Below are 144179 nucleotides of genomic sequence, written 5' to 3'. Positions count from 1 at the left end.
TGTGGAAAGAATTTAGCAGTCTGTTTGAAAAGACCGCCGAGTGAGTGTCCGAATGATAGCTGAAACTGTCAGCATTGACAAAGACATGTGTGGAAAATTTTGCACGAGAATCTCAACATAAAGAAAGTTTGTGCCAATATAGTCCCTTGGATTTTCACACCATGTCTGAAAGAATGCCGCAAGAAAATTTGCGATAGCGTTCGGCAGCAGCATGGAGTGCACCCAAACCTTTTTGAAAGTATCACTTGTGATGAAACCTGGATCTTCAAATCTGATCCTGAGAATAAATGACAGTTCTTGGACTAGAAAATACCACCATGAGCAAGGATGAAAAAGCACGTTACAGAAAGTGCAAATTCAAAACCATCGTCATTGCATTTTTTTTTCCGACATCCATATTGAAGGAATGAGTTCCGGAAGGTAGACTGTGACCAGATGTGCTGAAACAGCTGACAGCATCCTTGCCAATCCCCCGCCATGGATATGTGCCATTAAGCTTGAGGTCATCATCATCATCATCAACAGCTTACAGAAACTGATCGGCACCACGCCCTCGACAAGTGGAAAACAAGATCTCATCGGTGCGTGAGTGCGAACGCGACGCATATATGGAAGGAGATAAGCACTACATTTTTTATACATAAAAATAAAGTTATTTGTTTTATCTACCTCAGTCTACACTGAGCACGTTCTCCATTTCCTACGACATTCTGCGCCTCATAGTCGACGCTGCTTACACCGCGGATAGAGTCCCACGTGATACTTTCCGTGTGGACTTTCCCGTATTCAGATCCCACGCGGTACTTTGAAGATGGGGTTTTGATTTTAATGGCACAGTGGTGGCTGGGCCAAAACAGTGTCATGGCTATAACGTGTTTATGGTCTGCACGAGGTGTGGTCGAATAACCTTTTTTCCACGTATTTCTTCCCAAAGAACCCGTATACGCTAGCAAGGGGAAAGCTTGGTCCCATCGGAAAAACGGTGAGAACATGACGACCCTGGAGATGGAATCTCGCACATCCCGCATACGACGATGGAGCTTTCTGGATGGATTTTTCCGCAAAAATGTCACAAATGGGATTTTCTCTGCAGTTAGTTGTGAGAACGGCTGTGAAAATGCCTTTCACAGCAACGTGAAAGGAATTTTCTCGTCATATACTTTTGCAATAGTATCCAGGATTATCGCCTTTTTGTCTTGGCGTAATGTAGCCCTCCGGACGTGATTCAGGTGGTTATAACTGGGTGATAGGAGGGAAGTGCCACTCAAGAGGCCCAAAAGGACTCACAGCTTGTCACGGCACCCACCATTCTAGGGAATCATAATGCGTTGTATCCGAAGGATTGTATTACCTATAAAAACTTGTATCAAACTAAGTCTGCAAGCAACGCTGTGGAGGCCACTAAGTAGTGTGCATGCTCACGAAAGAGCATCACTCTATTATACTCCTCTTGGGACTTGATGAGGGCTTTTACGAAAAATAACATGGTGCTGTTGGATAAAAAGAGTGCAAATACGAAATGTTTCAATCTGTCGTACTTCGACGCTGTCACGGCGATAGGCAGTTGCTTTGTCAAGCTTACAAGGCGTGCAGCTTGAGCATTCTTTTGCTCAGCATAGTTAGGGGACATACTATAACTTCTTTTGAACGGCTGGGTGGCGAGACAGCTTTGGCTATTTAGCAGTCGCTCTCTCCCGCGTGCAATGTCCCGGGCTATAACGCGTGCTAGAGTAACTTGGAACTTTTTTGCATTGACTCTAGCGCGTGCTGCCGTGTAGCCTTCCTTACAAGCGCAAAGTTATGAAAATATGAAGCTTGGAAAAGTATCCTTCCCTGATATAAGTGTAAAGGAGAGGAACGCCACTCTACTCTTCGACCTGCAGCCGATGTCTACTGAGAGATATAAAAACGAACCTCCACGGAAGCGCACGTTATTGAATGCTCAACTCGGCTGACAGCAAAACACAGAGCGCGGCTTGAACAGCGTTTCTCGATGAAAAGAGCTCGAAGTGAAAGCCGCCTCCCGGTCGCGAAGGGCCGAGGAGAGACGCACTTCGCTCGTCCTAGAACTTCGCATATCTCGTGACACGATCACCACTGCCAGCGATATCAGCTCGGGCCTTGACGTGCAGCTTTCATTTCCCGCTGGGACACCACAAAGGGCGCGCATTCTGCGACTTGACCTCGCGTTTGTGCGCTCGCGAAAACCCCCTTCAGTACGCGACCAGTGTGCCTCGGAGAGCACAGGGCTTCCATATTTGCGAAAAACCCCGACAGCCGCTTGCTGGGGTAGAAAGGTGGGAAGGGGAAGGGGGGGGGGGGGGGGGGGCGTACCAAGGGGTGAAGGCGTTTGTCTTGCGGGTCACCCCTTCCGTGGCCGGCTCCCTATTAGGGACTGCGGCGCACACGCCCTTCGACCTGTTATTCCTCGCTCCGTCTCTGCTGTGCCGATGCCATAGTGTACAAGCAGCCGCTGCCTCTGTGGACCCCGCGTCGCGCAGCGCGCAGGGTTCCTCTTTTTCCGTGGCGGTGACACTTGGCTGTTCTTCTACGCAGCGCGACACCTTTACGCACGCAAGCGATGCTATCCTGGCGCTATGTATACAAGTGCGCGATATGCGACTGAACCCTTCAACCACTCGACCCACGCTCTCTGTACGCCGGAGCCTTCGCTCCGCCGCCTGTCCCCAGACAGCATGCCCGTCTTCCTTTCATGCCGAACTCGCCGCTGTACCTCAGCCTCCCGACCCCTCTCCTGAACGCCCCCTGTGCCTCGTCGTGCGGAGCAACGCACGTGTGTATGCCTAGGGGAGGGGGGGCGCCACCTCTGACTATTTTGCGTTTGCGGTGTCTCGCCGTTTTTGCTGTCTTTTGCTTTGCCTCCTTTCCTCCGATGTGGCCGGTGGGGCGGTGGTGGTTCGAGCTTGCTCGCCTGCTGACCTGGATGTCACGAGCCCAGCCAGGTGCTCTTTTTAGAGGCCAAAGGGACCGAGCGGCACCGCACTCCGCATGCGGCTTGTCATTCGTGCGTCGCTGCCATAAGAAAATGATGAAAAGAAAGACGGCCTCCTTCATTTTCATTTTTCTTTTTTTGTTCTGTTCTGCTCCAAAGCGGCCGCGTGGACGCCAACTTTCTGACAGGCGACAGTGCGTGCTGCGGGAGCGCGCGCTGCACTCGGCGACGAAGGGGAAAAGGAAAATCTTTTCTTCCCCATTTTTTTCATCCCCCTTTTTTTGCCCGTTTATGTTCGGTCATCTCTCCAGCGGGAGAGTATATTTTTTTCTCTCTCTAGTACTCCTCGCATTTTCTTCCGCGTCGTCTGCAACGTTCCCTCTTTTCGTTCTTTCCCTCTTTCGTAGCGATTATTCATTTACCTTACGGTCAGCGCAGATATCGTTCAGTCATTCGCTTACAAGCATGCAAGAGGCAATAAAATGCAAAACAGAAAGGAACGGCCGAGGATGGAAACTTCACGAAGGGGAGGGAACAGTCTTGGAGAGCGCATCTTAAAAAATGACCGCCCAAGTGGGCCGATTGTGTGCGCGACCCATACTCTACCAGAAAAGCGACGCTACCTTGTCCTTTGTGAAGTAGGGGAAAAAAGGCGTTCAGTCTCGGACCGACCCCTTTAAATAACGCAACTTTCGAAAAAGCGCGCTCCTTTTTTGTAGAGAAAAAATCGCCTGGTAGGGTTAAGCGAAAGGCGTGCAGATTCGCGAAAAGTGCCCAGGTCACAAATCACACCCTTTAGCAGCGCTTTGCCCAGAGAAGAATAGAAGACACGAAAACAAAAATTCAAGCTGCTCATCAGAAGCTCATTCACGCAGAAGCCATTCGTGAGGCATGGGCGGCCGTCCTAAAACCGCGTTCTCCGACCCTTCTTGAGCTTTCGTTGCACAAACTCAGTCAGTTCTTCATGAAACTTTCGCGACAAGAGGAAACCTGCGGGAAGCAACGAGGGTACAAGAGGCACAGCTGTACAAAGAATGCCCGCGCTCAAGCATTTATATACACTAGTCAGGAAGACGAGGTGATCGACAGCCGTGCCACATTCGCAGGTGTCACGGGTGGAACGCAGTAAGAACGCGGTAGGACGTGCAGTCTTCGCGGTGACGTGCGCAACGAGGTCGCCGGGACTCTTCGAGGCGTCCGTCGAGCTCATTACGCGTCTTTGGGAGTCCGGAACGAATCTACGTCACCGTAGGGACAACGCTCACCCCCTGTCACCCCGTGGTCATCCAGTTCCCGGCACAGAAGCCAGTGCGTGCTCCCGCACTTCATGACGTGCTTTCCATGTTCCCGCTCGCTGAAAGCGCTCGCGTCCGTTCTATCCAATAGGGAATCGAATTTCACTCTCCCGAAATCGTACACCCCTGCCGACCGGCGAATGTTTGTTCCACTGTCACTCACTCCCGTGTCGGGCTGTGTGAGCCGGGCACTTGGGCCCCGGTTCTTTCGGACCTCTTCTTTGACCGACAAGACTGCGAGCTTGCAGGAGAAAAAGGCAAACGGGCTATGGAACGAGGCCTGCAGCCTGCTAGCAGCACGTCTTTTGGAACGTCACTCACCGACAGTGTACGCCCCCGACCCATCTATGCCGCCTTCCCCCCCCATGCATCCCTTCTGGTATCCCAACCCCCGCTCCGTGGTCATGCTGAGCCAGACACAACTCTTGCTGCCGCGCGCGCCGTGCGCGCGCCTTTGACGTGACAGTGACGTTTCGGCTCTCGTTTTCGTTCTGTTCTGCTGTCGCTCGCGAAGAAAAACACGGTCACAATGGGCGCCGAATTTGTAACACAACGAGACAAAGGCTCGTTGGGTAGTTTTTCATCGACCGGGTGCATGCGTGAGTAGACGCACAAACGGCCTCATGTTTTGGATTGTCGGGGATGCTACCCAGACAAAGAGAAGAAGCAGTTCGGCGGGCAAAAAGCGACTCCGAGTTTCGAGTCGCCCGTGTCAGACATTCCTTTGAGAGGGTGCCGCCTTTGAGCACCTTGCGCGGACACCGCTTCGAGGGCTTTGCAGCTACAGGTTACAAGCATTCTTCCGTCTGTCTATCGAGTGTAGACTGTGCGCGGAAGATTTTGAATCCACCTGGGACGGGCCTACACGTGCACATATAGTTTATAGGTACATTCATATATGTACATGTACAAGGGCGTCCGCAGAATTTTTTGCAGGGGGGGGCCCCATTGGTTGTTGGCGCCGGAGGGGGGGGGGGGGGGGGCATGTTCGTAGCAAAAAGGCACTATTTGCGGTATGAATTTATTTATTTATATATAAATAAAAAATAAGTGAAATACACACATGAAATAAAAATTACAAACAGCAAATTAAAGTGTGGCTAGGAGAGATACATTGCAGTTTATCAACGAAGAAACAATTAAAATTAATAAAAAATCCAAAAATATACTGTCACTTCGTGGAGAAGAGTGCTCAGTATTGCTGCATACGGGTTCTCGACTCACCCGGATTGATGACCAGCACACAGCACAATATGGTCACAAACACGCAACTACAGTCACTCAGTCAGTCTTCCTTGAACAGCAACTGTAGACTCCACGGATTTTTCTGGGCGAATTGCGTGATTACACGGGTGATAAATTCATTTCTGTGCTTCATTACACGCTCTCGGTGCACACTCATCACACACATTGATTGGAAAAACGGTTGAACGCGCACGTTGAAAACAAAAGATGTCTATACATACAACGAAAACTTATTTACAAGATAAATGCACGCTCGCAGCTTCATACACCTCGCTCCATCTTGCTCGCGCATCCGCACAGTCGAGCAACCGCACGCACACTGCTCGCCGCTCGTAGTTTTCTCGTCCACTGTCTTGGTTGTTCTCAGCTTCGTTGACAAACGGCCACTAAAAACACCGAAGCACAAATACAGAGGCGCGCACACGTGCAAGGGCTTACTTCCGTGCGACTTCCAAGGGGAAGGGACACTCGCCACTCCGGTAGGAAAATTTGTTTTGTGTGTTTTTATGGGGTTCAGAGCCCCAAAACGACTCAGGTTATGAGGAACGGAGTAGTACAGAGCTCCGGATAATGTCGACCACCTGGGTCTCTTTACCGGGCACTGACCTCGCACAGTACACGGGCGCTGTTGTCATTTGAGGCCCAGCCAGAGGTGACAGGCGAGCCAGGCAGGCGCCATCGGGCTGCGTTGACCAAAGGCGCTGGTTTTCGGAGAAGACGCAAGGGACGCTGGTGTGGGGGCGCCTCTGGAGACTGCGTCGCCGTGAACAAAAGATGCTAATCTCCTTTGCCGAAGATTCTGATAGCGGCGCTTCTACCGCACTGCGCTCTCCCGTGGATCGGAGGCACAGCGAGCGGCGGCGGCGCCAACTGATCGCCCGCTTGCCCATGAGCAGCCCGACAAAGCGGGGGTGGACACGGCTGATTTGTCTTTCCCTCCTGAAGAATTCATCGGTGGCCGGCATAACGAAGGCGAAAACAAGATGCACTGTGCACTGTCTGCCTCCGTGTCGCTATCTGTCTAGAGATCAAAGAAACAGGCACCCATTTCAAGACGGCTTGAAACACATGCTCGCCGGTGCCGCTGTATGTCTGCAACAGGTCGGCCTTCAACAGAGCTAACGATGGCGTGGTTTGAAAACGGCATAAAGACGCGTGCCCGGACGCGGCATTTCGCAGATGTGACCCAAAGCGTGGAAGCGGAGCTGCTTTTACCCTTTTGGCTGAGCCCACCACGGCCCCTGGCGTGCGGCCATCACTCACGGTTCGAGGGAGTGATTTTCCAGGGGGGTGCAGCCGCCCCCCCTTGCCCCCCCCTCCGGACGCCCATGTACATGTATATATATATACATATATGTACATGTGTATATATACACATAAATATGCATAGTTCCTCATTCCCAGTGGTTGTTATTGCTTTCTTATATCCTCCTCCTTCATTTTTAGGAAAGAACAACTTTTCCCTGAACTCTCCGCTCTATCGAAAATAATATACATATAGAAAAGGGTGGGGTGCGTTGACCGAGCGGCGCTTTGAAGGGGGAGCCTCATTTTTTTTTTTGCTATGGATTATAGATGGACGGTACACTCGCACAGGGGCTGGCAGCCGCTCAGGGCGGAGAAGCCACGTATTAATAACACGCGCGCACCTTCGCTTACGGGCAACCCGTACAACGTGCCCTTCGGGTGGCGGCAAAAAAGGAAAACGAAAAAGGAGAAATAGTAAAGAAACAAAAAAAGAAGACGGAGGAAAGGAACAGGAACGAACATTCGCGCATTCACGCTCTGCAACCTGCTGCCGTGGGGAGGGGTGCCGCCGGGTTTCTCCTTCAGAGGGCGCCGCGTACCTTTTGACGCGCCGCCGCCTCCTCGCTGCCAAGTTCGCAGCGGGGAGATGGATGAGGCCCTTGCGACGTTGCGCGACAGTCACGCGCCGTCACTTTGTTGTGTACTAGCGCACCTAGACGTCGAGCCGTCGGACCCCAGTCGCCAGCGTGCCACACCTATGCACGCATTGACCGAACAGTAGTGTATGACCGAATACTAGCAACCTGGCGATCCTTACAAAACCAGCGGTAGGCCTGAACTGCTCCGCGTTTTTCAGAGATCCGGGAATCACGAAACGCCAGTGAAAAACAAATAAAGAGAGAATGAAAAAGGACGCTCAACCTTTGTTCTTCATTGTTGACTGACTTTTCACTCGTCAAGTAGCGAATATACTATAGGCGTACACTTGCTCAACGTGTACTAGCTAAAACCCCTCCTGTGAACGAGACTCACTTCCGTCACAACGCAGCAGTATAGCGACAGCATTGCGTCAATAGCCTTTTCTTGTTGATCGCTCGAAGAATAACCGGGTCCGCTTTGGCCTGGTCGGTGATTCGCGATGGTGGGATGGATGAGGGTGGAGGTCGAGGGGGAGCGGGCGTATTGAGTGCACGTGTTACGTATACCCCCCCCCCCCCCCCCCCCCCCCTCCCCCCGTCCGCCTCTATAGTGACTGTATTCTCGAAGCTAAATACGGGCGGAGATATGCCTAAATGAGGGTGCAGACGAGAGTTGCATTGCGCGAGAATGATGTAACGGCGAGCTGTCCATCATCTTTAGGAGCGTGACTTGTACGGACGCATGTATACACGTGCTTGTGCGTCGACACAAACGCTTGTCGTTGCCCGGCACAGCTCAATCTTGTTCCGTCAACATTTGATGTGGTCGCGCGTTTATAGTGACCCGCGTACACTTTCTCTTTCTTCTCAGTCTCGCACCTTTGACGCCTGCGACGTAAAAAGTGCATGTTTAAAAGACAACTTTCACTCGCCTTTTCGGACGCGTTTTTGTTATTTACGCTATTTTTCTTTTCCTATTCTCCCAGTTACCGACGCGCCTTCAGGGCTCTCCCGCCCGGCACTATCAGCACTGATGAATGAGTTATTATTATGTACTTTTGAGCACTTTTATGGAGCGCTCATGTTGGGAGACACTATATCTGCAGTGCCAAGCGTGCACATAATGCCGTGGTGTGTGTGCCACTAATTATGACTGTCGCAGAAAATTTAGTCCTCGCCTTCCTTTTCTGCCCCATTGTACAGAGAGAACCACGTTGCACCAATTAACCTGGCAACTCGCATTGGGCAATCTCGTAAGTGAACATCTGTAGTGCTTTGCTTCCGTAAAACTTCCAAGCTCACTTTCTAGTTAGTAGAACCCCAAAGTTGGTCAAAGGTGCAGGGGAATACCCCAAGGTGGAGTAGATTTGTAATAAGGGAGTAATTTCTCATTGGCATCCACCGGCTACAGAGGAAAGCTGTACAGCTTTCTTAATTAATTAATTGGTTAAAATTAGCTAAACAACTTTTAAATATTCGGTTCTAGGAATTAAGATTATATGGCGAAATTGAAGGCCGTCAGCATCGAAGGCGAGTCCAGATTTTTAGTTTTCTGAACCGTCATTGCAGTTCGAAACATCAGGTGTAAAAAATTCGCCTTTGTAAGCTTGCTGAGTTGGCTTTCCAGCATTGTGCAACTACAAAATGGCGCCGCTAGCATTTCAAATACAGCAAATGCAGACAGTGTTTGTGAATTGTATGCTGTAGATGAAGAAAACGTGATTTCAGCGACGATACCATGTGCAGCAGCGTCATTTTGTAACTTCCCAATGCAATGCGGGAAAGCACTCTCAACAAGCTTACGAAGGCATGTTTTTGGCGCTCGATACTTCGAGCCACAATGCCGATTCATAAAATTTATGAATTCAACTTGGCTCTCCTTCGATGTTGACGGCCTTTATCCTGAAGGGTGGGATACAAATAAGTAAACACAACGTAATAACACAGGCGATGAACACAAGAACAAATTAGATTAGCGCAGCTTGAACGTTTTGGAAAATAAGCATAGGCAACGCAGTGAGATACCGATAAGTAAACACAAGTAATAGAACAGGTTTTCTTGACTCATTTGTTGCTCAGTTTTTGCAGCACGCAACCTGTGCACATTTAATACACTAGTGATTTGATGTTTCCTGTGGTTGTCTTCCTGCATAATCGTCAGGACGAATGCATCGACGATTTGTTCCATATCCATATAATTTATATGTATTTGTTATTATATAGGGATGTCAAGCTGCAGTACGGTCTCAAAGCGCCTTTCTGCTTTGCTTCTTTTCTTATCACAAAAAGGTAAGCCAGAATAAATTCAAATAAATAGACAGAATGAACAAAACCAGCGAAAAGGTATCCCGTGTTTTTCTTCTTAGGAAATTGTGTGACATTTATTTATTTATTTTAATTTATTTATGCATATACATTATTGCAGGGGGATTACAAACGTTGTATATCATCTGTAAAACGAAAAGTGAAGGACAGAAGGAACCCTAATTACAATCCCAAAAGATATGTAACTAACATACAAATGAACTGACAAAGAACAGACCTCAAGTAAGGCTGAGGAGAACGTGGAGGGTGGAAAAATTATTACTGTTTCGTCGAAAGGATTCCATTCATTAATCGAAAAAGGAAAGAATGAATGAGCAAAAGCATTCGTGCGGCAGGCAATCTCTCCTACTTTTTTTAAGTGATCATTTCTAGGGGAAATATGGTGCGGGGCCTACATGTCGATACTTTTGTCTATATCAGTGTTGCCATGATATACACTATGAAAGAATTTAAACCAAGAATTTTTTCCTTTGGAACAGAGGTTGTCGTCCAAGCTCGGTTTTAATGTTTGTTATGATGCAGCCGAAGTTGTAGTTGCTACCGATGATACGTCCAGCGCGGTTTTGAATACGTTCTAGTTTGTTAATCAGGTTGTGTGTATGACGGCCCAGATTGGACACGCATACTATAAGATAGGTCGTTTATTAGTGAGACAGAATGATTCTTTGAGGGCCAGGGAAGCACTTTGGAAGTTTCTTTTAGAGAAATTCAGTGCGGCATTTGCTTTGTTAGTCACGTGGTTACATGCTTGCTGCATGAACAGTCGGACGAGAAATATACACCCAAAAACTTAAAATTATCAACACGGTCAAGTTTTCCAACTAAACTTTTCCCTCAGTTATATTCAATTTATTCCCAACCAGCCAGGCAATTCAATCGAATCTTTTTTTTTTGCATGCGCCAGCGAAAACAAAACTACTTTGTCCTAATGATCAGTGTTTGTTTCAAAAGCGCTTTTTTTTTTTCTGTGTGCAATTGCCTGGTGTGGGCTGAATTGTTGCAACGTGCTGCCTACTTGACAACGCATGCAGTGAGGACGACAGTAAAAAAAAATAAATAAATATATATATATATATATATATATATATATATATATATATATATATATATATATATATATATATATATATATATATATATATATATATATATATATATATATATATATATATATATATATATATATATATATATATATATGACGAGGCGTTCCCGTTATGTGGCACGAAAAACAGCATCACCACAGTGAATGGGTTCATGTTGTGCAGGGCGTCATGGGCGCCATGAACGTGTACGGAACTCATGGTCCTTTGCAGTGAGTTCAGTGTATCGCATTACCTAGACAATTAATTAGTCATATTAACCTTTACTGCGTATGGTTGGTTACATGGCCAGTATTTGACGTCATTCCTTGCGAACGACGCGATATCAGTAAAATAACTTTAAGCATCTGGCGCTGCAAGAGAATCATAGTCTCCCATGTAACAGACCACCATATTTGCCCTCACTGTTTATGAGTGGACCAAGTATGCCTTGACGATGCAGTCAGCAGCCTCCGAGGCAGTGCGGCGGCCGAGACTGTAGCTTCTTTTGCAAGCGCACTGAGGCGAAGCGTCCGCAGGTGCGAGCATCAGTCTCCGGCGAGTCCAACAGATGTGCGCCCATGGTATCCTCCGCTTCCTCGGTCAAGACGCGGCCGCTGTTTCGCCGACGTGCGGCCAAAGAGAGGATTAGCGGAACGCGAAGAAAAGCTCGCGCGCCATGGGTGACCGTCGTGGACTCATGGCGCTGCATGCGGCCATCGTGTGCAAACAGACGCCGCCACCGCCGGACGCTTTGAGAAAGGGATGGAGGGGGGGGGGGGGGGGGGGATCGTGCGATAGTTCTCCCTTTATTCCAGTAGAAGAACGCGCCGAGTTTGCTCTGTGGAGAGAAGAGGAGAGGAGAACCCTTTCTTCCGTTCCGTTCCTTCGCTTCCCCGCCCCCGTGTAAGAAGGATTTAAGCCGACCTGAAAAACGCGGCGACGATCGTTGAAAACGTTACGGCGGCAGCCTCGGGTCGTCTCTACCGAATCGGAAGCGTGGGAGGAGGGACGGGAGCGCGCGCGAGTCATGTTTTGACTTTCGGCACTGTGGCGAAGGCGGTCTGTTGTTGATTTAGGACCTGCCTCGTCGATTCACGCCGATCGGATAATCCACTGTATGGGCCGGATAATCCGGCAGGGTGCGAGAGATATCCGCAAGCACAAACCTTTTTTCCCGTACGACGCCCTTCTCTTTTCGCGTTTTTCCTTCTAAACCGATGGGAAAAAGGGTGGATACCTTACGAAGACCATGAACGGAGTGAAAAGGGAGCGCTCAGTTCAAAAGCTTGACCACGCGTGCGAAACTCGGCTCGAGACTGCAGCCACACGGCCGGGGTTCTTTCGCTTAGCCTGAGCGATATGCATGTTCAAAGGGCGGCGCTCAGCGCCTGTATTTGATTCAGCTCCATGCATTCGGTCGCGGGACGAATATGGGAGAAAACAGTTCTGAGCCCAAAATCCTTCCTGCCTTTCGTTACTGGCGGTAGTATTGCTTTGTTGTTATGCACCCTAGGGTTAGAATGCGGCACTACGTTGCCGAGCCGACCTTTTTTTCCCTTTCTGGGTCTTTCGTCGCCTGATCCCTCACTACTCGTTTCTTTTCTTCAGTTATCATCTTTCTTTTTAGTCGTCCGTTCGAGTTTGTTGAACTTCTTATCATTTGTCTAAAAAAGTGGGGAATCCGCGTACAGTTCAATGAGTCCTAGTTTGGACTAACTGTCACGTGAGCTTTACGGTCCTGTGGGGTATGATCCGAACCCACGGTAATGAAAAAGAGCGTCTTTAGTAAATTTCAAAGACTAAATAAATGCATTTATTGAAAATGTTAGCTAGTAGCGCCACCATCATTGGTTAATCAAGAGTACAAGACCGACAAAGATGGTGAGCTTGGTGTTCACCGGTGTCTTACCGCCCTCAGTTTTTTTCTTCCACGTCACCGTGTTTCAGTTCATGAAAGTTTGTTTCAAATATTCTAATTCAGGAAAACAAAAAGAGACAGCTGTTCCGCCAGCCTCAACAATGAAATGAAAGCGATTTTATTGTCAGCGTTCCCTCACGTGTTGTGCGAGCAATGGCGTACCAGCCAAGAATCGGGGAGCACGCATATATTTGCAGGCAGAGCAAGAGGCTACAAGGCAACGCACACCCGCACAACGAAATTCTATTACACATTGCGTACCGCAACCCACACCGGTAATCTCTCAAATCCGACTTCTCGGTTCTTAGTGAACCAGCGCAACGGCACGAGGCCAAAAGGAGAAAACAGGATGAGGCAGAGACGCAGCGCTGAGAAAAAAATAAGGCCTTTGGACAAGAAATAAAGCTGTCTCTTTTTTGCCCCGTTCCGTAGCGCTGGTTCACTAAGAATTATGCCTGATCAACTAGCCAGCCACTTCATGCTGCATGCCCTCATAAACCAACCCGACAAACAAGCCCTCGGCCTCCTAATGCACACCTCAACAGAAGAGCTGGCACTAGGAGTCTACAACCATCTGGACGAGCCAATGGAAGCTCGCCTAACCGCGCAATACACTCTACTCGCCACTACTCCTGTGGGCAGGATAGCCCTAGGAAGCCTGCCTATCAATTCCATCTCCTCTAAAGCAGACATTCTCCCTAAACTCTCCCAGCAACTACTCGTTAGTCCGATACGTAAAAACATGCACCCACTACACCAATAAACAAGACGCCTAGAACGTTCCCGCGCTCTGCACTCCCGATACACTCGCACCCTGGCGTAATCTATCCCGACGTGGCCACATTCCAAACTCATGAGTGCATGACGGCAGTAGTAACAGAACAAAGCATGAAAATACTAAACCATGCATCCGTCAAAACCACCCTACCAAAAGAGGCGGAAGAGGAGACCATCGCCCTAGCTATAGCCACTGCAAAGCAACTGCCGCCAGAGTATCCGACTCGAAGTCCGCCATCCGTAACTACTCCCACGACCGCACCAACAGAAAGGCCCAATAAATTATACTACCCCGTCCCGTCAGTCAACAAATGAACATCAATCACGAAACACTACAAACTGGGCTGACGCGAATTTACCCTGGCCCACCGCTCTCTACGTAAATCGAAAGAAGTTCACCGGCGACAGTAGCTACAAACCAACACCCTCCTTCACCCTGGCTTACTAAATAAAATCTACCCCTCCCTATACCTCAATCAATGCCGAGTATTCAGCAACTACTCTCATCTACTACACACGACAAAATGCCATTCCTAATGGAGTGCTCACAGAAACAAGCAGTGGGTGGCCTTGCTGCTAAGCAAGGGGCCGGCTGTACAGATAATCAGTTGTGTCCGGGCTGCCGCCCAGGCAGAGGAACTCTTTTAAACCCCACAGTAATTAACAATAAAATTCACCAACAGGCTCGCCCATAGCTTCTCTTTTCTTTTTCACCATTTCATCTAAGTTTACACTCGCTCTCTCTTTCCCATTCTTTTTTGTATACATACCTTGTAATTGGTGCAGAATCGCAAGAGATCGCGTCTACGATGGCCAGTACGCGTCTAAACGACGTCCAGTTATCTTTATTATCTATTTATAATGTTTCGCTTTGTTTCTACACGACGTTCTTCTCATGACGTGCGATGGACGCTCACCATGCAGCCAAACCGAAATGGTGTTTGCAAACACGCGATTATACTCGGAGTCGGATGCATGTGCACACCGCGGTCGTCGGACTTGTTTGCCGGCAGGAAGGCCGGAAGGCTCTGGTGGCACTTTTGCGTGCGCCACGACCCGAACAAACATGGCACACGGGGCACACCTGCACGCGGCGGCCCGTTTGACCGCTCGGCTCGTCTTTCGCGAAGCCTTTGTCAAGCGCGCGCGGTTTTCCTCTTTTACTGTTTTCCACTGGCACGCGAGGGAGGACGACAGTACAGAGATGGGCAGCACCGCCTAGGGTGCAGCGTTGTTTGCTCGCTGGTCGGTTCGCGGGTGTGCGCAGGTTATACCCTTGGCAATCGGGAAGAAAGGCGGAAATAGGTAAGGGAAAGAGGGAGGAGGTCTACCCTCTCAGTGTTGTTGGTGTCAGCGTTTTGTTTGTCCGTGTCCGCTCGCCATTCATCCGTCTCAGCCAGGCAACCGTCTTGGATACACAGTAAGGTTCGCAAGAACTCGGCCTTCTCGGTCGGTTCCACGTGTCTTCTGCTCTCCTCCTTGGCTTATGCGGCATTTTTATTTTAGTGTAAAATTGCAAGCGGCGGCATGGCCTACATTTCTTGAGGAGGGGAGGCCGGTCTCTGAAGTTGTGCCGATCTTGAGCAGCAAGCAGGCAAGTGTTGAGGGGGCACAGTACAAGAGCCTCTTTCAGTGCGAAAACACTGTTCCAATGGGCAAACCCCGAAAAAGATCTTGCGATGTTTATGGGTTTGTGCCGACTGAAAGAAAGAAACAGAAAGAAATCGAATAAATATCCGAGAATGGAATTCTAACCCGCGGCGGCGAAAACGGATCGGATTCGCTGGCCACTCACTGCGCGAGAGCACTTGGCCATCGCCATAGGCCTATCACGCCACGTGTTAAACCGCAACACACTCTCGCGCTGTTCATTGCGCATTGTCTTCTTCATCAACTAATACTACTATCAAACTAATATTCGCGCTTCGAGCTATGTGGTCGTAGTGACAGACAGATGTGCGCTGCATGCGTTGGCGTGGACAACGCTGTTGCAGAAACACGGCACCAGAGCAATACGCGTTGGCGGTGACAACACTGCTGCAGAAACGCAGCGCTAGAGCGTAAGCCAACCCGCGTACATTGGATAAATTGGCACGGAAGATGAAAAGGTAGAAGACTCGCATATCTGGCTCCCTAGGTCAGTGGACACCTCAATCGCGCTTTCAGGTACCTGGCGGTGGTGTCCAGCTGCAAAAAACTGTACTTTCGCACAATATTTCGTGCTTAGGAATGCCAAACGGCCAGCCATTTTTTTGAACTGAGATTGTTGTGCTGATGTTAGACAAAAAATCGAAAGTGCAAAAGCGATGCCGACTGCCATAACGACTGCGCTCAAGGCTGGGACCTGAACAGCGGCAGGCGTTGAAGAAGAGCAGCAGAAGAGCAGTTGCAGACAGCGTTTCACGTAACATATACAAAATTAAAATATGCTCATATGTACGAACTGCACACATATAAGCGTCTTGTCACAGTTTAATACAGATCTGCTAGTTAACACTGGCAAATCAAAACATAATCAAAACACATGTACTGGCAATAGTCAACCGGCAAAGAAACTTTGCGTTTTACTGCTGGCCTGGAGGAATAAAAAAAAAAGAAAAGAGAAAAAAAATACGTTCCTGGCTTCCATGTTGGTCCCCCTGCTGTCCTTTGCAAACCATCTGCAGTACTGCAGTCCCCTTTCAGAGGGTCTTCTGCAATAATTTATTGTGGCACCTCTTTCTGTATTATAAGTATGCATCTGTTTGTCGCATGTGTCTCAACCAATACAGCTCGTAATTCAAACGTTGTATTCAAATGAGTTTTTGGCTTCCGTCTACCTACTATGCAAGAAGCTACATTAGTTTCTACGCAGCATTTTCCCCTTGGCATGTTGACTAAGCAAAATTCACGAATTAAAACATTGTTGAAAATCAGAAACCTTGTCTACAAGAATTAAACAGCATTATTGAGGCATTGTTCGAAATTAACAGTCCGTACTCTCCGGCAAAAAAAAAAAAAGAAAGGATAAAACTGCTTCCCCGTATGAAGAGCATGGCCATAAAACGCCGTCGTTCTTGGTGGTGAAATAAATAGGGCACGAAAAAACATCCTCCTGCGCAGAAAACAAGCGAAAGAATTCTACGCTTAGAGTCCAGCTCATGGATTAAGGGAGCCGGAATTTTCTCAGAGTGCGCGCGCTCGCGCGCGAAGCGATGACCGCGGGTCGAAAGGAATGTGCCAGAAGTGACAGTAAAAGTCGGTAGCGGAGAAGTCTATACAAGCGCAGAGTCCATCGAGCACATTGTATATGGGCAACCACTTCAGACTCGCTTGGACACGGAGGAGTCGCGATGAATGAGAACTCGAGGCAGCGAGGTGCCTTTACTTGCTACCGCGTTCTACTCCGCCTTTTTTACCGTTCTCTGCCAGCTGCTTTCTTTCGCAAAAGGCGGGAAAACTCGTAAAATGGGGGAAAAAGGAAGAAGCGCTCAGTTCAAGTGTTGCCGCTCCGCTCCATTGCAGCGTTCTCTCCTTGAAGAGGTCCGCGTAAAAAAAAGAGGAGCAGTGGAGTAATTTTATTCTCCCTTCTTCTCTTCTGGCGTGCGCGGAACGAGTGAAGGAGGCTCGACCCGCATAAAAGAACGCCGGAGTCCGAGGAGGTGCTTTCAACATTGGAAGGACACAACACCGAGAAAGAAAGGAAGGAAGCCATCAAAGCTGAGGTTTCCAAACGGCTCCCACGTGGTAAATATACGGCAATACAGCGGGAAAGAAGGGAACGAGTTGGTTGTAAAAAAATAATAACAATGAAAGGAGAACCTGGGTTCTTTGCCCGAAACGCATACACACGTACACAAACCTTCGGGGCCGTTCCGCGCAACAAAAGGCCCGCGGGCACGGATGGTAATAGGCGGGACTTGTTAATTTTACGAGCGCGCTGAAGAGAATCCATCAACGCGGTCGTATAAGGCGCCCCGCGATGCCCTTCGTGGTCCACGTGTTCCCGACCTTCCCCCGCATTTCCCGAAACGGGAGAGAGTGTGACTTTAGGGGAGGCAACACAAAGCAGCCCGCAGCTGCGCAGTTTTATGATTAACCCTCGGGGATCGACCTCTAAGTTGGTCGATTACAACGGTTATGCGAGTGCCTTCGACGTCACTCGCATGCGCGTTTACGATGGGAGTGAGCCCGTTTTTACGAAGTGTCCATACACCTCCACTTATGGTCAGCGTCTAAGCTGGAGAGGCCTATGCTCGTACACCTCCTTGGACAGTGTCCAGCAATGGTCAGGCTTGTCGAGCTTGTTGCTATGCTTTAACTAAGCCTTTTTTTGCGGCATTTCACGGCGCGCGGTGTGCGTCTGCTTCCTCATACTTCCTCCTTTCCTCACCCGCCGTTGCTTTTCATGTTGGGAAAAATAATAAAAGAAGGAAGCCTCAATAAAAGCTACGCTTTTTGTTCAATCTGCGTTCGTCATTATAACGACGCGCGTGTCAGGACTCCCAACCCATTCTCCCGCTCTTTTCCATAAAACACCCGCTAGAGGTCTCTTTAAAACGTTCCTCAACCAGGAACTGTGGCGTATCGGGTTAAGGTCGGTATAGCGGGAAACGAAGCGGGGCCATCTTTAAAAGCCCTTGAAGGCTTTCTTTCTCCTCCCACATAAGGTTTCATTTTTATTCCAATAACCGTCATTCAGTGAAGGCGGCAGAAGAAGAGAGCTCGGCCGATTCGGCCGTCTCCTGCGCCGAAGATAGCAGCCGGCGACGGACCATAAAACTCCTTCCTCGGCGGGAGCGGTTTCACGCGGCCCACGCCGCGGGCGTTTATAACTTCCGTCACAGCAGCAAAATTTGCATTTTCCTCGAATAAAAATATCCCCGCGCGCGCGCGCGTGAAGTATATCCGGGGCGCGAAAGGAGTTTTTCGCCCGGCTCTAGTCGTAACAGGCGTCGAGCCCACCGGTCTCGCGGTGGGTGTGTGGGTTAGGAGGGCAGCAGAGGCATCGTCACGCAGTGTGGCACCTTTTCTCCCGACTCTTCGAGAAGGCGCGTGATTTTGCAGCACCCTCCTCCACCCCACTCCCCCTTCACACGCAGGAGCGAGGCCGCACATCGTTAAACGCCGTAAAGTGCGGTCACGACCCTCTTCCCTCCTTTCTTCCCTGAACCCCTCCCCCCTGAAACTCAGAGAGGTGCAAACATATCGCGCAGCTCCGCGAGTTTAGGTGCTTTGCGCTGGGCTTGCAGGAGCAGTGGTTCCTGTACACAAACGTCCTCTACCCACGGCTCTACCCGTCAGCGTTTTACGAGTGGCGATATCGTATTATTAAACTCTATTAATGATTCGCGAACTATGAGAAGCCCTATACGACCGGCGACGCAGAGCAGCCGGTCCACAGCGGGCCCACCCCTCCCCCTTAGTCGTAAAGAGACGACGTGTGCGCGTCGTCCAGAAAGCGTTTTCTTTCTATTTTCATGCATCCCTCTTGTCTTCTTTCTTTCGCTGTTTTCGATATATACGACCGCATCAGGGAGGGCAGGGTGGCGCTAGCGTCGGCTGCTCAGGGTAAACACCTTCAAACGCTCTCGTCTGCTCACCCGCGGGTCGGCTGCAAGAAGAGACAGCCCGGCTGTGACGTCACAAGAGCCGAAAGACGACGACAGGCTAGTAACGAGGAGGACCGCGAGCGGCGGGGTTTGTTTGACGCGGCTTCCAGGTCTGCAATCGTATCTTAGCCGATTACGCACGGCCTTGAGATGTCGCGGGGTGAAAAGGCGCTGCTCCCGTGTCAGACGCACGCTGCCGGCTGCGATCCAGCCTATATATGCTTCGGGGCTTCCAACTCTTTTACGGTCGATAAACGTTTACAACCTCGGCGGCTACTGGGTGTGCTCTCGGACCGGAGTTTCGCTCGCATGGGGTTCCAGATGTAGGCGTTATACGTCGCGAGAGAGAGAGAGAAAAGCAAGTGGAGAACTGGGCCTCGTAATCCTTCACCAAACACATAAATAAGCGCGTTGTCCCAGATTCGTCGAACAGACGCAGCTCCGCGTCCTTTCGCTGAAAAGAAGTGTTCCTAAGGTCGGTCCCAACGATGCCTTGGCAAGTGACCTATATACGGACAGCATGGTTCTTCGGCAGGAGGAGATTACGTGCGTTCACGTATCTGTGCCTCCTTATCGAGGTCTTCTGTACATTCGAAACGAATCGGCGGTGTTGAAAAGCACGACCTTATTTGTCCAATTCCTGCACAAAAACCTCCAAGGCTTTCCAGATCCTCTGGCACGAAGTAGCAGCAGCTAAAGCTGTACCACTTGTTCGACCACAACATTCAATCTAGGGTCGACGCATGCATATATGGCACTGAAGTGACCCACTCTATAGAGGACACGTGATCCTGAGTGAACTCTTCTATAGGGTACACATCGTCCCAGTGTGGACAACTCGAAGATGAAGACTGGCTTTGGGTCCTCCACTCTGAAGCTCACATGGCCTCAGAGTGGTCTGTCTCGGCCACACATTGCCCTAAAGTGGGCCATTCTAGAGCTCATATGGCCCTATATAGAAGAGTTTATCGGAATGGGAGGGCAACATAGAGCGAATTCCTGACAACGCTCATTTTGTGGCTCACCTGAATACTTTATATTGGGGCCAGCGTGTGAATTAACACTGGAATTTTCGGTTAAAAGTCTTAACCCCCAGAAATTCCTTAACTATCGATTCAACAGCTTCATTCCGTATGGTTGTAACCGCAAGAACGAGTATTTAGGAGCGCGCTTATGTGTGCTTATATATTCCTTTTAGTGAGTGTTCAGAGGTTGATTGTACACCTGACTATAATATATACAACTGCAGCGGCCACGTATTCGCGTACAATTTATTATGCTAGATACCTCATTCCTTACGCTAGTAAAACTAATTTCACGTGAGCAACAAATCCACACAACATTCAGTTGCCGAGTTCTCCATGTTTAGCCGCCGCGGTGGCTCAGCGGTTATGGTGCTCGGCTGCTGACCCAAAAGACGCGGGTTCGATCCCGGCCGCGGCGGCTAGAATTTCTTTGGAGGAGAAATTCTAGAGGCCCGTGTACTGTGCGATGTCAGTGCACGTTAAAGAACCCCAGGTGGACGAAATTTCCGGAGCCCTCCACTACGGCGTCTCTCATAGCCTTAGTCGCTTTGGGACGCTAAACCCCATAAACCAAACCAACCAGTTCTCCATGTTTCTTGAAGTCTGGTTGGATAAATAAAACGAACACATGTGCACGGTCCATAAGTAACACGCCATGCTTAATATATATATACACCATACTCAAGGACGTATGAACATACAAAGGTCGACCACAGCGACTAACTGCATGCACGTAGGTATAAGCACTTCCTTCAGGAACGCTTTCTCCAGCGTGCCTACATAATAGTTCCACCGGACGCCCAGCTCGGACACCCTCCTCCGTAAGCCGCGGCCGGGCAGGCAAGACCACTCTTGTGCCCTTGCATAATACCATTATTCACTGCAGCCGCAGGTCCCTGTTCTCTGGATCTCGGGTTTCCTTTAAAAAAGAAGGAGAGGACGAACTTAAATCCGCCCGCCTCGGATATATATTTTTTTTCGGGAGCAAATAGACGCGCCCTTATGCCACAAGAGGTCAGTCCGTGAACCGGCGAAAGGAAAACGGGAGAGCAGGCTTATTGAAATCTCTTATTGCGTGTCTATTCAATGCAGCGGCCGAGAAACACGCGTGTTACGCGCCCTGCGGTGAAAAAGAGGAAAAAGGCAGCGGAGAGGCGAACGGCCTGTTAAAAGGCCAGCTCGTTCGCGATTTGGCGGTGTTCTCTTTCCTTTTTTTCCCCATTTTTTCTCCTCGTTCTGTCCTCGTCAATGCCTGAGCCACGGCAGCGAGCGTCGACACGTACGGCCGAAGAAGCACCGAACGCAGCTACTTCCCCCTACCTGCTGCGTGCCACAGACCAGCAAAAAGTGCTCTCAGAAAGGACTCTCGGAGATGCTCACTCTGTTCCTTTGCTCCTTTCCCGTCTGAACGCTGGTACGTGTGCGGAATTTCCCTTTTTTCTCCTACTCTTTCCTTTAAGGATGTCGCCCGGGGCGCGGCGTTATGTACTCGTATGCGAAGGTTGTGCTGCGGAAACAGAACGGGGGGAGGGGGGGGGGGGGGTTGGAAACGACGACGGCGACGAGTCGGGTGTCACCCGAAACCTCGACGATGGTTCAGAGCACGCGTAGTACACCGCCGTGGTAGCGTTTTGATGCGCGTCCCTGCTTTCGGTCGACTCCCCGCTATGCGAAGAGCGCGTAATAATACGCGACCCACTCGAGAAAGAACATATTCGACCACAGGTCCCCTGCGGTTTTCTGCAGCTTCTTCTCAAACCTATCCCCCTCCCTTTTTTTTCTGTCTCCAGCCCAATCCCCGGAGCCCTTTTTAAAAATTCCGTTTTTTGATCCCATTCAGGCCTTGCTTTCCTCGAGCAAAAAGCAAAGACGGCAAGAAAACTCGTTTTCAGGTTGGCCGGCGTTATGCACGTGAGTGATTCCCGGCGGGATGCTGCGCGCTGCAGCGCCGGAACTAGAAATGTGGGTAAACGAGAGATTACATATTCGATTAGGCCCGGTTACGCAAACGGAGAACACGGGGGTGCGGCTAAAGGTTACGGGGGCAGCGAGATGGGCTCGCATCAGTGCTCGTCACGATGGGCCTGCGCTCTACTTTCTTCCCGTCAGGTTACGCCGCATCCGTTTCCTGATGTAATGTTTTTTTTTTCTTTTCTATTAGCGCATATCGTCCAATACCCGCGGGCAATCCCCAGACTGTCTTTCAAATCGTGTACCTCACCCTCGGGAAGAAAATTGAAGGAAGGTTGTTTGCTTTGCTTTTTTCTGCGAGGTGTGTTCTCTCACCTGTAACATTTATTTTTCTGTTATCTGCGTAATGCATGAAGAAGACGAGAAGGACAAGCTGCTGCAGACCTTCGCTGCAAACTGCAATGGATGATGTATTATCTTGCAGCGTCAGCTGGATGGATGGATGGAAAAAACTTTATTGTTGATAAATTTAAAGTGTTCTTGACCCTTACGGGTCACTGGGCGCCGTGGTCGATCCTTGGTCCCGGATGCCGCACTTGACTGCTGCCATCGTGGCTCGGCGCACGAGAAATCGTTGCGCTTCCTCGTCCTCGCTGGCCAGCAAGTGCTCCCACTGCATCACACTCGGATGGTCTATTATGGGCTCTAAGTCTGCCTTAGGGCTGGTCCATCTGACATGCTCTAGTGTAGGTTTACCGTGACACCATGGACATTCGTCTGCGTATTGTGTAGGGAAAATCTTGTGTAGTTTGTGCAGGTGCGGGTAGGTACCGGTTTGTAGTCTGCGCCAGTCTGTCGCCTCCTATTTGGTAAGCCTTTTGTGTGGGGTTAGGTGCCTTTTGTGTAGTTTCTGCATGCTTGTTTGGAGTCCGTCACTATAGTGAGGTTGCGTCCTGTTGCGTTGCCGTGCGATATTGCCAGATAAATGGCGGCTTCTTCAGCTGCTTCTATGTTTGGGTTGTTTATCATTGCGCTGGTTATTTCTTTCCCTCCTTCGTCTGTTACAACTGTTTAATGTAAGTGACGTCACCACCACTGAAGTCAATAAGGATCATGTGAACTGTAAGGATCATGTGTGTCACATTAATGGTTAATGCGACTCATTAATTGTCACGCGACTCATTTCAGCGAGTTGTGTGATACATCAAGCTCACTGCAAATGACCAATGACGCTCTGCACAACACGAACCCCTCACTGCTGATGCTGAATTTCGTGCCACTTTTCGTGCCATCATTTTAGCCGAGTGTTTAGCTCCTGTTCAGCGGAAAAATGTTGTAGTTGTAGGCGTTCGCGCAGGCGTTGGAATAGAAACCAAAGAAACAAAGAGAAAAGGCACTTTAAGACCGTATTGCAGCTTGGTCTCCCTATACAACAATACTGCAATATAAATTAGACAGCTATAGAATAAATCCTGAATGCACTCGTCCCGAAGATTATGCAGGAAGACAACCAGAAGAAACAACAAATCACTAGTGTATTAAATAGGCGCAGGCTGCGTGCTGCAAAAACTGAACAACAAATGGCTCAAGAAAAATTGAAGCAGAAGAGATCAAAGGACTTTGCGCGTACAGTTAATCCACACAGAATGCTGGAGTAGCGCCGACAGAACGCAAACACTTTTATAACCCTTGCAGTCTAGACCCACAAGTCGAGCGAGGTTATTCTCAGCAGCCCAGAGGTCGGAGTGACGCGCCAACACTATGAGTTCTGAAATATGAAATACCCTTAATTATGATTGCATATCTTTCTTCGCAAGCCGAGTGGTTGTGCGCGAGTGCTTTTTTGTTGTTATCTGACATACATAAAAGTGCAGTCAGTGGAAGAAAATGCTGGAACAATGTGAATGCCAGTAAGTGCACTAATGTGCTCGCGAGGGCACAGTCTAAATTTTTTTGCAAGTTTTCTTCTTGAAAAGCAGAAACTATTCTAAACAAATCGCAGGCAAAGCCGGGTTCGAACCTATAATTGAAAGGCAGTGCTGAATGTATAGTTCTAAGGTGCGTGCAACGCAGCGTTTTTTTCTGGTATCTGCTGCAGCGACCTCTATGCGAGGAAGCTGCGTGTGTTTTGTCATGTGGGGTGCTTTCGCTGACACTTAATCCAGTGCCTCAGTGAATGCGAAAAGTTTGGAAGGTTTTTTTTTCTTTATACTCGCAGCTTACAGGCCCGGTATATATTTTTGTAATTTAAAGGCGCCAAAAACCACACACACACACAGACACACACAGACACAAGACAGGGGAACTGGACAGAGCGCCACTCACAACTGGTTTATTTTGCAGAACCCATGATACATACACACACTCAGCCAGCGCCTGCGCAAGGAACAGATTTACGCATCAATTTCTGCATGATAAACATCTCTCGAAAAAGCATTTTTTTCTGCGTGATACAGAGATACAGATATTTCGCTGACGCACAAACCGCCTTTCTTGTTGATATTGAACGCTTCAATCAGTTTTCTGGCTTTCGTATTGCTGCATCTGGCAAGGATCCGCACGGCTGAGAAGCATGGCTCACAAGAGCGTGTGAAGGGCAGGATCTGACATGTTTCGGTAAATTCGTTTCGTTCATGTTCTCTGATTCGCTCATTATCACAGTGCCCTGCTTGTCCTATGTAGGAACGACCGCACGAGAGAATTTCATAACTACCCCTTCAGCACATCTCATGAATGGTTGCCCATGCTTGGTATCACAGCCTCTTCCTTTTTCTTTTATTTTGTAAGTTCGAGGGCAAAAGCTTTCAAGCTTTTAAAAGGGGGGGGGGGGGGGGGCAGAAGAGAAGATCGGGGACACCATGCTTGCTTGCAACCTTCTTCAGATTGTGGGCCAACTTGTGCACGTACGGCACCGCCACAGGTCTCACCTCTTCTCGAGGGACCTCTGCCCCAGCTATCACTGCCTTAATCTTCATCTTCTGTAAAAGGCTTTCGGCGACCCCTATCACGAGCGAACCAGGGAATCCGGCCGAAGCCAGCCTGACCAATTTGTTTTCAAAACTCGGTCGCATCTTGCGAACGCATGACTTCCTTAGCGCAGAATCAAGGCACAGCGAAGGAATACCTCTTTTCGCTAATTTAGAATGCGAAGAGTCGAATGTCAGAAGCCCCTTCTTTGCTCGTGGAGCGTAAGCCCAGCCCACGTGATCCGTACAGAACTCAATTTTGAGATCTGAAAACTAAAAAAATTGTCCACAGGCAGTTCACATGTAACATCCAAGCCTTTTCCATGTTGTCTGAATAGAGATAAAACATTATGTGCAGCTTCAGCGAAGTTTAAGCTTGCGACCTTGGTTAAAACAATCAAATATCGTCCACTTCGCAAAGTGCTTTAGTGACAGAATGGTTTCCAGTAGGATTTACACGAACAAAAATGTTTCTCCCCTCCTTTTTTTTTTAGTGTGTGGAGCTCCAGACGTGCACCCAAATCTGCGGAGCGCTCTCAGCAACTGAGATACTAAAGGTCACACCCCAGCAGCACAGCTAGTCGGCACAGTATTGGAAATGTATTGGCAAAAGTCGGCCCATAAAGGAACAGAGTAAAACTATCCATTTTGCAATATTTGGCCAATTACCTCTGCTGCTTGGGCATCACGTGCAGGCTGTCACAGGATAGTAGGGACAGTACAGGTTGTGTGCGAGAAGCAGCGGCATGTAGAGTGAACGCTTTCTGAGGAGTGAACCTTGAGCCACGCTTCACCATCAAAGGAACGAGTATTTAGCTACCTTGCTCGCGGCCGGTTAAGCGGAACAATTACGTGCGAAAGTTTCAGTGTTCAGTTAGTCTGCCCACCCCTCGCGGTGCTTTGCCCCTATCCTGTTTTGAATAAACGTCTCACACATACGCACACATACCATGACACAGCTGCAGCTTTCAATACCTGGGATGCGAACGAACTTCGACCGCCGAACTTTGTTCCGTTTTACATCTGACCCGACCAATTCGCTTCTGGAGCGTTTTGCGAACAGCAGAAAAATGCTGGGGCTCCACAAGCGAGCATACACGACAGTTCTGGATGGAAGCTTTTTTTGAACGGGAAAGAGTTTATGAGCGCAATTTTTCATATATTGTAAGATTTCACTATAACAATCAATATATCCACAGATCTTCCTTTGACAGGCTTGGATTTTTTTTTGTTGTTAACGTTTTTGCTATCATCAAAAGCGTTCCCCATTGCTTTTCTGTGGCAGTCTTAACTGCTCCGTGCGAGCGATGGACAAAGTTTAAAAGAAATATTTTGCTACACATCGGGAAAATGAATTATTACCTTCAATATTTCCATAACAGTACCTGAGGTTTTTTTTTTTTTCAATATTCAAAATTTTGTACATGAATGTTGGACATGTTCTGACAAGAATGAAGCGGAAGCAAAAACTTCAGGCCAGCTTTTATTGGCAACACATGGTCGGGTGGAATCTACACAGTGGTCACTCTGCAACAGTCATAGTACAGTGATCCCGTGGCCAACCTTTCTCCTTAAGTCTTCATATTTCGCAGTGTCGTCAAAGGGTAACAAACATGACTTTTATTCGAGGGCAATCGCTTCACGATCTTTGTGTTCCTAAAGACACTACAGTTAAGATTATTTACATATATACATTCAGCCCATTGAGCAAAAACCGCACCAGTACTACGGCAGTAATAAATACAGCTGTGAACAGCACACGCACAAAATGCGGACACAAATTCCCCACCTTCTTCACACAAACAAGTGTTCCCCTTTTTTTTCTTTAGTATTTCAGCGGCAGTAATCAATCGCATAAATGACACGCCTATGCAGCGCAAAATGCGGACACAAATTCCCCACCTTCTTCACACAAACAAGTGTTCCCCTTTTTTTTCTTTAGTATTTCAGCGGCAGTAATCAATCGCAAAAATGAAACGCCTTTGCAGATGCCTCGGTGCAACATTTCGGGGCTATGTGATAACACCTGTTGAGCGAACACCCGTGCTGCATAGTGCGATCTCCGAAGGCATTTTATTTCAAGGCTCGGTGACAGATGACTCGCCGTCATTTCTTGCAGTGAACATCGATTTATATTCTGTTCTTCTGCAGGTGCTCTTATGGTAAAGCTAAGAATACTATTTCTTCTTAGTTCAAGCTGAAATGGTTTACACAGCTTTTTTAAGCCGTTTCCGGTGGTCATACGCTCAATTCCTGCGGCGCTTGGGTAAAAAATATCCCGCTATATAGCTACGCCGTAACATTTCAAATTGCGCACATTAAAATACCTGCTCTCATGTGGAAAGAAGTCCTTGAAGCAGATTTAACAGGGCACGGACATTGTCACAGATCGGCATCCTATAGGGACAAAACTCTGCATGCCAGGTAGGGCTACGCTGGCGTAACTCGATCACATGCAAGCGGGTGACGCTAACGACCTGTTAACCATTATTGAATGCGTCAGCAGCTTGCGCAATTCGTAGCAAGTTATTCGTTGGCTGCAACAGTTTTTTTCCCTATAGCTATCAGGCATACGCTGATACGGGAGCCATGTTATATTGCTTCATAAAGCGGTGTGTGTCGGTACCGTACACTATACTCTGAACACGAATACGCTTATATGGGAGTAAAAATAGAATAAACTATCTTCTATAGCGCACTCCCCTGCGCTAGAGTACAGCTTACTCTGTTTTTAATCCCTTCTGTGTGTTTATAGTGTACCGGTATCCGGCTACCACGGCCTCCACATGGGCTCGTTGGAGCCATCGTGTTCCATTTGTTCGTCCCTGTGCAGGCGGTAGTCTCGCGGCTGGTCTTCACACCTGGATCGGCGAAAAGATTCGGCGTCCAGCGAACCGGAATCTCCAAATTCGGACGACGAGGACTCTTCCTCGCTGGCATCGCTCACGGAGCCAGCTTCGTAGCCGTAGTCCTGGAGCCTTCCCGGACTGCTGCCGGACTGCTCCGGCGCTTCGCCATTGGTCGACGAGACGTGCTCGTCCGCGTAGCCCTGCTGAACGTGGACGCCTGTGCTGGGCGCGATGTGGTGCAACCGGGCCTGAAGGTGAGTCAGGAGCGTGTCCCGAAGCTGAGGCTCCATGGCGTTGGCGTACCGAGACACCTCGAAGACGCAGTGGCGGTAACCCTCGTGGAACCGCTGCGTGCGCTCCGCCTCTTCTTGGGAATCTGCGGCATGGTGGGTACACGTTAGGCCTATCCAGCAGGCTATGCTACGTCTTAGGAAATGACTTCAATGGTGAAATTTGTGAGAACAAGTCGTGTTGTGTTGTGTTGGGTTTAATGGCACATAGGCATCTAAGGCCATCATGCGCCAAGCACATGAGAACAAGTCAGTTAGGTGATGGGACGTAAGAAAAGGTGCCCTGTGGAAGCCGCATTCGGCAAGTCTAAATGCTAGGCTTGACGAAGCATAGTTTTGTAGTTCGCAGCATGAAAAAAGAAGGAAGGACGGGGAAGGAAGGAATAAACCAAGTGTTCAGTTATAATAGTTCTTTGTTGGGCTTGTTGGTAATGAATTGAAGAAAGGTACTAGTAGCGCACACGTACATGGACAGACAGGGAAATGACGAAGTGACGAGTGTTTATATGAAATACCCTCAGAAACATTGTCCCGCCGCGGTGGCTCAGTGGTTATGGTGCCCGGCTGCTGACCAGAAAGGCGCGGGTTCGATCCCGGCTGCGGCGGCTGAATTTCTTTGGAGGAGAAATTCTAGAGGCCCGTGTACTGTGCGATGTCAATGCACGTTAAAGAACCCCAGGTGGTCGAAATTTCCGGAGCTCTCCACTGCGGCGTTTGTCATAGCCTTAGTCGCTTGGGGACGTTAAACCCCAATAAACAAACCAAACCTATCAAAAACATTGTGGCATTTACGTAATCGAGAGCATCCAAAGAAGAGCAAACAGATCCATATATTATCGATGCGACAGCTATTATTCACCCACTTGTGGCTTTTCTTTAAACCTAACCTTAAAAACCGTGCCATAACCTGCCCCTCACCTAGACCTGGACAGGGCGCAAGGCACGACGCTCAGACACCTACAAACAAAGGCAATTCTTAGCCCCTACCGATTATGTCTAATCACAAACAGTAAATACGACTCTGCATGCCCGCACTGCGGTGAGGGGACGCACGCCACCCAAGACCATATTTTATGGGAATGTGCTGGCAAACCCCTTCCGACGACACTTTTGCCAGCTCCCTCAGCGGAGGAATGGCACAGACTCTTGGCCAGCTCAAGAAAAATAACGCAACTGGCTCTCATCACGCGAGCTCAAGAAGTCGCCCCCGACTGGAGGCCACCCTGGACTCGCCCCAGCCCACACTAATCCCTTCCATTTTGTGGCAATAAAGTTGCAACTCCCACCACCGTCATATAGATTCAATGAAGTTCCTGCATTGCATCGTTAATTAATTTATTATGTTACACATAATGTCTAACTCTTCTTCGATATTCCCCGATCAACCAGGAGTCACCATAGCCTTAATATTAAGCCATACGTCGCTTTCTGGAGTAGCATGCTGGGCTCATAGCCAGGCAGACCTCTTCTTTATTCATTAAAATCTCTCTCTCTCTCTCATACGTCGCTCGTACAAGTAATTTCAAGTGCAGTTTTTTTTTTTTTACGAACAACTGAACCACTGTAACTTAATTCCTGTATAACCCGATCTCTTACATTAACATTGACATGAAAATAACTTTGGCTAACTCTAATTTCTACTGCGTGATCACCGTCGCAGATGAAAGTGGTGTAGGATGTGCATGAGTGGTGTAAGGGAAGAAAGCTAGGCGTTGCTCACCGGCCTCGAGGTGGAACTGCCGCTGGCGGAGGAATTTGACCGTCATCTCGAGGATGTCGGCCTTCTCGATGCGTTGCGAGCGAGAGCTCTGCTTCTCGAAGGTGCCGCAGTCGTTGGCCATCAAGAAGCGCTTCAGCTCCGACAGGCAGTTGTTGATGCGCGCTCTCCGACGCTTCTCCATTAGGGGCTTCATCACCTGCGCGGCAGGCGGAGAGAACAAGCCGTACGCGTTTCGTAGTTCACATAGAGGGCGCATGACAAACGGTGCAAAGTTGGTTTTACTTCTCTTCACACTAATTCGTGATACACATGCTAAACGACAATGCCCTCACGTGACGGGGCTTGTAGTTTGGCATCGGTTTAGACGATGACATTCGGCCTTGAAATGCGTTAAAGATGTTACTCTAACTTGCTTTACAGGATGTAAGTTAACAGAGCAAAACTGGCAGTTTCTGGGATCGGAACAAATAATCTCATGGAGATATGTGAAGCGCACTCCAAGTTATAAGATTTCATCGATCGTTCAGCGTGTTTTGGAGTACATCGTGAAGCACTTACCTGACTCCTGGAAGAGTGCATTATTGACCAAAAAGTTCTGCGAGGTTGTTTATTCCTAAATTTTTCTTATTATTTTAAAGTTTATTTTTCCCTTTACTTTCTTAACGAAGAAATTGATGATCAATGCTCCACGCCAAAACATGTTTTGCACACGAGAAAGTAAGCGTATTTTATTATTTATTTTTTCACGAAAACTGTGGTCTCGGAACAATGTTTTTAAGACTGAATGCGCATTTCTATTCAGTTTCACCTCTACTTTCTGACGCAGAACTTCTGGCTAGGCTATGCTAGCTAAACCATTAAACTTCCATCTGAATATCATTTATCAGGCGCCTACAGGATGCTTTGAAGTGGACGACGGATGATACGGCGAAACCAAACATGCCGAACGACTAGAAAAATGCTTGTAAAAGCGAAAACAGTTCGAGTCCTCTCACCTTCCTTCGGAGGAATGCCGTCGACTGCTGATGGCACGCTGGTGGCGCCTGCATGATGCTCTGGTCGTATTCCAGACGTCGTCGCAACGTGCACCAAAGCTTCATCAACAATGCAGCATCGGTTCTCGAAACCCGGGTTAAAATCACAAGGTTGCTACAGAGCTGGCGGCCTAAATAATACGTAGAACCAGCGACCTGACCTCCCGAGAGAGGCCACAGCGGTCCTGGACGCTGTCGACAGGTCCGTTCACGAGTCCTCCCCTAGACGGTCCGAAACTGCCGACACGCGGGAGACGTGGTGCTGGGCACGAACCGCTGCTCTTTGATTACGAACTCGCGTCTAACGTGATCCCGGCAGCGGAGCTTTCTTTTGAAGGCACGCGAAGAAGTAGCGAGGAGGAAAGGGCAACATTTTTCTTCTCCCCCCAAGCCCCGTTTGAATGAAGGGGGGCTTTTTAAAGAGGGACACCACGCATACCTCCCCACCGTCCTCATGACTCCCCTTTATCCTTCGCCCTCTTCTTTGCTATACAGGCCGCGCAGCACTGATCCCGCTCCTCCTTGTTGCGCGGGGAGAAAGTTGGGGGAGGGGGAACTCTCTTGGGGAACGAACCCCACTGCCCCGTCCCGCCCACCGTAACCCCCCGTTTCATACCTGCTCCTTTTGCTCTCTTCACCATGGAGCTTTTCTCTGGGCGCCTCGGACCCATGCCAAGTGTCCCCTTTCCTTCTTTCTTTACTTCCCATCTTATTTTTACCGATACTTTTTTCTGTTTGTCTATTAAACATGCTCCCACCCTCCCTCAATCCGACAGAACCGGCTGTGAGGAGCGTTTAGCGACCGGTGTGTAGTGCCCGCTAACTTCTCCAGGTGACGAAATAATGGTGACTTCTCGCTGTGCGCGCTTGCACACGACGGTCGCGCGCTTTCGGGCTGGCTGGCTTGCGCGCTGCGTAACCGAAGCACGGTTCTCGCACGAGGGGGCGGTGTTACTTGCGCCCTCTGGTGGTTCAAAGTGGCCGCAAAGGCGCGCTCTTTTCTTTTGGAACCACGCCGAGAATCTAAAGACGTGGTTCGCTCAGGAGAGCGGGTCTGAAACGGAAGCCCCTAACTGGGCTCTGTGGTGAGACCGCGCCAGAACGGCACACAATGCTGGGAAAAGAAAAATTGACCTTCTCTTCTGATGAACGAAGTTCAATGGACACCCCTTGGTGTCCGTGCTGCATTGTGGTACCCCACGCTTGCTTAAAGCCTTGTCCGTCAGTACGAAAGACAACACTGCGGGAGCAGTTGAATCAATCTCACTAATCTCACAGAAAGGTAAATGAAGGCAGTAAGTCCGGAGATTTGAAGAGAAAAAGTGCACAGAAAGCAGGGATCATTGCACACAGGAGAACACAAGCGAGAGGTTAAACTGGTAGTCTTTCAGAAGTGACGCTTTCTGTGTTAGTGATGCATGAGGTAAAATAAGCCTTTCCTATTGTGACAGCTGAATGATGATGATGATGTCAGCTCCTACAGAATGAATAACTTTTTTTTAGAAGTATCACAACGAAAAGTGTTCAGAGAAGGCTATTTATTCTTTAACTATGGTGGTATAGCTCTTTACTGGCACACGAAACACTACACCAGCTATACACCAGCTCAGTCATTGAATAAGGCGGGCATCCTGTAGCCTCATGACTTGAAAACCTAACAGTGACTGAACAGTCATAAATAAAACCCAACTGTGACAATGCACATCTTAAATTTGGGCCGTTTTACAGCATGAACCCGAACTATCGGCTTACCGCAATTATCTGGAGAATAAAATTCCGGAGAAATTAATTCAATTCAATTCAATATATCTACAGTTCTTCCATTATATGAATTGGTTACTCTGTTCATGTTCAGGTGTGCTATTTTGTCCCTTAGCGTCTTTTTTAGGGTTTGGATGCTAAGCCAAGTAGCGGGACCCCCGCACTTCGAAGCTCTGGACAAGAGAGGCGAGAAGTTTTTGTCACCCTTTAAAGAGCTGGATAGCCGTGCATGCTATACGAGCCACACATGAGAAGCAATGCAGAAGCAAACGTTTCGTCTCAGAAAAAATCGTTGAAAATGACTGTACTTATTTACGTTCGCTTTCCTTGTCTTTGGTCTTCTCAGTACCCCGTACGTCGAGATAGCTGCCAGAACGATGCAAAAAAAAAAAAAAAAAAAGATGGTCTACTTGCATCGTTTGGCCAAATGTGAATTAGATGCGGTAGCCCTGAATGACCACTGTTTTCCATTCTTCATCGTGGTTATGCTTTGTTATTCATGATATTGCCATGTGAATAAAGTGGTATATCAAGTGTATTCTGTGTGTTTGCTTGGCATGGATGATGCACAGTAGATACATGGTATAATGCTTATTAGTGTGCATGCATATCCGTCACAGCTCCGGATCTGCAAAAAATCTGATGTCGGCATTGTCGTCGGGCGTTGTGAGCGGAAAAGCAGGTACCCCACCTCCCACTGAGGACACACGCAGTGCGGCCACTGGACATCTGTGATTCATCATGCGCCGGGCGCTTGTACGTGCCATTTTTATACCATCTTTTCTACCACCTAGTGCGAAACCACTATTCGATGGGTAAACCCAGAGCAAGTTCTTACGATGTAGGTGGGTTTATGCCAAATAAAAAGATGAAGAAAATAAATATTTCCGCTACTTGGTTTCAAACCCGCGGCGGCGCGAACAAATCAGCTTCGCTGGCCAGTGCATGAGAGCACTCTGCTAACGCCGCAGACGATCCCGCCTTGTGTTATACTGCAACAAACTCTTGCGCTGTGCACTGCGCGTTGTCATCTTCACCACCTAATACTGCTATGGAACTAATACCGTCCACAGACGTTCCGACGACACAGAAACGAAAAACCATGAGCTAACCAGGCTAAACAGATGCTTTCTCACGTCTGACTACGTTAAAACTCTACCACATTTTTTTCTTGCTCTTGTTTCGGGTTTTAACTCAGGCGCATTGTAACAGCCTTTTCGAACTCCTTTGGGGTGAAGCAGCCTCCACCGTCCTTCGGGTTAGCAGCCGAGCACCATAACCACTCCCGCCGCGGTGGCTCAGTGGTTACGGCGCTCGGCTGCTGACCCGAAAGACGCGAGTTCGATCCCGGCCGCGGCGGCTGAATTTCGATGGAGGCGAAATTCTAGAGGCCCGTGTGCTGTGCGATGTCAGTGCACGTTAAAGAACCCCAGGTGGTCGATATTTCCGGAGCCCTTCACTACGGCGTCTCTCATAGCCTCAGTCGCTTTGGGACGTTAAGCCCCAATAAACCAAACCAAACCATAACCACTGAGCCACCGTGGCGGCTACACGTATATATTGTGACATTTATATAAAAATATCTGCAGGAATAAAATAAAACACCCCATATATGTTCAGAACGCTTTCCTTTAGTTCAGTAATGCCCACCTCACAGTTATCCTTCCAGGTTAAAGGAGGCTACGCCTTATAGTGCAATGGGTCGCGAATTTTGACCTGCCCGACGGTGGGCGCACCACTTTCAAAAGAGCGACGTGACATGGCTTATTCCGGGCGTAACAAACTCACGTAAAACACAAGCGGTGCGCTGGCCCCAACAACGCAAAGGAAACGGATTTTTACTGCAAAAAGAGCGCCAGGGCTGGCTGCGGAACGAAAATACCTTCGCCCTCACTAGCCATCGCATAGAGTGGTTCGTCAATGTTACGGGGGAAATGCGCTTCGTGGCTTCTCACGTGATTCCTTGCTTGTGCCTTCGCTGCTGCTTCTTCAGCGGAGCCCTGTCCGGAAGGGAAGTGCGTCTATCCATCCTACGGCACGGCCATCGACAACACGCGCTTCACCAACCGATCATGCTCCTCGTCTCACCACAGCGCCGGGCCGCAAAAAAGCTTCATCGCTTCGTGCGCCTCCTGCTTATCACAGTCGTAGCATTGCACTACTGCTCATGCGCGGCCTGCATTGCTGCTTAGTTTCTTTGGAACACGTGTACACATCCACCCTCACGTGACATGTGTCACTGACGCCTCGAGCGTAGCAATGAATCATGGGCACTGTGCCCTGCAATGCGCAGCGACCGGCGATAACACGTATGATTAGCATTTAGAACGCCCTTGATAAGGCTAAAGAGGCAGCCTGTTTTTTGCCTACAGACTTCCGAAGTGTTGTTATTTATTTATTTATTTATTTTATTTTACCCTCAGGGCCTTGCAGGCATTGCAAAGGGGAGTGGGCAGAAAATATAGAACAAAAGAATGGAGAAAAAGGAAACGGGTACATCAAAGATTAGTCCTGTGTATACAATGTTAGCTGGACAAAAATAGATTAGTGCAGAACAAAATCGTCAGAGTTTACACAACACCAGCGAAAGCTTTGCGGAAGTTATTTACGTCAGTAATAGATACAAGTTCATCAGGAAAATCGTTCCATGTCTTAGAAGTACGGGGAACAAATGAGCGTAAGAAAGAAACTGTTTTGCATAATGGGATGGCAACTTTGTGGGGATTATCAATGCGGCGCGATAAGTAGTAAGGTTTATGAAATAAATTGCACGCAGAGCGGAATTTTCTACCCTCATCAGGAACCGGATGGTTTCTCGACTGGCTCTTCAAACAAGGTTTACTCCTTGAAAGTGTGAGCACCTGAGGTCACTCTTGTTACCATTTCCTCATTTCACTTGAACGGTAATCTCCTGAGGTTGTACTTATCTCTCTTTGTTTCCTTTGAAACAACCATAGAACTGCTTTGGTCTGTTCTTGTTGTAGGTCATAAAGGATTTTATGTTTGTCAAATACAGGCTGTTAGCGGGCAAGGCGTGCATGCGCTTTGCCCAGTAATATACAAGAAACCTATACGTATCCCGTAGGCTACCGGTACCGAGTACTGAGCGTAGATTGAAAAAGCGCATTTTTATCTGCTACTAGCTCGTACACTCTATGCTTAATTGGGCTCATGCGATCTTCCATGAGACAAGGTGCAGTAAGCGCGATTTATTCTCTGCCTGTAATCAGTAGGTTTGTTGAGCTCAAGGTTCGACATTAAAATGCTGTTTGAGCTTTAAAGCAGAACATGACAACGTATATCAATTTTTTTCCCGACGTTGGTTTGCTCGCGCCTATAATATCGGGGCATCAGAATAACCCAGTAGAAATAATATTGGGTAGCTGAATGTGTCGAAACGTTAGTTGGAGTTTTGAAACCAATACAGCCTTTTCCTTCACAGTGACCAACCGGTCGTGAAAGATGCAGCTTATGTAGCTCTACCTGATCAGCGGTAATGATCTTGCGTAAAAGGAAGATTTCCCTTATGTTGTGTTCACTGTTTTCGGCATCGTCAACATTATCAAAGATTCCAGGTGCAGCCATGCAGACAAAATTCTTCCGGCCATTTGCTCTTTTTTTGAGCTTGTTCATCTACTGCACTCGAGTACGCGTGGCTCGCGTTCACATCGCTATGGTGCTCTTTTAATCCTCTCGGTAGATTTCTTGTCTCTACAGTCTAGACATAGGCCCAGTCACTGTATTGTATCTAATAAATGACACCGTGCGGAGAACTTGGAACCAGGCACTGCATCTTTTGCGTTCAGGGGATCTCCACGCAATTCGCTAGTCTGTACGTGGGCAGGCACCTTTGCTTAGCGAAAAACCGAAGTGAATGCTTATCTGACAACTGGAATGGAAGGAACTGCCTCGATTGTTGTGTGTGTGCGTCGAAAGCGAAAACTTTTCGAGCTGGCTTCTGGGCAACTTTCGATATACCTTTTGGCCAGAAGTGGACTCTGATCGTGTCAAGTTTCTGCTTGAGGCTGTGTTCATCAGAACGCACGAGGACTGCTCTGTTCACTAAAGACGTCACGATTGAGCGTTTGCAGGGTGATAGCCGGTGGAAGAGCACGTTATGAGGGCGTCATCGAAAAATGGGATACTGCTGTTGTATTCAATCGTGAAGTTAATGGAACCGTCTACACTGTTCCGGTGATCCAGGAAGTAGTCGTTGACGTACATCAGAAGCACTTTCGATGTAAGTTGGAAAGGCTGTAGTGCTCCGCATCGATTCCTTCTATTACTGAGTTGGGCTTTAGAACGGAAACCGGTGTATCCATAGCTGTTGTGAAGATTTGCTTAATGGATCCAGCGTTAAGAAGAAGCTGGGACGGCCACAAAGCTTCATGACATGATATGGAGAGCGCTGTTTAAAAAAAAATCCCCCCCCACCCCCCCTTTTTCTGTTGAGAAACTCTTTGTATATGTCGACGGCAAGGTTAACTAGAATGCTTGTGTAGAGAGAGCACATGTCGAACGACACAAGTACATTATGGTGGTCTTCAAGAACGACGCCTTGTACCTCACCGATGAAATCAGCTGTGTCACGAAAGTGAGTACCGATCTTGCCAGCCAATGGGGCCAGGGCCTTGTGCAAGTAGCCTGAGAGCCGGTGAAGAAGCGAATTTGCATATCATCGACCGGTAGTAATGGCTACTACCTGACCAGATGGCATTCCGTGAAACCCTCGAGTCAGTCAGTAAAACAGCCTAAATTACCGCGGTAGAACTCCTAACACAGAGTCCGACTTTAACTTTCGTTTGTTCTTGAAATGTGCCTGTGATGCAAACGAAGACATCTGGCCATAGGTTCCCGCGGTCGGTGAACCGACACCGAAAGTGTATATCCAACATATATAAGGGAGCTGAACCCGCAAAACTAAGTTTATAGCTACATAGCGCGCGCGTTGCGGCGCAAGCGTCCGCCCCAACCCCACGTGCAAACTCTCGGAATTCGCGCCTCGGGCTTCTTTGTGGCCATTGCTTCACACGGTCCGAACGCGTCTTTCCGCTTCGCCGCTCCTCTTATGGCGAACCGGCCAAGCGGCAGCGGGCAAACAGGCTAAGAGCCACGCTAAGATTCCTCTTCTTTCGAATACGCATTCGAACGCCTTGCCACAGCTCCGCTGCACTTTCTTCCGGGAGACCAGCGCTAAAGGGCGTGGCGAACGAGTGCCACGAAATAGATCGGGTTTCGCTCGCTGCCCATTGGATTCGGTCAGTTTCGTTCCCCCGTTGTGCCGAGAACACAGCTGAGTCCAGTTTCACTCAGAAAATAAAGATTCGCGTATGCGGGGGCAAAGAAACGCTCCTCACACCGCACAGAACACCAGGAACAGAAGGAAGTGCGAAGCGACGGGAGTAAGAGGTTCAGGAGGAAATAAGGGCTATACTGTGTAAGGCAGCTCGGTGCCAGAAGGCGCCCGTGCCAACGCAACCCATGCAGCCCCGAACCAAAGGGTGCTGCCTGGTCGCGCGGTCGCCCCCCTTTTCTGCTGTCAAAATATTTCAGGGCGGCGGCCTGAAGGCGACGCTTCCTTTCAGTGAAGTCGTTCGAGCGGACATCTTCACCGCGGGTGCGAGAACGCCTCCGCGTTTACATAACAAACGGGAGATATCGCCCCCGTGCGCGCTATAGGGAGAGGGTACACCCTGCCTGCATGCCTACTCTACGTCGTACCCCCGGTGCCCGTGACCCGCTAGCGCCCACGCTTCCCCCTTCCCACTGCTTTTCGGCTGAGAGGAACCATCACTATGTGGTTCACCACCATGGTGGCTGTGGCTAAGACGAGACGGCCCCTCACTCGAGGTCGTGTCCTTCTTAAACCAGCTTCCAAACCAGTGCTCGCTTTGCAAGAGCGGCTAGTGAGGAAAGTCATGTAGCTGCGGCGTGTTTTACCGACTCCTTTTGTTGTTGCTAAATGGGGCGCTGTGTGCTAATAATGGGAGGAAAATATGTCTCGTCGCTAGTCGGTTAGTATATCTGCCTGCTCTGAAGCGGCGCCACGGTTTCGGAGCAGTATAGAGGTTGAAGAGCATAGATTAGGAAAGCAGGCCAGAGGCCATCAGTAGAGAAAGTGGGGTGCGTCTAAAATTTACTGTATCAGGTTTCGAAAGTGAACAATCGGTGTATACTATACGCACGTCCGAAGACAGCATGCGAGCGTGAACAAGAGCTTTGACCTTGCTTAACCCTAGCCGCGCCTCCCATTTGCTGAAGCGGCATTGTGAATCATGTTTATCGCTTGGGCCTTGAAATATGTTTTAATAATTCGTCTCATCTGAGTATGGTTCACATTTTGATGCAGGCGTGAGCGCGAAAACTTACGCGCAACGGTTTTCTGTTGAACCCGGGGTTTCTGTTAGTAAAATAGAAAGAGGAGCGGCTATGGAAGAAAAAAGCTCCCGCTTATGTTGTTACCTGACCATGTGTGGAGTTCAAGCATAATCAGGCGGGAAAACGCTGCTACCATATCATGGTGCGCTAGAGAATCGTAAAATAGTTGGGAGACACTTGGAGACAAATTACTATAGGTCCGGGCTTGCTTTAAGCGGAAAAGATAGCTGGCAGCGACGTGATCTGTAAACTGAAGGCCACGGATATTCACAATAGTTCTTTTCACATCTTTTTCATTTTTTCTCTTTCTCGCTCTCTTTTAAAAAAGATGAAATGTACGCGCAACTGGCAATTTTTTTTCCACTGAAATAACAAATGTCGGCGGTCTGTTTGTTTATCATAGCGAATAACATACGCCACGCAATACAATTTTCAATCAGCCAAATATGTATCCAAAACGCGGTATGTTTAAAAATCTGAAACTCTAGTATATACATTTACGAACCAGCCCTTACAAATGTGACGGCGCATAAAAATATTGTTACAGGCCCAAAAGCTTTGCTCTAGGTAGGTTCACGCCAGTCGTAGCAGGCGTACCAAATCAGTCCCCCGATGGCGTCCAACCGACCCGACTTCCATCACGTTCGCTCTTCAACTCCTTTGTCTTCGCTCGTCCGTGGCAGTATGATTTTGGACAAAATACAAGAATGTGCATGTTCTGGCCCAGCCCACACTACTGTGAGAATTTAGGAAGCAAACCTGACTAGCTATATCGGTAAAGCACCCAGAAAATATACTTCTCATCGCTTCAACTTCCAGTATGGCGTTCGAGGGCTCCTCCACGGTACAATATGCGTGACTTTTAGACGTATCTGACCATGAGGAGGAAGTTGGTTAACAGTTTTTTTTTAATTCCAAAGCATAGATTCCCTCTCATTTGATGCAACTTTTATCTCCGCAGTGGTGATAGTTTCATAAAAAAAAGCCAACCCACATGTTTCTGTGGATTCTTTTTTGCGTTAAAGATTTAATCTTTTCATGCTTTGGTCGCAAATTTTATGTCAGATGCACTTGAAAATCAATAACTGAACAAAGAAATTGGAGCTTCCCGAATATTTCGTTTATGAACTGGAAAGGGATATAATTCATATATATATAGTACTGTTTTTTGCCAAAATGTAACCAGGCTACGGGTTTTGCTTCTCAGCCGTTTAGAGGAGCCTGTACGGCCCCCCTGAAGACCAAAATGCCTCCTAACGTCAAGGCAGAGGCTCTCTTACCTTCCTCAGATTTAGAGCTGAAGGGATGCCAGGGCTCGATTACACGGCTAAGAAACAAACCAAACGAATCAAACGCATAAAGGTAGCAAATGGCAAAAAAAAATGCAATGACAGACGAGCAGACTGCCCAAGCCAACTCACACAAGCGAACGAATTCGGGAAATACGTTCGCTTGTGTGAGTTGACTTGGGCAGTCTGCTCGTCTGTCAATGCATTTTTTTTTTACACATGCGAACGAATTCGGGAAATCAGTCGCCGCGATGACTCAGTGGTTTTGGTGCTCGGCTGCTAACCCGAAAGTCGCGGGTTCGATCCCAGCCGCGGTGGTCGAATTTCGATGGAGGCGAAATTCGAGAGGCCCGTGTACTGTGCGATGTCAGTGCACGTTAAAGAACTCCACGTGGTCGAAATTTCCGGAGCCCTTCGCTACGGCGTCTCTCATAGCCTGAGTTGCGTTGGGATGTAAAACCCCACAAACCAAATCAAACCAAGCCGAATTCGGGAAATAAAAGAAACTATGTGAATCTCGCAACCGACAGAGGCAACTTACAGCTCGACTCGCTTATTCTGCCTACGAGCCTTCGAAGCCTTCTTGGCAGAGAAATGCGTTAAGCGCGGCAAGCAATCAATTCAGCGGTGCATTTTAACTGCCCGCCGCTTTCGGAAAAGTCGGAAGTTGAGCTCCTTCCTGGAGGGGTCCCTCACCGCACTGCGGCTTCCTATCGGGTGCCCTAACTGGGCCACACATTGCGCTCCCGCAGGAAACACAGCAGCGCCACAATGGCCGCGTGGCGCGGAAGGAAAACCGCCAGCTTCCTCGTTTCGGGACTTCGCGAGAACGGCCTCCCGACGGACAGGCAGCACTGCGCGGGGCGCCCAGACCACGCGGAGACCGCAGCCCGAACGGATCCCACTCATTCAAGCCCCTTAATCCCTATCCAGGCCGCCTCGCACAAAGCTGCGTCGCCCGCCCACCTTCTCCTTTCTCCTTAAAGAAACCTCGTGCCTCTCGTATCCAAGGGCAGACTGTGACGACGTACAAATGAGCGGAGGAAGTGGCGGTGTGCGGAGAAAAGAAACTACTGCGTTGCAATGCAAAAAAAAAAAAAAAAATCCCCGGGACTCTTCTGATGCTGCGGCCATCCGTCTCTCTTTCCCCCATCTCGCATGCTTATGGATGCCTCCCTTCCGGAAACAAACACTTCATGACCCTGACCGACGTCACGGGACGTCATAACGTAAACACGCATGCACGCCTGCGGGTCTGAAAGCTTCCGAAACCTTGAACAAGAAAGAGCAACAACGCCGGGTCACGCAAAGAAAGCTCAGAAGCCTCTAAGGTGTTGTGTAAACTCTTCGATCAAAACAAGGCGCCTGATCTCAACCCCCCTCCCCCCTTCCCCCCCCCCCCTCCTCATCTCCCCCTGCCCTATCTCTTTCTCTATCTCTTTAGCCCTCTGAAGAAGCCGTAGCCAGGCCTCATCCCCCCTCCTCCTCCTCCGACCGAGATTCTCTCCCCTTTGCTTTCGTAGTCCTCTCTCTCTCTCTCTTTACGCAAATTTTATGCACAGGCACAAAGCTAAGCGACCTGTCCGGCCTGAGGTCTGGAGCCGGCCCCTGTTTTTCAAGCGCACACACGAACGCACGAAGAAAGGCTCGGGTCAAGGAGGTGTTCGGGGTGGCCGAGTGCCCGTTTATTTTGGGGACAAAGACTTGGAGATGTGGACACAGCAAACGGTGCGGCTCCGAGCTTCTTGCGCTTCAAAGCGTGTATGCGTGCTTGTGTTTGAGTGCGGCAGTGCACGAGAGCTTCTGATCCCCAGCTGAAAGCACACGTGGGATGTGCTGAGAAGGCCAAGTACAAGGTCGCCGATCAAAGCCCGTCATCTTGATACCGCACTGCAAGTCCGAGACCTGGAAGAGGTGTTTAGGAGAAGGATGTGGTTACTTGTTGGACAGCACAGTGTTGACCGGGCCCATTCAGATATCGCTTTTTAAGCAAGGTTTCGAACAGTTCAGGCGTTTTTCTTTTTTGATCGAATACACGCGGCAACGTTCGGTTGCTCCGGTTTTCTGATATATTATCTTGGACCAAAAATTCAACCGTGGGGTGGTCTAGGAAGAAAAAGAAGAAACGAACGTTGGTTGGAGTTGGTATTTAAGCGCTAAACAAGGCTGCAACGGTTTGGCACGGTTTTTTAAAAGCTCTGCTTTGAAGTGAAATAAAGCTTGGCCCGTTGCACAAGGATGGAAGCGAGCAGCTGAGAAAGCATGCGAACGATCGTTTCCGACTCTACCCCCTCCCCTTTGGTTAATTTTTCTCGTGTAGTGTTTTTATTTGAGTGATAAAAACGAGGTTAGGGCTTTTTAGAGTGGGTATCGTGTTACAGCCTCAGTTGGTCGACATGAGAGGGTCAGCGCATTGTCCTCGCTATCGTACAAAAAACGGAACTTTTCCAATCCTTTTTAAGATACATTTTTTTACTAAGTTGATGTTGTACATTGTGTGTGAAATACTACACTGCAATTATAAACAGGGCCACTCCCGATTCTTTTACAAACCCTTGAGCAGAAAAGCGCGAAAAACAAAGCAGAAAATACAGGAAGTAGACGAAGCACGCGCTACGCGCAGCTAGACTTATTGAAGTGTCGATGCGTAAATATATTGCTAAGACAAGACAAATGAGCTGTAAATTATATTTAGCGGATACATTTTACCCAAATGTCAGCATTGTCAGCAAATGTCAGTCAAGCTACTAATGTGTAGCTTTTTTCCCACCTTCCCTACCACATCTCATGTATCAATTTTTTGGTTTGTGGTAAAATAAACTTCAAACTTCAAACTTCAATCTGCAATACGAGTAAGCTTCGCAAAGGGAGGACAGCCAGCCGAGAAATTTTTGACGCAACTCCGGTATATACGAGAGCTACACTATAGCGAACCCTTTCGTATCCCATGTACTAGTGTACGAAACAGTGTCTGGAACCTCTCGAACAACGCCGTTAACTTGGTCGCTGCTGGGATCGAACACATCTTTGTTAACATGAGAGCCATGGGATGGAACCATAGAGCGTGAGCGGATCTCGACCGCTGAGAAAAGCGAAAATAAGGAAAGCAGTTAGCAAACTCACTACAACAGGTACTGATACTTGCTTTTTTTCTGTAAAAACTGCAGTGAAATTTAATCAGTATTATTCACACTCACAAAAGTGCAACTAATATGCAATAATCTCGGAGGCCGCATGTTTAAGAAACTCTCTGAGAGGCCGCCTAGTGCAATTGTAGGGGTGTTAACCACAAAATACAACAAACAGTAGCAGCCATTAGCAATAACAACATAAACAACTTACAAACAATTAAGACACGATAGTGCAAATAAGTGGAGGTGCACAACTTTAAAAGTTTCATTTCACTTAAAGGTGCAGTGAAGAGGAGTCTGAACTCGTCTTTTTGCCGCGGGAACTCAATCTACACATTCCCAGCATTCTTAAAAACTTCTATTTATTGCCCTGTGTGGCCGATTTCCCTGATTAAATCGAATTAACGTCCGGCTCCCGCCTTTTTTTTTTAAATTCTCCCAGTACGATGGGCGGAGTCGATCAACGCGTGGAGTGCCTTTCACCCAGTCCCGTGGCGCCTTGCCGCTCTGCCATCGGCGGAGTTAAACGTAGTAATCCGTAGTAGAAAATAGTCCGCGCGTATTTTTATTTCTGCGGGCTTATTTTGCGGCTATATTATCTGCGAATGAAACTATTTATTCATGGAAACCTAAAAACAAAATAAAGCGAAAGCAAAGCCTCCACGGAGCTGGCTGAAAGGCACTCCACGCGTTGGTCGACTCCGCCCACCGTACGGGGAGAATTCAAAAAATAAAGGCGGGAGCCGGACGTTAATTCGATTTAATTAGGGAAATCGGCCACACAGGGCAATAAGTCGAAGTTTCTAAGAATGCTCGGAACGTGTAGATCCAGTTCCCGCGGCAAAAAAGACGAGTTCATACTCCTCTTCACTGCACCTTTAATTTTATTTACTCTCAGTCGCAAGAGGCATTACAGAGGGCAGCGCAAAAAGAACAAAAAGAAATGAGTGAACATAAATTTTTTGAACACATTTTGAGAACACGAGGCTTGAGATTAGCAGTACAAAGCATATGACAAAATATTAATTCCTAAAATCTTTCAAGGCAGTTTTAGAATGTTATTATAGGATTTAAGGTCAAGCAGGTTAAAATACATGGTAGTATTGACAATAGCAAAGTTCGTTATTGCAAACCGCATAATTTATCAAATAAATAATTTTAACAAGGTAACGAAACGAATGCAATGTATCAAAAAAGACCCGGTACCATGTGATATCGCATTCCTTTCTGATATTCCTGTGAATTTTTCACAATTTGTATGTAGTTCACGAACTATAAGATTAGGCCAACAGGAAAGCCTGTTATTATCGTTTTGGAAAGTATACACCCTCGTAAAGTCATCGATATGTCCATCAGTATGAATGAGACATAAAATGAGTGACCGCTTCTGATTAAATAGCTGCATGCGCAGAATATAATGGGATTCAATGATAGAAGTCCCACGAGGCAGCTCAGAGAGACACAGCGATTGTACGCCTTCTCTTTACTTTCTCTGTATCAAGCCGAATCGCAGCCTCCTAAGCAGCAAACAAACTGCTAATGCGGAGTAAACACGCACGGGGCCTTGGTACTTACGGAATGAACGCTTGGTAGACATGCACAGCGCCCACTAGACGTAGTCCGGAAAGACTCTCTCCTGCAAAAAAAAAAAAAAAAAATGCATTTTAGGTTAAATCGAACTCGAGCCCATCCTTTAGAGTTAGCTGCATCCGAAACAGAATTTCGCAAAAAGCAAGCGAGCGTCATTGGCTGATCCAACGCGGCACTCCAAGGAGAAGTGTGTATAATGCAACAAATGTAAAAACATAAAAAGGTCATTCGCGATCCATAAAGCCAGCAAAAGTAAAGCGAAGTGCAAATGCAACAGATAAGGGAGTAATTGCTAGAGCGAAACAGAACTGCGCGAAGACGACGGGACAAAAGAAGGCACGAATACACACACACAAAGCGCAGACTTCCAACTGACTTTATTTAGCAAAAGCAGGGTGCTTATAAAGGCAATCACAGCGAACAAGCAGACAAGCAGAAGCAAAAGCAACGTGTGTACGGCAATGAAAGTGTAGCTCGGATATGTCCATCTAAGAAATTGATTTCTTGCCTTGAAAGAGATAAAGAAGGCGCGCTAACACACTTATCGCCCCTTTTGTAAATGATCGATAACTCTAACCATGAACCGACTAGCCCAACATCATGTCTTACTTCGAGTAATTGCTCACTGACATCCACCCAAGCGCAGCCATACGGCAACGCAGGAAAGCTATACAGCTCCTATAAACACTTCGTAGTTGAAGAAAAATTCGCCCTGGTACAGGGTTCGAACCCGGAACCACCGCCTCACCGGAGCAGTCGCTCTACTAACTGAGGTAACCAGGAAGACTAGAGAATGGCAGGGCGAGAGCGAATTGATCAACAACTCGAAGCGGGAACGGTGTTGGTTCAAGATTAAGGGGAATCCCCCAAAAGGATGCTGATTTGGAGTAGATCAACGGGATCACCACAGGAAGACTCTTGCCTCGATCTGTATGGCGACGGCGGGGACCTCGGCGGCGGCGTCCACGCTGAGCTGGGCGAAGCCGTCCTGGCGAACGCGCACCACGTCTCCCGAGCAGGAGCGCTCGTCGACGCGGCTGCCGGTGAGCAGGTCGCAGTAGTAGCCGCCGGGCAGCGTGGTGTTGAACAGTCCGCGCACCACCGAGCGGCCGTTGTTGACCAGCACGAAGCCCTTGCGCAGACGCGCGAAGGCCACGGCGTCCGCGTCGTCGTCCCACCAGTTGGTCGCTGGCGCATCGGCCACCCTGTTGCGGAACCGGATCATGTTGCGGATCGGCAGCCACCTGCACAGAGGGAGAAGCCACTGCGATGGAAGGCGACTGTGGAGCGCCGCGTTGGCGGAGGTGAGACATTGGAGTAATTAAATTACTGCAAAACGATTACGGTAATTTAACTTTAGTAAGAATCTTGTGTGAAGCCTCAGAGTAACTCAGGTAAGCTGGGGTTAGTTCGGAGGAGCGTCGCGCCAGCAGTAGCAAATGACCTTGAGGATGACCTTGGCAACCTCAAGGTCCCTGGGTTTCGAACCTCTCAAGCAAGGGGTGCTTTAGCACCCCTTGCTTTTGCACGTCTACTCGGTTTAACTGCGTTAAAAGCCCACCACTTTTTTGCGCTAATTTGTAATCTAATGCATTACTTTTATGGCCTTATAATTTGGTAACGCAATGAATTACATTGGAACAACAATTTTTAGCCAAAGTCATTAACTAATTCCGAAATTACTTTTATAAAAATGGACAGCTTCTTTTTGTGTCGGCAAAGCTTTGGTTTCTTTTTTTTTGCCGGGTAATGAAGGTAAAAAAATTGGCAGTGGCTTAGCTCAGCTATACTAGGGTATACGCAGCGAGAGGTACGGCATATCCGTTGTTACGTCTAGTTGTTTTGCTTATCGTCATGGTCCGACGACTAGAGTTTCTCCCGTCACCCAAGCCGCACAGCATCGGCCTCTCTCTCCTTGGCCGCCATGACAGCGTGCTCTCTTGGTCGGAGGCGAGCGGCGCACCAGCTGCGCGGCTGTGACGTCACTCGGCTCCTCGCGCATGCGCACACGTGACGCCGAAGGCCCACAGCGAAACGGCGAGACTGCGGGTAATGTAGCTCTCGCTACAAAACTTTTTATTACCAGTGCCCCTAGTGCAAGGCAGCATTGTCGGGTAGGGGCCTCGAAAGCACTCTATAAGGCAACTATAAGGGTCCCGGCCTGTTGTATGTCTATCGGCAGTTCAAAGGCCGAGTACTTTGAACTGCCGCTACTACGAGAGCAGAACGAATGGAAAGCTGGCCTTTTTTAGAAATCTGCAGTGGTGCTGATGTGACACTCTGTTTCACTGACAGCTTCCCCTGTATTTTGTTCCCGCCACCATGAGATGCTTCGCAACATCCGCGCAATGACAATGCTGTCAGGAAGTTGAAGGGGCAGGAAAGTTTCACATGCAGCTCCAGCCTCTCTGCGACGAAGATATAAATTTATGTTTATGATTTGATTGCCTTATTATGACAGGGTCTCGTTCGATCAAGCGCTAGATAACAGTTCCATGTCGCACAGGCGTCAGTGCTATATATATGATAGAAATAGGCGCTTGCTTCGTGCATAAACTTGAATAACCGGTGACATTATAACGGCACAAAGGTGTTTAATTTGTTTTTCACGTTACACACCGAATAGTAATTGCGAGAGTATATAGTTATCAATTTATACAGATATCAATCCCACGGTCTTCCTTATCATCTGCTTGGAAAATATGACTTGTCGAATATTGTTGCATGACGACCTATTTATAAGCAAATGCCATAGCTGCGCGTGTACCTACGAGGGGGTACTGTTGTGTTTCTACCCCCCCCCCCCCCCCCCTTTAACTCTGTGTGTTCCCGTCACACCTTTGTCCACTCGGACCACGTGGGCCCGATCAGGCAGCTACCGTGAACAATCACCAAGGTCGACAACCTCGCGACGACCATGGGAAGTGAGAAGCTTGGAATGCCCCTCCGAGCCTCAGCGGATTAGTGTGGCAGGGATGTCAAAGGCCATTGTCAGCCAAAACCCCAGCGAAATTCCTTGAACGGAGTGCAGTGGCGACGAAGGCAGGCGAGGCCCAGGAGCTATTGTCCGAGCAACCACCGTGAATGCGGAGGCGACCTGGCGGCGCCGTCACGCTGGCGGATAATTGAAGAATTCTGTGTCCCCGACTCGCGTTCTGGGTAATCGGCGGGGAGGCAAGTTCATTCCCCTGCTGAAAGACTTCAGGAGATTCCTTTCCCCGCGGGGCTGGATGAGTCAGCAATCTTCCCCTCTCTTCGACCCAGCTGCGACAGAGTGGACAAGCTCGCACCTGCCCAGCCGTGGGCGGTAACAAGGAGGTCCCCTTCGGTCCATCCGATTGGACAGTGCTCGTCGACCATTTTTCCCCAGCCAGGGATCTGGGGAAACCGGACGATATTTAACTCGGCCGTGAGTGTGGCCGGGAGAAGCCTGCTAGCTCCAGTCGACTACGGTTGACGAAGACGTTGCCCTTCCACTGAGAGCCATTCTCAGTCCCGCTCTATGTAAATAATGTAAATATGTGAATACAGTTTTTCCTTCACTTCCCCTACTCCCCGTCTCCGGCCCACGTTTCCTTCCTCCTTCGGCACTGCGGCGGTGATCCTGGACCCGATGCCTGGTGGGACACGCTTCTAGCATCGGCAAAACATATCAACTGGTTGGCAGCGGTGGGATCTTCCACGCTTGGTCCTGGCTTCAGCAGTGGTGAGCGCTTGACTTTCTTTAAGAATCTGCCAGGCTTGATAACTCTGGAAATTTATCACTACCTGTAGATTGTTTTTCTGCACGTGCTCGCTTAAGCATTTCACGTAGCAGCTTATTTTATGAAAGTCCTCGTTCGGAAGTTGCCATGGATTTGAGCAAGCTAAAGAAGCCAGAGTTGATGTTGCTGTGTGAAAAGCTGGGTATTGAGGCCAGGAAAAGTCACAGAAAGCCGCAGCTGATTGAGGCTATTAAGGAATGTGGTGCTAAGGAGCAGGGTGACAAAATTTGGGAGACCTGGGAAGTCATTCAGGAGGGAATCAGGAACGCTAAGGAGGAGGCCGACAGGGTTGAAAAAGAGCGCAAGGAGGAGGCTGACAGGATAGAAAAAGAACGCCTTTACCGCAAGGAAGCCGCTAAGAAGGAGGCTGACAGAATTGAAAAAGAGCGCAAGGAGAAGGCCGACAGGGTTGAAATAGAATGGCAGGAGCAATGCCGTAAGAGACTCGCTGAGCTCGAGGAACTACGAAAACGAGAACAGCAGGAGCTCATACGTACGACTCAATTTCTCAGACGGAAAAGGGCCCGAGATCGGTTGAGGACTTTTCAGAGAGGCGAGAGCTTCAGAACTTTCCTCGCGAATTTTGAACAAATATGTACGGAGGAGGAGTTGGATCAGGGCGAATGGTCAATGATGTTGCTGGCCATCCTTCCTTGCGATGTCAGCGCCGTATTAGCGCGACTGTCCGACGAGGATGCCAGCAACTACGACAAAGCAAAAAGTGCCCTCTTCCGATACTTCGGAATTCGTGTACAGACCGAGTCTAAAAGCCGAAGTGATAGCAGCGGGCAGCGCTCCCGTCAGTGCGTCAGTGACCAGCCAAAGAGCCTCGCTTGGTCAGCTACGCACAATGTAGTTGCTCAGAAGAACAGTGGCAGTCGGGAAGTTGACGAGATAATCTACGGCACAGAGCGTCGTTGTCAGTCACCTGACAGCGACTGTGGAGCTCCAAACCAGAGCGCGGCGTTAGCTGAAAAGCGCGATGCCGCGCAGATTTCCCTTTCAACCCAGAAAGACTTAGGCGCAGCGCAAAAATGTCGTCCTCCAGAAAGCAGTCGCGCGCTGAAAGCGGCAACTGCAAGTTCTATTGTAAGCGAGGAATGCGCCTCAGCGCTGCCTCGAAACAATGATCAGTTTAACGATGAGGGAACGACAGCCGCTCGCGACCAAACACCCGAAAATGAGTTATGCTCCACAGAAACTAGTGTGTCTTTGCCCATTGCCCGCGTCACGATCGAGAGCCCGCTCGAGGTGCGTCTGACTGAGGCAGCCGTCTCCCAAAACCTGCCTAAGCAGCATCCCTCGATTGTCTCAAATCGTTTGGATATGCTGCCCAAAGAAAAAGGCCTTTGTTTTGGAGATAACGCTGCGCAGGTCCTTACCATTTCGAAGGCTCGTGAGGTCGCAGCGCCAGCAGAGCACGTAGTTGAAGAGGGCAAACCTCAACCTGTAAGCCCGAAGCCTGCAAATTCTCACGGTAGTGAGCCAAAACAGGCTGGATCACAAATTGGAAATGAGGCGAACGCCGACGACTTGGCCTGTGACGGTTCTGCGATGGCTAGTGACGCGCCCCGCAAACCAACAGCGAGGGTTTCCACGGAGCGGCAGCGTAAAGAGGTGGCCAAACGGGAAGAGTTAATTAAGGGGAAAGTGCGGCTCATGTTGACTACTGCACGAAAAACCAAACCGGTTACCCGCCCCAATTTGGCACCTCAGCGCTCAAGAGTTCGCACGCGCCGCTTGAAGGGAACACAAGCTAAGGGGACGCAACGCGCGAACCCAATCCGAGAGAGGCAGATTCGGTGGCACGGCATTCGCACTCGTTCGCTCCCTTCTCGCATTCTGCTTTCTGAGCGTCAGCTAAACTTCAGAACCGCGAGACTTGGACGAAGAACAGTGCAGGGTCCCAAGCTGAAGTTCCTAGCCTTGTGTAATTTTGCACCTGCTAGAGTAGCTATCGGACCGCGGCCGCGCAGGGGGCGGCTGAAGAATAGGAAGCAGTAAATTCCTCTGATTGCAACGCCGTTTGCAAGCGGATTCGAGGAATAATCCCGTCTTGAGTTGAATGCTTGTTTCTTTTGTTCATTTAACTCGCCTGTACAGAAATGCAGGCTGAAATTCCTAGCATTATGCAATGTCTCATCTGCTAAAGCAGCTGTCGGACCACGGCCGCGCAAGGGGCGGATATGACGCATAATCTCATATTGAGTTTAATGCTTGTTTTTTGTCTTTTGTTCATATCACTCTCCTATACAAAGATGACGGCGAAATTTTGGATCTTGGCATTGCGGGACTCAGTTTACTTGTGTGTGCATTGCGAGGTAATGACAACGCTGATGGCCTCAGCCGAAGCTTTCCCGTGTAATGCCCTTTCCTGACTCCCCAGATGTTAATCCGCTATGCAAATTTGTATTTTCTTTTTTTTTGCTTTAGCGGGAATCATTTTTGTCTGTTTTGTATGTGTGTTCAACAGCTCCACCTTCCCTTTGTGCTCTCACGGGCGGTGGCTTTCTGTGACATACACCGTGCTACGGCACCCCCCCAAAATTTTAGAAAATTTTCCTCCCTTTTGGCTAAAGCTCTGTGTATTCTGGTTTGGTCAAACATGTCAACTTTCGGAGGAGGACGTAAATTTCACGCTACAGCTCATTTTCTCTAAAGAGGTTTTGTTGACCGAAAACAGCTTGGCAGTTCTTGAAGTCGGTTTGGCGCTTTCTGCTTGTTGGGCTGTGTACCTTGCTGGTTGAGACCGTTACAGTTGTCAACGAAGCAAGAAGAACCTTTGGGCCCAGCTGTGACCAAAAGCCGAACGGACACAACTCCAGGTCTCTGCGCGCAGCAGCGTTGGCTGCAACCACTACGAGACCTCTTCGGGCGGCGGACGTGCTGTTGTGTTTCTACCCCCCCCCCCCCCCCCCCTTTAACTCTGTGTGTTCCCGTCACACCTTTGTCCACTCGGACCACGTGGGCCCGATCAGGCAGCTACCGTGAACAATCACCAAGGTCGACAACCTCGCGACGACCATGGGAAGTGAGAAGCTTGGAATGCCCCTCCGAGCCTCAGCGGATTAGTGTGGCAGGGATGTCAAAGGCCATTGTCAGCCAAAACCCCAGCGAAATTCCTTGAACGGAGTGCAGCGGCGACGAAGGCAGGCGAGGCCCAGGAGCTATTGTCCGAGCAACCACCGTGAATGCGGAGGCGACCTGGCGGCGCCGTCACGCTGGCGGATAATTGAAGAATTCTGTGTCCCCGACTCGCGTTCTGGGTAATCGGCGGGGAGGCAAGTTCATTCCCCTGCTGAAAGACTTCAGGAGATTCCTTTCCCCGCGGGGCTGGATGAGTCAGCAATCTTCCCCTCTCTTCGACCCAGCTGCGACAGAGTGGACAAGCTCGCACCTGCCCAGCCGTGGGCGGTAACAAGGAGGTCCCCTTCGGTCCATCCGATTGGACAGTGCTCGTCGACCATTTTTCCCCAGCCAGGGATCTGGGGAAACCGGACGATATTTAACTCGGCCGTGAGTGTGGCCGGGAGAAGCCTGCTAGCTCCAGTCGACTACGGTTGACGAAGACGTTGCCCTTCCACTGAGAGCCATTCTCAGTCCCGCTCTATGTAAATAATGTAAATATGTGAATACAGTTTTTCCTTCACTTCCCCTACTCCCCGTCTCCGGCCCACGTTTCCTTCCTCCTTCGGCACTGCGGCGGTGATCCTGGACCCGATGCCTGGTGGGACACGCTTCTAGCATCGGCGAAATATATCAGTACCCAAAAGAAACCGGACTTATTTTTGTTTGAACTTATTTGTTCACATTTTAAGCACAGACCTTCAATATCCTTCAAAGTATTCCCCACTTGCAATGATACACTTGTCGAATCTTTCATTCCATTTTTCAAAACATTGTTTAAATTCATCTTTTGTGATGCTTGACAGTGCCTCCGTCGTTTTTTTTTTTCACCTCAGCAACATCAGCGAAATGCTTTCCATTCACCTATTTTTTCATTCTAGGAAACAAAGAAAGTAGCCCGGGGCAAGGTCGGGAGAGTATGAGGGTTGAGGAATAGGGGTCATGCCATTTTTGGTCCAAAATTGTCGTAGAGACAGGGCTGTGGGAACAGGGGCATTGCCATGATGGAAAAACCAGTCACCCGACCGCCACAAATCTGGCCGCTTCCACCGCACACTGTTGCCCAATCTTTTCAAAACATCCAAGTAGAAAACCTGGCTAACTGTCTGACGCTGCGGAACAAATTCTCAATGGACGACTCCTCTCACGTCGAAAAAACAAATCAGCATTGTTTTGAGGTTTGGTTTCACCTGACGAGCTTTTTTGAGGCGAGGTGAATTTGAAGTTTTCCATTGGCATGATTGTTGCTTTGATTCAGGATTCGATTCAGGAACGCTTGAGTTGTCCCCATAGCATCGTCCTTGTACGTCTTTCTTAATATTTCAAAAGTTTCCATTCACCTTTTTCCGAGCAAAAATCAGAATTTCACCGGCGCACGCTGTTCACAAAAATCAGCCATTGCAAAAACGACATTCACACAAAACAGTCGTCACTCTAAAACTCTGCCTAAACTAGTCTGACCTCCTTCAACGACGGCACTCGGCTTACTGACTCTGGAATGTTCGTTCTATGCGCTCCTAGTGACAAAACGCGGTAGCACAGAATCTTTGCCGACCAAAAAATTTAGTCCGGTTTCTTTTGGGTACCCCCTCGTATGTCTAGGCCAGGGCAAAATGTAGGCTAAATTCGGAGAACCAACCAGAGAAAAAGCACAGTACGCAAACCTGCTGTAACACTCAGCGGCACTGGTAGTATTTCTCTGTAAGGCCAGACGCCTGCTGTTGAAACTCCTCTTGAAAATTTTTGAAGGGCCAACAATTTAAAAGAGCTCGTGCTACAGGCATTGCACTAAGAAGCTACGTAAGGCAGCACTCGGTAATCTTGAATGTTATCACAGCCGCAAGCTCATGCCATAAGGAAGTGAACCAAAGCAGGAGGATTAACCATTGGCCATCCTGGTTTTATATACGAACTGCATCGGGCAGGCGACCCGGAATACAAGAGCCCCCCGTGCCTATGCTCCCTCCGTTGTCGGCATCAGGAAGACAAGGGAGCCAGCAAGATTAGCAATCTGACAGGGAACATCTAATGGGCCCACAAAAAGACGGCCACAGAGCAAGAAAAGAAACAAGATAGGCACCTGTGCTCGCATATCCAGCCGTTGTAGCACTCATAGTTCTCCTTCATGAGCACCGGCAATGTGTTGAACATGTGGTCGAAGGGTGCTCCCAGCACCTTGGGCGGCACGTAAGTGTCGAACTTTCGGTCCAGCGCGTAGCTGCTCATCACCCGCGCGATGCCGTGCGGCTGCGCCAGCATGAGCACGGTGGCCAGGACGTGCCGCTTGCGGTCCTGGTACGAGACCACGTCGGCCACTGCGTCGGCCACGTCAACTCCGCGCTGCGTCTCGTGACTGTCGACGTAGACCACCTGGACGGTCGACGTAGCCACATGCCCCATGATGAAGGGTTGTAGCGTCTTGAGCGTGCTCCCTTGCGCTTGGTTCAGGGCATTGGCTGCGGAGTGAAGCACGACCGTAACAGCACCGAATGCGAATCGCAAACTGTATGCGGGTCAAGTTGTCATTGCGTGCTGCTGTGCACGTACCATAAAATAGGCCTATTAAAAAGTACCGCATTTATTCTGCACCTCCCCAGCGCTATACGGGGCTTCTCGAGCGAAAGAACTACTCTCTCGTGCCGTCTCGTAGAGGCTTCGGCTACACGCCGTTATGGCTGCACAAGATACACCGTGCTACCTCACCTCTGTGTGTCAAATGTGCTGAAGGGGGGGGGGGGGTGATGTGAATAATTTATTTTTAGAGTGCCCATGTTTTCAGAGGAGGGTGAGGCACTCCTGTGCAACAGGAGGAGAGGGGACGCTCTTTTCTCGCGTCGTGCATCCTGAGGTCTCACGAATATAGCAGCGAGCAGTAGCAAAAACACCCTTGAACTTTTTAGAGGACGCTGCGATATAGTACAGTGGTGTAGACACCTTCATTCAGTTAATCGACACCTTGCCTAAACCTTGAACATGCTTGCCTAAACTTTTCTTTTGGCGTCAGCTAGTTTGGCCTCTTGCACGTATTTCACTGCACAGCGCTCAGTTTCAGCGATACGAGGCAACTTTCATCGATGCCTTAATGGAAAAAAATTTAGTGAGCTAGCAGAATCTTTAACTTTATTGATGTGTGGCCCAAATGGGCCTTCTGTGCCGGACTGTTGCATTATGAGAGCCAAAAATTCCAGGGAAACCTAACTGCGTTTATGAGTTGGTAATGCGACAAAATTAGACATGTTTATTCCTCTGCAGGAAGCGACGTCACTTCTGGCCTTGTGACGTCACTTCACTCCAGCCAATGAGAATTATCCGGTCTGGCGACGTCACTCCCCTGCAGCCAACGAGCGATTTTTTTTTCACTGACGACACACTTTGTTCCCGATGAGACTCCTAATGCTATCGAATTAATATAAAAGCTGTCAAGAATTATGTGAGTCTGCACATGCCCGGTTGCGTTATCCCCGATCCATAAAAATAAAAACTAAAACACCTCTCTAACCAAAACGTTGCCTACGTGTTTGAAGCGTCCGCACTAGAAATATTATCCGCACAGAATTTAGAATTGATACAGAGAATTTTCTACAAGAATAGAGCAACCGATGCTTCAGGAATCGGTTGCCAGCGGAATAGATGGCGAGAAACAAACACCGAAGCGCTCTTTTATAGGCAGGCAGAAAGCAAAGAAAGAAGAAATTAAGTATTGAGTAAAGCTTGAGTGTACAGTGGGCGAAAATGGGAGGAGCTCTGTCAACAAAGGCACGGTATGCGAGAAATCTGGCGCCCACACCTTATATCAAATAAGGGGAATGTTAGTACTTCTTGGAGGGTTGAAATGTCAACATTCACCAGGAGCTCCTGTCGCGTTTGAAGGGACTGATCAAAAAGTTAAATACAGCACAGATGTTGAACGTGAGACTCAGAAGGATAAAACAGTGATGTTTCCTGTGCAGTGACCACTTATACAGCGTCGAGTCTGCGACCAGTATTCAACACAATGGAGTCGCATACATTATTTGCTGACCACATTGTATGTTGCTAACTGACTTGGCGGCTCAGTGATCAAGACGTTCTGCTAGCAGCGTCCACGTTACTGATGGAACGAAACATACACAAAAATGAAGTAGTAGAGACATATGCACAGAAACCTGGCTGGTCTCAATGAAATCACATGGCTGATACTAATTTATGAGTTTCCATTGCAGCGTTAGTAGCACTGCAGGGTTTACACGTTCGGAAATTGTTACGGTAAAGACAACAACAACAACAACAACAACAACAACAACAAAAAGAAAACGCCTGGCGCTACACTGACCGTATGTCTTGAAAAACGTTGCACTCGTGACTGCCCCGATTCTTGCATACTCTCTAGTCCATGTCAGGTTAAGCGTAGACATCTCGTGGTACATAAACGGGTCTTCGGACTGAGAAGCCGTCCACGCTGGTGTAGCGGTCTCCCTGTCTTTTACAACCGTCGTGTCTTGCACCGTGGAGGGCTGGGTGTCAGACGGCGTCCCTCCCTCGGTCATCGCCGCGGCCTCCTCGGGCGCCTGCGCTGGAGCCTCCGAAAAGCTTTCTGAAGCAGTTTCCGATTCCGCTCCATCCGTTCCTTTGAGTCGATTGTAGATGACCTCCAGGTCTTCCGGCCACATGTAGTCGGCGCCGTCAATCCTGAAGCCGCTCACGCCGACTGACAGGAGCCGCTTGAGGTAGTCGACAATCTTGGTACGTACGCTTTCGAGCTTGTGGTTTAAATCGGCGCGATCACGGAACTTGCAGTTTCGTACCTGAAACAAGTGAGAAGCAAGAAAGTGAGCCCCTCTATGATACTACAGTGGGTACATTTCGACAGAGGCAAAATTCAAAACACGCCCGTTTGCTGTGTGATATCAGAGCACGTTAAAAAACCCCAGTTAGTTGGGACAAATCAAGAGCCGTTCTCTACAGTGCCTCTTTCTCTCTTCTTTCTTCCATTCCCGCTTTCATCCTTTCCCTCGCGGCAAGCTTGAGGTGAGAAGACAGTCACTGCGCCTCTCATTTCCTCAAAACCATCACATTACTTATCGCTGTCTCCAAGGCTCCTGAAGTTCTGCAGTTGGTCGAAATTATTCCGGAACCCTCCAATCCGGTACATTTTTTTCTCGATTTTCTTTCACTGCGTCTTCCTTCCTTCCCTCACGGCGCGGTTGAGGTGTCTACCGAGAAGCGAGACAGTTGCCGTGGTTTTTAATTTCCTCAAAAGCATTTTTTTTATTTGATGCGGATTTGGGACGACATATTAGATATGCATACTTTGATCTTTGCTTAGATATGCATGCTTTGATTAGGCAGATAACGACGTCGAATTCAGTTACGCCTGAGCGCCTCGTAATTTGTGCCTTTGCTCCCATAGCTGACGCGTTTCCATTGTCCCTGCTCTCACCTGGACGACATTGGTGTAATCCTCAACCAGTCCGCTGACCGTGCCGCATTCGGCGCGCGAGTGGAAGTCGCTGGCCCTGTACGGCACGCCGTCGTAGGCGAAGTTGTCCGAGCTGAATGGAGTGCCGCCGTAACCGAAGCCTTCGCCGATGCTCGAGGTCATGTGGTTGAGCACCACGTCTACGAAGACCCTGTGGCAGCCGGGAAGTTCATTCACATTGAAACCAAATCCTTTTCACTCTGCTTTACCACTAGTCTAGTTCACTAGTTCACTTGTTTTCCCATCATGTGGCGCATGACAAGAAAGTAGTGGCAGCATTTGGTTGCCAGAAAATAAAACCACTCGGTGATCGAGAAGATTAAACCCGAGAACCTCGTCACCTGCGCTGTTTAGCGCTGGACCACTTGGCTATGACGCGGCTTTCCTTAGTATCCTTACATGGTATATATTGCTCATGTTTTTGTACAGGAAGGGGCTATGTATATGTATACAGACTATTTAGAAAGAAATCAGCTAGTGTCTGCCTTGCACTAGCTTGACAGAGAACACAATTGTAGCATAAAAGGGTGGCAAGCACATACAACACATCAAAAGCGCTAACAGGTCCAGTGGAAAGTAACTTTCCTCGTAAATGTCCTTTAGCTGCAGCTTCAGTCAGCTAAAATGATTTCTAGATAAAACAATAGGTTCAATTCTGTAGTTAAACCTGCGCGTTTTCCAAAGGCTGTGGAGTCCAATCAGGAAAATCATGTTATAGGGTTCGTAATGACCTCCTCAAGGTATCGCCCGCTGTGAAAATTTAAAACAAAATCTTTCTTTAGCCTTTCTTGTAGCAAGTCCCAAAACAAAATTGCGTTTTTGCTGTCAATAAAACAGTGTCCAATGGTTTCAGGTACATCACACAGACGACATGTAATGGTGTTTAGATGCGCATGGACGCACTGACAAGTAGTTCTACAAGCGCGTGATATGAAATAACCATTTTGTGAAGACGTAAATTTTTTTCACTTTGTTTCAACAAACAGCGTTGAACAATAGAAACCACAATAAATATATTGTTTGAAGCCGCTGGCAAAAATAAATGGGTATCGTAGATCCTACAAAAACTGTGTATTTGTTCACCGAAAGGGCTCTAAATATTCGTGATTTCCAAACACGCCAATTGGATAAACTTAAATAGTTTTGGAGCAAATATTATGCAAAGCATTGACACACCGTTGCCTTTGATGTGTGCGGGAGACTACGTGGAACATAAATCCCGTGGGATAATCCAGTGCATTATCTTTAGGATAAGTTATACAAAAACATTGACTTCTCCCACTGAAGCGCTATAGTCCACAAGGCTTAGCGGTGCAAGCTTGGAGATGTGTGGCAAATCTGCAGAAGCAATCGAACATCTAATACTACATTGTGCCGATATCCATCCGGATGTCGGTACAGGCACAGTTACTCTTCCCGAGGCCCTAGGGTTTAGAGATAGCAGCAGTCATATGAATGAATTAGCGGTGGAAGTTACAGCAAAAAACGATCGGAAGACTGGTGGCTCAAAAGCAGAGAGGTGACATAAGGTTAAAAGTTCAGAATTAAAATTTGTATTTAAAGAAAATGGTGAATTTGCAGACCGATTTATACACCGTTAAAGAAATATAAAGAAAAACAAAGTCAAGCATGGTGGCAGCTGCCTCCACCTCTTTTCAAAGAGGGCGCTTCTATCTTCCGTCCGTCCGTCCGTCCGTCCGTCCGTCCGTCCGTCCGTCCGTCCGTCCGTCCGTCCGTCCGTCCGTCCGTCCGTCCGTCCGTCCGTCCGTCCGTCCATCCATCCATCCATCCATCCATCCATCCATCCATCCATCCATCCATCCATCCATGGTTATGGTTTATGGGGTTTAACGTCCCAAAGCGACTAAGGCTATGAGAGACGCCGTAGTGGAGGGCTCCGGAAATTTCGACCACCTGGGGTTCTTTAACGTGCACTGACATCGCACAGTACACGGGCCTCGAATTTCTCCTCCAAAGAAATTCAGCCGCCGCGGCCGGGATCGAACCCGCGTCTTTCGGGCCAGCAGCCGAGCACCATAGCCACTGAGCCACCGCGGCGGCCCATCCATCCATCCATCCATCCATCCATCCGTCCGTCCGTCCGTCCGTCCGTCCGTCCGTCCGTCCGTCCGTCCGTCCGTCCGTCCGTCCGTCCGTCCGTCCGTCCGTCCGTCCGTCCGTCCGTCCGTCCGTCCGTCCGTCCGTCCGTCCGTCCGTCCGTCCGTCCGTCCGTCCGTCCGTCCGTCCGTCCGTCCGTCCGTCCATCCATCCATCCATCCATCCATCCATCCATCCATCCATCCATCCATCCATCCGTCCGTCCGTCCGTCCGTCCGTCCGTCCGTCCGTCCGTCCGTCCGTCCGTCCGTCCGTCCGTCCGTCCCGTCCCGTCCCGTCCCGTCCCGTCCCGTCCCGTCCCATCCCATCCCATCCCATCCCATCCCAAACTCTCGATTAAAAAAAAACAGCGAAAGAAACAGTCGCCCATTTTATCGTCTACACAAAGCACAGACTCGGAGCTAGCGTGAAGTGAGTGCCGGAAGCTCCATTTTCAGCTGCGGATTTTTGACATGCGGCTAAGCCTTTTGTAGAAAGCCGTTGAGAAAGAAGCATTGGCGGCGGTACGATTCCATCTTTGGCGGAGTAATTTTTCATGGCGTCGCTTATCTTGGCTTCGGATGAGTGACCTTTCATGTTGACTTTCTTTAAATAAATGCAACCGCTTGTTAACAAGAGCTGTTGCTGATTGTTAATGCAAGGGCTTAACTATCTCTGGCGAAGGCAAGATTACATACTTTCTCGAACTTAGTTATGTGACCTTGATTGGGTCAAGTATTTGGGTCAAAATATCTCCTCTGCAACTCGAAATTTACAAAAACGCAAGAAATTGGTCATTATCATGTGTCAGCCTTAGTTAAATAATGCACTAGAACACACGCGTAAACGAACGCACGGTAATTATAACTGTCGGTGAGAAGCAAAGCCTGAATAGATGGGTGCTTACGCAACAAAAAATTGTGTAACATCAATATTTGCCTATCGCCTGAAGTTGTCGGGTACACAGTGGCTGTTTTTTTTTCTACCTCTCCAGTTCAACGCACCATCGGAACAAAACAAAAGGCAAAAAGCGATGTGGACGTTTTTTTTCGTTCATACGGATGCTTACGAATCTCCTGGCTTCAAGCTGCCTTAAAACTAAGATGTAACTTGGCTCAAAGACCTGTGCGAGATTTGTTTTGCGTTGAAAACATACTGCCCGTGAAAGCAAAGTGTTTGCAATCTTAATATTTACTCCATCTACATGGAATTTTTGTGGTGCAAATTGAACAATCATCTCTCACGAAGCCCATTTAATAGTGGCCTTTTATTGTTTGATAACATTACCCTTTTCCAGCTAAACGAAATCTGATGTGCGCTGAAGTGATGACGCTGACCGCCCCTTAGCTTTTCGCACCAAGTTATGCAACACTAAAGAAGACCGTTTCACAGACGGCATACCGTCAAATCATTAGCTACATCAAGTTAAACACGATGACGGGCCCATGTACCTGACTTCGCTTTCGTTGCACCTGCGCACCATGTCGGCGAACTCCTCCAAGTCTCCGCTGGGTGACGCGATCTTGTAGCTGACGGGCTCGTACCGCTCGTACCACGACCGCACGCTCACGCCGCCAGGGGTCTCGTAGAGCAGCACCGCATTCTCGCTCGGTGGAGAAACCTGCCGACACACAAAGGGAAATCGAAGTTTTCAGCTCGAGAGCAATATGGACAATAAGGAAGTTTCGAGGATGCGATCGATGCCAGCACTTAATACAGTTCATGCATCACGCTTGCTCTTCAGCTTGTCTAACTCTCATTCATCTGCATTAGGTAATATTTTTGGTGCAGTGTGCAGCTTTTCTAGAAAGCCCATGAGGTAGGTACGAAAAAGAAAAAGCTCGCACATGTTCTGAGGTGAGGAGAAATCTTTCTTTGTACCCCTTGAACTCGAACTCATTTTCTGGTGAAAGTGACTTATTTGTAGGCCCAATATTTTTCTTTAATACGAGGCGCAGGAGCAGACGTCACCTTCAATATTCTTACAGGACATGAAGCCCTCGCCTGTAAACATCGCCAGTACCAAGCTTGCGTTCTCTGCGTTTTGAAGCTGCGATTTGCAGTTCAAGAAAGAGTGTTTTGCAGTGAAGACGCAGTAGTTTGGCGCTTCTTTTGGAAGTGCTAAAGGAAATACGCCCTGCAGGGCATGACCTTCGGTGTCTGTTTCGTGGCCCCGATAGCATAGTGCTGACACGCAGGTCGACGCCGCGACTTCGCGATAGTAGCTGTTAGTTGCGCTCGAAGATGTTTTGCAAACTTGAAGGTGCCCCTCTGAGGTTGACGAAATGATTCTTGCTTCCATACTGTACAGGAATGACAATTTACAATTAAAAAAAGAGAAAAAAAAACTAATACGTCGGACGTTTGCCGTTCTGGTTTCAGCGACAGCTGGGGCAGATGCGAATTGCTGATGCCAGCACCACTCGCGGAGAGTGTGTTCGCACCAATCAGCGTGGCGCAAGGCACCTGTCCTCTATCTCTCCTCTTTTTCCTCTTTGTATCCTTAGTGTTACGACAACGATGCGAAGCCAGGAAACAAGGAGTTGACAGCTGTCGCTGTAAAAAAAAAATAAAACATGAGGCACAAGATTCACGGACTTTCATGTGTACCTCCGTCGTGTGTTGTCTCCTTGCACTGCTAACGAATGTGAATTACCACCATACCTGGCTTTTCCCAGAGTCGCTTCAAATGAGGCGTGTTTCACGAGTGGTGGGCCATTGAACGCGCAGTTACAGTGTGGAGTACTGGCATTAAGAGTTTATTTTGTGGAGAAGTACGTTACCTTATTAATTCCTCTTATGTGGTCCACCAACCGTACAAATGTATGTCGCTGAAGGACTATCATAAAAATATGAATTTTTGGGAAAAACTGGTCTCGACATTCCACCCTTGCCAAAAGTAACTAGGCAACGAGGTTTGCTTTTCACAAGTACAGTGGAACTTTTTACGGCACCCCAAAAGATCAACAGGTATCGAAAGGTGAGTTTAAAGGTTCTTCTTACGCGGATTTAGAGCTTAAAGGGTGTTATATGTGCTCCACTGCACGGCTAAGGAGCAAACTCCGCTTCCTGGGAACATTTAGCAAAGACTACATGCTCTATCGGTATCCTTTTCATACGCATTTTGAACAAGGAGAAGAAAGACGAAGACAAAGCAGAAGACATTGCATTGAACATTATTCTTCTTCCCTAATCAAATGGCTTATTGGCCGTGTTTCTGGGTAGCGGTGTTGACATTTTCGGGTTTCTTTAGCTGAACTATGATTTTTTAGACATTTCACTGAACTTGTCTAATGTATCACAACCTCAATATGCACGCAACAAAATTCGATTTTACATTGAAACGCTTGGTAGTGGCTGAAGCAAACGGATTCCTGAAGGTGGCTTCTTATGGGCTGACTGCGCAGGAAAAAAACATCTCCATGGATTTCTTTTAACCTTATCAGCGTACCTCATGGAAGACGTTCGCGAGGCTTCATACCAGTACCTGTCTTACCGCCGTTACCTCAGCAATTTTTATCTTGCCTCACCAGAGTCTGCTTAGCTTAGCTGCTTAGCTGCGTTTTGAGCTTAGCTGCGTTTTGAGCTTAGCTGCGTTTTGAGCCATCTTCTTTCGATTTTTCTTTGTAGCGCCTGCCTAGGCGGTGTGAGTGCAGTAAATACTTTCTAAGCCCAACCTGAGGACGCTGCAATACATTTTGGATTTTGATTATAATTTGCACGTGTGCTAATAGAACTGAGAGCCAGACTGACGTATACGCTAAACGATGAATTAGAAAAGAAAAGAAGGAAAAAAATTGTGTTAAGAGCGAACAGTTAAGAAGAGTAGAGTTTTTTATTCAACTGAACAAAAATGAACGAATGGAAACTAAAGAAGCAAAGAAAAAGACGCAAAAAAAAAAAGAAGAATGACATGGTTAGCACGCAGGGGCCGAAGGCAGAGCGATGACCGAACATATTGTTCCTGACGTGCGCCATTACGGCATCGTCCAACAAGAACGAAAGAAAATAATTTTTTTTTGCTTATCCTCAGACACAGTGTACACGAAACACGAGCCTACATGTGGTGTACCTGCATACGAGGGCAGCGTCCTCCTGGCTTACGAGAACAGGCAAATCAGAAAACATTAATAAACGGCACTAACAAACGACAGGCGTGGGCAACGTTTCATTTGCTGGGCATATCAAATTACACTCATTCGCCCCCCCCCCCCCCCCCCCCCCACCGCATAATGCAGCTCCATCGCTCATTCTCCCTAAATATTCACTGACACCCTTCACTAAAGAGGTAACAGCGAATGACTGCAAAACTGATCAACCCTGGAATGCGTGCGTCGTGCACTTACCTGTACGGCCCCGTAGCCGAAGGGGCCGAGGAAATCAACGCACTCTTGGGCAACGTCGGGCCAAGCCCATTCGAAGAGCTCCACGATCGTAGAGCGGTCACCAAAAAAATTTGGTTTGTTGAATCGTCCATCAGCTACGCACAATGTACCGCGGAGCAGGCAACAAATTATCACTATTAACCAATGCAGAACCACCGGTCCTGAAGTCGTCTTCGGCGTGAACCACATTGTCACTGGCTTGCCTCCTTAGACACGGCTTCGAGAAGTGTTTGACTACGAGCACCGAATACGAAATTTAACTACGTCACTACACAAGTGCACTGTGTGGGATCCGCCTTCCCGTGGAGTGAAGACATGCACAACAGCAGACGCAACGTTGATACCCTTCGCACACAACGACTCTCACCGAACGACGTCGACAAAATGAAGGTTGCCGCTTGTAGTGGGCTTTTATTTAACACGGCAACAAAACATATGTTTTGAAGACGGGATGTGGGGCGAATTTCACGACATGCCCACCTCAAATGTCCACCAAATGAAAAAGACACCTCGATGATGCTGCCATCTACTTGACAGAATGCTCACCACAGACGACCGACACACCGAAATCCACTGTACACGCCGGTTGCTCTAAATGCTTGCATATGCTTGCGAAGTAGCTCCTTCACAAGATAATCAGGTTCACACTGAACATGAAATATTACAAGAAAGGATGGGTTGCGTGCTAGTCGACAATTGGCGGCTCTGGTAAATAACCCTCTCTGAACCCCTATGAGGACTTCGGACACGTGTCACTTGCACGCCTTCTGTGCTTCGTCGCACGCAAGATCGCACACTGGAGAAGCCGCCAAGTTGTGCATCTTCCGCTGTATATCTTCCACACACAGCACTACACCGCAAGTTCAGCACCGTGTAGCGTACACCAGCTAACCGACGGAGTGCAGTACCGTCGCGCTCGAGGGAATACTTCCGGTTCGGGTTTCACAGGGCACACTCAATCAAAGAGCGCCTCATCCTTCACGGTGAGTGCAGCGGTCAGCACCCGCAAAATGAGGAACTCCAGCGGCGCTCGGCGACGTGCAGTCGCGCGGCGGTGCAGGCTCTGCAACGGATAAATAAGACGGCCGAGACGCTAGCGCAATCATCTGACTCAACGGACGCCGACGGTTTATCTTATCGGACGCGTACGCACACATATCGCTAGGTAGGCGAGTGAGGAGGAAGCTCGCTGCAACGGTGTGCTCGACTGGGCTGCTTTCGCGGGGGGAACAGTGCGGGGCTTGGAGCCGACCGTAGCCGCCCCAGAGAAAGGCCGGAAGCCCGCTCGTTGTCCTTCATATGCGAGCGTCTCCCGGCACGGCGTGCCGTTTTCGACGCTCCCGTTGTCGCGCGAAGGACGTGCTCCAAATATGCCGACGTTATGCGCGGTGTCGGAGGAAGCATCAGTCACACCGGGCGGTTCCTCTCATTGTTTACGCCTTCGTATGGGAATGTAACTGGTGTGAATGCTGAATTTTCTCAGAAGTGATTCCGCTGACTGGAATGGGGGATTGGACGCGGACAGTTCACATCTGATGGATGGATAGATGAATATCAGGGGGCTATGTGGATATCCGGTGGTTAAGTGACTATCTGTTGGGTACGTGGATATCAAGTGGATCGGTAAATGTAGGGTCGTTAGGTGACAGTCAGGTGCATATGGGAGTATCTACTGGGCAAGTGGATATACAGTGGCTAGGCGAGTGGTTGGTGGCTATGCAGGGGGATAGTTGGTAACTTCGTCGCTACGTCGCTACATGTGGATGTCTGATGGATATGTGGAGATCTGGCAGTTAGGTGAATATCTGTGAGATAGGTAGGTAAGCAGTGGACATCCAAATAAGTGCATAGAAACCATCGTCCTTCGGCTTGTGAAGAAAAACTAAATTACAGAAACCCGGTTCACTGAACATGCCGTTTAGTCGTCGATGATCCCTTCACTGTCAATTATGGAGATGATATGTAATCTCCTTCTCGGTAGTAATAATCTGTTTCCCCAATCATGAGGGCAACGATTACCTTACCAGAAAAGAGAATGTTCAGTACTTTTACAGACCAATTGAAAGTAGCTAAATTTTAAAGCGTAAATCGCTTTGAGCAGTGACGGTTGTGTTTAGGATGTCCTTTCAGCAGTCTACTTTCGATGCATCCACATACAGTGCGGCGCCAATCTTGCTTGATTAAAAATAACAAAGTTTCTGATACAAGTGATAAGTTAACTACTGCTGGACATCATACGAGTGCCTTCGCGGACACGACGAAAAGTTGATCAACAAATCAAATGCTTTATTTTCACATGAACAAGATAACAGGTACATACAAAATGCAATGAATCTCCCGGCATATGCTAGAAAAAGCACAACTGAATCTGCATATCTTTACACTTATGTAACGACTTTAGTGCTCAGTGATCACTTTGTGGGAGCAGGAAGTTCGGCGATACCTTCGGTACAATACAATGGTCTGCCTGTTTCACTAAGCGGGTTGTTATGCATGACACGACACCATTAAGTGTGATGTCTAGCACTGCAACCGAGAAGCAGCCACAATAGCTACACATGAATTGCTGCTCGGGTGAAATTTTTTCAGAGACTTCATTATGTGTCGTTTCGTCACTTCGCAATTGTGATTAAGTGAATAAGCAGCAGGTTTAAGTGGTTAAAGTGACACAAGAATGTTTTATTGATAGAGAGAGAGAGGGGAGAGAGGGAAAGGCGAATGTTAGCCATGAAAATGCTATGATTTGCTTCCCTGTATAAATTCAAGGATAAGGAGAGAGGGGGAATAAGGGGAAGGGAAAGGTAAATACAAAGCGAAAAATGCCAGTTTGGAAGTGGGCATGGAGAGTTCTATTGAGCGTTTTGCAGTTGTATAGATGGTAAAAATAAAGTCATAGCGCTGTTGGTCGTCTTGTACTTGACAGTAGAAACAACAAATACACTTATTTTGTTCTGTGGTTGAACGGCAACAGCCAGAGGTAGTACATGAAGGTGTTATAAAATAAAAGTAGACGTTCAACATCACTTGTGCTGATCAGGTTGGAACATGATTGCTGCTATGAACTGAACTGAGTTGACGCGGATGCGTACAAGACAACGTAATGACCAAAGGCATTTCAATGAACATTCCAAGACCTGTCGGGTCAAACGCAGAGAAAATGTAATTCAAATGTGCAACATTTCTTGCTGAACATTATCACATTCAAAACGCTGCTTTGTAACAAGATCTATTACTTCCTAACTACTTGTGAGCGCGCAAGCGGCAAGGGAAAATAACATTAGTATCTGATGTGCCCTCTTTAAATATTGTGCTCCTTAGTTTAACGAATGTAAGGTGTTACTGTTGGACAACCTAACTGAAAATCTATTCGCTTTTCGGAACTCCACACAAGGCATGGAGATCGCGCAGCAAAGTAAAACGACGGTAAACGTAAAGAAAAAAGTCACAGACGATGAACGTGATTCATGCATCAGAGCATCTATTAGTGTTATTGTTAACTCCTGAATGCGGCGGGTGGCGTGGTCCGAACCACTATGCCGCGCCTTATCCCCTCGCCACTCTCCTCACCCCTGACTCCAATTGACGACCGCGGTTTCCCTCTCACCATCCATTGCCTTCCACTGACTCGCTCCCTCTCCCTGCTACCCCTGTTCTCTCCATCACGCCCTCTCCATCTCTGCACTTCGCCTCCTCTCCTACGAGGCTTCACACGCCGGACACTTCCGCTAGTCAGACTTCGAATGCTAACGCATTTAAAATAAAGCTAAAGAAAAAACAACGTAAAGCAAGGGGAAGACAAAAGCGTAGAGTAGGGCAGAAATGTAATGATGCTTGAAATGTTATGACGCTGTACACGATGCATCCTGCCAGACATTAAAAGCGGGCTTCATGTATGTGAGAGACGAAATGCAGGTATAGAATAGGTGAAGAACGACGCATATACAATGAGGAAGGGGTAACGGCGACAATGAATAAGGTGCACCACTCTGTATATGTACCTGACCACAAATGCTTTTTTGACAAGAAAGCCGCAATAATGTATAAATTTATTGCGCCTGGATTGTGCACCCATGTTAGTGAGACAAGCACTGAGGTATTCACTCCCCCAAACGGCTGAAAGCGCCTACGATATGTGCGTTATTTGACTAAAAATTTCGTTTTCTTTTCTCTTTTTCTCTTGATAGGAGTTCCTTGTTCCGCAAACTTTGAAGGTCGGCTGCGTGTGCTATGTGCATTGGATCGCAGACCAACCGTTGAGACCCGGTATAGAAACACATTACTTGAATGCTCCATAAAGCATAACGCAAAAATGCGCCAACGCGTTGAATTATTGATGCCTCGTGGAATTGCGAATTTCAGGTAGCCAATGTTAACCTGCACTATGCGCCTTCGAACTGTATTCAAGTGTGAAACTTGACGCATTGTGACTTTATAGTAAAGTACGTTTCACCCACAGAGAGAAAATTACAGGAGTTGAGAGCGCAAGCGACCAAATCGGCTTTGCAAGATATCGCCGCTACATTTGACTGCGCACGTGTCACGCGAATAAGTAAGAAGCACAAATCGCGTTTGTCTGCATCTTTCACTGATCGGACGAACTCTCAATAGCAAGTGAGACATTTGTTCGTGCATCTATCACACGGATTTACGAACAGAAAGCTCGCTTTGTTTTCCCCACTTACTGTTCGTGCAGAACGCGGTAGGATAGAAACAACGCATAAATAAATTATCAACAAATATTGATGTCATCACAACAACAAAGAATCTACCATAACAAGAACAAGCACATTTTGCTCGAACAAAAACAACACGGCAACTCGTGTCGGGCAAAATGAGTATTATGACTCGTTGCCTAGATTCGCTTTTCAGGCTGGGGCTCCAAGTAACAATGTAAACAAGAGCTAATAAAAAGTTCAGTTTTCACACTCGTTAAAAACTAGGCTATTTCTAAACAACAAAATAACTGTACTAAAATCCCCTTGCTGTTTTCCTTGTTTTACCACTAATATTACCACTAACGGACTAGGCTTTCTTAAAATCCCATCCAAAAGGCCCAGAAACAGCATAACACCGTGTAAGCAACAATAAACAAAAAACTTAGATAACGGTTAACTTACATTGAAGAGTACTACAATGCGATAGCAGGAGAGATCCCACACGCGCAAGTGCTCTTCTCTATCGTAGAATCATAGATCGCGGAGATACCTCATACCACTACTGGTGCAGTGGTGCAGCGGTCAAACGATGCACCACTGCCGCGGCAGGCGGCTGCTTCAAGCAATACTACCGGTGTGGTTCGTGAGACCCAGATTACTCTTCCGGAGCTCGCGTAAGGCTCATTTTTTTCACAGATAGTTGTTCTGGAGGCTCTCTCGACCAATGAGCATCAGTGATCCTCAGTGCAACGGTGGGCAGGCGGCAATTGCATTGAATTTATCTGAACTAATTTCATTGCCCCCCTGCCATGGCGAGGCAGGTTACCACAACACGGTGGGCAGGTAGTAAGGCCCCCCGCACGCTCCTTCGCTAGTAATGAGAATCATAAAAGGGGCGCTTAGCACACCGTTTTGTTTTCATCTTAGCTTTCAGCATTCTATTTGAATCAAACAACACAGCAAACTAAACTGCTGGGAACATTTAAACCTCGAGAAAATTCCTTCAGGCTAGTCTGCGTCACCTTAGAGTAGTTACAAACCAGAGGAATTCATTCTTATTTTGGTTGGCCACAGTTTCCTTATCTGAAACAACGCTTACGGCGCCATATAAATCTTAGCGTATCTCGTTAATGTCACTTGTATCATGGATGAGGTGCCCAGCCCAGAGACACCTAGACAATATCTATATTTAAAGCACTCACCAATTGATCAGGCTCAACACAAATTTAGATGCCGGCTATCACAACAGTTAAGTGGCTCTGTCATTCATCCACACAACCACTGAATGTCGTAATTCACCAACTGAAAACAACCACCATGAGAAGCTATCATTATTTTCTAATAGCACCGTGGCAATACCTCTTGCAATGAAGTAAATGCGTCGATTTTGCTTCTACTTTGGTTTATCCTTTCTTGGTGATCCTGTTTCTCATAATTCTCGAGTTCTACAGCATAGCAAACATTTGACAAAATACTTCAGACAATAAACTCTGATTCTGAAATTATATGCTAAAATGTCTTACTTCGACCGCAAGGTCCGCGCTTCCTCCTATTTAGCATTACAGTCAGCGCAGATACGGTGATGCGATGATGCGATGATGCTTAAAACTGCCGGAGAAACATTATGGGCAGATGAATAAAATGCCTTGGCAAGCGACAACGTCGGAACGAAATTTGCGTAGCCCGACGTGTCATGTCGAGACGAAACTGGCCAGGTCCGCGACGGTTGTATCTGCGGAAAAATGTTTCGACGGAGGAACGGTTCGCTCCGCGATGAGGTTGACGCGTGCGCTGCTGGCACTCAGTGCAGGAGAGTTCCTTCACCAGACGACGCATTTCTTGTGGGGATTCATGGGACTGCCTGGCTTGCAGTGGTAGGCCTTGGCGAAGTAGGCTGAGTTGGACACCACGCCTATGACCCTGTGACATGCAAAAAAAGAAAAAAGGCGAGCCCGAAATGAACCGAGATCTGCTCCGAACAATATTCAGAAGCAGAGAAGGCGAGTGTTGCACCCAATTTATAAAAACGACGCTCTTTCTTGACACATGACATCCGCTATGCTATGCAGTCACAAGGCTTGAACACTGACGTCCAGTTTTTGATTAACCTAATACGGATATGCCACTATGCCAACTTTAAGGGATTGACTGGGGTAGCCTCCATTCTTCCAGAGATTTAAAATACAACTCACGTCACGTCGTAAAGGCGTGGTTTGTCGTTGTGCCGATGTACATTGCGCTTTGAGGTGAAGACGCCAGTAAAATTTTTCTCAATGTTTATTGAAGGAACAGAGAGTTTCTATGTTGACAGAAGGCAGAAGAGAGAACGGGGATTTCATCTTGATCCTCCTCCTCCTCCGCCTCCTCCTCCTCCTCATTATCATCATCACCACCACACCACTACCATCATCACAATCACAATAATCATCATCATCACCATCACCACCACCATCATCATCATCAGCCTAACTACGCCTACTGCAGGGCAAAGGCCTCTCCCATATTTCTCCATTAACCCTGTCCTGTGCCAGCTGCGGCAACCTTATCCCCTCAGCAACGATGCGTGTAGGAGAATACCTGAAGCGTCCCGGGCTGTGGTTGCCCGTGCGGATGGTGTTGACGGCGTGTTCCGGCCGCGTGGTGCCGCACCAGATCTGGGCGTAGGTGAGAAAGAAGAGCTGGTCGTGCGTCATGTTCAGGCCTGGCAGGTGCGGCTCCGGGCCCCAGCGCTCGACGCTACTTTTGTACGCCTGGGAAGAAAAAAAAATGGCTGGCGTTTTATCATTGCTAAGATTGAAATATTGTGCGAGAGCACGGTGGGCCACTCAAATTTTGGGGGTGGGCCAAACTCATTTTGGGAGTGTCTTAGGTCGGTTATTTATCATTAAATAAGGTCTCCAGGTGAGATGAACTTCCGTTTGTGTCGTTCGCCACAAATAGAGATGAAAATGAAAATGTATTCAATGCAGTCGACGCAACGGGGTTATCGAAAATTTCACTTGAAGGGCAACTGAAGAGGTTTTGATATTAGATAAAATTAAAGGGGTCAAATGTGTGGAGCTTCCTGGTAAAGCATGCGAGTGTTTGGTTAGTAGCATTTGAAATGGTTACGTAATCGCCGAATAAAGCTGCGACTCCTTTCAAGCTTCTCCGCAGCGCACAGAGCCGGGTAGGGGGTGCGTGATGACGTCCCCTTGACGGGGTGATATGTTTTCAACGCAGCAACGCTTGCTTTAAAGAAAGGAAATCAACGCCATTGAAGGAAAAGGTCACGCAACGTTTTCTGGCGGCATCCGACAATGCTTGGCAGGGTGTGGGTGAAGGGAGAGAAAATCTGAACTCTCACCGTCCTTGGTGAATTATTGAGCTTCTCTGCACTCCTTTAACGCTGTGAGAAGAAGCCTGAACATTGTCCCAGTTTTAATAGGCGGTTACGTCGCCAATTTAAGTGCTAGCGCGAAAAAAACTTGACATGATATACCTAAAACTTTCATACAATTGAATCCTTCGTCGAATTCTTAAAAAGCGATTAAGCCTCCCTTTAAATATTACTTGTCATGGCTATTGGTCAGATTTCAATATTGAAAGGCAGCAAAACTTCTTGCGACAATAGAACAGCGTGCTCAGGTCTTTCAACGCAGTGTCACCAGCAGACTAAAATGAGATCCATATGTCACCGGTTGTAAGGTGACGAGAAAGAAAAAAAAAAAAAACTCGCTCACTTTGAAAGCCTGCTTGACGCCCCCGTTGTCAGCGATGTTTTCACCCTGGGTATTTACGCCATTCACCTGCAATACATGAAAAACCACATGCATTATGACATTGCTATAGATTTAGTGCACATCTATGTTCACCAGTATCATGGCGCTTGATTTTCAAGCAACCGCTCGAATCCGCTGCGATGCGCAGTCGTTAAAGATAAGGGCATATTTGCTGAAGCAAAGCCTAAACTGAATCATCAAAGAAATATACGGCTAACAGACTGAACCATAAAGTGTGAAAAAAAATGCAATATTTCTTGCTGGCTTTGTGAGCAAAACAGAACAAAGCAGGATACATAATGTATTAACGTGTATAGAGAAGTTCATGCTGCAGCTTGCTTGATTTCTGCAGCGAATGAAAGAGGTACCCCCCCCCCCCCCACACACACACACACACAAACGAGCGCGCGCGTGCCCACAGAGAGAGAGAGAGAGAGAAAGCAAAAAAATATCAAAGAAGAGGTACAGACGCCCATTTCCACCGACAAAGAGCGGACTTCGCAACTTCGAAGCGGAAATCAATGCGCGAGCATTCAGTCTGCCTTTACTAACGTACCTCATCGTTTTCCTGTTAGCGTTTCATTTTACCCTGGTAGCATATTATTTTTATAGGTGGTCGAAGTGCTTTTATAGAGCTGCACTGTGGGAGTAGTCTTTTTTGAGTTTCAGTTCTGGTTTATTTCTGAATCGTGTTGTGACCACCCCACAAAAGGACTGATTTTGAAGCTTAATTCTGGCGAAAAATCTACGTGCCACCATAGCGGGTTCGCGGGCACATTGAGCACTGCGGATTAATTTCGACAGTCCCGGGTCTTTTTCGCGCGCACATAAATATAAGAACAGGAGTGTTTCCGCATTTTGACTCGTGGGAATGCAGTCACCGCGACCGCCCGTTACTCATCAGCCGAACGCCGAGGTTACTGAGCCACTGCTGCGAGGTATATGGCGTAAATGTTACTGAGAAGAACTACAGAAACATATAAATTGAACTTATTGCTGCTACCTACTAGAGTCTCCGACATAAAGAAGCAAGTAGGGTCATACTTTTGTCTCACTGTGTAACGAAGGGAGACAACTAAAATGTGACTTACGGCCATGTTGACTTCAGGCAACACGTATCTGCTGTACTGGTCGATCATGCACTGTGCCTTGGAGTGGAACAAGTTGAGAGCCTCGGGCTTCCACCACTGCTTCAAGTTGCCGTGTTGGTCAAACTGACGCCCTGGAACCGAGATGACCACACGCACTTATGCGAAGTGGGTCCGCCTTAAGCTTATGTAAAAGCTAACGGAAAAGTCAACTGCGAAGAGTAAATGCTTTTGGAGTTTCAAAGGACAAGAAAGTTAAGGCTTGGGACGAGAAACCCAGCTAAAAAGGACAACTCAAACTTCGCCCAACATTTTCGCACAAAGACAAGAAGAACCTCTGTATTCCACCCAGAAGGGTGACGTACTCACCTTTGTCATCGAAGCCGTGGGTAATTTCGTGGCCGATGACGACGCCGATACCGCCGTAATTGACAGACCTTTGAATAGAAAACGGCTGCGGCAATGCATGAATACACCCACACTTCTCGCGAAATTCAACCAGCTGTGGTAGGTAGGTTTTTCCCACGCATGTCTCAGTACACTCCTTAGGTTCGCAGTTTAGGGTTGCCTACCCATTCGGCAAATGCAACATCCGTTAGATTTATGTTACATCCGTTACAATGTGACATCTGCTACAATTTCTGATGCTTATGCGAGCCTTAGAAAGCGTTGATAATGCGCGGCCCGCATGCCGCTCGCACACGCGCTGTACTCCGACGGCCTGCGTTTAGAGAGAGTTTCTTGTTTAATCGCTGACCTAATCACTAACGTCTTAATCAAGCGATGCGGTAAAGTAAAATAATGTCTCTAGCTACTGGCACGTCTACCTAAATAAAAAGCGCCAGAGCCGCCATTGTATGCTCTGCATGGTGCTAGTCCAAAATTAGATATCACTGCAGTGACCTACACTGCGAGAATGCGGAAGTATTGACGCCTCCTCGGCACTCGTCGCCTCTCTTTGCCTCTCTTCAGCATATTCATTTTGTTTGTTACTTTAACTACTGCATTAGATTAATTATCTTATGCTTTAATTAAGGATCGATTTGTTTTCTCTGATTATACCTTCTTTTATCTCAATCAACCATTTTGGTTTTAAAAATTTGGCGCCGTGGTTGCTTTCCCGTCCACTTCCTATATCCCCGTCCAGGCTGTTCAACCGTCTAATGGTTTTTGCTGACAATTAATTATTTATCTATGTCAATGAAATTTTTTGTTCGATTAATGATCACTCATCAAATACATTTCATTCATTTCAAACCTTACTTTCACTCCTGTGACAATTTTTGCACTATTTCGCCATCCATGGCTGTTTTCCCGTCCACTCACTATATCGACGTCCGCGCTATTTCGATGTTTTTTCGACATTTTTGGTCTAATTAATTAATTAATCATTCTATCGACATAATTTTTTTTCTTCGCAGCATCCTCACATCATTTCCTTTCGATTACAACCACTCGTTTGATGCTGCCTCTTCTGAGAACGTCAGAACTGCTGCGGACACGTTTTGCGGACACGTTTTGGTGACACGACCTTGCCGACATAGCCTAGAAATGCATTCGCATTAATAACTTGGTCGCTGCCTGCTCAGCGCTAACTGTAAGCTAATCTTCAGTCCTCTATACTCTTTCAGTTAATTATCTTTTTTGGAAGGGCAGACATTGATTAGTAAGAAGTTTGCAGCCTGCTCTTTCCTTTTTACCTGCGCCGTTATTTTAAGTTTTCAAACGAAATAAGTGATAGCCATGATCTTTGGTTATCATGCACTGCATATATGTCACAGCGGACCAAGAAGGTTAAGAGCGCGTCTTTCAAGCCGCTTCGTGTCGCCATGATTTAATAACTGCGGAAGGCCTTGGAAGAGCAAAAGCTGCAACCAGACACGATTGAACACTGAAGATCGGATACGCTGTTTTGAATGCACAGTGAATGATTATTTACGTTTCACTAAGCATATTACATCTAATACCTAACACTTCTGGACAAAAGCATTTTTTAACCCTTTGAAGGTTTTTGCCGTATATGTACGGCGGCGGTTTTCTGTCCTGCAAGGTCTTTGCCGTACGGGTACGGTTTCGATCTTCCGTTTGAAATTTTGCGCCAAAAGAACAATGCGTGCTCACTGGGGGGTGCTGCCACCTCTTAGGACTTACAAGAAGTGTTTGAATTTTGTGCTGCCTTCTTACGGAGATAAGCAGAACTTATGTCTAGCTTTAGCGCGGCGGCACCAAGTATCTATAAACGTTGGGCGGCACAGACTGCGGCAACACCCCTTTTGTAGTTTTGGTTTCGCCGCGTGATCGCAAAGGAGTCGCGCGAAATTTGAGTTTTCTTTTTGTCAGCACTATCTTGCAGGGGCTGCCGAAGTTGATTTCTATCTTTATTGGCGCTGCTCTTAGCTTGCTTATCACCGTTGCTTGCGAGGTATTCTCGCCCTCTGTGGCAACGCGCCTACGCGGTTTCGATTCCGCCGCGGGATCGCAACGGAGTCGCGCGAAACGTGTTTTCTCTTTGTGGGCACTGTTTTTGCAGAGGCGGCGAAAGTTGATTTCTATCTTTATTGGTGCTGCTCTTAGCTTGTTTATCACCGTTGCTATTCTATTCTATTGAACCTTTTCCAGTTGTGAGTGATGCTGTCACCAAAGTACTGTTCCTAATTTTTTTTTTTACTATTTATTCTCGATTATATACATTTTGTAGATTCAAGATCCTCAATAAAGTAATTTGACCACCTGGGAAAGTTTTCTTCAAAATAATTCGACCCTCAAAGGGTTAACGGGAAGGAGTTTATGAGCGTAATTTTTTCATATATTGTAAGATTTCAATATAACAGCCAATATATCCGCACATCTCCCGCCAACAGGCTTGCATTTTTTTTTGCTATTAAAGTTTTTGCGATCGTCAAAATAGATTCTAAGATTTCAATACAATATTTTTTTTATATTGTAATATTTCAACCTCCCGCCAACAGGCTTACATTTTTTTTTGCTATTAACGTTTTTGCGATCGTCAAAAGCGTTCCCAATTTGTTTTCTATGGCAGTCTTAACTGCTCGATGCGAGTGATGGAAAAACTTTAATAGAACGATTTTACTACACATTGGAAGAATGGACCATTGCCTTCAATATTTCCATAACAGTACCCTACTATTTTCCAATATTCAAAATTTTTGTCCGAGAATACTGGAAATGATTTCAAAGTTATTCCCCATCCGCGATAAGCAGCGGTCGTGTGTTTTGCATTTGCAACATTTTCATGAAAGTTTTGGGGTGTTCATTTCTTTCTTTCCGGCTGTGCAACACAGCTTACAGCTTGTGAAGCAACCAAGTTGACAGGCTTGTCTTTTACTGGGTTTTGACACTAGGCTCACGTACGATATGCGGACTGTGAGAGACGCTTGCTGTATTTGGCAGGATGCCTGTCAGGATATGGCTATGGTTAACTATGAGAATACAAAGGGCACGCGGGTCGTACTTGGGATAGTTTTGGTGGTAGAGAGGCGGCTGCAGCACTCCAGCTGGGAAGCCTGTGTGTGGAAAAAGAAGTCCCGCTTAGGAGAAGTGAAGTGGTCGCTACACAGCTTAAAAATCACAAAGGTCCAGTTTGTACACGTACTGATGAAGTTCTTTGATCTTGTGTAGAATGCATTGACGACAGCAGGGTAAGTGATCCATCTAGAAGGGGAGTCCACGACGATTAAAAGATTGCTTAGCTCGACATATACATTTTGAATCACGACTGTAACATAACTTTGTAAAAATTTTGTGCCGACAAGAACATTAAATTGTGCTGTACAAATATACTGACTCAACTAAAAGTAATTCAGATTTTGCTCTAGTAAAGTTTTTATCTTTCGAAAAACTTTACCGTTTGGGTGACAAAAAACAGAAAAGGAAAAAAATCACTGCTGCGTTACGTTGAGCTCACTGAAAATTAAAAAAGCTTACTCATTTCTGTCCACGCCGTTTCTGAGCTTCATTTCGATCTTCAGTGCACTGTGGCGAAGACTCTTGATGACGTTTTCAAAGTACGCGTCACGTTTGAACTCTACCTGAAGCAACAACAGAGACGTAATTTAATGAAACCGCGCTCCCGTACAGTCTTTGTCAGACTTTTGCAGCCCAAGTGGTTCACTCGTAGGCCGCGCCGTGTAGCTGTTTTTGCATCGCTAATGTTCCAAATCTCTTGAAGCTGAGGAAGACACCGGTGTCCAGCCCTCCTGAAGTTACAAACTCCAAGGATGTAACAAGAACTCTTTTATGAGGTTTAGAATCGAACTCCTCGGGCTCCTTACTTTTGACAAAGGCTGTACTTATAAATAACGTTTACAGCCAAACTCACGGTGCAAGCGACGTAATTGCCTTTGCTTCCGCAATAGTTTAATGTCCGAAGAGCGTGTAGCCTCCTCCAACTTGCATGCAAAACACCCTTTGCGGCGCGGCATCTACGCTTATGCATGCGACTTTTCAAACCTTTTTCAGAGCGTCTAGAACTGCTTTCACGAAGTCAGTGATGCCGGGAACATTCGAAATTCCTGATGGGCAGAACGGTAGAAACCTTGAGTGCTTAGCAATAAGGATAGTTTTTCAAAAACAAGAAATAAAGATGGACGTTGCGAAAGGTCTATGGTGCTCCTGGGCAGTGCTGGTTCTGTAACTTTTTTCTTCTGTCACGCGATGGAACCTTTTACAAAAGGCAATTAATTTTGCTGCGGACGCTGCCTAGTATGATAGTGAAAATAAAAAATTGGCAGTGGCTTAGCTCAGCTATGCCAGGATATATGTAGCGAAAGCTACAGTTCGGCCGCGGTGGCGGCCGAGCTCTGACGTCTTGCGCCGCGCACCTGCTGCCCTTCTCCGGTTGTTGCGCATGCGCCTTCGTGCGCGGTGCCGGCGGGCTCAGTCGGGCCGGAGAGGCTCTTTTTCGCGCATGCACACTATGGGCCTCCCAGGCTCACGGCGAAATGCTCGGCTGGGTAGCGTAGTGTAGCTCTCGCTACAATAAGAGGTTGTAAATATGTACACAGATTTTCCGATTTTTTTCCGACAGTAGAAGATAATGCGTGTCGGAAAGGGTTCATTACGCCACGACATCGTGAAAACGAAGCGACAATCGGTGCAGTCGGAAAATAGCCTTTGAAATAGTGCAATTTCGCCTTTTATTGCGACTAGAGAACAAGGTACAATCAGTCCTCTTAGGTCTATGGAACGCTGCAGTTCCCTGTAAGCTCCAGGCACTTGACCGAATCATGTCGCAACGCCAACATACTTACATCGTACTCTTTGTCCAGTTCTTCTGGGTTCGATATGTACTCAGGGTATCCTATCTTCTGGGTCATGAGCTCGGCCTGTAATTGAAGCATGTGACGTGATTTCGACCACAAAAATTGTTTCTTGCTTAACTGAAGCGAGAATTGGCACATGTGACGAAGTCATCTGATATCGCATTCAAGTTACTCTCTCATTTTCTTATTTTATATTTACTGTTCTACCCTTTACTTCACAAACTTCCGTCTTGACAGCATCGCGTAATGCTGCCTAATACCAAGGAGCACAATAACAATATTTCTACAGCTGCTCCATATAAAGAAAAAAAAAGAACTACGAAGCGAACCGTGTTTCGATGTTCATGTATTGAGAAAGCTCCATACTAAGACCTGAACATGAACGTCGACCATTCATACTGTCACTTTTATTATCTACAGATAAAAAGTATGAAACAAAAAGCAAAAAAGAGGCGAACCTTTTCTCTGGCCACTTTTCTGGTGTCGTTGTCCATCCAGTCAACGTTCATGAGAATCTCTAAGAATGCTGCCTTTATATCGTTGATCATTTCCTCCGCCTTTAATCATCGGGAGAAAAGGTAAAATATTGGTGCAAAAAGTCACGCATATATCATTTTAATATAAATGAAAAATAATCAAACCATTATAAAACCAATAAACTTTACTCGTAGACAAAACTTTTCAGTATACGCTTGTATGAAAAACAATTTCATTGCTGTGCCGATTCGCTATCCAGCCTGCCGGTAATTTTAGCATCAAAAGCTGCTTCTCTCTGCCGGAAAGAACAAAAAACGTTAGAGATCACTGCGGCAACCCGCATTGGGAGAATGCGAATGCATTGATGCCTCCTTCACACTCGTCGCCTCTCTTTTCTCTACTACAGACTGCTTGCCTGTCTTTTTGCCTCTTTTTCTCTCTTTTGACTGTTTGCCTCTCTTTTTACTTCTTCCAATTTTGACGTCTACCGTTATTTTCACGTCCTCACACTACATGCACGGCCGGGGCTTTTTTGACATCTATGACCTTTTGGCCTATAATTAACTAATTACTCCAGACCAATCAAATTTGGTGTACAACACCATTTTATCATCCTCTGTCACGTGGTTGCGTTCCCCCCCCCCCCCCTCGATTTCGACGTCTAGTACTGTTTTCACGTCCTCACACTATATCTACGTCCGATACTATTTTATGGTCTTAGTGACATTTTTGGCGCTAAGTAATTAGCTAATTACTCCACATACACCAAACATTTGACACGCATCATCCTCACATCATCCTCTATCGCACGCAATCATTCTTTTTCGCTTAACTCTCACACGGACGGAGAAATCGCTGCCGACACGTTTTGCGGACACGAAGTCGTCGACGTAGCCAAGTAATGCTTTCGCATTAATGTAGTAGAAGAACTGGATAGCAACGCACTTTCTTTTTACTCTGGTCGTTGAAGTGGCGACGCACGAACAGCGCGCCGACGGCCATGCCCATCTTCTTGTTGACCAGCAGCGTGCAGCTCTTCCACCGTGCGGGCGTCGACTGGGTGCCGTAGATGGCGCCGTAGTACTCCTGCTGCTTGTCCACGAAGCGCTTGTCGAGGCTGCCCACCAGCTTGGAGATGAAGCGCCACAGAATGTAGTTGGCGACCACCCTGCGCGCACGACGGGGCACGCATTCCTCTCGGAGAACACCGAGGAGTCTGTGTCGCTACCAGCCTCGTTGACATGAACAAGACGTTATCGTCACGACGATATTACGCGTCAGAAACAGTATGTGCGTGCTTGATTATGGACTGTATAAGCGGACGCAGGGAGCTCGAGCAGTCTGCCTTATTCACAACGACCCAGCGTTAATATGCCTATGCCCTCTGTCCGAAAATAGGTGAAACGCTTTGAAGGGGAATCAGAAATTCATGTCAGTAGCAGTTTATAGCTTCCACATTTGACTGTGCTATGAGCTGTGACGCTTAAAAAATTTAGTTTGCCAATAAAGTGAGACAGTCTACAGACGATCTATAGCTTTGTGGCCGTACACTTTTAATAGGCTTTTGTCTGTAGAATATATATAAAGACTAGGTTTATGGCCATATACACTTGCAAAAGACTTTTTACTATCGACAGTCTGTAGACTATGAACAGCAAAAAGGAAGTTTCTTTAGGAAGCCAATAGAGTCGATAATAAGTCTATAGAAAGTCTATAGACCACTTTTATAAGGGCGCGGATGTGGAAATTACCAGTTCTGCGCGTTGTTGAAGCTTCCATCACAACTATAAAATGATCCTGCCGGTGATCGTACCATACGCGATAGGTGGCATCACAGACTGATGAGTCATAACAAAGGAGAATCACTGAAGGAAGCAAAACGAAGTTGACACTACCGGCTCATTCGATTCCACTAAGAAGGGAACCGAAACACGCCGATAATATAAGCACCAGCCTACTTTAATACGCGTCACCCTGATGATCCCATTACGGGGGGTACTTCATGGTGTTGTGACACCCAGATGCGTCTCGTTCCCGCGACATCCGTAGCGCAACTTCCTCCATGTGTATTCTTTTTCTCAAGTGTCTCATAATTTATTGTAAGAAGGTTTGCAAGCGTTTTTCTGCAAAAAGGAAGGTTCTTTGAACTTGCGCATCAAGAGCAACCCTTAACGTTGCTACTGCTCCTGTATCCCGACCTAAATACACTTGAAACGCAATAGGGCGTTTATTAGGCAACCGCTACAAGAATTTTAAAATGGGGCATTTGGGAGAGGAATATGTACTGCTATCAAGTCATCAAAGACAAATTTTACTGGTGTATAAAAAATACAACCGTCAATGATTACAAACTGACAGCCTTTTCATTATATACCGAGCAATGCGCTGAACTTAATGAAAGCTGTGCTGCACGTGTGTGGTGTGTGACTTTTTAACGACTTCGGGTCTTTTTGTCTATGAATGAATGGGCACCAACTTGCGTATGTTTCCGGGCAGCGTCGCATGTTTCAAATGTATGTTTCACAGTGTCACATGTACGTGCAGCGTTCGAGATGTAACTACGCTTAGAAGCGCCTTCCGACCACGCGTTCCACGGGACGAAGACAAAGGTTGAACGAAGCTAAGGCTCGAGGTGCGTGCATAGGAGTCACGTGATCATGGGTGAGCCCCATCCGAAGACGATGAAAGTACAGCGAGGCAATCCTCCTCTCACCCCGTAAAGAGCGACAGATGATCGCCGGCGGAAGGTGTTCCATAAAACGGCTGTCGCTCTATAATATGATTTCGACGCGCTAAGTAGCAGCCTCGTAAATTCTCAGATAACTTAAATATTAGAATTATACCCGTTTAAGATTTTAAGACTAGAGAGAATTTCTTAAATTCTGTCTTAAATTTCACATCTTTATCGCTAACATAAAGATAATTATAGCACAGAACATTTGCACACAGAACTGATCACTTAATTTTCGATATACGGGGAGCATAAACTTTTTATTTCGTTTATCACCCACTAGCCACTACTATCCTGTCTTTTTATTTAACGCAACATACATACGACTGAGCCGAGCATTTCCACAGTTCGGTGCGCGATACAGCGATACCACCTATATGGTACCACTTGCTATGAACTCACAGCCCTGGGCATTCATCATCATCATCATAATGAGCCTGACTACGCCCACTGCACGGCAAAGGCCTCTCCCATGTCTCTCCAATTAACCCTGTCCTGCGCTAGCCGCGGCCGCCATATTCCCACAAATTTCTTAATCTCATCCGCCCACCTAATTTTCTGCCGCCCCCTGCTACGTTTGCCTTCGGAATCCATTTCATTACCCTTAAGGACCAACGGTTATCCTGCCTTCGCCTTGCATGCCCTGCCCAAGCCCACTTCTTCCTCTTGATTTCAACTAGGATATCATTAACGCGCGTTTGTTCTCTCACCCACTCCGCCCGCTTCCGATCTCTGAACGTTACACCTATCATTTTTCTTTCCATAGCTCGCTGCGTTGTCCTTAACTTAAGCTGAACCCTCTTTGTTAGCCTCCACGTTTCTGCCCCATAGGTGAGTACCGGTAAGATACGAGGGGGTACCCAAAAGAAACCGGACTTATTTTTCTTTGAACTTATTTGTTCACATTTTAAGCACATACCTTCAATATCCTTCAAAGTATTCCCCACCTGCAATGATACGCTTGTCGAATCTTTCATTCCATTTTTCAAAACATTGTTTAAATTCATCTTTTGTGGTGCTTGACAGTGCCTCCATCGTTTTTTTCTTCACCTCAGCAACATCAGCGAAACGCTTTCCATTCACCTATTTTTTCATTCTAGGAAACAAAAAAAGTAGCACAGGGCAAGGTCGGGAGAGTACGAGGGTTGAGGAATAGGGGTCATGCCATTTTTGGCCCAAAATTGTCGTAGAGACAGGGCTGTGTGAGCAGGGGCATTGCCATGATGGAAAAACCAGTCACCCGACCGCCACAAATCTGGCCGCTTCCACCGCATACTGTTGCCCAATCTTTTCAAAACATCCAAGTAGAAAGCCTGGCTAACTGTCTGACCCTGCGGAACAAATTCTCAATAGACAACTTCTCTCACGTCGAGAAAACAAATCAGCATTGTTTTGAGGTTTGGTTTCACCTGACCAGCTTTCTTGAGGCGAGGTGAATTTGAAGTTTTCCATTGGCATTATTGTTGCTTTGATTCAGGATTCGATTCAGGAACACTTCAGTTGTCCCCATAGCATCGTCATTGTACGTCTTTCTTAATATTTCAAGAGTTTCCATTCAACTTTTTCCGAGCAAAAATCAGAATTTCACCTGCGCACGCTGTTCACGAAAATCAGCCATTGCAAAAACGACATTCACACAAAACAGTCGTCACTCAAAAACTCTGCCTAAACTAGTCTGACCTCCTTCAACGACGGCATTGGGCTTACTGACTCTGGAATGTTCGTTCTATGCGCTGCTAGTGCCAAAACGGGGTACCACCGAAGATTTGCCGACCAAAAAATTTAGTCCGGTTTCTTTTGGGTACCCCCTCGTACACCTGTTGTATACTTTTCTCTTGAGGGATATTGGTAAACTGCCATTCATGATCTGAGATAACCTGCCATATGCGCTCCACCCCATTCTTTTTCTTCTAGTTATTTGCCTCTCATGATCTGGATCAGCTGTCACTACCTGCCCTAAATAGACATATTCTCCTACTACTTCCAGCACCCTTGGCATTAGTAATTCTCAAAGTAACCGCGCGGTGGAGCCACTTACTCGCACTACTTCTAGATGCAGGATGCTTCACCACGATGCACTCCTAAGATGCAGAGAAGCTAGCGCACGAACTGACCGACATACCGCGATAAGTTAAGAAAATAAAAACGAGCTCAGCTTCCGCAGGTAGTTCTGCTTACCAGAGCTGATCAACACAGGCAATAGGGTTAACAATTACTAGCTATATTCATCACTTGCGTCTCCTCTGATAAAACAATTTTTGAATGTTTAACGCTGATCCTAAAAATTTATGAGAGGCCCCGCACTTTGACAGGAAACTTTGTTTTCTTGCCAAAATTAGAATCATTAAAATTAATTGTCGCATCCTTTAAAGAAGCCGATGAATGTTTTTAAGCAGAATTCTGAAAACGCACGTGCCATGCTTGGTTGATTATTATGAGACTCCGCGTTACTAAAACAGTACAGGACTCATTCGGGGCCTCTGTGTGCAGCGAAGCGAAACCGGGCCACTGGAAACAGAAATGCCTCAAGCGTTCCCTCTCAAACTTGTCCCCATCTTCCGCCTTCGTCGCACAGTGTTAACGAACTCCTCTCCCTTTCATTCCTCTCACGACACTTACCTTTTGGGCACCGTCTGCAGGAGCTCGGACATCCTTTTGATGTACTTTGGTGCGAAGATTACCACTTCCTCTGAAGGCGGTATCTCCATGGGCATGACGACGTTGAAGTAGTGAGTCCAGTTAATCTTGTTGGGAGAAAGAGAAAGGAACAATCAACAACATTACCCCACAACGCGAAATAGTAAGCATATCATACACAGCGTTTTCGAGACCGCATAACTTCCAAGAACTACCACAATCTACCACAACCTACCACAATTTGCTACCGTAATCAGCAGTTAAAACGGGATCTTCTATCTGCACCATCTTTCATATCACCTCGCGCAGATTATCACCATAAGGTTCGCATTCTATACTGCAGTACCAATGCATATTTTAATTCATATATATCGAAGACGGCCGACGAATGGAACCACCTGCCCCCCTTTGTTGACGATATATCTGAAACGTGTTTGTTTAGAAGAGCCGCTGAAAACATACTGTTTGAATAATCTGCCTGGTTATCTAATCCGATCTTATGTAATGTGTAAGCTTACGGTTTTCATTGCTGTACTACATTTTGTTTTTTTGTTTTGCTGCGTTATATATGACTTTTCTTCTGTTTATTCCACTCCCTTCTGTAACGCCCCCTGGGGCCTTGAAGGTATTGTAATAAATGAATAAATAGTAGAGGTTGCAGGTCAGGTATACAGTACTGGTACAGTACAGGTACAGTGCATGGGCAGGTACAGTGCATGGGCAGGTGCATGGGCAGGTACAATGAGATACAGCACAGATACAGCGCAAAAGCACTACGGGTGCAGTGTACTTGGTGTGCAAGTGCAGTACGCATACGATACAGCTTTAAGGAAGAAACAGCGTGCATTGAAGGTTCGCGAAATGTATTTTTTGTTTGTTTGAAGAAATGCGCACAGAAAAATATTATAGCTCTATATCGCATTCATTTCTTCCCGTTCTTATATATTTTACTCGCGCAAACAGAGTGTTATCATTTCTGAGCCAGGATGTGCTTAACATTTTGGTACTGTATCAACACAGCTGCAACCTTTATTTTTGAACCTCGCGTTTGATTTAGAACGTTACTGCGGAAGAGGCGGTCCATTTTAATAGCTATACCATGTACAGCGCTGTGAAAAAAATTACAGCACCTAACTCGCTATTTCACACACTAGGTAAAGAAGGTCGTCTCGAAAAATAAGAAATAAACACATATTTCGTGCAGCTGAGCGCATAGCAAACCTACACGAGTGGGAAAAATACTATGAAGCTTAGGAAGCATACTTGGCCTCGACTGACAATGCTTGGCGGTCTTTCTAAGAAGTAGCCTTCACCAAAATGATAGTCGGTAACCCCCAAAAGTTCTGGAAGGTGATAAACATAAAAGAATCACGCACTTTTGCACTTATTAACGATACTTCCGAAATCATAACCAATATTTAATGTGCGAGCACATTTAGTTCTGCATTTAAAGCCGCTTCAAGGCGATAGCGTTATAGGCCGCGCGCACCAGAAAATCCAGTGTCGGCGTTGTCGGCGTCGGCGTCCGCGTCGTGAGTGAATAATTAAGGACATGGGTCTGCCAGCTGGTCCCCAAAGAGCAACCTATAGGAGGCAGGTGGGCCAGATCGGTCACGTCATCTTGCGGCGTCATCACAAACTTCCCAGCGTATAGTGAGCAAACTGCCCACCTTGGTAGGTGGCAGTTAAATTAATGATTAGTCGCTCGAGAAGAGCAAACTGGACCGCACAAGGCTCACCGCTGGGAGCACCTGCCATCGCAGGGCAGTGGCGCATCACTTAACCGCTGCACCACTGCGCCAGGAAGGGGTATGATGAGTGCCAGGGATCTATGAGTGCAAAGTAGAGAATGACTTCCAGCATTTATGGGAATTAACCCATTACGCTATCGCGTCGTACCCCTAAGATGGAGCATGAGTGACATCCCTTCGAATTTTTTAAAGCCGAAACCGAGGCACCTTGTTCCTCTCTCTAAGGTTACCAAGGAGGTATCCTATCCTCGTCGTCATTGAACCAAAGGTACGCATAACTGCTGCTGGACAGCACGAAAGGAACGTTTATTGGCATAATTCCCGGCCTCTGATGTTTCGATGATGACACCGATCAGTCGCAGTCGTGGCGTGCGTGGCCGTTCCTTGGGAAGTGTTGGAGATGTGCATGCTCGTGATGCAGATATAGCGCGGAAAATCACACGAATACAAGAAAGAGGTAAATAGCTGGATGGCAGGCTTCTTGTATTTGTGCGATGCTTTGCTGATTCAAATTAGACTGTCCGCCGAAACTAGTTCGAAGCAACCAGTATTGTAGCATCCACAGTACTTTTGACACGCGGACTAGATTGACAGCAGCTAGAAATGTTTTATGGTTGCCGGGACGCCATGGGGGGCCCCGTGTCTCCCGATGGCAGAATGGAGCGTCATTTCAAATCGAGTCGGATTACGAACAATTGAGTACTGTGTGAATGGTTGAGGGATCAGAAAGGGGCTGATGCGTTTTTGAGGCGTTCTTGTTTTTTTCTTTCTGTCAGCCTCCTAAACAAAATCTTTTGTTTGTTACAATTATCTTTCGGGATACACGATGTGGTGTGCAAAAGTTTTCTTGATATTAGCTCTACAGAGACAGAGAGTAATGTTTGCAAAGTGCTTCAAGATGGTTGTCTTGAACACACGCACACACACACATACACACGCGAAACAACAGTGTAAAGAGAGCAAATGTGAAATCGTGTTCGTGACCAACCAGAGGGATTCTTGTCTGCAGCTCTTCGAGAGTCCACTTGTTGTACATGGCCGTGAAGTTGCGCCTAAACTCGTTTGGCTCGGTCAGCTGTAACGGGACGCAGAATTAAGTGTATAGAAACTAAGACGACATTTTTCGAAAAGTAATCACAAACCGTTATAACTGTATGATGCAGCGTTTAAGTCGAGGTTATTTCATGGCGTCTTTCGTAAAATGTTGACTTTTACTACTACTGGCTGCTCCTATCGACGACGTTAACTATACCACGTGACATTACTGAAGAAGTCACCGCAACTTTAGGTTCGTATAGACAATATGCGCGACAATGAAAACAGCGCAAACTTCACGAAAGACGCAGAAAGGGAAGACGAGACACAAGCGCGGACTAACAACTGAAGCTCGTGTGTCTCGTCTTCCCTTTCTGCGCGTCATTCGTGAAGTTTGCGCGGTTTTCATTGTGATGGACAACCAATTAGCTCATGATGTGTTCTTCAGGCACAATATGCATGATTGTGCGTAAACGACCACCACTGTATATATTTTAGTAGGACAACAGAGACCTTTAGCATAGCGAAGATATACTAGTTGAGACGTATACCCGATTACCGTACGCCGGCTGCGCACGCGCAATAGCCTCGCCTGGCCCCACCCCTCTCACTGCACGCGCGCAACCGCTGTCCACTATTCCGCTTCACGTCTACGCTAGTACGTCTCCGGTATGCTAGATGTCTCTAACATCAAAGTTTTCCGGTGGAGGAAATTTTCTGTGATGCGTGACGTGGGGGCTAATGAAGAGGGTTCAGCTTAAGTTAAGGACAACGCAGCGAGCCATGGAAAGAAAAATGACAGGTGTAACTTTAAGAGATCGGAAGCAGGCGGAGTGACTCAGTGAACAAACACGGGTTAATGACACCCTAGTCGAAATCAAGAGGAAGAAATGGGTTTGGGCAGGGCATGTAATGCGAAGGAAAGATAACCGCTGGTCCTTAGGGGTAACGGAGTGGATTCCAAGATAACGCAAACGTAGCAGGGGGCGGCAGAAAGTTAGGAGGGTGGATGAGATTAAGAAGTTTGCGGGGATACAGTAGCCGCAGCTGGTAACTAACAGGGTTAATGCGAGTGTAATGGGAGAGGCATTTGCCCTGCAGTGGGTGTAGTCAGGCTGATGATGATGATGTCTGACTGGAACCAATTTCTAGCTTCGCGCGGGAGCATTTGGACATTTTCGAAAACACTCGTATTCTTGAGTTGTATTTGCTTCGCTGTGACAAGCGCGGACAGCGTGGAGCAGCTCACGTTAGCGAGCTGCGCCTCGAGCGCGAGGACCTCCTCCATTTCGCGCATGGCCGAGCTCCGGTTGGCGCCGAGCAGCTGTGCGACCGACACCATGAAGCGCAGGTAGGCCTCCACCTGCTGTGTGCCCCGCACGTAGTAGTCGCGGCTCGGGAGCCCCGTCTCGGCCTGGTCAAGCTGCGCCGTCAGGAGATAACACGAGAGAGAGAGAGAGAGGGGGCTTCGGCATTCTTTCAAACAGTGTTGCGCCATGCCGTAACGTCGCTGGAAGAGAAAATCCTTATAAAAATGGTCTATAGACAGTCTATAGACTTCTTGTAAGCTCTGTTGCCTTCCTATAGATATTTCATCTTGTCTATTCATAGCCCATAGACTGTCTACAGACAAAATTCTACTAAAAGTGTAAGGCCATAAATCTATACATTGTCTATAGACTGTCTATAGACATGGCATTTGTAGTGCCTATAGACTGTTCTCTAGGATTTGTCAGTAGAGAGTCTATAGACCTTATAGACAAAACACTATGGACTAATTTTTTTTTTCAAAGGAAATGCATATAAATTAATCTCTATTGCATGCGGGCATTTTTTGTTCTCATACTACCCCCCATGCAATTACCTCGAAAACATGAACGCACAGTAGATCTCGGGGAGGAAGAATCGTAACATTACCTCAGCAGGACGACCTGCGGTTTCGGTGCTGTCAATAAAGTGCCACTACCTCGTTATTTTTGCCCGCTAAAACTACGTTGTTTTCATTAATGCGAGAGCATTATATGGCTCTGTCGCGTCATCAAAAAGTGTCCGCAATTTTGCCCGCACGATTAGGTCGTTCTCTCAAGATTAATGTCTGAAAGTGTGATCGTGACAGATAGTGTGTGATAAAATATTGCCGTGGAAGAACTTCGGTTTATGAGGTGTAATTAGTTCATTAATTAAATGAGAAATATACACTTAGACGTCAAAATATATACAGACGTCGATATAGTACATGGACGTCAGAGTAGCCACGGACGTCGATATAGTATGTGGATGTTTTGCTTTCGCATTTCTCCAATGCGGGTCACGGTTACGATCTCAAATTAAAAGAAAAATCTTTGCATCTGCTAGAAAAAGCACAGAATAGTTATCATTCTGGTGCGTGATCCAAAGCGTAAACTCCACCAGGCTAGGGCAGATCACCGAGTAAGGCCCTTTTCAGGCGCAACTCAAAATGGGAAACGCGTTAGAGTGGTGTATTTGGGCTAGTATATCGCCAGCACAAATTATACCTCATGGAATGTGTTCGAAAAAAAAAATGAATGGACTATTCGATGCTAGTCTTTGAATAATCCATGCACCGAGTTTAATTAGCTGTTTTCAGGTAAGCGCGGCTAGCGACATGTCGGCGTGCTAGCCGTTTAAAACTGTGCCTAGCCAGCCATCGATCAGTCGGTAAGCAGTCTTCCGTGTGTGGCTTTGAACTTCCATAAGCTGTAGTTTTCACAATGCTTCAATGTTTCAGTAAAGCAAAGCACGATCACGTAAGAACTTTCTTATCCTTCACAACGTTCGCTTTGTGGCGCCTAAGCGGCCGACATCCAGTTAACAGTGAACACGTTCTAACCATAACTTAGATATGGCAGGTGCCGACTTAAAGTGAACTTCATGCGTCCACGGCACAGGAAACTTACATCCCCAGGATTAACAAAATGGCTCTTGCACACGACTTGTTTAGCCTTGGTTTCCGTGTCGCGTGCATGAGCAATTTTTCAGTTCACTGCTGCTTGTTCTCGGTTCCTCATTGGAAATCTCGCTTTGGAGCCTTACCTCGGCAAGCAGCGTAGAACTAACAGCACGCTGCCGCGCAAGACAGGCCGGAACTGACAAGCTTCCATCTATATACTTCCAGGCACTTACACGTACAGGTGCGTCAGAAAAGGAAGATAAAAGCCGACACGTGACCGGCCGAATAGCTAGCGTACGTGTATGACGTGGACGGTGGAGTTTTTGCTGTCCGCCGAGACCCACTGTCCGAAGAGGATGTCGTTGCTGTGCCGCCGCATGACGGCCGTCAGGTTGAGCCAGTCGAAGCCCTCCTCCGTCCAGTTGGGGGTGATGACGGGCCACGAGCCGACGCTCTCTAGGAGCTCGAGTAGCGGCTTCTCGCGGCGGGCCTCGATCACCGCTGCACCGCCGGTCACCGCACTCGTATTGATCACAAAGACTAGATAACGAAAATGCGTGCAGCACTATGCAAGCTACAGCTAGTGTCTTATGCAGTGAGATACATAAATCATAAAACTATTCGTACGCAGGAACCATTCTCGATTGGTTCGGCAGCCAGCTTTTAACCACGCCGAACGGTTATACCCGCAGAATGATTTTAATGAGACAAGGCATAGCTGGAAACGAGAGGCAGCGACGGAAGTTGGTACCGCGGCGGTTATGGGCAACGTCATGCGTAACGAACGACGTAACGATGCGGTAATAAGAATAACCGGGTGGTTTTCTGGGTATGTGTGGCTAAATATATGTCGGACAAGACAGGAAACGGGCACCGAAGGAAATTAAAAGCGAAAGCTATGCCGCAGGCTCTCAAAAATATCGACTCGGACCACCACTCGTGGTTGCCCTCGTTCTAGTCCGTGTTCCGCGTCTTCTTATGCACCCCTGATTTCGACGTGAAGATTCTGGGGTCATATAAGCTTAAGAAAGATTTTCCTACGCCTTCGTACGCAGGATCTTTCAATGCCGTCAGAGCACTCTTGCCATCGACGATCAAGTAGCCAGCCATCAAGGCAAAATAGCGGCGAATCATGAGTACATAGGAATAGCTTCGCGAATGCAGCACAGTACTTGTGCTGTTCGGTTTTAAACGAGTTTGTTCGGAACCGCGGTGGGCGCCGTTTCTTGTTTCACTATGCGATCCGTCTGTTAAGGATAAACTGTCAGAACGGTAGTATTGGCTGCTTGGTTCGAGTTTGAGTGAAACGAGTTTTTGGTAAAGATGCCTGGCACCAAAAAAATCTGCCGAGCCTTGTCCTTTCACTCTTCACGTACGGACAGTACTATACGTCGTGCCGTTTTTGTCGAATTTCTATCGTAAGCAAAAAATGAGAAACGAAAGAAAACGACAAGGAAAAGAGCATTTCGGAAGCGCGTATTGAGCTGTTGAACTAGATCGAAGCGAATAAAAAAAGAAAGAAACCTTACTCGATAACTTCACATAAAGGGATAGAATGTATTTCACCAAAGTTTTTACTTTTATTCTCTGCTCTGGCCTACTGTCATCATAGTATAGTTTAGCTTTCTCACAGCGAAACGTGTACAGTATCAAAAATGCAGTGGTGTCCAAATCAGACCTTATAATTACCTTAGTAAGAACAACGCAACCAAGAAACACAGAATTTCGCTGTGGGGGGAAGGGGCTTGAGCTATAGCTATAAGGGAATCGAGCTATAGTAGTGCTCAGTGATGTCTTAGCCAGTAGTGTGCTTCGGCGGCTAAAAAAGACATAAGCGGTTTCGATGCACTAAACTTGAAGAGAACAGCATATTAGGAGTCTCTCAAGTGCGGCAAACGAAAACGTAAACTAGGCTAGATTATCAATGAAATGAAAGACGAACTTTCATTCAGGCACGACGCGTAGAAGTTTTTCGCGTTGATTGTGGCGTTGCTGTCTGACGCGTCGATTGGTGACTCCAAAAGCTCTGAAAGAGACAAAAATAAAGAAACTTAATTAGTGCCGTTTTATTTCCCATAGAAAGGGCGTACATTGCAACGCGTATTTAGAATAAGGAACAAATGTAAAAGCGTGGCAAAGTAAAAAAGTGGCAACAAATGTAACAAAGCGATGGACAAACAAGTAAGCATCTACATCCAGTGGTAGCATTGGCTATCGAATCACGTCCCGTCTAGTTACGTAAAGGACATAACTCGAAACAGTAGTGTGTTTGGGGATCTCATGAAAACACGCTATTTCTTTCGTCTACGCTAAGCCAGGATTGCATTATTTTAATCGATGCATCCGCCTGTACGTAACAGGACATGCAAGACGTACATCCTTCGCCAGAAGTTTAGAGCCCAGCGAAGTTTGCTTTTAGTCATGCATCCCCAGCGTTCCATATCTCTTGAACTTAAAAGGAGCTCTGGTACTCCCCCCTCCGAAGGTTAGGACTTCTACGAATGCTACAGGAGCACCACTACACACGGCTGAGAACCTAACCCCCCTGGCCTCTAAACTTATGACAAAGGGTGTATATGCGTGCCGTAAACGCCTTCCTGGGGCGTTTTTAGTACAGCCTCGATTCTCATGACAACTTAGTCAGAGACTATATTCAAGGCTATTGCTTCGAATCGTACAGCTCACTTAAGTTCGCGAGAGGCTGTTGTGATGTATAGCGACATTAAAAAGCCGTACGGGTTGCGCATAACATTGGCATGCTATCAAGATATGCAGTACCCTGCGTGTCAGTTCCGCGCGCCTCTCAACCCGTGCTTTTACGACGTTTCTTTGTTGGGTGCATATCTTAAGACCGAGAACTCAAAATTTTCACATTGGTAAAGAATGATTTCAAGTTGTTTTCTGTAAACTTGGTGTCGAATAAAATCGAAGTCATGACAGCGGTAGAAGACTCCATACACACATGGTACCTTTTGAAGTTCGACGCAGAAGGATAAGAAGGCCCGCGCATAAATGATCGGCCGAGGGGCCCTTCGCTAACTGTTCAAGTTAATTTCATCGTGGTATCGAGTTGGGTACGATCCGTCAATTCTTTCACGCGCAGACGGAAAAGAAGGTTGAGAGAAACAGGCTGGCATAGCAAATATGTAGTACTCTGGTAGCGGTGAAGGTTAGAATAATGTTATAAAATTATTGTGTAAGTTGCAGTAACGTTATGTTAATGTTAAGCATTAAAGGTGCACTGAAGAGGTTCTGAACTCGTCTTTTTGCCGCGGGAACTCGATCTACACGTTCCTAGCATTCTTAGAAACTGCGACTTAGCGCCCTGTGTGACCGATTTCCCTAATTAAATTGAATTAACGTCCGGCTCCCGCCTTTTTTTTTTAATTCTCCCTCGTACGGTGGGCGGAGTCGACCAACGCGTGGAGTGCCCTTCAGCCAGCTCTGTGGAGGCTTCGCTTTCGCTTCATTTTGTTTTTTAGGCTTCCGTGAATAAATAGTTTCATTTGCAGATAATATAACCGCAAAATAAGCCCGCAGAAATAAAAATGCGCGCGGACTATTTGCTTCTACGGACTACAACGTATTACTCCGCCGATGGCAGAGCAGCAAGCCGCCACGGGACTGGATGAAAGGCACTCCCCGCGTTGGTCGACTCCGCCCACCGTACGAGGAAGAATTAAAAAAAAAAGAAAGGCGGGAGTCGGACGTTAATTCGATATAATTAGGGAAATCGGCCACACAGGACAATAAATCGAGGTTTCTAAGAATGCTCGGAACGTGTAGATTGAGTTCTCGCGGCAAAAAGACGAGTTCAGATTCCTCTTCAGTGCACCTGTTACACATTACGTTATATTTTGTGTAATAATCCTGTGCGCTGAATTTTATTTCAATGCTCACGTCTTAACAATAAAGCGACATTAAACATTAAAATGTTATTACAATGTTCAAATCGTAACTATAAAGTATTAAGAATATACTTAAAGCATTGCTTCTCAGAATTTTTTCACTGTCCGTACAGTGATGATGCTATTTAGCTAGCAAAATTTAGCAGTTACACATCTGAGATGATGCCGGTCATACAATACATGCACAGTTTTAAAATTTCATTTGAAAACTGACATATTACTCATTCGCCCTACTGCTTTCGAAACACCCTGCTGGGATGGCTTTGTAAGCTTGAAGCCATGGTATCTATTTGAAGGTGAGTGTATTAGCTGGACGTATTAGTAATGCTGTACTGTTGTGCTCAAATGTCGCCCTCATAACTCCTTGCAGAGCGTTTACTGAAGTTGTGTACCATCACTATAGATGGATATCTGGTCTGGCATGGTTTTTTACCATTTCAGCGAAAGTTGCGTATATTTTGTTTCATGTTTAATTGGGGTTAGGACGATGCTGTTATAAACTTTATTTGTAATGTTTCAGAAACGCTAGCGAAGGAAGGACGTTGAAACGCTGTAATAACTTTGACCAAAACAAAAAGTAACATTGTTATAACACTTTGGTGGTACTTGGACATGAGCTACTAATATATAAAAAAAGTTCGGTATTCGAAATAATAAAGAAAAAAATGCGAAGTATTTTAGCCCGTTGGTTTCTGCAAATACATCGCATGGTTCTTGACAGCCTTGGACGCATGATGCTCACGGAGAAAGTGATGAAGTTTGGACAACGATATGGCTCGAAGATAGAACAATCAGAAAGGACCCGTCAATCACTGTTTTCATATAAATATCCTCCAAATCGAATAAATGGCAGATGTGATCAGCCCCTAACGCGTGCTCTCAATAAAACGACAAATGACTACGGATGAAGTACAGCGACCGCTGATGGCTTCTTACTATACAGGGTGTTTCACCTAAGACTTTGCACAATTTCTCACTTTGGATTGGATTGAAAAACAATTATTCACATGCAGACAATTTTTAAAAATACGCTTTTAGAGTTAGAAGAGCGCTTTTTCAGCATAGGCTTGTCAGAGGTGTAGCACATCAGACTACAGTTAAGATGTGCTAACTAGCAGGATGGTTAATTAATATTAAATAGTTAACGTTTTAACTATTGCCGTTAGGCTCCTTAATTATTAAGAGGCTCACAGCCCACCGTAAGTTATGTCCATATCAGCTTTAGAATTTCGAAAACGCAGTTACCCTCGGCGACGTCAACAAACTGTGGCTATTTCGGAGAGTTACGAGCACTGAAGAGGTTGCTTTCCCTGGAAGCTTCTCGAAAGCGCGTGTATTTTGGCGCGACGTAGCCAAAATTTGTTTGGCACAGCGCGGAGGATAATTGTTCTTTCGAAATTCTATAAACTGATACGGCTATTACTTACGGTGGGCTACACGTTGTGGGAATCCTGGCTTTGCGCCGTCGCCTTTGCGCGGCTGTGCCGGCCGCCCGCGTTGTTTCTCCTCTTTCCCTTGCTCCCGCCTCAGGCGGTGGAGAGGCGGCTGGGTGACTAATCACTGTCATTTAGCCACAGCTCCGCCCCGGCTCCCCAAGGGCCTTTGCCATTGGCGCCTTTTGGCGGGAATTCGGGACCCCGCTTTGGGCGGCCGCGCGCCGCGCGACCGTCCGAGCGGGGCCCAGAGAGAGAGATCCCTCCGAGGCAGCGTAAGGTGCGTACGTTACCGTTTGTCCGTGCCGGCCTTTGCCGTTCGGACCAGTGCTTACTCGAGCTCGCCCGCACGTGTCCTCTGACCTGCTGCGGCTCGAGCCTGTCCAGCGGGGTCCAGCGACCTCCGACAGGCGTACCTTGCGTTGATTGCCCACTCTCTCTCGCAACCGGCCCAACGGTCGACACGAGAGAGAGATCACAGCACTGCCGCGGGGACATTCTCCTGCAGCGGCGTGTTAGCGGCGCGCATTACTCTGGTCGCTTCGTGCGCGCAGCGGAGCCTTGCTCCTCGCGCGCCCCCGGGACGGGGTGACTATTGAGTGTTTGTGTACCTGCTGAAGGACGACGTGAATAAACGTCTCCTTTGTGAACTTGGAGGCCTATTTCTTTGCGGCGAATCGCTCTCCTCCCAGCGGAGGTTGAGTGCGCTGCAACGGTGTCCCAGTGTGTGTGTGGTGACGGCTGATCGGGGCCCTTGGCTCGCGCGAAGCTCGAACCCGCGGTGGGTGGTGGCCTGTGTCCACGTAGAAACCCACAACTGGCGCCCAACGTGCTAAGTCATTGGCGCTTACGCCTTTGATGGCACATTAGCCGAGCAGGTCGCCTTGCCGATCACGCTTGCGCACCATGTCTACCACCCCCAGCGGGGCACTCGGCAGCTACATGTCGGCTCCCTACGGAGTTGTAGCGTCGTTTGATCCGCTGGCTGCTGTTCCTTCGAATAGCTAGACACCGTGGTTGGCCGCGGCCCCCATTGGGGTTTACTGCGGCACAACCCAAAATGTCGACCACGCGGCTCCCATTGGAGCTGTACCGGGAGCACCCTGCGGTGCATCCGCTGGTCACATGCCTCAGCTGTGCATGCTTTCCGCCCAGTGCGAAAGCAGTTCGTGTCACGCTGCCGCAACCGGCAGTTTCGAACAGCAGCAGCCGTGCTCCGCGAGCAGTCAATTCTGCTCTGGGAACGGCGAGGCGCTGGCCCGGTTCCCTGTGGAAACCACGCCGCTCATCGAACTAGGAGCCTTGCCTCCCTCGTTCGTGCAGCCCGCCCAAGCCTCCACTGAGGCAGGGGTGCAGTGCGCTCAGTTGGCTGATGCGGCTCCGCGAGCCTGCGGGTCGGCTGGCGCGCTGGGCTCTCCTGATACAGCATTACGACTTTTCCGTGCAGTGTCGAAAGGGGAGCACAAACGTGGTAGCTGACGCGCTATCCCGTGCCCCACTCGCCAGCGGCGCCTTGACGCCTGTAGGCGGAGGGGGCGAAACAGCGGACGAGCCGCCGGGCGGCAACGAGGGGGAGCCCGCAAACGGGTTAACCCATTCCGCTAACCAGGCAAGCAGCGCTTCGCAAAGCGGACGAGAGGCAAAGCTCTTCGTGAGCGCCTCGGAAGTGCCGACGCGAACGGAAATTTTGGCTGCAAACCTGAGTGGGGACGAGACCATGCTCCCCTCTGGGATGACTGGAATCGTTTTCAGCCGTAAAGAGCTACTGAAAGCCCAGCAAAATGACCCCTTTTGTCGCGAGGTGAGCGACGGTCTCAGGGAGACGGAGCGCCGTGACGCTACTTGTATTGTAGCGGGCGCAGGGGGGCAGAAGCCAGCGTGTGTCGCGGCTAACCCCGGGGATTCATATTTGCTGGACCATGACGGGCTCGTGCTGAAGTACATAGCCACCGATGACGAGTCCATCGACCCGTTCAAGGTGGTTATCCCCAAAAGTCTGAGAGGCGCACTTTTGCGATTCTCTCATGACGAACCACTGGCTGGTCATCTGAGTGGCTCCAAAGTTTTTGCAAAACTGAGTCAATCGGTGACGTGGCCCGGCATGAAGCGTGACATTTTCCGCTATTGCCGTTCCTGCCATGTCTGTCAAGCGGTGATGTCACGGGGCGGCAAGCCGCCTGGAATGATGAAACCGATTGACAGTGTGCGTCCGTGGCAGATGGCCACCTGCGATTTGATGGGGCCTTTCCCCAGGAGCAAGCAGGGGTTCATAGACCTGAAGGCCTACGCGTCACGGTCTGACGAGCTTGCGCCGGTACCCATTGGTATCAAAGGCAAGCGCAAATGCACAACAGGTGCTGCGGAACGCAAGCGTACTGAGCTCCGGTACAATCTGAGGCGACGGTCACCGGTGTGATTGATGCCGGACGGCGGACTCTTCCGCAACCGAAGGCACGCAGCCTCAGCTAGCTGGCGAGCTTTCTCGTCAGGCCCTACCTAGGCGAAGCACGGTGTGTTATTTTTTTTTGTTGTTTTGGCAGCATGTCAGTTCCAGCCTTGTGTGTTTATCTATTTATTTATTTGTTTTGCTTGAGTCAGTTTCTAGCCACTTTCGTTTCCAGCTTGTTGGTCTGTTTTCGTTCTAACGTACGGAGATGTACATAGGTAACATGCGTCTGCGTTGGCGTTCAGTTTTTTTTAACCAGACTTGTACATAGGCAAACTTCAGCCAGCTCGTGCTTGCTCTTATCTTCAAGAAGAAAACGATGGGTGTCGTTTGTACAGCGCGCTTTTTCTCATTTCCGGCCCGACTGTGGGTGGTTGGCTCGTTAAGGAGCCGTGTGTCGCGGTGCGAGTTTTGTGCGGCCCGTATGGACGGGAAGTTGGCGGGGCGTTTGGGGCGATGGGTTGCGATGGGGGGCGGAAAGTGCACCCTTTGACCCTCGCCGCGGCGCCTCTGGACGCTTCTGATGAGGGGAACGTTGTCGCCGACGTCCGCGCACGTGCTTGTGTACGTGTGTTTGTGTTGGTGGCTGTGTGTGCGCGTAACCATGAGCCGAGGCGACGCCTGTGAGTTGTGCCGTTGTGTGCTTCTGCGTGAGCGCGAGGATGAGAAGGACCCCTCGCTGTGGACAAGGTTACACATCTGGACGCCGCCGAACGTCCTCGCCCGTTTCAGCCGGCGTGAAAGGGGTGCACTAACTGTCTTGTGCCCGAACGTGATGTCGTGTCCAAGGGCGCGAGGTCAGTGCTCTGCCGCGGCCCCGTCGTCATCAGCGCACCCTACATCAACGGAAAGAAGACCGCCATCAGTCGTCGGCCCTCCCAACCTGTTCAACTTGAAGTCTGCGAGCGGTGAGTCGCCGACAGGCCCACTGGGCCGCGCCACCGAACTTTGAGGCTGGCATCCACCTGTAACATAGTTGTACAGTTGTATTCACATCTTCTTGTGTACCGTGTATATAATCTGCAAGCTGTTTTGATTTACTGAAGCGTATGCAAGTGTTGTTTGCCTTGTTTTTCCTTTGTTTTCTTACGTTGTTCTGGCTGGAACTGAAGGGTAGCTAGTTTTGTTTTGTGTATTCATTTCTTTATTTTGGAACTGAAGTGTAGCTAGTTTTTTTTTTGTGTGTATTCATTTCTTTATTTTTGGAACTGAAGTGTAGCTTATTTTTTTGTGTATTGATTTCTTTATTTTTGGCCGCGTGCTTTGCCGATGGGTAGGAGGGCATTTAAGGAGAGGGGGATGTGGGAATCCTGGCTTTGCGCCGTCGCCTTTGCGCGGCTGTGCCGGCCGCCCGCGTTGTTTCTCCTCTTTCCCTTGCTCCCGCCTCAGGCGGTGGAGAGGCGGCTGGGTGACTAATCACTGTCATTTAGCCACAGCTCCGCCCCGGCTCCCCAAGGGCCTTTGCCATTGGCGCCTTTTGGCGGGAATTCGGGACCCCGCTTTGGGCGGCCGCGCGCCGCGCGACCGTCCGAGCGGGGCCCAGAGAGAGAGATCCCTCCGAGGCAGCGTAAGGTGCGTACGTTACTGTTTGTCCGTGCCGGCCTTTGCCGTTCGGACCAGTGCTTACTCGAGCTCGCCCGCACGTGTCCTCTGACCTGCTGCGGCTCGAGCCTGTCCAGCGGGGTCCAGCGACCTCCGACAGGCGTACCTTGCGTTGATTGCCCACTCTCTCTCGCAACCGGCCCAACGGTCGACACGAGAGAGAGATCACAGCACTGCCGCGGGGACATTCTCCTGCAGCGGCGTGTTAGCGGCGCGCATTACTCTGGTCGCTTCGTGCGCGCAGCGGAGCCTTGCTCCTCGCGCGCCCCCGGGACGGGGTGACTATTGAGTGTTTGTGTACCTGCTGAAGGACGACGTGAATAAACGTCTCCTTTGTGAACTTGGAGGCCTATTTCTTTGCGGCGAATCGCTCTCCTCCCAGCGGAGGTTGAGTGCGCTGCAACGGTGTCCCAGTGTGTGTGTGGTGACGGCTGATCGGGGCCCTTGGCTCGCGCGAAGCTCGAACCCGCGGTGGGTGGTGGCCTGTGTCCACGTAGAAACCCACAACGTTTCTCAATAGATAAGGGGACTAACAGTAATAGTTAGAAGGCTAACTATTAAATATTAGCTAACCAGCCTGATAGTTAGCACACGTCTTTCACCGCGGGCAATGCTATTGCGAAAAAACGCTCTTCTAAGTGAAAATGCCTGATTTTAAAATTTGAGTAAATTCTTAGGTGAAACATCCTGCATAAAAGGTAACTTGTGGCAGCCGGTGATTTGTAAACAAGCTACCTGGCGGACGGAACTTCACAGGCCTGTCGCCATGTTTACTTGGAAATATGTTTGAGAGCGAAATGATAAATACCCACAGGCACTTCACTTGACCCACAAGCCTTCACTTGACCCGCAGGTATTTCAGTTGGGTGGTGGCCGCCGCACACACCCCTGTATACACACAATTGGCCCCGTGGGTCGCGGTGGTGTACCGTGGGCGGCGCCAGCGTGGATGCGGTTTACCTTTGAGCAGTACCTTGAGTTCGTCCTTCATGACGGCGAACGTGTCCGAGTGGGGTCGGTCCGGCGGCAGCACGTGGTACTGCTTCCACCTGCCACACGCGAAGTCGTAGAAGTCCGCGCACGGGTCCACTCCCGGGTCCATGTTGCGCAAGATGGCGGCCGCTTGAGGCGCATGCACACCGCGGAGAACAGAAAAAAAAAGCAAAAACAAAAGAACGAAAACGGGGGGTCGTTGTTGAATGCACTGCCAGAGGGCATGCTGTCACTAGTAGACTCCATGCATCATCATCACCATCATCATCAGCCTGACTACGCTCACTGCAGGGCAAAGGCCTCTCCCATGTCTCTCCAACTAACCCTGTCCTTTGGCAGTTACGGTCCCTGTATCCCCGCAAAATTCTTAATCTCATCCGCCCACCTAATTTTCTGTCGCCCCCTGCTGCTCTTGATTCTCTTGGAATCCCCTCCGTTACCCTTAAGGACCAGCGGCTATCTTACCTTAGCATTACATGCCCTGCCCAAGCCCATTTCTTCCAATTTCTTTCATTGTCTCCATGCATCTGAAGCCAAGTTTAGCTAAAGCCAATTTTATAATGATAACTTTAACGAGCGTCAGAGTTGTCCTGCAGGTAGTCCTAGCAGAAATTCATTTTTTTTTAATTCGAGCTCCTACCTTACTTCGTGGTTCGAACACTTTTTTGTTTAAGAAAATATTCGTTTAAATACTTTAAATAGTAGTTTTCTTGAACCTTTAGCTGCAGTGTGAGGATATATGTTAAAGCTGCGTTCGAATACGAGACAGATTGCCTGTGCAATTCTGGTTATATACAGAACCGTTATAAATCACCCTAAAATTGTAGTAACACTTGGTCCACGTACCAGCTTTCACACAAGCCTCCGTGATGCACACACTGGTGCACTCTTCTCCCAAACATTCTGTAAAAAAAGAAAGAAAAGAACTAAAATTATTTGCCGATGCAACTGGGAGACAACGCTGGTAATATTGTGCCTTCTTATACGTGCTTTCTTTTGGGGGGTGCGCATACCGTCATCAGGAAAAGTAATCAACCTAACTTAGCTTTTTTAAATACTTGGTGTATTAACACTGCTGCCATTGTGTGTTGTTTAGGCTAATGAAGTTTTGTTGTACAGGGTCCGATATGCATATCATTCCCTCTCCCTTCTACCACCGCGTGGAAAAAACAAAACAACAACAGCTCTATCACTTGAGACCCGGGATACGCACAGCTGTTCAAGATTTTCGATTTTGCACTAAGTGTTGCAGAGAATAATACAAAGAACAAGTCCCCCCCCCCCCAAAAAAAAAAAAAAAAAAAAACTTAGCAGCCACAGCTTGCAGTTTTAAAAATGAGCAATCCAGTCCTGTGCTTTGCTGCCTGCCTGCCGTATTGCACCGATTGCGTGCATGAGAGGCAACAAAATGCACACACTTCGTGGAAGCTGCACTGTGCAAGCTTTCTACGTCAGACAAATGTGCACAAAAAACGGAACTTAAGCTGAGATTAGACCAAGACATCGGTACAGCATGGAGTTACTTGGACTCGTTTCTTGTTCCAGACATGGTTAACGCCGCTATTAAAGCTCGTTAACTTACCTTGCCTTGTACTGGAGGCGTTGGCGAACATCTTGTCATCTGGAGTGACAGGAAGAAAAGTAGTATAGTTCTTGACTGCTGTACTAAGGCACTAAATCACCTTCAGTAGTTGTAAGAGCTATCCAGTGCTTGTTCTACATCGACTAAACTGAGTGCGTCTAGCTGTATATTCAAATTCGCAGTCGTCTCTAGCTTAGTACTAAGGCCAGCGGAAACGTACGTTGACTCGCGTTTAGCAAATTCTTCGTGCGACCACTAAATATGCGCGAAGTTTTCGCATAATGGTCCGCGTAATCAAGTTGAAAAAGTTATATGGCCGATTTCTCGGAATACGTAATCCAGCTTCGGTGCTTTTTCTGTACCTACTTTAAGGCCATAACAACCCAGTAGTGATGAATTGGCGATAAGGCTTAATCTCATAAGTTCCCCTACTACACATGTTCTAATTTTTGTTCGTTGCACTTTGAAGAATAAATAATGCCCTTGGTTCTATCTTGTGGGCTCTTTTTTTCGTGGTAGGCTGTGTACTAGGAAGATTTCGAGATAAATATGTGCTTATGCAACTTGAAAAAAAAAAAAAAAGACGGCAGCGGTGTTTGAACTATGATCAATGATGCTGCTTCTTATGCATACAAAATATACACGTCTGCACTCTCGTTCGAAGGCACAGACGCCAAGTTTGCATCATAACTCCTTCTTTTTAAAGCATCAGTGCGCAGCTATTTATTTCAGTCCACAGCGGGTTCAAGAGGGTAATAAAATTTGCGACTCATCAAAATACGTCAGCGAGCTGCCGACGAAGTGCCGTGGTTCCTTTCAGAATGCATAACTTGGCAGACATTCTATATTACACCGCTGCGTTTGCTTTGTGTTTGATGCTGTGCTCTTGAAAAAAGAGTTTCCTCGCTTACCCTGCAAGGGTACCCTCTGCAGCGGCGTCGGTGGCCTGGCCAGTAGTATGAGCATTATGGCACACACTGACGTCATAACGACCAACAACAGGAGAAGGATCCTCTCCAGAGGCGTCCGGTCGAGGCCGAGGCATCGCTTTGTCCTGTTCAGGAGACCACCGGGTTGTCTGTCTTCCTTGCCCCTGCACCTTTTAGATCCACAATGCGACGTAGCTGCGGTTACGCTCAGCGTTTTTAACGTGCCCCTCTTTCTTTCCGTACCTCGAACCACGTTGTATCACACTGACACAAGATCTCGGACTTACTTCAATGTAATAACTGAACCATCCTCTAAAGCGACCACTACGCCTTAATTAGCACAGGTAGCAGTGCTGAAACTGGTCCATCTTACCAGCTGAACATTTCTTACATTCATTCTCAAATACAGTAATTTCAAGGGTATTTACATAAAGAATAGCAAATCATAATTCGGAGGACATAGGGTGTATGTATCCATAGAGCCAGCATGCATTCCCTGCAGTGTTCTTATTTTATAACAGAAGTCATCGCTGGTATTGGCAATAAATGAATGGAACGCATTGACATCCAGAATCGTCAGCCATACCGAATTATCGTCTTTTCAAGCAGCTTTACCAACATTTTCGAACACAGGAAATGCCGTTACATTTTGCCGTACCTTTTTGCTTTGCTTGTCTTCTTTTATTCCTTGTGCTATGCTGAAGAGTGCCTGAGCTTGTTTTGTGTACCACCGTTTTTGCAGTTCTTGAATCTTCTATTATGCCGAAATCTTAACTCAACTTTGCCTGCTGTATATTTTTCTATCAATTGTTATCGGTTCCTGCTTTCTTTGAACCCCCCCCCTGTGTAATGACTAGTTTTCGGTGCTTATGACAAATAAATAAATAAATGGTGTTAATCTCGCCAACTTTGGTTTCAAGACAGATGTGACGCTGTGGGCCAGGCAAAAACTTACGTTGGAAGTGAGCTGATGCTCCTTTGAACGACTGAATTCCCAGCCTCTGTGTCGGTTGCCATAGCACTGCGGAAAAAGAGAAAAATAACAAAAAGATAATTTTGGTTGGAAGCAAATTCAACGACATGAAACGTTGTAAGGGAGCGTTAAAGCAGCAGACTAAGAAATGCCTCCACATCTGTGCATGTTAAAGACCCTGGTAGTCGAAATTCATCCGAAGCTTTACATTACGGCTTATCTATAAGACCAGTTGCACGATTAAAAAAAATCAATCTGCTGATTGTAATTTTGTGCTGCCAAGTTCGAGATAGCTTAGCATTAATTGTTACGGGCTTTTATTGAGCATATATTAAAAGCGAAATGCGCAAAACATAAACGACACACAGAGGAGAACAGATTGACGGCATGAGGGCAAATTCTCATCTGATTTCATTGCCTTCAGGTATAACGGCTTATGTAGGCAGTGGTAAAAAACGGCTCCGGAAAATGATGGCGAGTCGCGCTTGGCCGCATTTCAAGTGAAGCGCCGCAGAAATGTTTTCTACCTACAGCGCCCTAAAAATGGGTATGATAGTAAGGAAACAAGAAAAAAAGAACAAAAATACAAAGAAAATATACAAATAAACTGATATTTCACTGACGCAAGCATCAACAGTTTTCTTGATGTAGTACACCTCCAACAGATCACGCACTACTGCACTCCTTCTTCTGCCTAGAATCTCGATGCTCTCAAGTAGTGGCCTGCAACCTTTGGATGCACTGCTGTGAACGGGCAAGTTCGCCCCTCCATTTTTTTTTTTATCGACAGCGTATGCTCCCTTGCGTGTTCATGCACGGAATGTGTAGAGGGATCCAAACTACAGCTGAATTTGGTTGACCACGGCCATGGCACATTTCACAAATGTTTTAGCCTGCTTCGTGCGTTGCCGCTTGCTCGAGCGTAAGAAAGAGTTCGAGTATCTATGGAGAATGATGCCGTATCCACCGTGAGTAAACGGCAGACGCGCTTCTCAGTCTGTTGTCAGTAGTAAAACTCCTTAGCCGCTATGGCAGTAACCAGTGTCCATGTTTCTTTGCCAAAAGCACTACTGTTCATTCCACGTAATACGCTGAATAACTTGCGCAAAGGACTGAAAACATCTCGTCTGTTGCGAACCAAAATGCAGATAACGACGACCCAATGGGCACTGGAACTCCCTCGGACGTCCTGCGGATATTCCGAACGTCCGCAGTACGTCCATGTGAGTTTTAATGTCCACTGGGTATGCCAAAATGTTTTAAATATCCAGTTGCACTGAAAGACTGCTGCGTGTGTGATTATTGTGACATTGACGTTGTGAGTCTGCTGGACAACGTCTAAACGATAGGTAATATGGCACACTCCGAGGATAGCGACGTCACTGTGGAGAGATGACGGTGTCTGGACGAGCGCTTGGCGCAAGCGAGACATGCGAGTATCTTGCTACAAACATTTGGATCAGGTCGATTAGCTTTATGAAGCACTGCATCTTAAGAAGATGGGGTAGAAGAGGAAGAGGGAAACGGGTTAGGGAAAGGCAGGTGGCGCACGTCATCAGAGTTGAAGTCATCACACACGAAAGAATTGAACTCCAAATTTGAGCTAGCTGCAGTGAATCCTTCAAAAGCTCGCTGGAAGCCATACATAGCGAAAACAGGATTTCGATAGTGGAAAACTGCCTGGAAGCATTAACCAGAAGCTCGACGCCACAGCAGTGTTTGCGTGTCCGGAAATTAAAGTCCAGGCAGATTACTGTCTGCAAAAGACAGCGGAAAACGCAGAGGGAATCGCTAGTAAATCTGTAGCGTCTGCGGCGGCGTGAAGCACTGCATCTGAGTGTTTGATAATAAAATTAAGAAAGCTGGCCTTAGCTTTCCTTCCCTCATGCAGACGTACGAGCAATATAAATTAAATTTTCTCGGAAATTCGGATATGCAAGCCCCTAAGACGACTAATCGTCTTTGTGGTGCGCTTTGTGAAAATGCCGGAAATGGAAATGTATTAAGTATCGTGTTTTATATATGCCTCCGTGTCTTCTCTTCTTTGTCAAGAAAAACAATATGCCTCAAGTTTTAATACCGCGATGATTAGTAAAACAAGTTCAAATAAAAATGCAGAACGTGAAAGCAAAGTAATGCCATTAAACAACGCTTTCTTTAAACTCATGCTTGACGTTGTAGCCTTCGGTCCCACAAGAGAAGTCGGCCAATGCGTCGTTGCCTGGAAGATGTTCGGTGCTATTCATAGCGAACACACTTTTTCAATCAATACGTCATCGGGAAACAAATTTTATCCTCAGTTCAGCTCTCTGCTCTTAAAATGATTTTTTTTAAATTTATTCTTCTACCGGGTTTTTCTTGTTGTCTTGGAGCTCCACTCCTGCGTTGCCTGTCCACGTTAAACGCTTTTAACCGAGTACAACAAGCGGTACATAAAGAGGACTGAAGTACACAGTGGAAGACAACGCAGGCGCCGACCTGCCGTCACAGCACCATCTAGCCCGCCTCAACACCTTGGCTCCGGAGTGTAGGATCGAGTATTTTCAATGAGGGGTCTGCGATATGAAAAACGCAGCAGGAGCTTGCGTTATTGAAACGACCCATAAAAAAAAGGAAACAAAAAGGAATTAAATACTGGCTTTACAAACCCCGACAGAATATGTTATGTCGTCACAATAGATCTTTTCTAGTATTTTGAGACATGATCTTGAAATAACCATCAAAAACAAATTCCTGTAGTAACAACAGAATTGTCTATAGGATAGCGCAGCTCCTTGTCGTAGCGACATAGCAAATCTGTTGTGAAAACAGACGACTTAAGCGCTACTACACACACACACACACAAAACTATGGTTGCGACAGGAAGACGAGATATTTTGTCTTTATCAGGAGATAACTGCGCAGTTTTCTTTTTTAAATGGGATGGGAACATTTCAGTTCTGTTACACTCATCAGGCGCGCCTTTTGAGGTGGACAACAGAGTGAGAAGGAGTTAAGGAAGTGTTCAAAATTCCCACGATGAACAGCACACTTATGACCAACGGATCGGTAGGCGTTTGTCACGCCGCTCAACATTTCTGAACTCCATAGAGAAAAGAAAGACAGGCAAGACGAAGTATTCCTGGCGAGCCCTGACACACCCCATGATTTTTTCATTCGTTGCATAACAAGTGCGCGTAGAAGATCGCAAGAAAAGCAAAAAAAAAAAAAACGCGGTAAACTGTCACAAAGTACAAAGTCCAAGATATAAAATAAAGACATTGCGAGACACCCAATTCTTGCATATTGATTACCATCACCAACATCGGTATCTAAATTACGTCCACTATAGGACAATGACATTTTCTATATCTCTCTAATTAACCCTGTCAGGTCCAGCGGTGGCCATGCTATCCCGAAAAACTTCTATAATCACATCCATCCACCTGGCTACCTGCCACCCCCTGCTTAGTTTGCCTTATCTTGGAATCCACTCGGCTATCCTAAGGGCCCATCGGTAACCTAATCTTCGCATTGTATGCCGTGCCCATGCTTCCTGATTTTAGGTAAGATATCATTAACTCGCACCTGTTCCCTGACCCACTCTACTCTCTTCCTGTCTCTGCATCCCCATAGCTCGCTGCGTTATCGTAAATTTAATTTTGCCTGTCAAACACTTGCCTATCGAAGAGTAATTACTCATTAGTGCCCGCCCGAGCGCAGTCATGCGGATATACAAATGAAAGCTATAACATTGCGCTCAGGTGGATGCTAATTACGACCTAATTGAAATTTACTCGCCCTTAGAGGGTCGACTAAGTATATCGGACCAATTGTTTGAGAATGTAGGCTCCCGACAAGACTATATTGTTTTCGCTAACATACTTGTCCCTATTTGAAGTATAGCATGCTTCGATCACTACTCCCGTTGTTTTGTCCCGGTGGGTTAAAGAACACCTACATTTCATCGAACAGCGACCATCACTCCAAACTAGCCGTCATCTGCTGCCAACTTCCGGTATATATATCAGCGTTACCTGGGAAGCTCGAAAGTTGCCTTACGCCTGCTATTTCCTCTAGGTTGTTTCTCTCGGCCGTTTTTTTCCTGTTCTCTGCACTTCTCTGAAATGAACCAGTGAGTGTCACTCCCGCTGAAATGCAGACCCCCATAACAGCTCCGTAGCACGCGCTCGCCTGCCTCCGATGCGACGATGAACCGCATAGTAAGCCTCCGCCCAACAGTGCTCACCCAAACCAGCGTTAAACCCCTTCCCCCCCCCCCCCTCCCCCCACCCCCCCAAACACACACCACACACACACCTCATTTCCTTTTTTTATGAACTTCTGCCTACACTCGCCCGCAGCGATGCACAGCTCGGCGCCAGTTTGCTGCATCTTCGCCTCAAAATCGCGCCTGGTTGATCGCGTTAGCGGTAAGCAACTCGAGCGCGATTCGCTCCGTTGCCTCCAGGAGGCGCTACGCGTGATTTCTTGCGCCCAGTTGCTTTCGCGAGCGCTTATAATATTACGCAACCATTCCTCTCTCGGTCGTCTCGCACCCGGCAGTGCGCTATGCACGCATTGCACGCACGCAAAAATAAAGCTGGGAGGTACGACGCTTCGTCGTTCTTCGCGGATTTTGCACAGCGCCGTCGCTATTTCCATGAACATCACCTCTCTCGAGCGGCATTGAAGTGAACGCCTTTTCCGTCGAGAGCGTCCAAAGTAATACGGTCTGTCGCCCTCGTCGCCCCATTTTCGCGAGCCGCGCCTCCTTCCCCCTTCGAAGATGGGGCGCAGCGATCTGTGCACGTGTCTTTCTTTTTTCTTACTTCTTTCGACGTCGGAAGAATTTCAGGTGTGGAAAAGACGCAGTGAATCTGCGGCTTGTATAGATCTAGTGAAAAGAAAAAAAAAATGCAAGCAGAACGCGGTATGACTTTTTAAGGTGTGGCGCTTTCAGTGTAACCTAAGTTTGGTGCACACATCTAAAATATACAAGAAACATATATGTAATTTATATATGTGCAGGTTACATACATCTAAGCTAGCGTTCATAGTTGTTGACAAATTATAATTAAAACCATGGTAAAGTCTTACGTGGGGCGTTGAATAATTGAGGAGAAAGTGCACACGTTTTCTTTTTTATATGTCAGCATCTCTAGAGCACCCGGTTATGTGCAACAAAGCTATTAGTTCTTTTTTTGTAAGCCCAGTGTTGATGAAAATAAAAGTTCAACGCCATGTAGCAGAGCTACATGAACACGCTTCCGACAAAAAAATGTTTCAATAACCCTTGCAAATGCACACAGAAAAATCGGTAACTTTATTGCTCTGCCCAACGTCTCAGGATTAATGCGAAACAAACACAATAATTTTACTTTCATTCGTTAAGAAAAGCCTGAAGGATGAGCGATAACAATCGCAGAAAAAAGAAAGTCTATGAAAATCGACGTTCAATGATGATGTCCTCAGGCTTAATGGCACATACCCATGGCGGTGGATTGGCCAGGGTGCACAGCGGATTCAAACACACTCATGTACCAGGAGTCGAGTATTTGGATAATTTTGTGTCTTGGACTAGAATTTGTAAAAAAAAAAAGAGAGGAAAAAAAGTAGCGAATTCACATTCAAGCAGAGGAATCAACCCGATGTAATTAAATAGTCGTGAATATTTCAGGGCATATCCCTTGGCGCTTGCGCAGAAGGAGAGGAGAATCGGAATAGATAGAAAAAGCTCTAGTCGAACGAGGGGTATTTCCAAGTAAATTCTACAGAGAGCAGCGAACCACCGACAGAAGAGGAAAAAGTGTTCTATGGACTCAATTTCGCCACAAGACTCACAAAGGTTGGTCACAGATAACCCTGATCGACGTAAATATAGATTTAGCCGTGATGTTCTGCAGCGCAAGAGTGTCATGGACACCTCACATTGCCTCGAACTGCCCATCCTCACACTCCAAAGAAATGCCAGGTGTTGAAAACCCGCTGCAGCAAGGAGTGGCTCATGAGTCAAGTAGTAGAGACGCATAGAATCGCTGAAAGCGTGCTATAGTCAAGTAGACAGTATTTGGGACTAAAGGGACAAAAGGTCCATCAAGGGCGGACTTTGCTAAAAAATCAGCCCTCTCATTAAAAGCAATGCCACAGTGCCCAGGGACGTAGTGAAAGCGTACTTCTGTAATATCTCGTGGAATAAAAAAATTGAAGGAAAAGACTCATAGGAGTATCCTTCGATTTTTTGAGCACTGCTCAAGAGTGCTGTCGGCCATAAAGTTTATACCCTCACTTATTTGTTTGCTTTCTTCTTCTTTTCTCTTCATGATGAAACTACGATGGCGGTGCTCCGTTGTCGGAAGCCCCCAGAGTACGCGATGCGAGGGGACCGCCAGAAGCGCGATTAATGCAATATTTTCGACAGCCAGATGGAAGAAAAAGCCATTTTATGAATTTCGACTGCATATTACACTGTAATTTTTTGTCACGGGACAGACCAACACCCGTTGATTACGAAAAAAAGTAATAAATTGAGATATCTAAAAACTCTGCCCAAATTGGCCGTTTTATTTGACGCGTCCGCTCTTAAGGGTGAATATTTTCATACTACAGTAGGATACAGTAGGATTGTAGGGTTTGTAGCCGTATCACTGCGCTTGAGTGGATGTCAGTGGGTAATTACTTCCTTATTACAGACTAAGAATACCGTCTCCTGGCGGCTATGAGGCTTTACCGGCACTATACGTTGGGCTAAATCGGCAGGCAGTCATTGGAGTAAAGAAAATCAAGGAAAGAAAAGTGGTCTTGGTAACAGAAGTAGTTTTTCTGCATTTTTAAATCACTCCATCAACTTGAAGCATCACAGAGTCTACGATTAATGATATGCATTCCTATTACCTTTTTCATTACTGTCTACAAAAGAAAACACGTTCGCAGCCGGAAGATATGGTATTGCGGAGGAACAGCAGAGGACAGTGATGAGGCGGACAGCGGTCAAATTCTGTGCTGTTCTAAAGTTGTAACAGGGTGACAAAAAAGCGGAAGGGCTGCCGCTGTCTTAGATGTCATGGTACTTGGCATATTTGGATGGGTGTTTATGTGTCAGGTCAACATTGCTTTCTATGAGGCGCACAGTAGATGAAGTTTTTAAGGTTAATTTCCAAGACTACCTGTGAGGTCGAAATTAAAAACTGCGAGGACACTTTGGCAACTAAAATGTTGAGAGGCGAAAGCCGAGGACACTATTCCGTGATGGCTTCCGGTGGATGTGACGTCAAACCGTTCCCGTGGCTCTATCGATACCCAAATTGTACATCTTTCGCTGATCTTAAGTGTTAATTACGCTTAATTACACATTTCTCCATCTAATTTGACACAAATCCGACGTTTCCCCGACCATTCTGTGACAATTTTCACTATGCCGTGACGACTTCCGGTTTATGTGACGTCACATTGTTCCCGTGGCTATATCGACGTCCGCGCTATTTCGGCGCAATGCTGACATTTTTGCGTATAATTATTAACTAATTAATCTACAGTCATCAAACTTGGCTTCTAGGATCAGTTTTTCCTGCTCTATCTGAAGCAACCATTGGTGTTCTTCTATCTTTTTACTTCTCGAGTTAAACGCGTGTGACACGCTTTGTTAACGGACGACAGTGTAAGGCTTTCGCCTTAAAAAGCAGAAGGGCTGCCGCTGTCTTAGATGTCATGGTACTTGGCATATTTGGATGAGTGTTTATATGTCAGGTCAGTATTGTTGTCTATGAGGCGCACAGTAGTGGAGGTTTTCAAGTTCATTTCCAAGGCTACCTGCATGGTCGAAATTAATATCACAAACGCGACAAACACGTAATAATCACATGCACACTCTAAACGAGTTTTCATTCCGTACTGACACTTTCAAATATTCATACTTCCCTCGTGCTATACGCGAATGGAACACCTTGAACACATCCATTGTTAGTAATCCATCATTAAATTCCTTCAGCACACGTGTGGAAAATCAACTACTTATATCTTAGTATTGATTGAGTTCATATATGTCATTATGAAGTTATTCCTTCCGTTTGTGTTTTCACTTGTGGTATTATTTGTCCGACAAAATCTTGTCACATGCTCCTCATTCTGGTTTATTTGTTATACGTATCTTCTAATGTATAATCTCGTGTCATATTTTTTATGTACTTCGATTAATTACCATTGCTATTTTTTGTGCCTCTGTACTTTTGAATGCCCTCCCTGTTACGATCCCTGATGGGATTGACAGTATCGAATAAATAAATAAATAAATAAATAAATAAATAAATAAATAAATAAATAAATAAATAAATAAATAAATAAATAAATAAATAAATAAATATTTCCGCCCGTACTAGTACATGTATGTGGGCATATGCATTTCGCTTGTATCGAAGTGCGGTCGCCACGACCGCACTTCGATACAAGCGCACACCCTTTAGGGGTGTGCGCTAGAGGACGGCTTACCCCCTTCTTTACTCCCATATAGGGGTATTCGTGTTTATAGTTGGATAACTTCGGTGATATCGCATACGTTAAGTAGCTATAGCATTCTGATGATAATCTCGAGTTCTTAGGTTCGATTTCGGTCGTGGCGACCGCACTTCGATACAAGCGAAATGAAAATGCCCACATACTAGTACGGGCGGAAATATTTATTTATTTATTTATTTATTTATTTATTCGATACTGTCAATCCCATCAGGGATCGTAACAGGGAGGGCATTCAAAAGCAATGGTAATTAATCGAAATAGCAATGGTAATTAATCGAAGTACATAAAAAATATGACGCGAGATTATACACCCATTATACACCCTTTTTGTAAAAGGGTGTGCGCTAGAGGACAACTTTACTCCCTATTTGCTCCTTTCGGTTCAGAGGGAATTAAAAGCGCGCATGGCTCAAAGAAAGGCTTGCAATGCACAGAGGCAGTTTCCCAAACTTCTGTTCAATTTTCTGCTGAAACCAGCAGGGAAAAAGGGGACGTCGGTTTTACTGTTTATACTATATGGATTTCTTGTAGTGCTTCTTGAGCCATGGTCTTCTTTGCGGTTTCTTCCTTATCAGCCGCGGTATAATTTACGATCTGCGCACCTCCTTGGCTTCCTGTTCACTCAGTTCCGTCTTTCCAGCGTGCATCCCGCGAACGCTTATCTTTTAATGCGATAAGGCAGCAAAATGTCGGGATTTCATTTTTATTTTTTGAGAGCTGTCGACAAGTTTTCGAATTAATCGTCCAGCCGCATGTAATCTAGACCATCGGCTTTTCTTTTTTCTTGAATTTATATAGTACATGCACTCAATTCATTCCTTTTAGCTTTCCCCGGGTATCTCGCTACCAAGCAAGCGTGTGTGTGCAGTCCTATTTTTTTCTCCTTCATTTTTTTTTCTTTTTCATTGATGCATTCTTCGTCGTATGTCAACGCATTACCGTTTTCCGCCTAAACGGAAGAATTCCTGTGCGCACGCTAGCGGAAATTATTGTTCCGAATATTCTCCAGTTTCACCATTTTTGGATGTGCACAAGGCTAATTACTTCCTGGTTCGGTGTTTATGTAATCCGGCAACGTTATCAATTTTCTTTGACTAATGATAGCTGTTCAAGAAAAAAAGCCTCTTCGCGCCCGCGTCTAAATGCTTCGTTTAAGAAGCCTGCGTGTACGCATAGTTCTCATTTTAAAAAATTTCGATGGAGGCGAAATTCTAGAGGCTCGTTTACTGTGCAATGTCAGTGCACGTTAAAGAACCTTAGGTGGTCCAAATTTCCGGAGCCCTTCACTAGGGCGTCCCTAATAGCCTGAGTCGCTTTGGGACGTTAAACCAAACCAAACTAAAAAAAAACGTTAATTTCTTAGTCCGCATTACTCTCCTTAACCGCCTCGTTTTCCTCTCGGGTATCTTCATCTTGCGTTGCTACAGAAAAAAAAAAGCGTTTAATGGAATCACGAATCTACGGAGCGACACTTGCGGCGTGCATCGACAAATGTGGAACAATCGGCTGGAAGGACAAGGAAACACTGTCGAAGGGGTGAGGCCAGACAGCGGGGTTGAGGAGGAGGAGGACGGATTATCCTCTCCCAATTCTCCGGCAGTTAGCTCAGACGCCGACACAGCAGGCAACGCACGTGTGGTCATCTGGGACGGCGGCAACGTTTTGGCGCGGCAGTGTATATAGGGGGCCAAGGTCCCTGACTGACCGCGCTGCTCGCGGAGTCGGTCTTGCGGAGGGGGACGTCGGGTCAAATTATGTGACTCAGAGTAGGCGGCCTTTCTTGTCTCAAGCGAGAAACAGGAGACCAGATTCACGAAGTTGTTCATGCGTGTTCGTACGTAAGATTGGGTCAACGGCCGTGCTCAGGCGTGGGATGGCAGCCAATGATGCGATAGTTAGGACACTGCAAGTCAAGAACCAGTCACACGGACGGCGAAGTGCGAAGAGTTTTATGCATGCGAGGCAAGATTCCTTCGTCGACTGCTCCGGAAGAGCATGATGGATGGTCAGTTATGGTAACGAAGATGCTTCCAAAAAAAAAATAAAAGGGGGGGGGGGGGGGGGCGAAGGTGGCTGAGAGTGAGATGTGGAGACGAGATTTTGCTGAGACAGGGGGGCTGCCGCTCGCACATGACAGGGCGCATTCCAGACCAGTGGGGGAGGTCTCCGTCACACAGGTGACGTAATCCGGCTGGTTAAGTTGATTACTAGCGACATTTTGCCTGTGACCAACGCTTTTGGATTTAAAATAAAATAAATCAAACATAATTCAGCTTAAGTTGGTATTAGAAAAGAAAATGTATAGGGGCGTTTCAAATAATTTGACACGCATACTTGATAAATAAACTTGGCAAAAAAAAGAGTCGAAAGTACAGACATATATTTAGGCCATACAGTCTCCGCCGAGTGTGTTTTTGTTTCTATAATTTTTTTTGTAGCGCAAACGTAAGCCGTATCGCGTTTTGACGCCGCTGACATGTATGCGCGGTTTGAGTTTACATTCATATACCGTGCCGTGGATGTTTACTGTAGCGAATTAAAAAAAAAATTGCAGCCTGAACCGCTGGCTCGTTTGCGAGGAAACTGCACCCGGAGCTTGCGTGCCGTGGTAGCATTTATCCCGTAATAAGTCTGACGACAGTACTTACTTGGTACGACCGCGCATAATGCAAACCCGAAATCGTCTGCGCTTCTGCAGACGACAAATGGCGCCTTCGCCGCTCTTCGTTGAAAGCCCGGCTTTGGCGGATTTCGATTCCTCGGTCTCGGCGCAGACAGATTCCGATCTTGCATTATGCGCAGACGAATCAGTGAAGTACCGTTTCAAAACTTACTACGAGACAAAAGTTGCCGCAGTATGCAAGCTCGGTGCGCAGTTTCACCTCAAACGAGCAAGCAGTTCAGGCGGGAAAATTTTAAAATGTCTTTAAAGCAAGAAACAGCACGACGAAACAGGACACACGAAGAAACGACACACACACGAGCGCTGTCCAGCGCTCGTGTGTGTGTCGTTTCTTCGTGTGTCCGTGTTTCGTCGCGCTGTTTCTTGTTTTAAATGCATTACCAACTAGCCCGGAACCTTGCTCTTTTAAAATGCCGCCATGATAAATATGCTCGTCACGTAATTCTGCCATTTGTCCTTCGCTCCAGTCTGAATGAAAAGGATTTAATAAAAACAGACCACGATTAGATAAATGTATGTGCAAATAGGCACGGAAGTAAAAGGATGCACCCTGTTGATAAAAAGATTAATGTTCGCAGCCAAAACGAGGCCTACAGCAGAATGATGATGATGGATTTTTATGCTGCAAGGGCTGTGAGGGAAGCCGCAATGGAGCGCTCCGGGTAATTTAGACCACCTGCTGTTCTTTATCGTGCACTGACATAGCACACTACACGGGTCTCTAGCACTTCGCTTCCATCGCAATGCGACCGCCGCGGCCGAGATCGAACCCTCATCTTTTGAGTCAGCAGCTGAGCACCGTAACGACCGAGCCACCGCGGCGGCCCATAGCACAAGGTATTTTTGTCTACACAAGGTGTACAAGACCTATTTCCCAAGCATTTGCAGCCATATAATGTCATCATCAGGCCAGGGGAAAGTTTGTACCCATTGTATAAACGGTGATTCAGCAGTTTATAGCTGCAGGATGGCTCTGCAGAGGTTTTACTCTGAAAGTTATTAAAAGCCGTAAACACGACCATTTAGCGCTGAGGTAATGGACCGCAATGTGGTGCGCGCTGCTGAGACCCAGACATGTTGTGTGTAAGCAATGCCACTTCGCCTATAGGTGATTTGCAATCCGGGAGTATGGGAGCAAAAGAAGGGCAGCAGATTCAAGCATTCGTCCGGCACTTGATTTGGGCCAATTACACATATACGAGATGACTAAAAGCTTTCGTCTGACTCTCTTTTTATTTTTATTTGTTGAGCGCTTGTCCATCTAGTGCGCCACTCTGGACACGCATGACGGCTTGACAGCTACCATTAGCCAGCACATTGCCTCGTTTATTGCCCTTTGAAACGGTAAGTGCAGCCTCTGAGACTCGAGGCGGGCAACGTGTACTTACGCAGCACATTACAACGCTGTCGCCAAGGCTGTATGTTGCAACGTTAAGTTACATGGTTCTTTCGGAGCAACAGTTCTGTTGGTGCCAGCAAGAACTGCTGCTTGGCACGCAAGCAAAGCGAACGGTAGGAATACCGTGTGTCCACGTTCCATTACGGTATCCAGGAATATGCGACGACGCTTGAGATGAACTGCCGTAGTTTCGCCTCACAACTGGCTTTCAGGCCGCGGAAGTGACGTCATATGAGCGTTGACTTCAGGCCGAGTAGCGATATGCGGAGATCAAGCGAAACGTGTTGGGAAGCGAAGAACGCTTGCAGAGCACGGAGAAGATGATAAGGACACAAAGTACGATAAAAGGCTGTCCTGCCTAATAAACACCAGACATGATGAAATAAATAAATAAATAAATAAATAAATAAATAAATAAATAAATAAATAAATACATAAATAAATAAATAAATAAATAAATAAATAAATAAATAAACAAATAAATAAATAAATAAATAAATAAATAAACTGAAAAAAAGAAAGTGGAAGTCACGAGATTGCCATTCTTAGCTCGGCTTTAAGTCTGGCTTAATTGTCTGTACCATTACAGCACTTCAGAGCGGTCAGGGGAAGCGGACCACTAGGTTATGCGACGGGCCAGTTGTAGCGGCGGTAAGAACTGAATTCGTGTTATAGAGGATAAGGATTTAAATCCACTTCGTACACGCGAAGACACCAGAGTAGCATTCTTTACTACTTATATTACTTGCTGCGGCCCGCAGGGAAATTTTCACTGTTTTGGTTTCTACATCCTTCATCAAAGCTCGCGGCGAAGGCAACACGATTTCAACGTGCACACCTGCCAAAATATATAAATCTCTTTTTTTGCGCGGGAACAGGTAGGATTGGGGGGGGGGGGGGGGCGGGGTTGATATGAAAGCACTCTTAAAAAGCAAAGGTCTGCAGTTTTGCGAGGTCATCTTTTGCTCTGGGAGCTACTTAAAAAGTTTCTTTCTAATCTTTAAAAGTGAATCCACATTCTTACGGCGTGTACAGTTACTGATAATAACTATGAAATAATAACGGCGCTCTTACAGCCAAAAGGAAAAAAGTCATAACGGTACACGCGGGCAGATGAGATCAGACAACTCACTTAATAAAAGTTTAATCCACCTGTTCTTTGATAAGGTCTCTTAAGCCCGATAAGCTAACTAAAACAGCCCACTACCACCGTTGGACATGCCACAAAATCCGAAGGGAGTAGTTGGTGGTGGGGGGAGGGTATAGAGCATGTAACCTGGGCGTGTAAAGAAAAAGTTACGTAACCTTGAGCAGCTGAAGCGGAGTCGCATAGTGCGGTCGACAACCGCACAGCCTCCTGATCCGGGGCAAGGCTTGATGCAGTGTTGCGATAGCGAGCAACGCCGCTTTCGCCGACAATTAAAGACAAACGCCGTTCAAGGCCAAGCACGCGAGGTGGTTCCGCCAGCGAAAGCCGCCGAGACACGCCGGCGCGGCTTCGCGATGCAAAACGAGATCAGGGACGCCTGACGGTCGCCGGCGCTTTCGGCGTCGTCCTGTTTTGGTTAGGCTGCCCGCATCGCCGAGTTCTCGTGCGAACCGTCGCTCTGTGGTCTGCGTCGCTGAATTTAGTCTCCCCTAGCTTTTCTTTTTTTTCTTCTTCTTCTGCGATGTGCTTTAGATTCCCTCACTCATCTCACTCGTCCATTCATAACATATCTCCTGCCGCTAGGGGGCGCTAGGGGGGCGAGGAAGAGGGCAAGTACTCAACGCTTATCATACCATCTAGTAGTAGTAGTAGTATGCCCAAAGTGAAAGAATACCGGTCTGTCTTCCCTTCTCTCGTACTGGTCGCGTCCTTCGCGTTGTTTTTCCAGCGTGCTTGCGTGCCAAGTGGTCATTCTTTGTTGTGCAAAGTTAAGGGTACGTGCGTCACGTTTCGTTAAGTCGCTCCAAGGCTGGTGCCTGATCCGACGGCCACGGACGCGCGCCCGTTAGAGTCTGCACAGGAGTGTAGACTGGCTATAGTGCCTAACAAGGCCTTTAGTTTCCCTTTCAAGCGTTTCGCTGGCAAATGAAGGATGAGAGGAGGAGCGGTCTTTAATGCTGACTGCTGAGGTCTATACCTAGTTATACGCCTGGCTGGCTCCTCCAAATGGCAACGAAAAAGTGTGAAGTGATGCACTCGTGTGACGTTAGCGCAGCTCTAATGGTGCGCACGAAATTGCTATCCAAATATATGTGGAGAGAAGTTTTCGAATCCTTCCAAAATTGAAATAAAGTAAAAGCAAGGGTAAGAAAACAAATGATCAGGAACTTCATATTGTCTGATTTAAAAGAGAACTTTACATCGGTTCCCAATCAGGATATCACGAAGGCATTTCACTGCACCAGAAGCTAGTAATCGTTACGACCATGGTACTTGTATCCGGTACCGTATCTGTTGTCCACAATATGTGTTTGTGAGCTTTCTAATAACAGAGAATTAAGCCGCGGCTGAAACAGCGCTGGCATGCTACTCTGTATTGTGTAGGTGTTTTGGCAGAGAAAGACACAAGGCGAAGGGTGCAGAAACAGTAAAGCAATATAATTAGTGAATAATAAAATTATGGAGACATTTAACGAAGAATAAATCTATGGAGACATTTATTACATAACGCGTTGGGAATGTGATATAGCATTAGAATCAGTGAATCTTATGACAGACCACAACGTGCTTTTTTTTTGTTATGAGAATGCAGGTGGAGAGAGGCGGCGGGGTAGGACGTGGCTGGTGGCACGTCACGTGACCTGAAAACGCTACAACCTTCTCGACCAATCAGCGAATCTTACGACAGACCACAACGCCGAGTTTTTTTTCGTGATGATGCTTCGTACGCGATCGCAATAAAAATATGCGGTCGTTGAATTATGGCGAATATGCATCTAATGGGAATTTATGAGGGTTTTAACGTTAGTGAAGTGCATATAGCGGGCTGTATATATATTTGCTTGTGCTCTCAATACTTCCTCGGACTTTTACCGCCTGAGCCTGGCCTTAACATCCACCGAGACATGTCTTATAGGACCTGAGCACGGTGCACAAAATTATATCTAGCGATGAGACCAGGGGTTTCCCAGGACGGGAGAGAAGCATTGCTTCCATCTTAAAATTAACTGCAACGTTTGAGTTAAGTCTCCAGGGTTAAAAATCCTTTTTTTTCTGATATATTATGACAATGTGTACTGTTGCCTTCGTGCGAATTATTCAGCACTCTCAGATAACAGCGTAGTGCAGTGGTAGTGAACATTCTGTGACAGTAATGGCCCGACAGCACTGCAAACATGCGAAGTGCGACTTAAAAAAAAAATATTTTCTTTCTGTTGGAAAATATATTGCCTGAAAAATAAACGATGAAGTCCGACGCCTGCGCCTAGGTGATAAGCTTGCTCATTTTTTGTGGAAAGTAACTATCACGGTTTGTTATACTTTTACTTCGTTTATTTATTACCGTTCCCCGACACTGTGACTAACGCGGTGGTTACCGTCGTAGTTTCAAAAAGCATTACAAGCGTCGTGGCGTGGTTGAACAATTAGACGCCCCGTGCCCACGTTGCTCGGAATGGAATGGCGAACACGATACCAAAACTGATGCCCTTGCGAAACTAAAAGAAAGCGAAGGTCAGGGGTGACAACATGTGGGAGAGGGGAACAAAGAGAGTGAGAGAAATTATTTACTGTGCCCACTCCGCTGGTCAAACTACGCTTCTGCAAATTCTCTACCAGCGCCTTCGACGGGCTGGACTAGGACCAGGAGCAAGGTTTGTCGGAGTCGTGACCCATGTGTCGAACCACAGAACCGGAACAGCCGGGAGTGCTCAAATACTACGCATGGCACTATGTAAGCGCAGTTAGAAAAGCTCAGATCCAGTGCTTATCGTTACAGCGGATCCGTATACAACGAACACCTAGATATAACGGACTGTATCACTAGTTTTATTTTATCATTTATTTGGTTTGGACATCTCTAATCCAGCGTGTTTCGGTTTTAGCGGACCCGGTTACAACAATTATCGGCTACAGCGGTCTAAAGTAGGGGCAAAGTTTGATCCAGAGAAACTTTTACAGCGAAAATTTGTGCCCGGTTACTCCTCGTCGTCAAGCAAGCTCTCACAGGACCCGCTTATCTGTTGAGCCATGGAGCCTGAATCAAAGTGTGAACACCATCACTAAAAGCCAGGAACAAGCAGGACTGGCAGCATCGAACAGAGCCAAGGCAGCGCTGAACAGAGCGAACCCTAGCCAAACTAAGCTCGCACGGCGTCATTCAGCACATCGAAGCTAGTTCCCACAGTAGCAAGATGACTGTTCTGCTGAAGTTTTGGCAGCAGGTATAAATGCAACGGAGAGGCACTACAAAGTCGCGTAAGCGAGCACTGTAGCCCTTCATTGCTGTAATTTTGATGCCCAAGACTCGTTTCTACGAATGCTATTCAGCACATCAACGCAATCAAGGGATTCATAGATCAGCAAGCAAACCGTTCTGCTCAAGTTCTGTAACTCAGCTATGTATTAAAAATGCAGTGCAAAGTTACTGCATCTTCGTACAAACGACTCAGGCAGTCCTAACCGCTCCGTTCTTTTCAAAATAACAAATGAAGCTCGTTGAAGTCGCGTTTCAAAGCTATCTGTTGTTTTTTTTTTCGCTCCTCCCCTCGTTTCGCATAGAGCGCGTTCATAATACAACGCACGTTTTCTTCTGGATCATGCCATTCCCTTGTAACGAGTCTTGACTTCACTAGTTAAAAAAAAAAAAAAAAACGCCTAACGTTGCTTTGAACACGCAGTGACAAAACAATCAGGCAAAACGTGGCTCGGGCAAGGGAGGGCAAAAGGGGCGCAGCTTTTGTACACTGCAGTGCACAGCAAAACAAAGCAGTCGATGTAGGCTGGAACAAAAGAAAGCGAACAAAACGGCAACGAGCGCTCGTTTGGAAGGGGGCCTTTCTCCGAGACCCCACTTCCGCGAGCAACAATGTCGGCTAGCAGACGTTAATCGCTGACAGCCTCTCAGCGATAGCGGCGCCGGGGCGGAGGCATGGCCTCCTCTGCAGCCGCCAGCGCGTGTATGTGCTGCTGTACGGTCGATGGCGCGAGACGGCGACAAAGAGAGTGACCCGAGCGCGCGCGCGCGTGCCGGCCGAGATGCAAATGAGGCTGCTTTTCCGCTTTGCCCCCGCGTGTTCCGTCTCGTCGCCGCAACCGTTTCATGACACGAAAACGCGTGGACATCGGGGGAGCCAACGCGAGGCAAGCGGACGATGGCAACACGTGATAAAGGGCGCGGCAAACACGCGAGCTTGCGTCGAGAAGGGTGGCTTGTTGTTAGCTACACTGTAGCGCACGGTTTTGTGCTATCACCGCGTCTGCTAAGCCTCTTGCAACGTCGTATTAAAATGCTTTCTCAGGTGTTGAAAGCCTCGCGCGGCGACTCGAATTTTACGTGCGTCTGGTCCTTAAAACCAGGTCTACCGGAACCAGAATTTTTTAAACCGTGTTTATACACAAACGTACAGTCAGGCCGGAATGAAACGCGAACAGCGCCTGTGAACAAAACAAAATTCTTTACCTGTGTACTTTCAACTGCAGTGCCTTACTAGCCTGATTCAGGTTACTGGGTGAAGGGTCTGCCAAAGTACACATTCATAAACCGCCTCTAAAAGAATATGTCATGGCAAAGTAGAAAAGAGCGGCATATTCTTGTTCGCGTTTCATTACGGCTGGACTGTACATTCAGTTTGTGGGGATTTAGCAAAAAATTTGCTCATAGAACCTAGACTAGCCTTAAACGCAGTCTGATTTCATCATCTGCCCGCTTCATTTCCTCGAGGGAGCTGCTTGGGGATTAATCTGTTTGCTCTCAGAATTTCTAAAGACAAGACTTGCATGCATGGTTACCTCCTCCTTGCCAGCAATAATTATCAAAAACGATACAAAACAGCGTATCTACACAGCATACATTTAGCAGCCTAGAACGCAGTCTTCTCGTGTCACGTCTCATTCCGCGAATTTGCAGCTCAGTAATGTCGACCTGAAACATTCTGTATGAGTGAAGACGGAAGAATCGAATGATCCACAGAAAAGAGAGCGACGTTGGCTTGGCTTAGTATTCTGTGGACGGCAACTGTCCATTTCGGATAGCGGAAGTAGGAGGCCAAGGAATAATATTAGTGTATGGAGATGATGGAAGGAGGCTAACACGCACACATCTACATATTAACACTAACTCACCATGAAAGCGGCGAGCACGCAATGCGCATAACAACTCAGTCACGCTAATAATCGCTCTACCAGCTGCCACACTACCACACATGGAGGTGTTTCGCGAGCCAAGAAGGCTTCTTCTGAAACAGTGTCAGAAGTAGAACAAACACGACGAAGTGACTAATGCTTCTGCTACGTGGCGAACGAAACATGCTCACTGAGGTATATTGCTATCTGTGTATAGAGTGTTTTTCTAACTCGTACACATGTCGACAAGCCCCTCCCGTGACCTCCTGCACAGAATACAATTCTCTTTTATAAATTTCGTGCACACTTTTCTTTTCACCTGCGCAATACACTGTGAAAAGATAAGCTCCAAATAATGATGGTTGGTTGGTTTATGAGGTTTAACGTCACAAAGCGACTCAGGCTATGAGAGACGCCGTAGTGGAGCTCTCCAGAAATTTCGACCACCTGGGGTTCTTTAACGTGCACTGACATCGCACAGTACACGGGCCTCTAGAATTTCTCCTCCAAAGAAATTCGACCGCCGCGGCCGGGTTCGAACCCGCGTCTTTCGGGTCAGCAGCCGAGCACCATAACCACTTAGCCACCGCGGCGGCGCTCCAAATAATGAGGGTGCATAGACTATTCATGTGTAGGAAGGAAACACTTAACGGAACACTAAAGGGGAACGCTAAATCATGTTACTGATATGGTTAGGGTCTCCTGATAGCAAAGCGTCATTTTTACATTTTCACCGAAAACAATGCTTTTAGAAGCAAGAAAATTGCTTAAAAGCGAGATACACGCCGCCCGCCACTTGAAGATTCGTGCAGCGACGACGAGTGACGTATTCGTGAACTTTCTGGAGGAAAGCTGTTTCACCGTCGCGATGGGCAATTACCGTCGAAATACGAGCAAATCAGTGCGGCGAGAACAGCCAACAGTCCGAAGTCTCGCATTTAAAACCGGACAAGACAGACAACGCAGAGAAAGGTCAGCCGCAAACAGGAGCGGTGAATCTTTCGCCTCGCATTCTGTGCACTCAGACTGCGTGTGGCCGTTGTACGCAGCAAGTTCCGAACCGAGAGCTCTCAACGACATTAACGCTGTTTGTGCTGTAGCTATGCGGCCGGTGAAGTGGTTTCGTTCTTACTTCAGCCGTCGAATCGGCTCCTTTGTGCAGGAAGCGGGCGTTATGAAATTGCAGTGTTTGTTTCTTCATTTTTAGCACGCGTGCATGCAAACACCCGCATGCACCCACGTCGTCAACGCGTGAAGCGCTATGCAATCGCGTGGTTGTCCAGCTTTCCGGCCCAGTGGAAAGGTGAATAAGCTTTTACAGGGGCTTTGAAATATCTGAGAAGTACCACATGCATGCGCCATCACCTCTCATTTGGCTCATTGAACAAAACAGTTTAACAGCGCGGGTCATCACGCACGCAGTACGTGAGGCGCCGGCACGCAAGGCAGGGTTTTCCGCGAGAAAAGCGTTCAGCCATCTGATGCGTGTTCGTCAAGACAATGCGTGTATCCTTGCCGAGAGCTGCAGGCGCCAGGCGGCAGACTACAGCTGGGTGGAACGTACCCTGGTTCGTTTCCGCTTACAACCCACGGAAAGCAATGCACAAACGCAGAAATCGCAACGACCCCACCAGAGACAATCACAAGGGTTGTCTCCGATCGTACTTACTGCGTAGTTGTTCAACAAACACGCGATAATCGACACCACACTGCGCCGTCTGATGAGAAATGAGCATGTAATCTTTCAGATGTGGTGCTGAATCAAATGAGTTAGAGCGCGAATGCTGCTCGCATGCTTTTGAGGACCCCTCGAAGCTTGCGTGCACACCTCATAACAGCATACAGCACACCGAACACCACACGGTCGCGCTATCGTCGCCGATGTGTACATGCGTGAGCGCGATCAGAAGTTTGCTCTGCAGTCTACGGCTGCCGTCAGTAACTTCACGCAGTTTCTTTCGCACCCACGGAGCCTATTTCTACCGTACGCACGCGCTGCAACGAGACGCAGACACACGCGATGCAACGGAAAGCCCTGCCAATCGAAATACTGGGGGCGGAGGCGGCCTGTACCTCCACCTTGCCGCCACGAACACTGATCTATTTGACTTCCAGTTTTCGGTTTCCGGCCCCGTTTTTTCGTTCTTCTGAAGTGGCGCCTCTGATTGGTAGGATTGCAACGACGTAATGGACATGACGTCACGGCAGTTGATTTTTCGCAGGCGCTTTGAACGTGGCAGGGCTTCTGCATTTTCATTTGCGGTTTTCTCAGCAACGCAGCCACCTTTACGCGTAGAAAAAAAAAAAAGAAAAGTCGGTAGTGTTTCTGAGGAATATCCATCGGCCTTGCTTAGTTTGATATTTCCCTTTAGTGTCGCTTTAACTCTTTCGCTACCGCGCCATAGGCCATCGATCGCATATGATCGATTCAAATCGCCCGCGCAAAAAAGCTTATTTTGGAGAGTCGTGTACGTGCTCCGCCATCTAGCTAGCGAGCTCAACAACTGCTCTTTCGATTGCAGCCTTGGTTTCAGTGTTTTGACATGAGGGGGCGCCGTGAAAAATAAAACTTTGAACGGCCGCAGCGGCGTCAGCCGGAGAAAATGGCGTCCGCGTCGCCGCGCGCTCCTCGAAAACGAAAGCTGACACCGAGTACGTCGGCCGGTTTCGGTTTCGTTTTTTGCGACGAAAGCAGTGGTTATTAGTCGGGCAACAATGTACAAACGTTGGATTTTGGTTTCGACGACGAGACTTCGCCTCGGGAGCCTGGTACTTCAGCGCGTACTTACATACAAGTTCTGTTTTCGTTCGCTGTGGGTTTTCTGCGGTTCATACGGTTTGTAATTGATGAGAGTGGTTTATTTTTGTGCTTCAGGGTCTTGACAACGTATGGCGAAGGCAGTTTGCCAAATGCTCAAGGTCGCGTCGCGTTTTTCAACCAAGACGACAGCTAGGTGTCCATATCGGCACATCGCTGAGGAGCGGCGCGCGGAGATTAGCCCGACTTCTCGACTTTTTTTTGATGCTCTTCACGGCGGAAATGATGAAGACCGTGTGCGGAAACACTAATAAGTATGCATGGATGAAGATTTTCAGCAAATTCGGCGTGACGGCTCATGGGAAGACGTGAATCTGTTGGAGATGCTGAGGTTCATTGGAATCATCATATACATTGGAATTGTTGACCTGCCGCGACTTTATTTCTACTGAAATACCAGAATAATCTATTCTGGCCCTCTGCCATCAAAAATCATTTTTTAAAATTGGTTTTTTGCTTTTTTGTTGTTTTTTTTTGCACGTAACGGACCCGGATGATTCAGTGGCGGCAGAATCTATTGGCAAGACTTGGAAAGTGTCGTGGCTTTTGAACCACATCGCTAAAACTTATTTCATCGATCCTGATGTTTTAGAGCTTGCCTAAACTGCCAAATTTTATCAGCTGGCTTTCAGGGAGCAGCTCATTCAAGAAATCTTCGGGTATGATGAGGGAAATGAAGTCCACGCCCCCAATCCTCCCATAGAATCCATTCAACACCAACCGAAAAAAAATTAAAAGAAGAAGAAACTGCAAGCTCGGCTATCAGAGAACAAGGGAGGAACAAAGATAAAACCTTATGTGAAACACCTGTCAGTCTACCTCTGCTTCACATCTTCACCCCTGATTGCTCTTCACAGTGGCACCACAGTCATGACCCCTGACTTGACATGCCATGGAAAGTGCAGTAAATTTTTCTCATAGCCGAAACTGTGAATAATGCCAGCTATAAACATGTGCAACAGTTTGTATATTCCAGTTTTCCTCTAATCAAGTTCTGGCTTAGTGCAGCCGGTAATTTTTGTTTTTGCTATATACTTTTTTGTGTTTTTAGCAAATTTCACTAATAAATGTTCATTTACTTTCGCACAGACAACTCATCTGTTTGTTTCATTCTGAAGTGTAACTAATAAGCTACAATTTCATGCATTGCAATATGTGCTGGGTGTATTAGTTCTTGTGAAAAAAAATTTTCTTTCCGTACACTCCAAATCGTCCATTTTTCTGCGGTAGCGAAAGAGTTAAAACACATGCCGCACGACAGAATAGAACGGAAATTCTGCTATAATGCTGTAAAGCTGACGGAGCACGTAAAGAATTCGGAGACTAAAAAGGGCATCTTAAACGTACTGATGCCTTAAAAACAGCGCTGTTCGCCCAAGTGTTCTAATTTGACTCGCACTACGACAAAATTATCGTTACGAACGCGAGCAACACTTCAATTATAATAACATGCATGCACCGTTGAATACTCATAGATGTAATAAATTTTACTAAGTCAATTCAATTGAACGGACAAAACCCAGTTTACAAACACGTGTTCATCCATGTCCAGCCATACACTGGAGCGGCCCAGGCAGCCTCAGTGCACACGACGCAGCTCCGGCCAACCAGAGCGTACAACCGGAGAGCCTGACCACCTGGCTTCCATCACTCGAATGACCACAGGGTGAAAGCGGCGGCTACAAACACGACGCCCATTAGGTCGAACACAGGGCCTCGCGCAGACCTTCCGCTTGGCGAAACACTAATTCCCGACCTCCTACGGTCACGGTGAAACGGAAACGCGGCGAAACCGAACCGACCGCCGCCGCCACTGGGACGATGCGTCTGCGCGCCCACTATTCATCGCTGCTCCCCGGGCGAACTCGTTGCCCGCGGCCGCCGCGAGCGATCTCGCTCCGAGGTGAGTGTCGGTCGCCGGGTTTCGGGGTCGGCGGCCAACGCGAGCGCTTCGGAAATGTGTCGATGCGGCCGCGAGCCGCCCTCTCCGCCCAGACGGCCCTCACGAGACAATACAAACACTAAGGGAAATAATTGAGCGGAAGGCGGCGGAGGGGAAGGCGAGGGGCAGTTGGCACGATGGTTAACGCGAAGGCAACATTATACGCGCGATGCGAGAACGAAAACAAGACTGGGCAGTTTCGCCACACGAGCTGCGCGCACTCGGCCTGAGGTGGTGGAGGTTCTCCCAGTGCGCTTTCGCTGACCACGCCGTGCAGAAAGAGAGAGAGAGAGAGAGAACGGTCTTTGCAGTTGCGCTTAATAGGCAGCCAGCTAAGAGGCTTGCCTCAGCACTGGGCCGCTGTGCTACGAGGGTTACAACTGCGGCCGTCGGACTCTGCGGGAATTGCGGCTTCAGGGCAATGCAAAAGCAGATAAAAGAAAGAAATAAAGGAAGGAAGAAAGAAAGAAAGAAAGAAAGAAAGGAAAAAGAAAGAAAGGAAAAAGAAAGAAAGGAAGAAAGAAAGAAAGAAAAAGAAAGAGAGAAAGAAAGAGAGAAAGAAAGAAAGAAAGAAAGGAAGAAAGAAAGAAAGAAAGAAAGAAGAGAGAAAGAAAGAAAGAAAGAAAGAAAGAGAGAAAGAAAGGAAGAAAGAAAGAGAGAAAGAAAGAAAGAAAGAGAGAAAGAGAGAAAGAAAGAGAGAAAGAAAGAAGGAAAGAAAGAAACAAACAAACCCGAAGAGTATAATGGTTTTGAAACTGGGCTCATGCAACTGAGGGCCCAGATTCGTTGACCGCATTTGCAGCGTCCTGTGCGCCTCGGTGCTGACACAATGTGGTCTCTAAAGGCGTTTTGAAATCGCTATTCTGTCACAGGTAGCTATTGTCGAGTCCCGCGGGTTGTTCTGTGGCGTTGAACAGCACTATGCTTGATCCTGTTAAGCAATAAATGATCTCTTTCTTTTTGTTTACCGTCGGCTCCCGGGTGTCGTTCCTGCCAAACACGCGTTGTAGCACGGGAGGTTCATTGCATTTTTTTATTGCAATGTTTATGCGCTGCAAGCAGAAATAAATACATCTCAGCTAAACAAGATTACCAACAACTATGTATAGAAACAAAAATAAAGACGTTATCAAGCAGTGCCCGGGGAATGTGCGCTATACCGGTGAGACAAATTTCGAAGGCTTCTTATAACAACCTTGGAGCGTCATTAAGATTTTCTGGGGAATGACCTCGAATCTTCCCACGTTTGCATGTAGCAAAAAGAAAGCGAAATTTCTGCTGCAAGATCACATCCCTCAACTCCGTGTCAAGAAGTAAACGCCGGTAATTACTGGCTTCACCTCTACACCGAGATGCATGCGTTGCCTTAGGAAAAGTGTGCAACACTTGAAGGTATCGGTGCCCTTATGTATCCCGTGTAGCCTTGCTAATGAGTTAATTGAACTGGAGTCATCGTTAACTTTCTCGGGTGACGAGTGTATTGGCAAAATTATCTCGAAAACCTTCCGCCCGGTTCTTATTACGTATTTCAGTTTCTTTTCACTTCATTGAGTTTTACACGAAAGTGTTAAAATTAATGGCCAATAAAACTACCTGTAATTTTTTTTTTTTTTTTTGCAATTCGAAACGGTGCGTATGTTTTTTCTCACCCGCACCATCATTCCTCTGTGTTCGTACCCTTTCGAATGCTGAATTCTATCTTTTGCCGGTCTGAATAAAGAAAGTGAGCAGCTGCAATTCACGAAATAAGAAGCTTGTTTTCTTTCGCCTTGATTTGGCGAAGGAAGGGAAGCGGTAAGCTAACCTCGGCATGATCACATATTTTGGATTGGGCAGTTGAAAAGAAAGAAAAATAAAAAGTGCCCAGACTGCACCGCCAGTTAGCACAACGAACAGGAACGCTCCATTCTAATTTAAAAAAAAAATGAAGCACATATGGTGGGCAAAAATGTGAATAATGCACGTAAATCATAATCAAGCTGCTGCTTTCTGTTTTCTTATAAGGACTTTTGTGGCCACGCTCCGCAGATTGAAACATTCACCCTGAAGCGGCGCTTCATCACTCAATATTTAGACACACAGAATTGTGCAGCTACTGGGAAATTAGCTCAGAGACGCGTTCGGAACGGGCCCACCCATGAGGAAAACTAAGCCCCACTACCGGCTCCAAGAGACAATGGCTGCTGTTATTCTTTGTAACTTATTGCTTAATGTAGTTTATAATTAACACCCTCATCAACAGAGATGTAAACGCTTTTTGTTGTTAGGGCGCAAAGCGGTGGTTCAAAACTAGAGGGGTGTCCCTTCGTTTTCATTTTATCGGTGTGCAAATATTAAACAGCGCTATGTACAAAAGAACATTAATGCAGCAGGGTTGGCGTGATCGTGAAGACAACTAATTCCGACGTGCCTTTAAACGTTTTGCGCTAATCCTTACGGTGCCAAAATTTCAGTCGTTCGCTTAATTTTTTTTTATTTACGACCGCAACCTCCAACCTCATTAGAAGTAAAGCAATGCCTTCAGGTACCGATAATCTCATCTTAAGTGCTCATATCTGCGCTGTAGGGCTGTAATGTGTTTTTCATGTACTTCTCACCTCGACGGCGAAAAGCCCTTTCATTACCGTCGCTTCATCTCCACGCTCGTTTCCCCGATTAATTTTCGTTGCCCCCTGGAACGGAAGAAACATGACTGCGTAATTACTCGTCTTAAGACTCTTCAGCATCTTTCCGTCGAGTTGGATGATAGAAAAGGAACAAAAAACAAACAAAAGAGGAAACATTCATTGACCAAGAGTACACAGTGGCTGTAGAGAAGCAGAGGAGAGTGGAGTAGAGTAAATAAAAGCAGATCACAGAATAACAAAGGCGATCGAAGCATGGCAAAGCAAATATAAAAAAAGGCATTGCGTTGTGAGGGTCTCCATAAATTCAGTGCTGTGCCGCAGCTCTCAATAGCAATAGCAATCGACGCGCAGAGGCATACATACTCAGTAGAAGTTGCCGGCACAAGGGGCACTTCGTAGCGGGCGGTCGTGCTCCGGCACATATAGAGCCGCGCAGCAAATGAAAGCACCAGCAAGCGCAGAAATGACGCGGGGAGCACGACCGCAGAGCCTGCCAACGATGTCTGTGCTCGGGAGATCAGCGCGACGCTTCTACAGAGCCGACGTCTTGAATACAAGAGGGAGAAGGCCTCGCGTGTGAGGTAAGAATCCAAAAGCAAAACGGGGAGCCTGAACAGAGAGAAAAAGAGCTCGGCGACGACGGAACCGCGCGACAAATGGGGACCATTCTCGCGAACGGGAGATTGCGAGCTCCGAAAAGAGACCCAAGCACACGGGAAGTTGCATCCTGAGACAAACCTCCCTCCGCATACTCCTTCTACCAACGCGTTGTTTATAAGAAGCGTCGGCGCACGTAAAAAAAAAAAAAAAATCATGCCGAAACTGCCACGTGCGAGGGAAGACGGGGCTGGGATGGAACGATTGCTCGTATAATCCCCGGAGCCTTCTCCGACCCACGAGTGGTAGGCCGCGATACACTTCGTTGTGGTTTGAATTGCGACGAACGGCGCGTGGATATAGGTGATGCCCTCGCGATATAGGTAGAGAGGAGCCGCAGTGACGAAGCCTATATAAAGTTTCTTCCCTGCTCGTAAAGACTCAGCCGAACCGCGGAGATTTGTTCGAAGTAATCTAGCAGCTTGTTACGACAGTAGGCTCCACGTGGAAGTCGATCTCCGGAGGTGCTGCAGTCCCAAGCGTCAGGAATCCCAAGAGGGACCTGGCTTAACGGCACTTTCTCGCAACTCCCTGTGATGTTCTGCGCGCGGCACCGTATCTTGTTCCTCTGGGTACCAAGGCGGCGGTCGAATTAGTGTTGCAGGCGGCGCGCATTTACGTAACCGCAGGCGGCAGCAGCCGATGTCAGCATCCCTCAGCACGCAGCGTATATGCCTGGTCATTGGCGGTATAGGGCGATTTGTTGGGAAGGCGTCCTCGTTGTAGACAGTGGGTTTCTAGATTTTTCCTTGGTTCGTTAGTGACGGATAACTTCACTTTGGCGCGCATGTTATCTAAATATTGCTGAACGGAACCAGCAACATGTAAAAGTTGTTGTTGCGACTGAGAGAAGGATGAAAAGGAAAGTGGACGGGCCTGCCGACTGGCTTGAGCCGAGTCACCACCGCTGCCACGTGCAGATAGAGGAGTGTTAAAAGATAACAGGAAAGAGTGAAAGAGACGCGCGTCGCAACAACCGCGTCCACTGAAGCGAAGGCGCTGACTGAAACTCGCGTCTTTATACATCATGGCAATCCTTACTACATATCTGAACACAGGAAGCAGAAGCCCATTCTCTCAAAAGTGGAAACCTGGCGATGGAATAGCATTCCGGAGAAATTAAAGCGCTTTTGTGTAATTTCAGCCAATTCCGACTGCAGGCAAAAAAAATATGCAACCAGCCGATTGAGAGGACAGACGTCGCTAAAAACAAACGGATGACATATATGTAAGAAGAAACGAAAAAATGTACAAGTCTATTGCTATTTCTCTCGCGCTACAAGGCGCTCGGCGCCGACAGCTTGTAGCGATGAAACAAGGCTAGCCCAACCCGCACTGAGCGAGGTAGCAATCAATCTCCACGTGGAAGCAGCCGGAGAAAGTCTAGCGCACGTCCACGTGTCAACGGCGGAAGTTTTCGCCAGATCTTCGATTTCTTACCGGTTAAAGAAGCTAGCCCTTCAACGTCCGGCTTCGACCTCAGGCTGGCTAGGTGGGAAGGAAAATGATCGTTTCGTTTTATGACGTTTCGGATTTCGACTTCAAGCGCTGTGCTCTAAAAAAATGTTAAAGGCGTATTTTTCGTTAGCGCAAATTCGTCTACGCGCAAGAAAACTCAGCTCTGCAACTTTCTCTGCAGCGCTCTTTGTCTTCGAGCATGTTGCGGCTCCTTCACACTGTTGTATACAAAGGATGCACGACAGCCAGCCTTTAGAAGCCTCGTGAGCTCTTCCCTTACAAAGCACTGCCTTCCTTTTCCTTTGATAGCCTGAAGAATTCGCTGTCAACTGCTTTTGGCTCATTTGTAAGACCATTCGGATAAGGGAGTAATTACTCACTGTCATAAATCCAAGCGCAGTCACATGGCTGCAAAGGAAAGCTATACAGCTTTCACAGAAACTTCGTAGCTAAAGAAAAATTCGTCCTGTGCCGGGGTTTGAACCCGGGACAACCGCTTCACCGGAGCAGTCTCTTGGGTGGAGCAGTCCCGGAGCAGCGGAGCTCTTAGATGTCAATGAGTCATTACTCCCTTACGGGGACTGCTCCGGTAAGGGAGTAATTACTACTCCCCTTTGGGAGATTTCCCTAAACATTTGACCAAGACCTTTCGGAGTATCTGTGAAATGCCTTAGATAGGCAGTTATACTGCCCCTGACAACGTTAACCATCTTCAAATGTGAATGGGGCTTTCTTCATTTCAACTTTCAGTTCGAGGCATTGATTCAACGAGGCTAACGTTCGTTGTCCTTTCCATCGTTTTTCACACGACGCCTCCTACGCGTCCTACATCCCGTATGTTGCGTGGTGTACGAATCCTTCGTTTCCCGCTAGTCACGTGGAGGTATCGCGTCCCAGGTTGCGTGGCGCGCTTGTTACGTAAGGACGCGCACAGCACGCGCGCACGGGTTGAGTGGCGATCTTTGTGCCAGGTCAAGGGAGCAGGCTGTAGCCTAGATTAATAGAGAAGAAAAAATTCGGCGGGTTTATTGACTAGAGACACAAAAAATTGCTGGTGATTTATCTCCGGTTAGCCCTTGCGTGTAAACGAAGCTTCATCACATGGTTACGCAAGAGCGCAAAGCTCTTTTATTCATCACATTCATCAATGTCAGCCGGATGGTCTGACACAGCTTGAATCCGGGCATATCGTGCGCTACGGCTCAGCCCGTCCATATCTCTCCCCGCAGCGGTTGAGCCCGCCGCTAGACGCGGCAGCGTCCGATTTTATACTTACAATTGTTGACTTCAGAAGCCACGTGTTAGTCTCAGCTCCGTCACCAGGGCGTTTATCGACACGTCATCGGCTGCGTGGTCACGTGAATCGACACGCAATCATCCCCTCCTTGGTGCCTAGTGGCAGGACGCCATACTTATACCACGGTTGCTTCTTGGTTTGACCTCTGGCTCACTTCAAGGTCGTAGTTCACCGGTCCGCGACCTTGGCTTTACATGGCGTAGTGCAGCTTTCATTTCACTCACACTCACACTCACACTCACACTCACACTCACTCACTCACTCACTCACTCACTCACTCACTCACTCACTCACTCACTCACTCACTCACTCACTCACTCACTCACTCACTCTCTCTCTCTCTCTCTCTCTCACGCACACGCACACGCACACGCGCACACGCGCACACACACACACACACACACACACACACACACACACACACACACGCACGCACGCACGCACACCATCTTTCAAACGTTGCATTAACAATTCACTGGCGCAATCTCCGAGTGGCCTAAGCCTCGAAGCAACCCCGAGATGTCGTGCACGCACATTTGCATGCATAGTGCTCTACGTCTCATGTATCAAAGAGATTTCGAGCCCGGCGGGCATCGACGAGTCTCACAAACTCACGAAAGAGCGCATCGGTCGAGCGCTCTATAGAGAAGCGTATACAACGCGCAAACTGCATCTCCAATATCAGCCTTTGCCTCTACTCCGCCTCGCCGTGCCTGTGCAGTTGGAGGTAAACGTTAAGCCCGCGAAATCCGTTGAAGGAAACGAAAAATGTGCGCTCCCAGTGCGGAGCTTGAATCCGTGCCCCAAATGACTGACCGCAACGAAGATGCGAGAACCGTTCACTGCACAAAGGAGGAGCGTGCCGATCTCGTTGCGTCCAGCGGCCGTTGCTAAGACACGGCTTCATAAGCCACACGCAGCGCGATCGCTTAGCCTGGCCGGATATCTAAATGTAAAAATTCTCCTGTATTCACGCATTTATGACCGCGTACAGGCATTTGTGACGAACGGATGCTCAGAAGATAAGCCTTAGCAGGTAATGGTGACGAATTTTAATGCGAAGGCATCATATGGTTCATCGGCCACGAAACCCGGTGTCGGCGTAGACCAGCAGCAGTGGTCCCCAAAATCACAGATGACGTCGCAGTGCTGTCAAAGAAGAATAACATTTCTTTCGAATCTGCAGGGAATCAAATCCAGGACCTTCAGATCGCGAGGTGAGCGGCCCAAAACCGCGTTGATTCTTGGCGAACCAAGGCCGAAGCTAGAGTATGCGTTGCCTTACGACTGCATGCGAATGATTAGGTATGCCATTAGAAAAGAAGAGCGAAAAGAAATTTTGGAATAAAAGAACACAAAATAAAAACAATTCATTTACATTAAAGCCACCTAAGTAGTCTTAAATGTCCGAAGGGCACCTTCGGCCTAAAAGCGCCATGGCGCAAGATGTTATGCATCTACACCAGGTGGGGTCAAAGATTCATTTCTCAAGCATTGCGCTTTAAGCAAGCCGAGCAGAAGGCCAGGGGAAAGCTTGTATCAATTATATTAACTGTTCGTTAACGGCAGGGCTGGGGATCGAACCCTGTAGCTCCCACTTACGAGGTGGACGCTCAAACCACTCGGCTAACGCTGCAGTCAGGTCTCAGCATTCGAAGATTACATATCTGTGAAGTAAACTTACGAGTGACCTCCAGTCTGTCCACTCATTGGGCGGTAGCCCGCGGGAACACTTGTGTTCAGCGTTGGGAAAAGCTACTGTGAAATCTGGACTTATTAGCGCGTGCTAAGGATTAACCTTATCCTCCCTTCCTCATTTCCCTCAACAATCAGTGGCCATGACGGAAGGCCAAAGTAATCGGTAATCAAGTTCATGTCAAGACTTCCGGTGAATTCTGACGATCGTAGCGAGGCAGTATTTCTGCGAATATTTGCGTAGCACTCGAGGGATTACATAGCATTCCGTGCTTCATTTTTAGTGCTTTAAGTGCTCTTCCTTCATGTTTATATTCTGAAGAATCTGGAGGGTTACGCAATAGCCAGACTGGCTCTGGAGTAAAGATCGGCAAATTCCTCTTGTCGCCTGCCCGCGAGTATGCCTAAGCGGCTGAAAAGCTTTCTTTTCCTCTCGGGTAAACGACAGCTGTGTCAGAAGAGTTGACAAGGAAAAGGAGACAGCTGCTTGTTTATTTGCATAAGAGGGACTTGGGCTCCCAGTCAGACCACCTCACACTCACTAGGTCTGTCATTAGCCTAAGCACGCAGCGTAGCAGTTGCGTCACGATAAGCGGCCGCAGGACGTCCGTGTCCTTCAGAGAACTGAGCCCCCCGAGGCGGCAGCGACCCTATCGCGACCTTCTGGACAGACATGCGCGGTGACGTGGTCCGAAATTGAATCCGGAGGGAAGACCGCGTTCTTCGAACCCTTGACGCCCACTCGTACGGCCTTTTGACGGAGACTGACGGGGACGGAGACTGACGGAGACGGGGGGCTCACCGAAACTGCAACACTGTGTCCATCTGTATGCGACGGATTTCAAGCAATCCGTGCAATTTTTTAGTACAAAACTAAGGCGGTATTGCTGGCAGCCGAACACAAGATTCATTATAAAATAATTTTGAATAAAGCAGTTCAGAATAATTTACTATATTCTGATCCATTCAGCTCCCTTGCTGTCAGCAAAGTATAAAGTGGAAAAAAAAGAAACCGAGCAGTGTAGAGGTTTTGTTAAGAGCATATCACTGCTCTGCATGTTTTTATTTTTTTCGTGATCTCAGTGATCCGCAATTGCGGAGATCTTACAGAGGTGCTTTCTCAGTACATTTCTTTGAACGTCAGGAGCCGAAAACATATGCGTTTCTTTCCTTACTTTCTTTGTTAATGCTCTTCCGGTAAAGTGTTGTGAGAGCAAATCAGCATGACGCCGTAATGTTCACTGCAGGCTCGAACACAGACATGTGCTAGAGACGGAGGGCTATGCGAAGGAAACAAGTTTAAAAGAAGAGCGATTGAAAGGAGGTCCTTAAAAAAAACGGTAATTTTACGCTTTTGGACAGGTTTATTCGTGAGGCGACGACAGCCTTCCAAGACACTGGTGATCTTATTACCTCAAAGTGAGTCTCCACCTTCGGTGTTCCAGCGAAACCCAGCGCTCACGAATGAGACCCGAGTGCTCTCTTAACGCCGAGTACTTCGCTTGCGCCGGGAACTCAGTGGGAGAGAGTGGTTCCCGGTAATAAAAGGGAAAAGGCTGGCGCGTCATGTCTAGACTGCCGGTGCTCACAGTTCGCGAAGTCGTGAAGATGAGGACGATTGGCCTCAAGCGCATGCCAGCACTCTCTACAAGAGTGCTCATTAATGTACTTACGCTAATCTTTAGTTGTTGAGAGCCTCTATCGAACTGCGCTCAAATACGTGCTATAGATAGTTCTATTGCAGACGACAAGGCCTTGAGGGTAGTCTTCTAAGTTATGGACAAGCTGGACGCTCAGAATTGGGGGGGGGGGGGGGGGGGGGAGGTCTTCTTTTGCTCCTCGTCAAATTTTTTTTTCACGCATTATAAACTTCTGGAATTCTCCAATTAGCTTTCATTAAATAAATTCTCAAATTTTTGTGAGATTAGCTTAAACAGACGCCGAGGACAAATTAAAGTCGGATTGTACCTACAAAGCACCTTGTTGTAATGACAAAGATACTACTTTCACTGAAAATAGAGCTTTTCTAAACTAGCATGCGCCAAGAAAAAAGAAGAAATACACGAGTCCTATGAAATTACCCTGAAACTATCGTTCATACGCCTCAGATTAAGCTCAGACATATTACTGACGCGTAAATGTGATTCAAACTGGACATCTAGGAGACAGATGGCAGTCCTACGTTTTGCAGCTGGTAGCACACGCACAGTTCTTCATTATAGCCACAAAAGAAAGCTATAAACAAATACAGAGTGGAATAAAGCCACCTTACTTTTGCATTTCTTTGTATTCAAACATATTTATAGGATAAGCTTTGAGCAACTTCGTCGAGGCTTGTTTCAGGAATGCCTTTCGTGGCACTTTTTCAGCGTGAGAGGTCATCGCTACACGCAAATCATTTGCTTCGTGTGTGCTTTTTTCGTTGCCTGTTAGGTCAGCTGCCCTCAGCAAAAAAAAAAAAAAAAGCAAGAATCTTGCTACCCTCATGATTGCGGTTGAGAAGAATGGCCTCATTGCGGAAAACGCATTCCAATTGCAAAAATATTATGGATAACGTATTTCAAGGGCAACATGATTGGAGAAACAGATGCTTCTATTCCGAGCAACTACGTAAAATATATTCTTCTAGAACGCAGTCTAAGGCAATCCAGCTGAAATAAAAGTGAACCTAGGTTGGGTGCCATGTAGTCCTAAAAAAATGCGAAAAACAAACAAACCTCAAAGTATTAATTATCGCCGAAAACTCAATGAGAAGCCAAATTAAAGCTATGTACACACCACATGCTTAACCACCGCACTTCACACAGGTACCATAATCAGTGATGATTCGCGGGATCATGTCGACCATCCGACAAGACGATGCCCCTTATTAGAATAGTAATGCTAATGCGCCAAATGTAGTTTCAATAATCCAAACTGTTCGCCGCGCTGAATGCGTGGTGTTTACTTCGACTCGAACTTCGAAGAAGCATGAAGAAAACGCAGATTTTGACGACCCTGCTGTGATCACACATGTAGCCTTTGTCAATGAGTTCTCGCGTTGTCACCACATGGGTGACGGTGGGCATATGAGGTGCATCTATTGCGTTCTAATACAAGCACGGCCGTTCAAAAATGATGGCGCTTGCCTCATCCGTAATAAAAGTCTCGGCAGTTGCTTGTAGATGTCTGCGCCTCAGAAGTAGTAACGGTGAGAGCATATGGGCTGAGTACTTTTCACCAGAGCATTTATTTGTTTATTTTGAGTGTAGAGGAGCCGTTTTCTGCCTTCTGCTCAGATAAACCTGCTGCAGAAGACACCCCGCAAAGTGCGTTTCACGGGAGGTCGACCTTGACTAGGGCGGAGCAAATTTTTTGAGAACTGCTTGGCAGGGGTGCAACTCATAAAAAGCGCGCTGAAACTGAGCACGTGGAGAGGAACCCGTGACAGAAGTCTTTCTTTTTAAAGCTGCTTTCCGCTCCGGAGACGGCGTTTAAACTTTGACCGTCGTATCCCCACGCGACGTCGGCTATAACACGGCGGCCGTAAATTCCTCACGCACGCGCGCGTCGTGTTTATTTTTCACTCGGGACCTAGCTGAGCCACATCGCTTCGAAAAGTAGGAACCACCGCTTGCGTACACGGCAAGTAAATATTTCTATGACCTTGCGCGATTTTAAAAGCGGCCTGTAGACTAAATTAACAAGCATAAATTGTAACAGAAGGAAAAAGAAAGCTGCCAGAATTTTCGTCTTGTTCCCGGCCAATGAAACGGCTTCTCCAGCTCTACTCCATATCACAACCCCATCCCAGCTAATATTAAGTTATTTACTGATAGATTATGACATTTAAAAATGTTATGGTGCTACACAGTACACCAGCGGTCTATTATTTCAATGGTCAAATACTCCAGGGGTGAATTACATGAATAGTCAACTACGAAGGCAAAAGTCAGTACCATAAAACGCGGGAAAAGTCCCACATAAAGCTATCCCAGCAAAATAGCAGGCTGTGAAAAAATCGGAATATATCTTGAAAGAAAAAGAAGGCATTGATTCCAATCGGCGAATCTACTGGAAGCCAACGTAGAAGCTTGGGCGAGTTGGTGGCAGATCATTCTTGTGAAAAAGACAAGGACACAGAGAAGAGACGTACACACGTCTCTTCATTACGTCGTTCAGTATGTTTCCTCTCTGCGTCTTTGTCTTTTTCGCGCTGTTTTAAAAATGAGCTACTGGAAGCAACACAGTCTTGTTGCAATCAGGAAGGAGAAAATTATGCTAGATTTAGTCAACTTTCGAGTGCTTCAAAAAACGCCCTCCGAACGCTTAAGCGATGCGAAGTAGAGCATTAATGAATACAACAATGTTCAGTGATCGGCTGCTGACCCAAAAGACGCGGGTTCGATCCCGGCCGCGGCGGCTAGAATTTCTTTGGAGGAGAAATTCTAGAGGCTCGTGTACTGTGCGATGTCAGTGCACGTTAAAGAACCCCAGGTGGTCGAAATTTCCGGAGCCCTCCACTACGGCGTCTCTCATAGCCTTAGTCGCTTTGGGACGTTAAACCCCATAAAACCAAACCAACCAAACACACGTAAAATGTAATGCGGGAAACGCCTATGCTATTTTATTTTGCGGTCAGTAATCGTAACTGATGAGCATATTACGTCACGCCCAGCATTCACCCAACAAGGGCGAAGCAGGTGCTAAGAAAAGCAAAAATAAATAAATAAATAAATAAAACACAGTAAGCGCGCCGTGTGGTTCATTGCGTGACTGCACTCGTAAGCAAACGTGACAACGGCAGCCGTAGTTCAACCTTACTTGAATCAGCGCGCAATCACGCTTCCGCTCTCAGTATAGCGTTCAAGGTAGTACAGCATCTAACGGAAAGAAATAGGAGCAGCGATGCAGGGAGCCATCAGTGTCCGCCGATAGTTTCGAGGTCGGTCTATACAAACTAGACGCCCTATCGCAGACCCAGCTTAGTACAAAGGTGCTTTCCACGTAAGCAGGTTTCAGCGACAAAGTCAAGATTTGTACTTTCGAGTGTGGTGTACTATAGTGATGTTCGAAACACTAATTCACACTTGCAAACCCCTTAGATCATTTTCTTGTACTTTTTTAGTCTATTTTTAACTCCCAAACTCGGATCGCGGGTTTCGAGGTTGCTTTGAACGCATTACTGATTCATTTCGATCAGCGCCGGAATCGATAATCAGGCGCTCTGTCGATGCCCAGCCATCCCAGACGAGCGTAAAACCCGTTACCATTGCTCTTAATTTGCCTGCTAGAAATTTTCTTTAAAATCGGCCAGCGAAATTTCTTCATTTAATGTGGTAAATTCCACACACTGACTGCACGCGAACCTTGAATCCATACTGAGCCCCGGGAGTTTTTTGAGCTCTGAATTTTCCTCACCCAAAGCGTTTATCTTTAACAGCGTGGCACGACCTGTCATTTGTTATCTTCTTCGTCGCTAGCCGTTATCAGCGAGACAGTTAGAGCCCCTGCTGACACGCTGACCGCCGGACAGATGCGCGCGCTACATAGGCAGGCTGGGTCACTCGAAACCGAGAGATGTGCGAACAAGGCATGCAACAAGTTGGCCGATGCTGATCAGAAGTGGCCGTTCAGCGCGCGACGTGCCAGTGCGCGACACTGGCTTGCTCGTGCAACTAATCCAATTTCTAAAAATTCGAAAATGAGTTCGGTAAATTCGAAAAGAAACTCATGGATGTACATCCGGATATGCATTTTTTTTTTCAATATATTTAACTTTTCTTTTTTTTTTTCACTTACTGGTTGCCAGCACGGCAAGTAAAAAAGTGGTACTATAACATCGCTGCTGACACCTGATGTGTGTGTGTTGAATGTTCGAGCGAAGCGCGGTAATCAGTTTGAAATTTCTCCCGAGGACGTTGACGAACACAGCAAAATTGAGGGAGGGGTAAAGGGGAAGGGCTAAGAATCAAATTCCGTATTGAGTCTTCGGCCACCCCTTCAAAAGCTCTTGCATGCAAGTTTTCGCGCTTTCTTTCTAATTTTACTTGTCTTTCTTTCAGTGCCTTTCTTATGTTCAGCAAGCCTTCAATATACAGAGTATGCATTACGACGCCGCCCTCCGTCGCTCTATGCAGGGCTCCACAAAAAACGTAAGTTGACATACAGCCATGAACGACATTAGAGGGAACAAACTTCTTGCACAAACTTGCTGATTTTCTGGCTATTTCTCCACTAAATTTGAGAGTGACGTTTGCATGTTATAAGCCAAGAGGAAAACTAGTTAGAAAACAGGAAAAAAAATTTTGCTTGTCACGCATAATTATAGAGTAATAAATTAATCAATGCTCAAACGTTGTTCCCTGCCATATTGCTCACCGCTGTACGTAGCAAGGAACTGCGCATTGCGCTTAATCACGAAGTTTAAAACTGCCAGTCTTTCGTTGTATACGCTTGCAATTTTAACGCGAGATGTGAAGCGTCGATTTCAAGCGAATTGTTTTGGGGCTCTTGCCCTATCACTTGCAGCTTGCTTGATAACCCTTGTCAAGTGCGACCAAAGCATATGCTGATAGATAGAGGCGCATATAGTTGCATTGTGTTTTATGCGCGTAAGCACCTGCCATTATCGTGCGCCAAACGCAGGGTTTAAAATGTCACTCCTTCGCGCTAACGAAACTAATTATTTTTATTTAAAAAAGCTACGTTCTGCTTGAAACATCTCATAAAAAAAAACTGAACGTATGAGAGAAAATGTACATCTGCCGTAAAGAAATTATGGAAGGAAACTGTGGCGAAAAGCTTTAATTTCTTTGTATCCAGAGGACTATGGCTGAGTCTTAATGGTGTACTTTGTAAATCACATACACATAATTAGTCATTCATAAATATCAGGGTGCATAAAATGGCGATGATTAAATTATTATTTTCCGTTAATATCACCTTCCATAATCACTCGAATGCAGACTTCCGTTCCATTTCATTTCATTCGCAGAATTCCATTTCCTCCTGAGAGCGAGCTAGGGTAATAATGAATGCGACTGTCGCAAAACAGACTGAAATGCCTTTTGCTTTGCTGCTGAAACTTTGCAAAGAGGAGCGGAGATACGCAAACAAGCAATTAACATTGCATCGCGTGGCGAATCCCACCTTCCAGGGTGCATTCCGGCCGTCGTGAAGTCCGGGAGCGGCGTGTCGTCGGTCGCTGGCGCGTCACGGAAGCCCAAGAGCCGCAGATGTGAGCGTGCAATCACAGCACCGACGAACGGCGACGGCGGAAGGGACCACGCTCCTCCAGTATCGGCCGTCGCCGTGCATTCTCTGCGAGCCGCACGCCGCCACCGCTTCGTCGCACACGCCGACAAGAGCTCCTCCGAGCCGCAACGCACTGTCGGAGCGGCGAAAGGCGCGCACGCGCACCCTCCTCTCTCATCGCGCCCTTCGCTTTCCTCCTCTCAAGCCATCCGCCGCTCCTCGCTTTCGTTTTCCTCCGCTTCCGAATCGCGTTCCCGCCGAGAGGGAGAGAGCGTTGATCGCGGGAGAAGTGTTCTTTCTGGCTGAAGTGGGACTCACTCTTCCGCTATCTCCCTCGAGAACTCATCTGTCTCTTTCACTCTTTCGCCTTCACTCGCGAAGCGCTGTGCTGTCCCGACAGAGTTTTTGGGCGCGATCAAGCATCAAGCAGCGCCGGTGTCAGCGGCAGCGGTTGTAGTAGCAGCGCCGTACCTGCAGCCGCCGGCCGACTCTTGCGTGTATGCAGACGCGGCCCCGCCAAAGCAGGTGCATCTGATAGCAGCCGCGTCACGTTCGCGGTCACCAGCAGCAGTACGGTGTGTTGGCGGCGGCGCTATATCCGTCCACGTAATGCGATAACGTTCCCCCTCTCTTTGAAAGCCGCCCGTAAACCCCTCCCTGTTCGCTCGCAACCGAAGCGACCGTCGGGATGCTTGACGGGTCTTCTTTCTGCGTCGCGAAGCGCTTTAGAAACTATGGCGGACTATTCTACCCTTTTGCAGCTTTGCTGCAGTGGGGGAGCCTCGACACATCATGAATCGACAGGTTTGGGTCTCAGTGGCACCTTTTGCTGATATTTTACTGTTTTACACTAATGAAGCGCGATCATTTAAGCACGCCGCCTCCGGTAAATTCCGTGGCAGCAAATACCGTTTATTTGGAAGTACTTTTTTAGGAACACCGTTCCGACAGGCATCACCCTCTGCAAAGTCTGCAAGCAACGATGCCTTGACAAATGCGTTTAGATGCTCTTAAAGACGTTTTAAGTTGCATGCGGAAAAGAGCACAGCATGCATTCATGAACAAGATTCTCAGCTCGTCTATTGAAAGCGCTCCAACTTACTCGTGCTTTAGCCAGATATGGCGCTTAAGCGAACTGGGATCACTTAATTGGCATCCTTGAATACAAACAGACTTCCTGTTTTTCCTTATGGTGACTTAGTACATAACTCCACCTCACAAGATATTCTCCTTCGCCTTCCACCACCCACTTCCGTCCTCTCGCATGCTCGCACATCGCCACTTACTTTCGTGTGCACTGATTGATCTAGTTCGCTTGCAACGATCATTTAATGGCATCACCTTACAGATGCGAGCGTTCAGCAACAGCATGAAAATCAGCGTTTTCGGGTCTTTATCCTATCCCTCCTTTCCTCCTTTTCCTCCTCTCTGTTTGTTGCTGCTGAGATGCGAGCTGTCGAAACCTCGTAGTGGGTATAGGCCTCGTTTTTTACCCCTTCCGAAAGAGCACTTGCCAGCAGCCTCGTATCGGAGCTGATCGCGATAGCGGATGCGTCACGTTC

General features: G+C 47.4%; 3 protein-coding genes across 5 annotated transcripts; all 3 read right to left on the bottom strand.

Annotated features, from left to right (window-relative positions):
- Positions 1-27741: 27741 nt before the first annotated feature.
- Positions 27742-31595, bottom strand: LOC149364622 (protein hairy-like). The gene is made up of 3 exons (XM_089570151.1): positions 30832-31595; positions 29837-30032; positions 27742-28202 (listed from the first exon to the last, which is right to left on the bottom strand). The coding sequence occupies exons 1-3, from the start codon at positions 30934-30936 to the stop codon at positions 27748-27750; spliced, it is 756 nt and encodes a 251-aa protein (XP_089426277.1). The 5' UTR covers positions 30937-31595; the 3' UTR covers positions 27742-27747.
- Positions 31596-45914: 14319 nt separating this feature from the next.
- On the bottom strand, positions 45915-65040 carry LOC149364621 (alpha-amylase-related protein-like). The gene is made up of 6 exons (XM_089574583.1): positions 63811-65040; positions 60916-61085; positions 57329-57518; positions 56222-56693; positions 53990-54365; positions 45915-46263 (listed from the first exon to the last, which is right to left on the bottom strand). The coding sequence occupies exons 1-6, from the start codon at positions 64036-64038 to the stop codon at positions 45921-45923; spliced, it is 1779 nt and encodes a 592-aa protein (XP_089430709.1). The 5' UTR covers positions 64039-65040; the 3' UTR covers positions 45915-45920.
- Positions 65041-68140: 3100 nt separating this feature from the next.
- Positions 68141-142722, bottom strand: LOC149364620 (neprilysin-4-like). Of its 3 annotated transcripts, none has more exons than XM_089574580.1 (22): positions 142513-142722; positions 104026-104091; positions 103053-103234; positions 102142-102180; positions 101406-101462; positions 100527-100688; positions 92120-92203; positions 90476-90678; positions 88516-88689; positions 87220-87306; positions 84463-84587; positions 80058-80280; positions 79094-79192; positions 78624-78698; positions 77299-77402; positions 76967-77025; positions 76826-76877; positions 73723-73790; positions 73357-73487; positions 72227-72292; positions 71082-71254; positions 68141-70424 (listed from the first exon to the last, which is right to left on the bottom strand). In XM_089574580.1, exons 1-22 carry the CDS (start codon positions 142524-142526, stop codon positions 70325-70327), a joined length of 2343 nt encoding a protein of 780 aa, XP_089430706.1. In that variant the 5' UTR covers positions 142527-142722; the 3' UTR covers positions 68141-70324. The 3 variants fall into 3 exon arrangements, with proteins under 3 accessions (XP_089430706.1, XP_089430708.1, XP_089430707.1); XM_089574582.1 differs by having other exon boundaries at positions 103053-103240; positions 142513-142541; XM_089574581.1 differs by lacking the exons at positions 104026-104091; positions 142513-142722 and having other exon boundaries at positions 100540-100688; positions 103053-103150.
- Between the last annotated feature and the right edge of the window lie 1457 nt (positions 142723-144179).

Source organism: Amblyomma mixtum, chromosome 2 (genome assembly GCF_055824585.1).
Source record: "Amblyomma mixtum isolate Tamu chromosome 2, ASM5582458v1, whole genome shotgun sequence".
NCBI lineage: Eukaryota > Metazoa > Arthropoda > Arachnida > Ixodida > Ixodidae > Amblyomma > Amblyomma mixtum.
This window is presented reverse-complemented; position numbering and strand designations above follow the sequence as displayed.

Coding starts and splice junctions, on each gene's coding strand:
- LOC149364621 (XM_089574583.1), bottom strand. CDS start 64,038: ATGTGGTTCACGCCGAAGACGACTTCAGGACCGGTGGTTCTGCATTGG. Junction 61,086..63,810: donor TCGGCTACGGGGCCGTACAG/GTAAGTGCACGA, acceptor GTGTGTCGGCAG/GTTTCTCCACCGAGCGAGAA. Junction 54,366..56,221: donor AACGTTTTTCAAGACATACG/GTCAGTGTAGCG, acceptor TTCACTCCGCAG/CCAATGCCCTGAACCAAGCG.
- LOC149364620 (XM_089574582.1), bottom strand. Junction 90,679..92,119: donor CGCGTCGTGCCTGAATGAAA/GTTCGTCTTTCA, acceptor CCGGCGGTGCAG/CGGTGATCGAGGCCCGCCGC. Junction 87,307..88,515: donor TCGAGGCGCAGCTCGCTAAC/GTGAGCTGCTCC, acceptor GTCCCGTTACAG/CTGACCGAGCCAAACGAGTT.
- LOC149364622 (XM_089570151.1), bottom strand. CDS start 30,936: ATGAAGCTTTGGTGCACGTTGCGACGACGTCTGGAATACGACCAGAGC. Junction 30,033..30,831: donor CGGCATTCCTCCGAAGGAAG/GTGAGAGGACTC, acceptor CCTGCCGCGCAG/GTGATGAAGCCCCTAATGGA. Junction 28,203..29,836: donor GCAGTTCCACCTCGAGGCCG/GTGAGCAACGCC, acceptor ACCATGCCGCAG/ATTCCCAAGAAGAGGCGGAG.